At 35.2% G+C, this 135,219-nt stretch overlaps 5 protein-coding genes across 6 annotated transcripts; 2 read left to right on the top strand and 3 right to left on the bottom strand.

Annotated features, from left to right (window-relative positions):
* Positions 1-36,631: 36,631 nt before the first annotated feature.
* Positions 36,632-54,174, bottom strand: LOC120131059. The gene is made up of 13 exons (XM_039148162.1): positions 54,074-54,174; positions 46,068-46,419; positions 45,390-45,980; positions 44,690-44,779; positions 43,724-43,852; positions 43,482-43,634; positions 43,292-43,369; positions 42,157-42,249; positions 41,952-42,071; positions 38,774-38,851; positions 38,433-38,609; positions 37,029-37,130; positions 36,632-36,941 (listed from the first exon to the last, which is right to left on the bottom strand). The coding sequence occupies exons 2-13, from the start codon at positions 46,143-46,145 to the stop codon at positions 36,708-36,710; spliced, it is 1,923 nt and encodes a 640-aa protein (XP_039004093.1). The 5' UTR covers positions 46,146-46,419; positions 54,074-54,174; the 3' UTR covers positions 36,632-36,707.
* A 10,784-nt stretch (positions 54,175-64,958) lies between these two features.
* On the top strand, positions 64,959-66,173 carry LOC120130989 (zinc finger MYM-type protein 1-like). The gene has a single exon (XM_039148117.1). It carries the CDS (start codon positions 64,959-64,961, stop codon positions 66,171-66,173), a length of 1,215 nt encoding a protein of 404 aa, XP_039004048.1.
* Positions 66,174-70,043: 3,870 nt separating this feature from the next.
* On the top strand, positions 70,044-73,246 carry LOC120130988 (dentin sialophosphoprotein-like). The gene is made up of 3 exons (XM_039148116.1): positions 70,044-72,675; positions 72,749-72,916; positions 73,047-73,246. Exons 1-3 carry the CDS (start codon positions 70,044-70,046, stop codon positions 73,244-73,246), a joined length of 3,000 nt encoding a protein of 999 aa, XP_039004047.1.
* Positions 73,247-73,933: 687 nt separating this feature from the next.
* LOC120130729 (short-chain dehydrogenase RED1-like) lies at positions 73,934-78,743 on the bottom strand. Its single transcript, XM_039147896.1, has 3 exons — positions 78,306-78,743; positions 77,177-77,336; positions 73,934-74,314 (listed from the first exon to the last, which is right to left on the bottom strand). The coding sequence occupies exons 1-3, from the start codon at positions 78,643-78,645 to the stop codon at positions 73,978-73,980; spliced, it is 837 nt and encodes a 278-aa protein (XP_039003827.1). The 5' UTR covers positions 78,646-78,743; the 3' UTR covers positions 73,934-73,977.
* Positions 78,744-112,723: 33,980 nt separating this feature from the next.
* Positions 112,724-118,276, bottom strand: LOC120130544. 2 transcript variants are annotated; one of them, XM_039147767.1, is made up of 7 exons: positions 118,043-118,276; positions 117,611-117,696; positions 116,383-116,529; positions 116,171-116,279; positions 115,212-115,335; positions 113,968-114,262; positions 112,724-113,360 (listed from the first exon to the last, which is right to left on the bottom strand). In XM_039147767.1, exons 1-6 carry the CDS (start codon positions 118,164-118,166, stop codon positions 113,983-113,985), a joined length of 870 nt encoding a protein of 289 aa, XP_039003698.1. In that variant the 5' UTR covers positions 118,167-118,276; the 3' UTR covers positions 112,724-113,360; positions 113,968-113,982. The 2 variants fall into 2 exon arrangements, with proteins under 2 accessions (XP_039003698.1, XP_039003697.1); XM_039147766.1 differs by having other exon boundaries at positions 113,992-114,262.
* Between the last annotated feature and the right edge of the window lie 16,943 nt (positions 118,277-135,219).

Here is a 135,219-nt window from a genome sequence, read left to right as displayed (position 1 = left end):
TATTATACAATAAAGCTTGAGTTGTCCCTCTAGAGCAATTGGTTAATCACCCTGGCTTTATGGATAATAGTCAGCTAACCCATTATATTATTATATGCAATAAAACTGTCCCTCTAGAGCAATTGGTTAATCGCCCGGCTTTATGGATAAGTTTCAATTAGCCTGATAAGGTGATTATATTATTATATACAATAAAGCTGAATTCAGCTAGCCAAAATGGCAAATGTGTTAACAAATGGACTAAGGGAATTACGAAACACTGTTATAGTCAACTTCACACAAGCACTCAGAAATTTCATTTTTAGACGATATTTTCGCACTACTTTGATTAGATGAGTAAATGAAAAATTCCAGAGAATTGAAATGGAAGAACTCTAGAAAGTCTAGTAATTGACAATCCTAGTTGCGTCATTTTGTACGCATCCGGTTAAAATACTAAGTCCTTAAAGTGAGGCATGTGACAAAGTTCACAAAAAGAGAGAGGAGTGACATCTTAAATAGATGTAACCATAGAAAATAGGAAAGCCATCCTGAAACCAACCCAAATTTTGATACTTGTCAAAGAGCTATAATTCTTAAACATTAAAGAATTGTTGATTATTTTGATATTCTTTGAATTCATGTTTATGATTTTATTGTGAACCTATAATAGGCAACACTTTGCAAAATTCTTTCATTCTTCAATAAAGAAAGGAGAAGAAAAAAACATTTTCAAACAGGACAGTCTCAAATGAGAAAGGTCTTTGAAGCAATTGTTGCTTATTCTACCTCTGTTGTAGAAAAAAAAAAGAATGAACGAGGCCAGAATGATGAAACACTTCACACTTTTGAAGGCAAGTGGTTTAAGAAGCAAGAAAGTATGGATAATTGAACTTGTGACACTCTCCTATGACATTAGCAATTCATCAAGAAAGATTATCGTTTATCTCATGCTGAGGGCGATAAGCATCACCAGACAAATTATTTTCCCCAACCATCAATTCATGTTCTCTAGAAGATTACATCCTAAAGCCATGAACAAGTCACTACCTGCACTCTGGTTATACCGTGATGCTGACTCAAATCTTGATACATTATTGCTACTTCTTCTATGCTGATCATTTTCTTTGTCAAGATGATATTCATTATGTCCTTCAGAAGATTGCTGAATTTGAATTTGAGTACTTATGGCACAGAATAAGACATTGGAACAGAATCTACCCTTATAGGCCTTTTATATAGGGTAACATTGGTTACAGGATTCCAAAAGTTGAAGATGATAAATTTTACTGTCCACTAAACCGTTCCATAATTCGAAAAGAGTGGGATATATTGAAGCAGCAGAAGAGAGTTTGTTGTAGCAATCATTGCAAGTAAATGCACCAACAAAAATCTTCAAGTCCATCACAATGATGTTTATTTCTTCCAGTAAGGTTGTTACGCTGGATGCCACTTACAACAAGGTCGAATTCGACAAAACTACTCATCAATTGCTCCAACCGATCATCATTCAGTTCTTGCACATCTGTTTTCAAAAGTATGACAAGACAGTAAAAGGCAACTTCTGTATCATTGATCACAGAGAAAAGAGACAGGACATTGATACCACCATGGAACATGTCTCTATACAGATCCTTGTGTATGGTTTTTAGGGAAACCTAGAAGCATTTCCACCTCATCAGATTCAAGTGGAACAATTTTATTCTTTTCAACCCATACCAGATTCCATTTTCAGCACTCATCAAGAATATACTTCTGGACACTCGAAGGTGGCTCATTGTCATAAGCTTCAAGAGCCTTACAGATCCTTTCTGTCAATTTGGCACTTCCTGTACATGTTTATAAACAGTTCAACTTTGTTCTTGGATCCCAGGAAGGCCATCATTTCTTTGTCAATGGAAAAGCATCAGCATATGGAGGAAGCAGAATAAGAGAAAATCTGTTCTCAATTGGCAGAATTATGATATAGCCCTTTTCAGTGTAGTAGCATGAAAATGCTTCGAATCTACAATTCTGGCTCTACATCGAAAAGTACTGTGATATTCCAGTCCAAACATTAACTGGAGCAAGTGCCATGTGCTCATAGTAGAAATAAGAAGACTCAATAGCATCTTCTGGAAGTGTTCTTTGAGTTATCTGATCTGGTTTTATGAACCTCAAAAACCAATCATTGGATTTAAAGATGAATTTGCTCATAGTAGAAATAAGAAGACTCAATAGCATCTTCTGGAAGTGTTCTTTGAGTTATCTGATCTGGCTTGGTATGAACCCCAAAACCAATCATTGGATTTAAAAGATGAATTTGCTCATAGTAGAAATAAGGAGACCCAATAGCATCTTCTGGAAGTGTTCTTTGAGTTATCTGATCTGATTCGGTAGGAACCCCAGAACCGATCATTGGAATTGAAAGATGAACTGCATGATCATCTTCATTAAGAAGCTTCTTTTCAAGCTTCCTCTGCTTCTTCCTTTTCACAAATCATAGCCCAAGTTTCGCCTTTGCTTGTAATTGGGATCATTGCATAATGGCTTCCTATCTTCTACCATAAGAAGTGCATCAGTAACCTTAGCCATTTGATCATCACATATAAAATCTGTCAATTCTGCAATTGATGAATCTGGACCACATCTCTCCATGGCTATTGAAGCCTCAGCCTCTTAGAATCCCATTTTTGTCAAGTATAACAGTTTATTCTCCTCATCAGAATCAGAATTCAGGATTTCCTCGATATCAGAAGAACTATCAATATCTGTGAAATCATCCTGAAAGATCACTTCATAATCAGATGAGTTGTTATCAGATCAACATGTTGCATGGGTGCGGATTTTTGATGAGCTTATACCATTGTATATGTAGTCTTGCTTGCTCAGATTACTTTTTGCATAAATTGGTTTCTCTCCCACAGAAAAGTATATTTCAGAGATGGCCTTCACTGAAAGATGATAAGCCACTGTGTCAGCCTGGAACGGATTACCAAGCTATTTTACTACTCTGTCCGACTAATCCTCCAGATACAGAAAATGGTCACCCTATTCAGAAGACACATATCTCAGACGTTTCTATCAGAATGATTGAGTACTTCTTAAGTTTGTAACAATATCAACAGAATTTCTCCAGTTACTTGACAATATATTGTTTAGTGACACCAGAATGAGAGTATTAAGGATAAACATATTTGGAGCACGAATAAAGCCACAAGTATCCGCCACAGTGTATTGTCAAAATTGAACCTTGTAGGATCATGATATTCAGTCAAACAGACGTTGAGAGTAAACCAGAAATAGAAAATTGAGGCATCTAGAAAACCCAATTTAGACAGATCTAGAGGGACATATTGAAGGCCAATTTCAACCAAAAATAGAATATTGGGGCATTTTGAAGGCTCACAGCAATATGAATATTTGGGTATTTTTGGCTCATCTCAACAAGAAGTAATGTTGAGCACACTTTTAACATCTGTATCAGCAAATGTTGGGGCATTTTAAAGGTTCCTTCAGACAGATCCATGTGGGCATTTGAAGGCTCAGATTAACAAGAAGCAAATATCGGGGCATGCTGAAAGCCCATTTCAATCAGAATGAAATGTTGATGTTTTGAACGTTCGTATCAACAATTGTTAGGGCATGCTGAAGGCCCACATCATCATGTGTCAAGATCATTGACTTGAACAAATATTTCCAATGAGATATAAGATATGAAGAATGAAAATGGTGAACAATAATAGTCAATCTGACTACACATAATTGCTTCGTTCATCAGGCAGTGCATCAGAATCTTGTTGTGAACAAATATACTCATCAAGTATGGTTTCAAATACCCAATCTTCTTAAACCATATATCACATGACAGTGTGTTAAACTACATCATGAATAAAGATGGTCCCTTTGTAGACCATTCGATCCAAGGATCAGTTCCTCGAGACCTCGAAATCTGAATTTGGCCTTTTGTGTGTCGGTAATAATTGAAAACATTTCTTTGAGATTCCTGTCAGTTAGTTTCAACTATACTGTTGAGGTTACGAAGCTGTTTTTCACATCAGTTTTGTTTAATTGATAACGTTGAAGAGAGAAGCTCAAGTATATTGCTCTTTCCCGATTGTTACTGGGGTTATCATTGCCAGCTAGACTAAACCGAGTTTTCATCTATTTTGTTTATCATGTGCGTTTCATCCCCAGCATCAAGAATTCTACGGATATCGTTCTGTACATGGATCCTATAGCTGAAGTGTTTCTATTTTCTACCATGCTCATGACGGAAGAAAACGTGATTTGTATCACACTTTGCCTTTGCCCGAGATGATATCAAGATCAGTTAGTGTCTCCTATTCAATTCGACACCAGCATATCTTATGAATTTGACCACCTTTTTGGTCATACCAACATTACACTTGAATCCCCACTGAGTTTTGTTCTCAAGTGGTCTTATGACATCATACAAAAACTTTGAACACCATGCAAAGAGCTTCAATGATTGAGAAATCTTGGCAGAAGCCATAAAAAGGGATAAATGTGTTGTCAAATGCTTTACGAACATCTGAGCTGAAACCACATGAGAAGATGAATGTATTGTCAAATGTTTTACGAACCATTGATTATGGTGCTGAACCAATGTTGCAATCATATGGTTTCCATTTATTGATACAAGATGAAGATTTCTTTCCACAGAAGGAGAACTGAAATTTTAAATAAGAAACTAGTGGTACCAACTAAGGTTGAATTACAGGTTGTTGTTAGGCATCTCGACATGATATGGTCCAAGTTGCATTATTCGACAGAGGTAACCCTGGCAATAAATGATGAACTAGAGGAAGACCAAGTTCACCACTTTGAAGTCAAATGAAGATTGCATCAACATTCATGCATTCATAAGAATATCATTTACACAATAGACAATGCATTACATTGATACATCTGAGTGCATTCAAACATGAAGTTTTACAGATCTTCGGAAGAACAAGAAGATTCATGGTAAAAAATACCTTACAAGAAGAAGGTATTCAAAACCAAAAATACAGGAAATCACGCAAACATATGAAGAAGAGATGGACGTAATCCACAAGAATGAGCATTATCTTGAGATTGGGGCATGTTACCAAATCAACATGTTATTTCAAAAACATAATGAGAAAACGATTTCCATAATTTCTCATTTTATCTTTTCTAAAATGAAATTGTTGAAAAGTAAGAAAACGATTTCCTTAGTTTTTTTTTACTTAGTAAACTATTTCCCACATCTGTAAGTCCTTCAGTGCATGATGTTTCCAAAAAAGCCTTCGGGAGCTTTTTGATGTTTTCAAAGCCATAGGGTCATCTGTAAGTCCTTCAGTGCATGATGTTTTCCAAAAAGCCTTCGGAAGCTTTTTGATGTTTTCAAAGCCTTAGGGTCATCTGTAAGTCCTTCAGTGCATGATGTTTCCAAAAAGCCTTCGGGAGCTTTTTGATGTTTTCAAAGCCTTAGGGTCATCTGTAAGTCCTTCAGTGCATGATGTTTTCCAAAAAACCTTCGAGAGCTTTTTGATGTTTTCAAAGCCTTAGGGTCATCTGTAAGTCCTTCAGTGCATGATGTTTCCAAAAAGCCTTCGAGAGCTCTTTGATGTTTTCAAAGCCTTAGGGTCATCTGTAGTCCTTCAGTGCATGATGTTTTCCAAAAACCTTCGAGAGCTTTTTGATGTTTTCAAAGCCTTAGGGTCATCTGTAAGTCCTTAGTGCATGATGTTTCCAAAGCCTTCGGAGCTTTTGATGTTTTCAAAGCCGGGTCATCTGTAAGTCCTTCAGTGCATGAGCTTTTTGATGTTTTCAAAGCCTTAGGGTCATTTGTAAGTCCTTCAGTGCATGATGTTTCCAAAAAGCCTTCGGGAGCTTTTTAATGTTTTCAAAGCCTTAGGGTCATCTGTAAGTCCTTCAGTGCATGATGTTTCCAAAAAGCCTTAGGGAGCTTTTTGATGTTTTCAAAGCCTTCAGGTCATATGTAAGCCCTTCAGTGCATGATGTTTTCAAACATTTTCATCCTGCTCAAAAGAAGCCAAATGAAAAAATTATTGTCTTTTTCGTCTTTGCTCTATTCTTGTTAACACAAGGATGAGCAAAGAGGGGCAGCTGTAAACATTAATTTTTTCATTTCGTTTTATTATTATTATTATTATTATTATTAAATAAAAAAAACAATAATAAAAAATAAATATTACAAGGCCCAAAATTGGGGGCCGGTTACAATTACAATTGGCCCAGCAGAACCCAAACCCTTTAGGGTTTGTAACATTCAGCTAGGGTTTTCTAAACCCTAGCTTCCAGACGCCGCCGCCGCTCTAAGAGTTCCAGTGAGTTCCAGCCGCCCCACGCCTCCAACTACTTCCAGAAGCCCAAGCCAGATGTCTCGTCCAGCCGTTGCCGACGCTTCAGTACTGCTACGACGCCTCTGACGAACACTCCAGAAGCTCTACTTCCACGACTCCGATCGTCCACGTCGCAGCTATGGGGTGAGTCACCACCTAGTTTGGTGACTCACCAGAAAAACTCCTTTGAACTGGTCCGATGAGAGCCTCGTCAAGGCTTATAAAAGCCATGAAAAGCCTGCAAAACAGGAGGGAGAGGGAGGAGGAAGCCACGAAAGAAGAGATAGACAGAGAACGAGAGACGAACAGAACGGGAAACAAGCAACAGAGACAAGCCACAAACTCACAACCAGCAGTAAACCAAAACAGAAACGAAGAGAAGAAGAGGAACTTACCCTTGAAGCTTCGCTCATTGCCGGAAATACCGAGGGTCATCGGAGTTTTATTTTTCGAAGGTAAAAAATTTAGATCTACATCGATCTAAAGAGATTTAGGGAAAAAGGATACTAGAACTGTCATTAGGGTGTTTAGATCTATCTTCTGGGGGGGTTTTGTAAATTTCCGGCCACCATTAACGGTGGCCGGCGGCGGCGATCGCCACCAGAGAACGGTGGCCCGTGGTCGCCGGGATTCTCTCCGTTGAGAGAGTCAGAGAGAATTTTTAATTCTCTCATTTGTTGAGAGAAGAGAGAAAGAAGAGAATGAAGAAAATGGCCGGCCATTCGGGGTATTTAAACCCCTCCCCGAACGACGTCGTTTTGGGGGAGGGGTGTGCGTGTAATTTCCATCATGGGTAAACCATTTCCACAGTCACTATAGTTTGTAATCCTTACGATTTAGTCATTGAAATAAAACTTCAAATGTTTTAAATTAGTTTCTTAATTTTACTTTATTATAATTTAGTCCTTTACATAGAATAATATATATTAGGTAAAATAACAGATTTAGTCCTATAATTATAATTAGTTTTATTTTAATCCCGAATGCATGTTTTAATTTGGCATTCGAATTTAAGATAATTTTATTTTAGTCACTAAATTTATAATAGGCAAAATAACATGCTTAGACCTTATAATATTACATAATTAATTGTGAATTAAATCATTTAATTTTAATATGCTATAATTTAGTCATTTATTTTAAATGTTTTCATTTATTTTACTGCTTTTAAATATATCGTTCTAGTTGTATTTTTATTTTTACTTGTTTATATTTTTAAATATTTTTATTATTATGTATTCATAAATATATATAATAAATAATAATTTATTTTTTTAATAAATTTTTTTAATATTTATTTTTCAATATCAAAGAAAATGACAGTCTTAATACAACTGGATGTCCTATTCTGGTATTTTAAAATTAAGTATTATAAAAATTATTATTTAATTTTATTTAAATTAATATTTATTAATATCAAAGAAAAGAGTTGTCTTAAGACACCTAGAAGTCCTTTTCCGATATTTTTAAATAAATAAATATTTTTATATAATTTTGAAATAATAAGATTATAAATGAAATATATTTTGAATTTTTTAAATTTTAATAATAGAGACAATTTATAATTAAAAAATACCAATTTTGGGCGTTGTAGGGGTGCTAATCCTTCCCTAAACGTAACCGACCACGAATCCCTTTTTATTATTAAAAAGAATGAATTTTTGGTTATAAACGCAGATCAGTTTATTTTTTTTTTATTTGATGTTTTCTTAAAACTCTTTTAAAAAAAATAATTTTTAGGTATTCGACCTACCTGACCCAAAAGGCCGATGGCGACTCCCAAATCATTTATTCACATTATTTTCCCGCCGAGTATTTAAAATTCGTGCCCGGACGAAAAACGGTTACGACATATTATTTGATCAATTTTTCTTCTATTCTTTTCATAAACATGACAGAAATTTCCTAAACTAGGAAGCATGGTGTTGAAGAATCGGGTAAAGAAAACGAAAGAACACAAGAATTTTAACGAGGTTCGGCAATGTGCTTACGTCCTCGGTGTCTAGACGGCGCTAGGAGTTTTATTCAATGTCTCATAGGTTTAGGTTACATCTCTATTTATAATAAAAAACCTTGTACATAATTAACACTGTCCTCTTTACCGGTATATTTATGAGTCATACCTAACACATAAATATATAGATTATAGACCAATTCTTCAAAAGTTAACATGGAAGACATGGCACTTCTGTTAAAAAATAGATATCTATTTTAAAGACTGCATATTGTTGAATGATAAAAGTTAATTATCATATGGATTTCAAACATATTTTATGAAATGAACTAGTTTATCTGTCAACGGGACGGGAACAAGATTTTATGTTAAGGGAATGAATTTGAACTTTTAAAATTTCAGGAACAAACTTAAACATATAAAATTTCAAGGGTGAAAACAGATTTTTAATAGAAAATACATAGAAAAAATCTAAAATATATAATAATTTTAAATTTTCAGAGAGACAATTACCCCACCCGCCCTCTCCTCAATCCATCCCTGTCTATCAAGGTAAAACTTTTATCGCTGTTTATTCCATGTGTAATCATCTGATTTTCCCTCCAAAGCAATGAATAAGCTCTCTCCGTTATTGACACTAAAAGTGCAGCCTCGTTGAAGAATTATGCTACAAAGTTACCAACCAAGCATCATGAACAACAATTAAAACAGCAAAGAATAAACGGTCAGTTGATACTGTAGTCATTCATTTTCGTCCGGGGTTCTATTTAATATATACATAATATATATATATAATATATAGTTTTGAAAACATTTTCGAATATATATATAATATATAGTTTTGAAAACATTTTTGAAATATATAGTATATTATTTTGAAAACGTTTTAGAAAATATATAATATATCATTTTGAAAACATATATAATATATGGTTTAGAAAACATTTGGAAAACATATATAATCTATAGGTTTGAAAGCATTTTTGAAAATATATACAATATATAGTTTTGAAAATATTTTTAAAAATTTATATAATGTATAGTTTTGAAAACATTTTTAAAAATATATAGTATATTATTTTGAAAACGTTTTAGAAAATATATAGTATATAGTTTTAAAAACGTTTTGAAAATATATAATTTTGAAAGCGTTCCGAAAAATATATATAATATATATTTTAGAAAACATTTTGAAATTTTATATACTATGTGATTTTGAAAAAAAATTTCTTTCCCGAAAATATATGATATTTTTTTATAATTTTCGTTTACATTTATTTAGGTTTTTATTTGTTTAATCATTTGTTTTTTTTTCTTTGGGGTTCAGTAGGTCTAAATAGCTTAGCAAGGAGCCCAATCAGGGTCCATATCCAGACCCGCCTGACCAGTAGGTCACTAAACCCGACCCGGAACTAAACCCGAAACATTATGATTGCAAGTTCAGCAAAGGCACCGTAGCACGAGGATCGCTGGATCTGGCCACTTGATCCAACGGTCAAAAAAGCAGCCAGAGAATACCAAGCGACCAGGCAAAGATTCCGGTCGAAAAACGACCACGCACCAATTGAGAAAAGCGGCATGCAAAGGAGCCCCGACTAAATCAGGATTGCACCATCTCGTTTAGCCGGTCAACAACAACAAACCCGAGCAAATTGGGGACGAGGGGAACAACCCCCGCCAAAGCCGAAAACAACCCCATCGGGGGCTATATAAATACCACGCCGGATACAGCAACGGAGGCAGAGATATACAAAAAGAAATCCAGTAAACAAGCAAGCAAAATCCAAGCATAAACCACCAAAATACCCAAATATCATTCGGCCATACAACCAAAACACCAAAAACCAACAAGCAAAGTCTGAATATAAAAAACAAAATAGACATATATTATTAACGGCAAGAGTACAGAGGAGCATCATCAGAGAAGAGAATGTCGGGATGCCGAGAAGACGCGAAGAAAAAGGTAAAAGTAGCGACCTTTTTATTTAGATCTACGTTAGCTAGGCTTTTTTTTAGGACAATCGGGACTCGGATTTGTTATTACGGGGTCGGGAAGTGTATTTTTGGGGAGTTTGGGTTTTTCTGGCCACCGGGAGCGGCGGTCGGTGGCCACCGGGAGCGGCGGTCGGTGGCCACCGGGCAATGGCCGACCATCAGGGCCGGTTTAAGTTGAGAGAATTTGAGGAAGAGAGCATTCGGTTTTCGCGGGGGAGGAGGGAAGAGAAAATGAGAAATGCTATTTTTTTTGAGTTTTAGGTATTTATAAGGGGGACACTCTAAGGGAATGCCTTGGGGCCCGAACGCTTACCCAAGAAAGTTTTCCGGGGCCTCAGAGCCTACCCAAGGGTTACCTTAGGTTCGTAAGGATTTACCAAATTGATCAGAGTTGAACCTTTATACTCTATAATCCTACTCATACAATATCCAGTAGAAATCAAATTTAACAGTAACCGTAATATATGGATCATGATCTAATAAAATCTTGTAAATGTGACCATAAAATAAACCATATAACTTCCCTCCACTAGTACACCATCTTGATCAGAGTTGAACCTCCAGCCTACTTAGATAATGTCTCAATTCATTCGAGATGAAATATTTATCGAGCTTAAACTGAGTCGAACTCGAGTAATTCACGATCTGTTTCATCTCATTTACAACACTATTTGTGTCAATGAGTATGACAATTGTTCTTCTTATTTACCACCACACTCACTAAAGGAAGAAGTGTTTACAATTACTAGATTTAAAGTATTTGATTCGTTAATTTAATTAAAAATTAAAATATGTTAGTTGGATTTTGACCCATTGATGTGAGTTCAACAAAAAATTAAAAGGCTTAAATGTATCATTGCCCTAAACTATACCAAATTATATCATTTGTACCGAGTTACCGCCTAAAGTATTTATCATGATGTTTTGACCTCAATTTTTGTTGCGGAAGACGGCTATCGGATAGAGCAAAATCGTAACTGATAATTTGAGAAAATAAAAATGAAGATAAAATAGACACAAAATTTACGTGGAAAACCCCTAAATAATATAGGGTCAAAACCACGGGCAACAGTAGAAGAATTTTACTATGAGCAAAATAGGAATTACAACCTCTCTCGATCTACCAAGGAGAAAACAATGATAATTCTCTCTTGATAAAAAGGAGAAAATAACTCTCAAGAAACTCTCTAAATTCTCTTTAGTATTGGAAGAAAGCTAGAATGCTTTGAGATGGTTTTGAAGCTAAATGAGCTAGGGTATTTATAGTTGAAACTTAAGGACTAATTTGTAAATACCCTAAAATACAATGACTAATTTTTAGCAATTTTACCATAAACAAATAATAAACAATTATTATTCAAAGCCACCGGCTACTAACACTAGCAGCTCATGTGGTTTTTTCAATAATCTCCCACTTGAAGATTTGATTGGACAATCATATCTTCACACCATTCTTTCTACCTTGTACCATCATGTTGCTTACGTCTCTGACAGGCCACAAGAGGATCGACACCAGGTAAATTTATCAGCGTTGATTGCCTTCGTCATGAAATCTGCTATGTTGTCTTTGGTATGGATCTTCTGCATATCTATCGTTCTTTCTTCCACCTTTTCACGAATGAAATGGTACTGAACTCGTATGTGCTTTGTTCTTGAATGAAATGTTGGATTCATTGCTAGATGCAAGGTGCTTTGACTGTCACAAAACAGATAGACATACTCTTGATTATGCCCAAGCTCCTCTAATAGCATCTTCAACCAAATTGCTTCTTTACTGGCATGTGTAGCTGCTACATATTCTGCCTCTGTTGTGGATGTAGCCACAACTGACTGTAATTTTGAAACCCAGCTTACAGCTCTACCAGCAATTTTGAACACATATCCTGTAGTAGATTTACTTTTATCCAAATCCCCTGCATAGTCAGAATCTACATAACCATTGATTAGTAAGTTTGATCCTCCGTAACATAATGCAATATTTGAGGTCCCTTTGATGTATCTTAAGATTCTCTTTACAATATTCCAATGCTCTTTGCCTGGATTCGCCATGTATCGACTAACCACTCCCACTTCTTGTGCAATGTCTGGTCTTGTGCATATCATATCGAACATTAAACTTCCCACTGCTGATGCATACGGTACTCGAGACATCTCAATCCTCTCTTCTTCACTGCTAGGACTCATACTGGAGGATAATTTAAAATTAATAGGAAGAGGGGTAGAAATTGGCTTACAATCTTGCATGCTGAATCGTGACAAGATCTTCTTCAAGTGATTCTTTTGTGATAGCCAAATCTTCCTATTACTTCTGTCTTGGTGAATTTGCATCCCTAGAATCTTGTTTGATGATCTCAATTCCTTCATTTCAAATTCCCTAACCAGTTATGCCGACCTCTTGAAATAAGCACAAGGGTATGCATTAAGTCTGTTGTATCCAAGACACATAATGAATGAATCAAATCTCTTATACCAATACCTCGGCGCCTGCTTTAGACCGTACAGAGATTTGTTCAACCTGCAAACCAAGTTCTTCTTTTCTTTTTCTTCAAAACCTTCAGGCTTGCTATAAATCTCTTCTTGAAACTCGAACTGTTTTAGTCGAACCACAGGAGAAATATTTATTGAAATCAATACCTCTTTTGAGCATATCCTTTGACCACCAGTCTTGCACGATACCTCTCAACTTGATCATCACCATTTCTCTTGATTTTGAAGACCTATTTGTTACCAATTGGCTTCCTTCCTTGTGGTAGTGGCACAAGATCCCATGTATTATTTTTATGAAGGGCTTCAATTTCCTCTTACATCGCCATCATCCATAGTGAAGCATCTGAGCTGTTTATTACCTCCTGGTATGTTGATGGCTCACCGTCCTCTGTTAAAAGGCAGTATGCAATATTACCTTCTATAACATAATCTGAGTGTCAATTGGGACGTCTTCTCGCACGATCTGATTAACGAGTTGTTAGAGCTTCAGAACTCTCTGGTTCTTGTTCATCATGTGCTGGTTCTGCTTCTGAAGAATCTCCTTGTTCAACCTCCTTTTCCACATATATCTGTGTAGTCTCTGACTTTTCAGCGCTATCATCATCTTCATTTCTTTGTAGTTTATCTTTTCGCCTTTCAGCACCACAAGCGCTCCACGGAACACCTTAATGATTCCTTTACGTGTTTCAATCTTGCTTGCATTATTATCCAATAATTCGTATGATAATAAATTTTTCTTCAGGCCTTTCACGTATCGCACATCTCAAACAACTTTAATTGTTCCATCGTACATCTTCAATTTGATAGTTCCAATGCCAACGATCTCTAAGGCATGATCATTGCAACTATACACAGATCCTCCTGAGACAGGTTCATAATGATGGAACCATTCTCTTCTTGAGGTCATATGATATGTTGCTCCTGAATCAATGAGCCATATATCTGCATATCTCTTTCTGTCTTTTCAATATTAAATTTCGTTGCTATAGCTTCTTTTACGGATAGCTCGCACTATTTCACTATCGTGAATAGTTCTTTGGAACCTTCAAAGAATGGGTAATAACTTCTTACTTTCTTATGTTGGAGGATCCACCTTTTGGTGGCAACCATAAAGACAATAAGCAGATATTACACACTCTAATCTAGCTCTGATACCAATTGTTACGGAAGACGGCTATCGGATAGAGCAAAATCGCAACTGATAATTTGAGAAAATAAAAATGAAGATAAAAGAGACACAAAATTTACGTGGAAAACCCCTAAATAATATAGGGTAAAAACCACGGGCAACGGTAGAAGAATTTCACTATGAGAAAAATAGGAATTACAACCTCTCTCGATCTACCAAGGAGAAAACAATGATAATTCTCTCTTGATAAAAAGGAGAAAACAACTCTCAAGAAACTCTCTAAATTCTCTTTAGTATTGGAAGAAAGCTATAATGCTTTGGGATGATTTTGAAGCTAAATGAGCTAGGGTATTTATAGTTGAAACTTAAGGACTAATTTGTAAATACCCTAAAATACAATGACTAATTTTTAGCAATTTTACCATAAAAAAACAATAAACAATTATTATTCAAAGCCACCGGCTGCTAACACTAGCAGCCCATGTGATTTTTTCAACAATTTTAAATCGTTATCTCGTTTGCCCTAAATCATTAACACCACTAACAAAATTCACGGACCAACCAAAACATGCCACATCACCTTTTATTTTTTATTATCTTTACCTAAATAAATAAACACCAATTAATAACATAAAATAAATGATATACCGAAATTGTCCCTAGACAACACAGACATGCTCGGGATGTGTTGAATACGCGCTCAATCCTTCTTTGGACTTGTACCAACAATGGAGCATTTGTGTGAAATCAGAGATTGGAGATCTCGCATGGAAGACGGGACCTACGATGAGATGGAGGACGGAATCGAGAGATATCAATCTGTTGAGTCCATTGAGCATCGAGTTGACCTAAGGTCAGTATCATCGTTTACCTTGAAAAGCACCACGTGCTCTATGATGGACATGATGATCAAAGGTTTTGAGGCTTTGGGATGAAATGAAGAGTTGTTTGAGGTGTTTGGGAAACGAGAAAGTGCGAGAAAATGGAGAGAAAAATAAATGGCGGGGTTTCAAACACATCAGCAAAACTATACCTGTAAAATCTTATATATATATCGAGATAAATTTAAGGTGTTTGGGATACGAGAAAGTGCGAGAAAATGGAGAGAAAAATAAAGGGTGGGGTTTCAAACACAACATCTAAATTCTACCTGCAAAATCTGATGTCATATCGGAATGAATTTCCATATAAACCAGCTCATAACATAAAATTGATCAAAATTTCAAAAAATTCTGAAATCCAAAAACAACATCAACATTAAAATATGAGATCATATTGGGATGAATCTCCATAAAAAAATGCAGCACATAATATAAAATCAATCAAAATTTAAATAAATTCCAAAATCCAAAAATATTATTACCATTAAAATATGAGATCATATCGGGATGAATCTCCATAAAAATGCAGCTCAAAACAAAAACTCTTCTAGGATTAGTCACTATTTTTTTTGCAACAACAATTGATAAATATTTCAAAAAACTTTAGTTTTGAAATTGAAAAAATATAGAGACGAGGTATATGTCATTATTGGAGTTGAAAGATGAGATTAGAAAAAACAAAAGAGGTGAGATTAGGAAAAGTTAGAGAGCTCTGTTTTGAAAATCGGATCGGACCGGTCGGTTTAACCGGAAACCATTGCTTAGTCCGGTTCAATATAAACCGATTGAACCGCTATTAGTGAACCGGCCAGAACCGCTGAACCGTTCAAACCGGACCGACTAAAAATCGGAAGAAATCGGGAAAAATCGGGATTTTTGTTTTTTTTAATAAAAAAAATTAAACCAAACAACGTCGTTTGTAAAACGAGCCAAGTCGAACTCGAGTATTGCTGAGCTCGACTCGAACTTGAAAACTTTAAAAATAAGCTCAACTCAACTCAAACTCACAAGCTAAAAATTATTAAGTTCAACTCAAACTCGAAATATAATATTAAAACTTGAACTCAAAAAAAAATTAGAAGCTCGATTGAAGCCTAAAATTCGAGCTTGATTGAAGTGAAAGAATAGTTCACTTAATGCTCACCAAAAGGCTCCATGATTTTTGAATGTCAAATTACCTCTATTATTTATAGAAGTTAGTTGTGATGCGCTTCTATGTTTCTTAGCATTGTGAGATTGTTTTGTTCTCATATTTTTACTCTTTAGACTTTTGGGATGCTCTTTTATGTTTCTTAGCCATGTGAGATTGTTTTTTTTTAAATTAAACCAAACAATATCATGTTATGATTTTTTTAACCCCAAATTTATTTTTTAATTATAGTTATATAATTATATTTATTATTTAATATGTTTTACTTTAAATATTATGTTGTAGTTAATTTGAATAATTTTGTTTCACTTGATTTTATGGTTTTTAACTTATATATGTTATGACTTGCTTTGAATATGACTTGTGATATAAAAAATTATTTTTTATTAAATATTTTTGGTATTTTTATTTAATTTTTTAAATAATTATGACGTCGTCCGGTTCTTTCGACCGGTCGAACCGGTTCGACCGGTTAAATCAGTGAACCAGTAACATGACCGGTTCGCTAACCGGTCCGGTTCTGAAAATCATGCTAGAGAGAGACTGGATACACACTGGAGAAAGGGAAAACATATGAGATGAGATTAGGGAAATGGGTGGTGTTACGTGAAGGTGTGGTTTGGGGTAAGAGAAGAGGGACACTTTTGGTATTTCATTTATTTTATTTTATTAATTGATTTTTATTTATTTAGATAAAGAAAATAAAAATTAAGAGAAGACGTAATATGTTTTGATTGGTCTGTAATTTTTTTTTTAATGTCGTTAACGATTTGGAATAAACGGAATAACAATTTAAAATTAAGAAAATAAAATATTTTAAAAAATACTTTAATTACTCGAAATAAATGATATAATTCAGGGACAATGGTGATTTAAACCAAAATAAAACTACAAATTTTTAACGTCTGTCATTCTCATGGAAGCGACCCACCATAAGGAAGGTGAAATCCATAAATAAAACAATACATGTTCCGCTTGCTTTAATTTTCGTCGCTAAAGATGGCATTTAGATTTTTTAATTCCATCCTCTATCTCATTTTTGTCTCTTCACCAACTTCACGCAACATTTAATATAGGAAAAAGAAATGACAAGTGTCGCGATCGTCCTTCGGTTGGGTTTGAAATTGAGTTTCGATTTGAATAATTGTGTTAGAGTCGTCACCGATCATTTTAAAAACATTTAGGTAGATCAGACATCGTCTTACCTGATCTACATTTTACCATAAATATGTTAGGCTCGAGAGTCGGTTACAGTTAAGGAAGGATTATCACACTTGAACTGCCCTTTCGATACCAATTAATTTATCAGTTGTCTTAATTGCGAAAATTAAAATTTAAAATTAAAATTTAAAAATCCAATTCAAAATGATTACCTTTGATTGATTGAGATTGTCACTGAAAAAGTTAAAAAAATATGTTATATGGTAAAATAAAAGAAATATTAAAGAAAAATTAAAGAAAAAAGAAAAAAAATCACATAACAATTTACAAAATTAGACAGTCGTTTCTAATAACAAATACAAGCCTTTTTTACCTCCAATTTTGATCCGACAAGTACTTCTAATCATTTAATTCTCACCGGTTCCGTTTGCACTTCAAGTTTCAATTCCTTCCTACAAAACTTGAACAATGGGTTTAAGTAACGCGCGCATTGCTTAAATATGGCCACCATGGATTTTCCTTTTGTCGTTCTCTTCTCAGATTCACCCATCTCATCCAGTTCCTGTTTTCACTCATTTAACAAACTCTTGAAAAACACCATAATCTTATCTTCATGCAAAAGAGATCTTGGGGTGTTCGATGTTGGCTCGCTAAGTGAGACCAAGATTGGCGCTAGCGAGAGAGTGAGCCATAACCTCGGCTCTTCGAAAACACAAAGGAGCAACTGCAACTGAAGGTAATACGACATGCTTCTCTTTCTTTAAAACCCTAAAACATGGAAATGTCACTGGCCTTGTAATCTCCAGGCATAACGTCAGTGCCACCAGCGATACCAAGAGCTTCTTGCTTGGCAGTTTCTCTCCGATCAGTAAGGTTGCAGCAGTTGGTTGAGCACTGGAACCCGGTGTCGTTGTTGCTCCTGGAGCCTGGGATGGTGATGTCGTATTTGGAGCGCCTCCGATGTTTGAGTGAAGGAACTGTGGCCAAAGCATCATGAAAGAGAGAACAACCACCTCTGTGTTCCTTAGCATTTCTTTCGCAGTAGCCATCAATTCTTGCCGCAAAATACTCCGGGTTTTTTCAGCAGATCGTGGTCTTAGGGTGGCTTCAACAAGTGGGGTTGATACCGAGATAACTTCTGAAGAAGAAGTTGCTCGACTGTTGAACTGCACATATCACTACTTTGATTCCATAAAGCCAAAGCCTTCCCAATCAATGTTTTTTGATGCTTTGAACGCCACGTCGGCTACTTTCTTCCCCGTCCCGCTCATTTTTCTCTCACTATCGCGTTTCCCAAACGCAATTCTTTTTCCTCCAAGCTCTAGGTGATGACTGCTAAGAATGGTTGTTACCATTGCCTCGGCTTGTTTCAATGGCAGACCTTCCGCCTCTAAGCTCCTAACCAAAGCTAATGTATCGATGAGAAACAGTCACTTTCCATTAGAACTAACAAGCTGGGAACTCTTTCTCCATTGTAAAAACAGTACAGGAGAAGCTAAGCGAGGAATCGTGGGATTATAGATATGGGACACAAGTCCTTCAAATCTGTAAACTCCAATTTTCCAGGAATATGATTTGGGTCTGATTTGACCCACACGTTTAAAAGCTTCCATCATGGACATTGAATACAAAATTTGATTGGAAAACAACATTCAAATGGTAATCCCAAAAGAACACACCAATCTTCTACAAATCTGAAGAGAAAGCAATGACAGGAAATGGAAAATATTGACTGGCCTGAAGTGAAGAACATTGGATTGTGAATGACGTAGGTGCTACGCAGATATAAGATGACAGAGAAAGAGAGAGGGTTAAATTGGTATATGGAGGAATGGGTAATCGGGAAAGGAGGAGAGGGTGGTGGCGAGATTTATTTGAGCCATGGGGATGCGTATAAGGAAAAAAGGACATGTGGGGTTTGGAGACTGAGGTTAAAGGCTTAAAGCGGTTTCTACTTTAATAAATGAGTGTTATGTTGACCTGTCCCTTTTTTTCACCACTGGTCCCACCTACGATGATACTGCATATAAGATTGACAGAGAAAGAGAGAGTTAAATTGGTATAGGGAGGAATGGGTATCGGGAAAGGAGGAGAGGGTGTGGCGAGATTTATTTGAGCCATGGGGATGCGTATAAGGAAAAAGGACATGTGGGGTTTGGAGACTGAGGTTAAAGGCTTAAAGCGGTTTCTACTTTAATAAATGAGTGTTATGTTGACCTGTCCCTTTTTTTCACCACTGGTCCCACCTACGATGATACTGAGCCTTCCTTTTATTTTGAGAATTAAAGAGGTTTAAAAAGTTATGAAAGTGGGAGTAGTGGCCAACCAGTTTTTTAGTGGTGGGGTAGTGGTTTAGTGGAATAGGGAGTTATTGTTTTTCAATTTAGTGGGGGTAAATATATATATATATATATATATTTATTTATAATAATATAATAATTTTTTTTGTAGACTCAGACAAAAACGGGTGTCTACAGCTGTCTCTCTTTGCACATTTTTGTGTTAACAAGAATAGGACAAAGATGAAAAAGATAACAAGTTTTTGTTTGGATCTCTTTGATTTGAGACTTGATAGTGTTTGTTGTAACACTTAGTCGATCCATTGGGCACGATATCCTTCGTTGTGAAGTTGAAATCATGGATGGCTCCTTTGAGCTTTGAATTGGATATCCTTCGTCGTGAAGTTGAAATCCAATCTTTGGTTATGGGTACGATGTCCTTCGTCCTGAAGTTGAAATCGTTGATGACCCTTTCGTTGTGAAGTTGAGCATTGAATTGGATATCCTTCGTCGTGAAGTTGAAATCCAATATGAAGATGAATGTTGTTTCGAGTCCAATATCCTTCACCGTGAAGTTGAAATTGGCTCTGAATGAAACTGGGAAGCCCTTTCACCATGAAGTTGAGCTTTGAATTGGATATCCTTCATCGTGAAGTTGAAATTCAATCTAGAGTTAGTACGATATCCTTCTTCGTGAAGTTAAAATCGTGGATGGCCCCTTCGTTGTGAAGTTAAGCCTTGACTTGAATATCCTTCGTCGTGAAGTTGAAATCCAAGCTTATATTGTTTCGAATCCAATATCCTTCGCCTTGAAGTTGAAATTGACTCTGAATGAAACTGGGAAGCCCCTTCGCCGTGAAGTTGAGCTTTGAATTGGATATCATTCGTCATGAAGTTGAAATCCAATCTAGAGTTGGCACGATATCTTTCATCGTGAAGTTGAAATCGTGGATGGCCCCGTCGTTGTAAAGTTGAGCCTTGAATATCCTTCGTCGTGAAGTTGAAATCTAAGTTTGTATTGTTTCGAGTCCAATATCCTTCGCCGTAAAGTTGAAATTGGCCCTGAATGAAACTGGGAAGCCCCTTCGCCGTGAAGTTGAGCTTTGAATTGGATATCCTTCGCCGTGAAGTTGAAATCCAATCTTGAAAAAGTTGGTTTTGAGTTGGATATCCTCCGTCGTGGAGTTGAAATCCAATTTCAAACAAATTGTGTCACTTCGAGTTTAATATCCTTCGCTGTGAAGTTGAAATTGACTTTGAACAAGACTCGGAAAGTTGTTTTTTAGTCAGACAGTTGCCCCTTCGTTGTGAGGTCGAGAAACCACCATCAACTCTTGAATGTGCTTTTGAATCGAGTATCTTTCGTCTTGAAGTTGAAACTTGACTCAAAAAGCTACAAAAAATTATGTATACTAAAAGTGATAAATGTGATGCTCTTAAGTATGTCTAAGATGCATGCAACATGAATTAATTTTGTTTTATCCCTTGGATGGAGCCTCATTTTTGTCAGCTGGTCTTGTCATTGGAATCGACCATGCCCCATTTTCTTCTCAAGTTATTGGTAATGTCACAAGTTCTATCTGATCTCTCGGACTGATTGTCTTGTGAAATGCTCGAAATTTGGCATTGTTCGTTCTTTCTTCAAGAGAGGCAAAATGAGTCTTAGCACCTTCCAAGACCTTTCACATTTGAGACTGTTCTGTTTGAAAATGTTTTTCTCTTTTTTTCTTGTTTTAGGAGTGAAAAGGATAAAAATTCTGTAAAATATTGCTCCTTAATTCAGGCTCATAATCGAATCAAATTATAAACATGAGTTCAAAGGAAATCAAAAGAATCAACAGCTCTTTCATGTTTTCAGAGTTATAGCTCTTTGACAAATATTCGAATTGATGAGTTGGCTTTAGGTTGGCCTCCTATTTAGCCATAAAAAATGTCATTTTTTCGGTCATTGATTGATTTGGCATTTTAATTGGATGTAGACAAAATGACGCAACTAGCATGATCAATTACTAGACCTTCTATTTCGGTTCTCTGAAATCTTCCATTTGTTCAATCTTTGTAAAATATTCTAACAAAGGTGGTGCATAAATATCGGTCTAAAAATGAAATTCTTGAGTGCTCGTGTGAAGTTGTCTATAACAGGTGTTCCTTAACTCCCTTAGTCCATTTTTACCGAAACTCCTTATTTAAATTTGTCATTATATGGCTAGCTAAATCCATAAAGTTGGGGCGTTTAACCAATTGCTCTAGAAGGATAACTCAAACTTTATTGTATATTATAATCGCCTTTATCAGGCTAGTTGAATCTTATCCATAAAGCCGGGGCGTTTAACCAATTGCTCTAGAGGGACAGCTCAAGCTTTATTGTATATATATATAATTATAATTTGGGTATACGGATTCAACTTCTTAAGTTTGTCAAGAAGAACATGTTATAGTCTAGGTGTTGTTGAAAGACAAGGAATATCATCTTTAGAGTTTAATTTCCAAGCAACTGACCTAAACTAGATTCACATACTTGACTATTACATCTGTGAAGATCATTATCATCACTGAACGTCTTAAACAAAAAGTATAGTAATGTCATATGCAAAAGATTCCCCATGTTGTCCGCACCTATGCACATCTAAATACCAAGCCTTATTAAGGGAGAAGGTTATATTGGTTATTTACAAGAGAAAGGTACGGTGTTTTGAGAGTATTTTTGGGGTAATGTCAAAGTCCTTGTTTTACCACTTTTTACTTTGTCAAAGATCTGTAACTCTGAATCATTTAAAAAGCTTTTTAATTCAGCTGATATTCAAAGAATTTCAAGTTGTAGATTTGATTCAATGCTCAGCATGAATTCAATGAAATATCCTGAGAAAGTTCAAAAGCAAGTTACAAAGAGAAATATGAGAAAGTAAAAAACAAAGTTCAAACAGGGTGTTGCAAAATAGAATAAGGCCTCATTAGGATGCCTCACTGGTTGGATTAGGGCTTTCATTTGCACTTGTTCCCTATTTCTTGACCATTCCATTTGTCGAGGCTCCTTTTGATATACCCTCATATGCACAAATTTCTGCTTCGGGAGTGTCCATGCTTGAGGCGGTATGTCTAGGGTTTATTCCCCTTTTTGTATGAGACATGCTTCTGTTAGTTAATGCGAATGTAAAGAGAGAAAATTAATAACAAAATGCAAAATATGTCTAAATGCATGATGCATGCAATGTTCGAGGCATTGATCCAAAAATGTGTCTGTTATTATAAATAATCCTTATTGGGGACAAAAGTGTTACGTCTTAAGAGAGAAAAAGCTTTTGACAGGTTGATTCTTCTTTAACATTTTTCTGTCACTGGTTGAATACCCTGTCAAACCGTTCCAGCTTCTTTGGCTAAACTGCGCAAGTGACGAGCTGCTTGCCCCAAAAAGTCTCAAAGGACTGCATCTCCGGCTTTCACTCTCTATTGAGCTTGTTCCTAACGAAAGCGTCATCGAAGCCCTCCATCGATAGGAACTATTTGAAGTTTATTTGCTTGTTTCTTGAATTCATCATCAATGGCATCCAGCTCAGCTAAGGTTTCGCCATCTTGTTCTCGTAGTCTTCAAAAGGACTCTATGAGTTAGTAGCCTTTTTCTTGTCTTTCCCCTGTAACTTTTTCCATCTCGTTTTGGAAAATTTGACTTTTGACGTGCCTAGTGTAAACCCGGTCTATTCCGAGTCTTTTCTGGACTTCTGAGCTTTTCATCTCTACTATTATAACCCCTTTGTCCATTAATACAAATTATTTACGTTTAACAAACACATTTTTGATGTATCAACACCTCTTTTGAATGATGCAAACGATGAAAATAAAATAAAAGAGAACAAAAATGAAAAGAGTTAGTGAGGTAAAAATAATTAAATCAGTCATGAAAATAAAAGTCCTACCCCACATGATATCTACCCCACATGCTTATTATTCCTACCCGGACATGATCCCTATCCCGCATACTAATTTCAAATAAATCATAACCGCATATTTGTCTAGTTCGCATGCTTTGAACAGAAAGTAAAGTAGAAAATGAACTCAAAATAGCCTAGGGCTTGAAATGAGGTTTAAGGGTGGGCTCTAATTCCCCGTAGTCTCCCGGTTTAGGTTCTAAGAAAGGTACTCGAGTTCTCCTTGCTGGTGCCCCTTGGGTTTGCCAGACCCTTAGTCTTAAGCCCATTACAAGCTTGTGATGACTAAGTTAAACTCGAGAGGAAACATTCTCTTATGCCCATACGGAGAATAAATTCACACGAAAACATAAAGTATATGAATCTCGAAGGTTACTTGCTAGGGCCATACGGAGAATAAATTCCTACGAGAGCGTCACTTTCACCCCCACTTAAAAACGGGTTTGAAGCTCGGGTTTAGAGCCTTAGATGAAAAACCAGTTTTGACAAGCTGAAATCATTGAGAAAACCGTCAGTATAACTATTTACTTGAAAAATAATCAAAGGTAAATAATTAGAATTAAATAAATAAATTAAAATTTGAACTTATAATTTTTGCTCAAAAAAACAACCGGAAACTAATTTCGGCCTGACTCACTTACCTGTCCCCAGCGGAGTCGTCAAGCTGTCGCGACCGTCCTTCGGTTGAGCCCGGAATTGGGCTTCGACTTGAATAATTGAGTTAGAGTCGCCACCGATCATTTTAAAAACATTTAGGTAGATCGGACACCGTCTTACCTGATATGCGTTTTACCAGAAATATGTCGGGCTCGGGAGTCAGTTACAGTCAATGAAGGATTAATACCCTTGAACTGCCCTTTTGGCACCAATTAATTTATCGGTTGTCTTAATTACGAAAATTAAAATTTAAAATTTAAAAACCTGATTCAAAATGATTACCTTTGATCGATTGAGATTATTACTGAAAAAGTCAAAAAAAAATATGTTAGATGGTAAAATAAAAGAGATATCAAATAAAAAATTAAAGAAAAAGGAAAAAAAAATCACAGAACAATTCACAAAATTAGACAATCGTTTCTAATAACAAATACAATCCTTTTATACCTCCAATTTTGATCTGACAAGTACTTCTAATCATTTAATTCTCACCGGTTCCATTTGCACTTCAAGTTTCAATTCCTTCCTACAAAACATGAACAATAGGTTTAAGTAACGCGCGCACTGCTTAAATGCGGCCACCATGGATTTTCCTTTTGTCGTTCTCTTCTCAGATTCACCCATCTCATCCATTTCCTGTTTCCACTCATTTAACAAACTCTTGAAAAACACCAGAATCTTATCTTCATGCAAAAGAGATCTTGTGGTGTTCGATGTTGGCTGGCTAAGTGAGGCTAAGATTGGCGCTAGCGAAAGAGTGAGCCATAACCTCGGCTCTTCGAGAACACAAAGGAGAAACTGCAACTGAAGGTAATACGACATGCTTCTCTTTCTTTAAAACCCCAAAACATAGAAATGACACTGTCCTTGTAATATCCAGGCATAATGCCAGTGCCGCCGGCGATACCAAGAGCTTCTTTCTTGGCAGTTTCTCTCCGATCAGCAAGGTGCAACAGTTGGTTGAGCATTGGAACCCGGTGTCGTTGTTGCTCCTGGAGCCTGGGATGGTGCTGTCGTATTTGGAGCGCCTCCGATGTTTGAGTGAAGGAACCGTGGCCAAAGCATCATGAAAGAGATAACAACCACCTCTGTGTTCCTTCGTATTTCTTTCGCAGTAGCCATCAATTCTTGCCGCAAAATGCTCCGGGTTTTTCAGCAGATCGTGGTCTTGGGGTGGCTTCAACTACTGGGGTTGATACCGAGATAACTTCTGAAGAAGAAGTTGCTCAACTGTTGAACTGCACTGATCACTACTTTGATTCCATGAAGCCAAAGCCTTCCCAATCAATGTTCTTTGATGCTTTGAACGCCACGTCGACTACTTTCTTCTATGTCCCGCTCATTTTTCTCGCACTATCGCGTTTCCCAAAGGCAATTCTTTTTCCACTAAGCTCTAGGTGATGACTGATAAGAATGGCTGCTGTCATTGCCTCGGCTTGTTTCGATGGCAGACCTTCCGCCTGTAAGCTCCTAACCAAAGATAACGTGTCGATGAGAAACAGTCGCTTTCCATTAGAACTAACGAGCTGGGAACTCTGTCTCCATTGTGAAAACAATACAGGAGAAGCTAAGCGAGGAATCGTGGGATTATCGATATGGGACACAAGTCCTTCAAATCTGGAAACTCCAATTTTCCAAGAATATGATTTGGGTATGATTTGACCCACACGTTTAAAAGCTGCCATTATGGACATTGAATACAAAATTTGATTGGAAAACAGTATTTAAATGGTAATCCCAAAAGAACCCACCAATCTTCTACAAATCTGAAGAGAAAGCAATGAGAGGAAATGAAAAATATTGACCGGCCTGAAGAACATTGGATTATGAATGACGCAGGTGCTACGCAGATATAAGATAACAGAGAAAGGGAGAGGGTTAAATTGATATATGGAGGAATGGGTAATCGGGAAAGGAGTAGAGGGTGGTGGCGAGATTTATTTGAGGCATGGGGATGCGTACAAGGAAAAAAGGACATGTGGGCTTGGAGACTGAGGTTAAAGGCTTAAAGCGGTTTCTGCTTTAATGAGTGAGTGTTATGCTGACCTGTCCCTTTTTTTCACCCCTGATCCCACCTACGATGATACTGAGCCTTCCTTTTATTTTGAGAATTAAAGAGGTTTAAAAAGTGATGAAAGTGGGAGTAGTGGCCAGCCAGTTTTTTAGTGGTGGGGTAGTGGTTTAGTGGAATAGGGATTATTGTTTTTCAACTTAGTGGGGGTGTAAAATTAAAAAATAAATAAATAAATAATAATAATAATAAATAATATAATATAATAAAAAAATTTATAGACTCAGATAAAAACGGATCTCTATAACAAGCAATTTCTTTCTCTTTCTTTCTCTATCGCACACCAAATTGAACTCAAAGAAGTACAAAGCGAAACGGCTTTGCATAAGAAAATCAGATTTAAAAAATAAATACATTTCACAGATGATTATTTAATGACTTTGGTTATAAAAAAAGACTATTTAAAGACAGTGACAAGGAATGATTTCAATTTGCATAAAAAATAAATAATTTTCACATGTTCTTTTACTTGTTAGACCACTGGAATTCAATTTCCAAATTCCGCGATGGTACCGTTTTACTTTCCGTCAATAAAGAATACTCACCTGAAACAGCTCCGAGCATTACCACCCGATCAATTCGTATGGTAACTTTTCCAAAGGAACTCTGTTGTCATAAGCATAAAAAAGAAAGAACAATTGAAGGAAACCAAAATGAGTAGAAAATTCTCTTAAAACCATAAATAAATAAATAAGAGAATGATTCTTTACGATACGCTTACCTTCCCCATTTTGCTCTTATTCTTGCAAGGCATGTGCAACTTCTGGCCTTTTGGAGGACTCTCAAAAGTCCATGCAAAACTTTAATCCCAATCGGGCTAGAAAAGGAGCACCGGGACGATCTGGAATTGGCTTAAGGAGATCAACATGGGCCGGTATTGCCTTTTGAGAAGTAGCGCCAACCCTAATGTCTTTATCTCTAAATAACCTATCAACAGCAACTTGATCCGGATAGCGTGCCAAAGCAAATTCTTCAGACAAGAAGTTCTTGTATATCAACATCAGCACAGCCAAGCAAGGAGATAAGCCCACCAGCAGTCCCTGAATCTGCAACAGTTAGAACAGTCCCTCTGCTACCATTACAGACTAAGCTGGACACTGCTTGTGCAGCAAAATATTTGTTTGCTAATACGTCTGACTTCACTAAATTCGAAAGAACTGGTATAGATTCCATTGTTGGATGCGCTTGAATAATATCTGTTGAGTTAATCGAACGATGAAAAAGTCATGAGGGGTGAATTAACAATAAAAATTTTGGTAGAAGTTTTTGCAGAAAATAAAAAATATTTGCACAACGATTTAGAATGGTTCGACTTTCTCAACCAAAGTCTACGTTCACTACCTTAGTTATCCACACTAAGGATTTTTCACAAATTCACTAATTTGTCTTTCTTTTGAGGATAAAGAGTAATTTTACAAATCCCTCAAGAATTATATCACAAATTCTTGAGAACACTCTTTCCCAAAGAGAACAATACAAATTTCGTAAACTTACAGAAAAACCTCACAAGGTAAGATGTTCACACAATTCTAGAACAAAAAAAGAACACACAAGAATAATACAATTGAGCACAATAAATGTTCTTGAAAGCAAAAATGAATATTGAATGAAATAGGCTTGAAAATGCTCAAACTTAAGGTTAGATGCTTTCTCTTTGTTTTCTCTCAATTCTTGTTTCTTGTTATTAATCAAATGCTTCTAAGCTTGTTTGAATACACCTTGAATCACTTCTGAACGTTGGAGATCATTGGTAAAGTCAATAAAGCCGTTAACGAGTAATTATCATTTAAAAATCTGGTTGGGAGCGTGGGGGTATCGGTACCCCTCCATAGGGTATCGGTACCTGTAGTGTAAAATTAAATATTTCGATCGTTATTTGACTAGGGGTATCGGTACCCGTAGAGCATTCTGTTTTTCTCGGAGACAAAATTTTCATATGGGTATCGGTACCACAAAGGGGAGTTATCGGTACCTTATAGGTAATTTGGTTTTTATTGAAGAATTTTTATAAGGAAAATATTTTTGGCTCGATTAAGGCTCGAAATACTTTGTAAAATTTATTTTAAAATTTATTTTAAGATTAAAACATAATTTTACACTTAAGTAAGGATTGAAAATGACATTTGAAAACTTGGAGTAATATTTTGATATTCGAATGATTGAATTGAATATACTTTAAAAATGATTTGTAAAATCTTAAAATTCATTTATACTTAATTTGTTTTATCAAAACATCGATGTATCAAAAATGTATTTACAATATCTCTATCTTGAAATAAGATTGCCAGCAATAATGCACAAACCCATATGCTGTTATCTTCCTTAAAATCAATCTGCAAATTACCAAAACACAAATGAAATAGTTTTAGTAAAAATCAGGAGGGATCATAACCACAACTGCACAAAGGGAATGGGGAATAATATCAATAAATTTTGTAACCATTGAACACGTGGGCATATTGGGACGATCGATTCTATCGGTGACAACTTCAGTTGCTCCAGCCTCCAATATTGTAGTCTTACTCTACTCATTATGACAAGCAAGAACAGAAAGTAGCCATATGGCTAAATTGGTACCGGAAATAACTGCTGTGCTTGTATCTGATTCCCCATTCCTGGATTCTTTAGCATGACAATAGATGCCAATGGCATCTTGATCAGAAGCCAAGGAAGACTCTCTAAAACCAGTGTTTTGAAAACCGAACCGGACCGGCCGGGTCAACCGGGAACCGCTGCCTGGTTTAGTCCATTCTATCCCGGTTGAACCGATTCTAGTGAACCGCAAGGAACCGTTCGAACCGGACCGGACTTTGAACCAGTTCAACCTAATTTTTTTATTAAATGTTTTTTGGTATTTTTATTTAATTTTTTAAATAATTATGACGTCGTCTGGTTCTTACGACCAGTCTGACCGATTCGACCGGTTGAACCAGTGAACCGATAACACAGCAGGTTCGCTGACCAATCCGGTTCTGAAAACCATGTCCAAAACTCAGCATCGCAACAAGTGATTGAATTAGATAGATATAAGAATTTGATTGATTGATATCTTCCACTACTCTCTGGTGATTAACTTTTGCTGCATATATCAGAAGTGCAGTGCCCCCTATTTTGACCTTTAAGTTTGGGGAACTGATCACCCTTCTGGAAATTGATGATACGCAATCAAAAGCACTAACAATGACGTCTCCTAGAACAACTGGTTGGTCACGGCAAAGTCGTGACAATATCTCAATAGCTTTATCATGCAACAAGGGTGTTGCATGAGAAATAGAATGGAGATATGCTTTTTGGAGATTCAGAAAAAATTGCCCATGTGGGTTTTATTTGACCACCGGCTTTTGATCTAGACAAAACAGCAAGTGCATCTAGTGCCTCTCCTATGGGAACAGATCCAACTTCAACAGATTCTAGAAAAGAAATTAATGCAAGAACTGTAAGGTATGACTCATAAATATACCGGTAAAGAGGACATAGGATGGAGCGGAGTGAGCGAAGCGAACATCAACTGTTCTTACAAAGAAAGTCTTGTAGAAGGGGTTACGATTATGTGGGTTGGGGGTGCGGGGGCTGTGCCCCGTGGTACGGTATAGGGTTAATTTTGTAATTATATACCAGGGTTTTCTATTATAAATAGAGATGTAACCTAAACCTATTATCATTGAATAAAAATTTTCTAGCGCCGCCTAGGCACCGAGGACGTAAGCACATTGTCGAACCTCGTTAAAATTCTTGTGTTCTTTCGTTTACTTTGACCGATTTATCAACAATTGGTATCAGATGTAAGGAGCAAAATTCGAAGTTGCAAAATTCGATGGTCTGGGTAACTTCGGATTATGGAAAACGAGGGTGAAGGATCTGTTGGCGCAGCAGGGGATCCTGAAGGCTTTGCGACCTACAAAGCCGACGTCGATGGAGGGGGAAGATTGGGAAGAATTGCAACAACAAGCGGCAGGAACCATACGATTATGCTTGGTGGACGAGGTTATGTATCACGTCATGCATCTATCGTCTCCAGACGAAATTTGGAGGAAGTTGGAAAGTCAGTTTATGTCCAAATCCTTAACGACAAAACTGTATCTAAAGCAGCGGCTATATGGGCTGAAGATGCAGGACGATCATGATTTGGCGCAACACGTGAATGTCTTCAATCAAATCATTTCTGATTTGGCTCGGCTTGATGTAAAAATTGAGGATGAAGACAGAGCGATGATTTTGTTGTGTTCGTTACCTCCCTCTTACGAACACATGGTGACTACTCTTACATATGGGAAAGAGACTATCAACGTTGAGGAGATTACTGCAGCCTTGTTGGCTCACAACCAGCGGAAGCAGAATGCAGGGGAAAAATCTCAAGCCGATAGCTTATATGTCAAGGGTAATCGAGACTGTGGACGGAAGCCAGAGAAGGCAGGGTCTGGCAAGCGGAATTCCAGATCCAAATCTAGGGATAAGAAGACAATTCACTGTTACAAGTGCAAGGAGGCGGGACATATGAAGCGAGACTATTCGAAGTTGAAAAAGCAGACTGATGAGAAGCGTGATGTTTCATCCAAGTCTGTGAACGTGGTCGAGGATGACAATTCTGATTGCAGTGAGGGTAATATGCTTTCTATTTCAACGACTCAATTGACGGATGCGTGGATTCTTGATTCTGGATGTTCTTATCACATCACGCCAAATAGGGAATGGTTTTCGATATACAGGTCGGTTAATTCTGGTTCTATTTATTTGGGTGATGATCGATGTTGTAATATTGTTGGTATTGGTGATGTCAGAATTAAGATGTATGATGGCTCTGTTCGGACGTTGAGTGGTGTTCGACATATCCCAGATTTGAAGAAGAATTTAATCTCTTTGGGCACTTTGCACAGAATGGTTTTATCCCTAAGGCTGATGAGGATAGGGAAACCATTCGAAGTATTATGTTCTTGGTAAACAGACTAAAGTCCGTTTCAAGACTGCGAAGCACACAACTCAAGGGATTCTTGATTATGTGCTTGATGTATGTGGGCCTTCCACGACATCGTCTTTGGGTGGATCTAGGTATTATGTTACTTTTATTGATGATTTTTCACGGAAAGTTTGGGTGTATTTTTTGAAACAGAAATATGAAGTTTTTGAGAAGTTCAAGCTGTGGAAAGGAGAGGTAGAAAACCAAACAGGACGAAAAATCAAGTTTTTGCAGTCTGACAATGGTACGGAGTACACAGATTCACAGTTCTTACACTTCTGTAAGGAGCACGGGATTAAGAGACATTTTATAGTGCGCAAGACACCACAACAGAATGGTGTTGCGGAACGGATGAACAGGTCGTTGAATGAAAGAGCCAGATGTTTACGGTTGAATGCAGGGCTTCCCAAACACTTCTGGGCCGAGGCTGTTAACATGGCGTGTTATCTTATCAACAGATTGCCAAGGGCATCATTGGCTGGGAAAGTTGCAGAAGAGGTATGGACTGGTCATGATGTTAGTTTTGATAACTTACGAATTTTTGGTTGTTCTGCTTATGTGCATGTACCTGCTGATGAGAGATCCAAACTTGATGCAAAATCGAAGGAGTGCATTTTTCTAGGTTACAAGAAAGGTATCAAAAGATTCAAGTTCTGGGATCCAGTTGCGAAGAAAATTGTGATCAGTAGAGATGTTGTTTTTGATGAACAATCCATATTGCAACAGAAGAAAGACACGACAGTGGTGGATTTCGAGCAGTTTCCAGTTGAGAAACCAGAAACGTCTCAACCGACTTCTGGTGGTTCCACTACGGATGATTTGCAGGATTATAGTCTCGCCAGAGACAGGGTGAGACATACGAATATAAAGCCTCCGAGTAGATTGGGTTTTGAAGACTTGGTCTCTTTTGCACTTATTGTTAGCAGTGATGATCCGATTACTTTTCATGATGCTGTTACTAGTCAGGAAAACGACAAGTGGATGGCAGCCATGGTTGAGGAGATGGAGTCTTTTGAATCACAATCATACATGGGAGTTGGTTCCCATTCCTGAGGGTAAAAAGCCGATTGGTTGCAAATGAGTGTATAAGAAGAAACCAGCAGTAACAGAAAAAGAGGGGGAGAAGTTCAAGGCTCGTTTGGTAGCAAAGATTTTTTCACAGCAGAAAGAAGTTGATTATGATGAAATCTTTTCTCCTGTGGTCAGACACACTTCAATCCGAGTAGTACTTGCATTGGTGGCCAGTTGGGATTTGTATTTAGAGCATATGGATGTTAAAACTGCTTTTTTGCATGGTGATATAGAGGAGCAGATCTACATGCGGCAACCTGAAGGTTTCACTCAACCTGGAAATGAGCATTTAGTTTGCAGATTGAAGAAATCTTTGTACGGGTTGAAACAGTCTCCGAGACAGTGGTATAAACGGTTTGACTCCTATATGATCAAGATTGGCTACAACCGATGTGAGTATGATTATTGTGTCTATGTTAAGAGCCTTGATGATGGTTCTTTTATTTTTCTATTATTGTATTTTGATGATATGTTGATTGCTGCGAAGAACATGGATGATGTTATCGGTTTGAAAACTTTATTGAGTCAGGAATTTGATATGAAAGATTAGGTGCTGCAAAGAAAATTCTTGGAATGGAAATTTGCAGGGACAGAGACTCAAGGAAACTGTGGCTATCTCAACGGGGTTATGTTAAAAAAATGCTAGAAAGGTTTGCGATGAGTAGCGCAAAACCAGTTAGCACTCCATTGGCGAACCACTTTAAGCTCTCATCAGAACAGTGCCCTAAGACAGATAAGGAAGCTGAAGATATGGCAAAGGTTCCGTATTCTAATGCTGTTGGCTGCTTGATGTATGCAAAGGTATGTACTCGTCCTGATTTAGCTCATGTTTGTTAGTCAAGTTTGTAAGTACATGTCTAAACCTGGTAAGCAACATTGGGAAGCAGCCAAGTGGATCTTTCAGTACTTAAAGGGTACTGTGGGACATGGAATTGTTTTTGGTAGTCAACGAGATAATCCTTTGGTTGTAGGATATGTGGATTCAGACTATGCAGGTGACTTGGATAATAGAAGATCTACGACAGGGTATGTTTTTACTCTTGGTGGAGGACATATTTGTTGGAAGTCTACTGTTCAATCTGTTGTGGCACTATCTACAACTGAAGCTGAGTACATGGCAGCGGCTGAAGCTGCAAAAGAAGTTTTATGGCTCACTGGTTTAGTGAAGGAGTTGGGTGTTCAGCAAGGTGGAGTTCAGCTGCTCTGTGACAATCAAAGTGCTATTCACTTAGCTAAGAATCAGGTATATCGTGTTAGAACTAAGCACATTGATGTACGTTTTCACAAGATCAGAGAGTTTGTTGCATCTGGAGATATTTTGTTTCAGAAGGTACACACTGATGAGAATGCCGCTGATATGTTCACCAAGCCAGTTACAACAGACAAGTTCAAGCATTGCTTGGACTTGTTGAATGTTTCAAGTTGTTAAAGAAGTAAGGTAACCCAACCCACATTAAATGTTTCCTAAGGGGCAGGATATTCGCCAAGGTGGAGATTTGTAAGGTATGGCTCATAAATATACCGGTAAAGAGGACAGGGGATGGAGCGGAGTGAGCGAAGCGAACATCAACTGTCCTTACAAAGAAAGTCTTGTAAAGGGGGTTACGATTATGTGGGTTGGGGGTGCGGGGGCTGTGCCCCGCGGTACGGTACATGGTTAATTTTGTAATTATGTACCAGAGTTTTATATTATAAATAGAGATGTAACCTAAACCTATTATCATTGAATAAAAATTTTCTAGCGCCGCCTAGGCACCAAGGACGTAAGCACATTGTCGAACCTCGTTAAAATTCTTATGTTTTTTCGTTTACTTTGCCCGATTTATCAACAAGAACTAATCCAGCACGATTCACACAATCAGTTATGGCATTATCAACTTGCCTTGAATGGAGCAGACGTGCTATTGCTGCTGCCGCATGAGTTTTTCCGGAAACAGTTCCTTCGCGTAAAACCCTTGTAGAAGGCAGAATAATTTGTTCAGAAATTGCTGTCTCTGGCATAAGGTTTTGATAGGGCACATACAGCCCGCTCCACTACTTCAAGAACCAAAGAGTCAGCAAGTGCAACTAAGGGAGACATTGCATCTCGAGCAACAGCAGCAACATCCCAGTTGCTCTTGATATTAAAATAATTATTTTTTAACACCTCAACATTGTTGCAGCATTCGAATCCAAACACATATTTTCACTATTGATTTCAATCTTACCGTTATAGTATGCAATCTCATCGTCATAGTAATCAATCTCACAGTTACTGTCATTTTCATTTTCAACGAAATTAATTTTACCATCCATCCAAATAGATTCATTGTTTTATGAAAAACTGTTTGATACTGAAATTATTGTTAGTGAAAAAAACATTTTATTTTACATTGATTAAAATAATTTAGTTATTCACATATAACCCAGTTCAAGAAATTGTTTTTTTGTTGTAAGTTGCATTGTTTTCTTATTAAGTTAGCTGTTTGCTTTTTTTTTTTTTTACATTGGTATTTAAAAAAATTTCCATATTAGTACCTGTATATTTTTTCATTCACGTTGATATATTAATTTATCTATTTTCATTCACATTGATACATGAATTTGTCTACTATATTCATTTGATAGTTTTTAGCGACATTGAAAGAGGCGTTTTGACGCTCTATGATTGTATCACATGATCATCTAAAAATAAAAAAAATAAAAAAATATAAACATATAATAATTAAAATGATAAATATTTTAAAAAACTGTAACAATTATAAAAGTATAAGAGTTAAAATCATTAGAAAATATAACGACGTGAAAAATAAACAAATTTAGGTACTGATGTGGATAAAACTGGTTCAGCTACTAATGTAAGGAAAAAATAGATAAGTTCAACATGGACCAAAAAAGTTCAAATACTATAATATGGGAAAGGTGAACAAGTTTTTGAACTTCCGGGGCAGGTTTCTTCTATTGGTGTTCTTCTTGGTCTCGGGTTCTACATGATTTTTAGGTTGCTTGCTTTTCCATACATGATTTCTTCGTTCGTTTGTATATAACATTCCGTTGGTTGTCGAATATCTGTATCGAAAAAGACTGCATCCAAAGAAGGATTGGTTCTTTATTCGTCCGCTTTAGATATTCTTTAGATTTTTCTCCTCTATATTTGGTGTTCGGGATATCGAAGTGATATGTTTCTGTATGCCTTTGTCTCAACTGTTCACGTTCTTGCTCATTAGGCAATCACCGATCGTTCACCGATATATTTTACTTATAATAATCATGAATATATTTATCAGGTAAGTATTTAGCCTGGTCGTTCATCGTTATATTTTACTTATGATAATCATGAATATATTTATCCGGTATGTATTTAACAAGACGTAATAAATGATTATCCCTTTAACTAATAAATATATAATAGTTCTACCTTAAAAAAGAATGACAGTGATAAAGAAGGCAGAAAAAGGTTACCACGAAAAAGCACCCCACGACTTGGAGAATCTTAAAGCACATGGAATTATTAGTTTTGCCTTGAGGTTGAAAGTGAAAGCACATGGACTTGGGTGGTGGCACCAGGACGGAGAGGGAAGGCCTCAACTTCATTTAAAAACAATGTAGCAACCATGCCATGCATGTGTCTTGTTTAACTTCTCTATTTGCTTACAAAGCCCATTCTCATCACACTATCATTATATAAATATAAAACACTATCATTATATAAATATAAAATAAAGTACATAAATTATCATTTAATTATATTAAAACATTCTTTTTTTATTATTAAAATTTTAAAATAATTATTAATTGTTTTATTACGTTATAAAATAGATATCGTGTCGCTGAACTCCGTTAACAGCCCAACGATGGGGTAACTATGCATGTCAACCTATACTAAATAATTTCCCTATCATAAGTTTACAACATTTAAGACTGAGCATTCAATCAAATAGAGTTCAAAAATTTCAAGTTATTCGAGTTAAAACCTATTTTATAATTCTAAGTTGAATTGAAATTTTTTTTCTAGTAGAGTTTTTAAAATTTGAGTCAAGTCAAATTTTTGAGTTTATGTTTAAATTTAATTGTAACTACATATAATATTATAATATTATTTGATTCCAATTTAAATGATTTTTTTATAACTATATACAATACATATATATTTTTTCATATTTTTTCATAAGTGATATACATATATCATATAAAGTCGAGAGATTTGACTCAAACTTGAAATCAATCCATTAACTACTAAAAATTGAGTTATTCAAGTTAATGTTTGAGTTATTCGAGTTGTATATACAACTCGATTTGAACCTGAATTTTTTTCAAATAGAGTTGAGTTTATGAAATTACAACTCGATGTCAATTCGAGTCGACTTGGAAAACTTGATTTTTTGAATCGAGATGAATTTTAAACGCCCCTTCCAACATTAAGGATTATAACGGTCTATTTGAAAAGATGAAACATGGAACTTTTCACTAAAGTAAACAAAATTTTTATTTGGAAGATCATGGACGATCTACACATATTAAAGACCAAAAACAAAGAATGGGATTATAGGTTTCCCAGAAACAAAAACACCAATTTGGTTGCTGTTGTATTGACTAGGAAATCAAGAAAAAAGTATTTAGCTTTAACTCACTAATTCAATGAGATTTGGAAGTTCATACCTGGGGTCTGAGGCATTGTTTGAGATAAATACTTGGGACTTGGAGGTTAGGTAAGACTGCTGCAAGTAGCATACGATTGAAGTACTGTTAATGCTTGCTCGGTGATGGCCCTATTCCTTGCTCGTTTCACCCAATCACCGATAATCTCCTCCGCTTGGCTACCTTTGACACCTTGTTCAAGGGTTCCTGCAGCTTCAGCTAGCTTTCCTTCAGCCAAGTAATTCTCAACTCTATTGATTATAGACTCGATTCCTTCACCAGAGTCACCAACTTCTTTCACCTATTTAATAGTCAAAACACATACGAGAGGCTATTTCAGTAACTTGGTTACATTATCATGTGAAAGGTTGATCCCATTTTTTTGTACCTTTAACCAAGATGCAATATGTGCCAAAGAATGCGTCAAGATACCACCACCACCTGGTGGAATTAGGCTGTAGTGCCTCAGGCTACCTTTCAAGACATTAAACTGCAAGAAGTGCATGTATTAAACATTAAAAATCAGTATCCAGTAGAATTATTAAGGATCAAAATAATTTAGACATTCTGTCAGAAATGATTTGCTGGTGCCACTGCATCAGTGGTCTAGCTGAGACAATTTATATCGGGCTGGCAGATCATGTGCTACATAAAGAGGAGCAGGGAGCAGTACTTTCTTTTCCTGTAGGAAATTAAACCAACAAGCACGTAAAAGAAGAAACAAATTCAAAAGTATTCTTTTTCTTGACAATCTTATCCTCATCAAGTTTGACACATTGAAACGAACCACTTCAAAGTAGTGTTTGATTATTAATCTCAAATTCTATCCAACATTAAATACTTTATTTTCGTTTGGTATCAAGTTGCCAAAAAACCATTAACTCTAAAACAAGAAGCAAACATCCTTTGGGTTGCTTTGAAATGATGCATTTCACATTGGTCCTCCCTCTTTTTTCGGTTAATATATATCTACAGGATAACTAAATCCAGTTCCTAGCAAATTCCCACCACAACATCAAACCCTACGAACTGAAGCAAACTAGGGATTTCTATGGCCGTTACAATGTAAAGATCCCCAAAGAAGGAGCTTCAGCTAGAGCCTCGAGGCCTCTCACCTTGACAATCCAAAATAACATCTTAGTGCTTCCCTTCACAAATCACGATTGAGGAAATTCTTTCTTTAAAAAAAATCAGACCTTGGGAAATTTGACTGCTAAACAACCTACATATTCTTTGTTTCTCAAAGAAATATGACTACAAACCCAATCCTAATAAACAGGAAGCAATATTCGGACACAATAACAAGGACAGAAAGGGACGGCTTTGGAAGTAAGAGGGGTGACGTAGAGCATTTTAGTTCAATTTATTTAGCATAGACACACACACACACATATTAATGTAACACCAACTGGGATATGAATTTTTCTATTTAAAGATGCCGAAACAGTCATAAAACCACTCCTGGTTTTTGTGAATGCTGGCATAAGAAGAAAATTGTGACGGATATATAGCTAGAAGGGATGCAAGTGAATGGTGCCAATGAACACCCATCCTCCCAGTCCCAGCTTTCAGGTTTTGGAAAAACTAAGATTTTATATATTTTTATCCTGTCTCTATAAAAGCATTTAAATTGTTCCGTTCTTTGAAAAATATCATGCCAAAAGTAAAGCATACAGTTCTTGCAAAAAATTCTATGAAGGGCTAACTATCAACTATGTAACAAAAAGATATTATCATTTGAAAGGACTTGGAATTCATAACCATATATTTCTATAAAGACGGAACAACTTGCCTTTTGATTCAACTCCAGTAGAGTGTCTGTTCCACTGCACCGAGTTTCTTCGGGAAGAGATGAAAGAACCAAACCTAATACTGAGTCCTCAATGCCTTCAAGGTAGTTGTGTAGAGCATCAATTTCTTTCTGGATTGGTAATCCTTTAGCAAGTGCTTCTTCTAGTGCAAGCGCTCCCTGTAGGACCCAATAACATTAAAGTTATGGGGCAATAATTTACAATTGAGAAAAATTATTAGTAGGACAGGACAATCAATCATTATACAATAACTCGGGTTCCAACAAAATGTAAAAAATTAAAAAATGAGACAAAGAACTATTAATCAAGGTGGAGAAGGTACCAAAGTGAGCTTGAGAATAGAATGACTCTTGTGTGCCTCTTCAGATCGTGCATAAAATGCCATACATAAAGCATGTATCTACAAAAGAATAATTCAGGCCATGTTCATGTCCTCTAATCACATCCATGGTTCTGAATGGCTAATAATAAACAATATTTTAGATTATGAAAAGAATACTCGAGCAGATATTAAGTATAAAAACACATGTTTATTTCCCAACTTCAAGTTTATCTGAACAAAAAACAATAAACTAAGAAACGCATTTACAATTAATGTTTGTAGCTGGCAAACTATTAAGTTTCTGATTGAAAATATACTTTTTTAACTTTAGATATGCACATTGATCCTGGAATGATTGTTCATGTTTAATATCCAAGGCAATATATCAGAGACAATTCTAGCTTTCACTTCTCTTTCCAAAATAGGTAGTACTAGTTAAACTCCATTCTGCTTTTAGTAAAGTTGGAAATTCATTCACCATTTAAATCATAGATCAATACATTCCAGTAAATGCAAATATTAATAAAACTTTGATAGAAAATATTTCATTTTCAACTAGAAATTGCAAAGAGGCGAATTCTTTGATGGCAAATTTTATTTGGGGTGATGTTCCAGCTAAGAAAAGGATTCACTGGGTGAATTGGAAAACAGTCTGTCAACCGTTTGAAGAAGGGGGGTTGGGAATCTTAGACCTGAGGTTGATCAATAGAGTATTGCTTGGAAAATGGGTGTGGAAATTCGTAAATGATAAAAATAGTCGGTGGAAAAAGATGATTTGCTGAAAGAACAACGTTAGCAACTTGTCTCTGTCCATTACGAAGGCTATTTCTCCACTCGATTCTTGGATTTGGAGAGCTATTCTAAACAATTATGTCAAAAAAGATGAGGTTGGGGAATGATTGAGAGCTAATTCAAAGATTCAACTTGGTAATGGCAGATCGATAGTTTTTTGGTATGATGTGTGGATCAATGACTCAACCTTAAAATCACAATTTCTCAGAATTTTTGCTTTATCGGTTAATAAGTGGGGGACAGTAGCTGAGTTTGGTGGTTTTGTACAGAATGTTTGGGTATGGAACATTCAGTTAAGAAGGTATTTACTCGACTGGGAACTGGATCAGTGGATTGCATTAATGTCCTTGATTGAAAATGTAACTTTGTCGGATTCTGTGGATGATTTTCTTGGGTGGTCGGGGAAGGGTGATGGCCTGTTTTCGGTCAAGTCCTGTAGGATGTCACTTTATAGCAGATCAGAAGGTTCGTTCGAGTGGAATAAGTTGGTTTGGGCTGGATTGGCTCCTCCTAGAGTGGAAACGTTTCTATGGAAGCTTTGTCACGGTAAATTGGCAGTTAGAGAGGAGTTGAAGAAGAGAGGTATTCCATTGGAAGATGTTCTTTGTCCTCTGTGTCACTTGCGTGAAGAATCTGTTGAACACCTTTTCTTCTCTTGTGTGGTTGCAGGGGAGTTGTGGATTAAATTCCTTAGGATATGGGAAATTTCTACTGCTCTACCTCAAGACCCCATTTCAATTATGTGCTCTTGGTCGTTTCTAAGGCAGAATTCTTGTATTTGGAAGTTCATCCCGGGGGTTGTTTTATGGTCAATATGGAAAGCTAGGAATTTGGTTGTATTCGAAAATGGGAAGGTCAACACTTCTTCTTTGTTCTTCTTCGCCAAATTTAGATTGGCTAAATGGTATTTAGCTAAATACCCTTTGGTTCGTATCAACTCGGACAATCTAGTTGGGGATCCAAAGCTTGCAGATAAGGTTCAGTATTCTCATGTCCCTGAGAAGGCTAATTGTTGGACTCCACCACCCCTAGATATGTTCAAACTCAACGTTGATGGGGCGGTAAGAGGGGATAGGTTGCAAGGTGGTATAGGTGGTATTTTGAAAGATTCTAAACCTAATACCTTAGCCCCTACTTTTTTATGCCATTTTCTGCCCCTACTTTTTTCAATACTTTAGTTGGGGAAATTGAGGCCTTAGTTTCTGCTAGGGGTATTATTGTTAGATGGATTCCTAGGACATGCAATTGGGAGGCTGATAAGCTAGCTAAAGAGGGTATTGGTTGATGTTTGAGCTTTATGGTTGTTTTGGTTTGTATTTTATTTCGGACAATTTATTTGGTAAGCTGTAATCTTATGTAAACATGGTTTTTTAATATAATGAGGTACTCTTTTCCTCCTTCCGCTAGTTGCCTCTTTCACAAGAGCCAACTATGAGGGAGGTTTTTAATGAGACCTCCTATTCCTATAAAAAAAAAAAGCTATTAAGGAAGGGATTGTGTTTTTCTTCTCATCGGACTGGGCTAAGAAGGGGAGATTAATAATTGAAAGTGACTGTAAAACAGCTGTGAATTGGATTTCTAAGCAGAACTCTGCACCTGCTTTTTTTAGTTCTATGGTGGAGGAAATTGGGGCATCTATTTCTGCTAAGGGTATTGTTCTGAGATTGATTCCTAGGAGTTGCAATATGGAAGCTGACAAGTTAGCTAAGGAGGGGATTGGTTGATTGCTTCAGGCTTATTGTGGGATTGTTTTGTGTTGTTTTCTTGGCCGTGTTTAGGGTGTAAGTCTTTAGTAGCGTCGCTAGATCGGTTACAGGCCAGCCAGAGTAGAGTTGGTTGTAGAGTTGTACAGCGCTGTTTGGATAGTGTTTTCGTTTTTGGTTTTTTTTTTTGGGGAAGTCCCTTGGCTGTATCTTATGTATTTTTTATGGTTAATATAATCTTAAGGCACTCTTTTCCTTCTTCCGCTGATTAAGGAGCTTCTCTACAAGCTCCTTCAATAAAGAAGGGGGTTTTTAATGAGGCCTTCAATTCCTATCAAAAAAAATAAATATGGTTATATACTATGCACAATATCTGTCAAACACACGGAGCATCACCATGCATAAGACAGAAAGCATGGAAGTTATATTGCAGTAGGCTGAAAGCTAAAAGCATTTATGTATGGCAGTTGGATTGTTCTTTTTCCCAGCATGATATATGCCTGAAGTAAGAGCCATGAGATTTTATATTCCAACCCATCATATAAGAAAACTTTCAGATTTCCTTGTTCCATCTTCTATCAAATGCACTGAAAGGAGCATCTAGTTCATATTTTCATCCTAAAACTAGCAGAGTTAATTTTTGTTCAGATTTTCATTAAAAATTCCACCAGGAGAAAGCTTACGTGAAGATTTGCTTCTGCCATTTTCTCAATCTGTGCTGCTTTCTCATTTGCGATCGCTGCAATCACTTCTGCTTTCCCTAGCTCCAGAGCTTTCTCCAACTTCATTTCAGCTTCTCTTTCCTGCAACCACCAAATTATAACAACTTGAGTCCATGAATCATGAAATAATGTTATAGAATTTCTTTGTCAACATTAAACTATCTACCTTCTGTTCAAGTTCAATCCTAATTTTCTCTTTCATTTTTTCTTGTAGGGATTTTATAGCAGCTGATGTTTTTGTTCTTTCTCTCAGTAATTCCTGAAAGTGGTAAAGTTAAATTCTTAGCAGCTTGAATTCACAAAATTAAATAATCACCTTTCTTTTCTTTCACTTGCTTTTTTAACCCTTTCAAAGGGCATATGTACATGTGAGTATACTCCATCTGCAACTGAAATGCGACTTTCTCAGGTAAATACAACAAAAAAAACCACGCTCGCGGCTCGTCAAAATCCAGAATGAATAGCTTAAGTTGATTAATAGAAATGCTGCTGTAATTTCATTATCTAGCATAAAAATTAGAGAAACTAGTTGGGGCTGGTTTTCCCATAATTAATAATTTGGCTTCTTTGGTTCCTTACGAATAAATCAACAATTGCTCCAAATTGATATATTAACACTTACCTTTTGTCATATTACACACAGAACAGGAAACATCCAAATATATACGGTATAATAAAATTGGATGAACTCCATAACATGGGACAAAAATTTCTTTATGGTAAAAATGCTAAGAGGTTCAACTATTAATCACTATCTACATGTCCATGTCTGTAATGATATGGGATTATAGGTGATAAAGCACTACAGAACCATCAATGTTTAATCAAGTTGTTTGTGTTAGAGCATCAGACCACCCATTCTGCCTCATTTCCAGCCCTGATATACAGATTCTAGGGATAAATGAGCAGAATAACCACAAGCATTAACCATAAACTTCAAAAGGGAGTCATGATGGCTATGTCAGAGCTCGCAAGCTTAAAGAGAAAGTTATATTTGGGGTAGAAACCAGGTTATCAAATATGTGTCACTCTTAAAGTGGATGGTAGGAAACATTCCTCTTCAGGCTGATTTCATTTCAAAGACATTAACAGAAGTGTTGGAACTTTACTTACCTTTTATTTTCACTTAGAAACATAAAAAAGAGAAACTAACGTAATGATTTGAAAAGCAAGAGCAAGAAAGAAAAAGAAAGTGAGAGGAAATAAAAATTACCATATCATAAAACTGAAGCAATGACCAAAAGCTTTGCAATCAATCACAAGAAATAAAATAAAGTGAAAACAATGAAAACATCTATAACCTTATCCAATATAGCTGCCTCTTCTGTACGCATTAGTTCCCTGGCTCTTGAATCCCTTAATTCCTTTTCATACATCTCCTGGAGAGACAGAGAGAGAGACATTACAAAACAGTATGTGATAACCAGAGTGAAGTTGTAGAAATAAAGATACAGATAATTTGTACTAGAGCCTAGTGCTCAAACTTTGGACCTTCAATGCTCGCTTCTCCTCAGCAAAAGCATTTGCATCCAGCTCAGCTTGCTGCTTTTCAGCAGCATGAATGGCTTTCAGGAAATTGAGAACTAATTTTCCATCCTTCGACAAATATCCATCATCCAGTTCCTCAACAAATGTACCAAAAGCCTAATGTGTTAAAAAGAATAAAAACCTCGTGTTAGTTGAAACCCTTGCTTATCATATTTATTAAACAGCAAATGAGACAACAAGGTAACCTCTGCTTCTTTAGAAAGCCGCTCATATTTTCTATTTAGAGAAGTCAAATAGTTTTCATCTGCCTTTTCCCTAAGGTGATAGGTTTCAAGAAGAGAACTTGGAGCTTCTATATCTTTACTGAATTCATCCTGCAGCAAAGCAAAACGAAATGTCATTTTGTATGTCTACTAGAATAATGGAGAAACTACATATATATCCATACATAAATATATATATATATATATTCAAAAGTGAATCAGGAGCTGCTCGTGCTTTTGCCCCCTCTATGACATTGCTCCCAGACACAGAGGCATAAAAGAAACCTTAATCCCTCAGATGTTGCAATCCTAAGCCATTTTTTAGGGGTCAAGCCTCCCTATAAAGTTTTTCCTTGCCTAGAAAATAAAGAAAGAAATTAAAATAGTTGTTTGTCACCCTAAACCCTATATCAATAAAAAGAACAGGATCTGTTCAAGCTTTTGCCACCTCACATGACAGTCTTTCTCTTTCCCCATCTAAACACACAAAAATGAGGCTTTAAAGTGCTTAAATGTTATTACCATAAGCCATCTCTTGGGGGTCAAAACCTCCCTATAGAGCCTTTCCTTGCCTAGAAACTAAACAAAGAAATACATTGGTTCTGTGTCATCCGGAAGAATTAGCTATGTATTAACAAGCAGTGGACAGCTTCTGAATTATAAGCATATAAACTCACAAACAAAGTGGAGAAAGCCTTCCAGCCATACTCCCCCCCACCCTAAACCAACAGTGTGCTGAAGAGCATAATAAATATAAGGTACATTCCAAAGTCTAGAAAATTCAGACAATGAGAACATGAACAACCATGAAAGAATTTTTAACAAGCTTCATGGACCAACTTCCGAAGAAGAACAATGGTTTGTGTTGCTACTCCAAAAGGTTACAAATCAGAAACAACAATAAAATGTAGAGTAAAAAGAGAAACTGATGAGAGGAACAAAGGATACCTCTGCAGTGGGAGGTAGAGATGGGACAGATTTTAGTTGGCTTTCTCTAGGGACTAATTCATGGGCCTGTGCACCTTTACTTGGTTCATCCTGAAACAGTAGACCACCAGAAGTTGGTAATATTGAGCCTGTACATTGTAAGTGTACTTGACAAGATGGTAATTTTCCAGTCCCTAGCAAGTTAAATCAGTTAAGCCTCAGTCTCTTTGTTACTGGAAACTTTCACATAAAGAGATGTGGCCGATTCCATACCTAGCAAACAAGAAAAGGAACTACGGTTCTTTGGCATCCTGAAACATTTCTTATGCACCCATGCATAAAATTACAAAATACTGCTAGATTACATGCTTATTTAAATTATATTGAAAGAAATATGAATGTTCACAGGTACATGAAAGACAGTGGAATTTGTTGGTAAACAAGTAACTATTGGCTAAGTATTGTTGTCATAGTTGACTTGCAGAGCAATAGAAATAGATTAGCAAAACTATACTAACAATAACAAAGTAATCTATATTGTTTAGTTCATAATGAAGTGCATCTGATTATCCTTTTAATAGAATAATATTTGCTTGCATAACTATCACACCATAAAATACAATCTGCATATAGATGCTTGAATCATTCTTCAAAATTTCATAAAATCAATAACTCCAAGTGATCTGTATCAGTACAAATATAGGGTGCAGAGAAAAGGTACCCGCAGCCCAACTGCGGTAGTGGGAGATGGTGCAGTTTTTGTATCCTTTTCTCCAAGGCATTCGCTTGATTGGGTATCAAAAAGAACATCTTGGATTTCGTTGTTTGGTACCGTTGCAGGTTCAGACTCAACCTTTTTAAGATTCTCTTCAGCTGATGCAGCAACATCTGCAGAGTGATCAGCAGATGGCAAGCTGCTCTGAGAATATTCTGGTAATGCCTGTTCTGGTAAAGGTGTTGTGCCTTGGGTTTCACTCGAAGTTTCGGGCTGAGGAAGATCGATATTAGTTGCAACTTTTTGATCAGGCAAGTCCACATAAGGAAGCAATTCTTCATTACGAGAAGAAACAACCTGGATATCCTTTTCATCTTTCCCATCAAAAACAATATTTGTCGAATCAATATAAACCTTGGGTCCTTTGCCATATTTCTCGAAGTATCCAGCTCGGTAAGCAATCAAAATAGCACCACTAATAACAGCAGTTCCAAGGACAAAATTTGGAACCCCAGTCTTTGATTCAGGTTTCGGATTACCATTTTCCCCAGCAGAGGTCGAAAATTGCTTTCTTGAATAAATAAATGGAGATAAACGCTGCATTTCCATCATAAAAAGAACAATTATAAAAATAGTACATAGAAACTCAAAATTGATACTGAAACTTAACATGGTCGAACTTACCTGGGACGCAATCTCCCTGCGTATTCTCCAAGGAGCCCCTCGGCAACGTGATAATTCAAAAATTGACCTTCGAAGCATACCGACGGATTTTCCCTTGTGTTGGTATTTAGAAATTATATTGCGGTGAATGTGTTTGTGAAAATGACTGGCAGAGGAGTGGGGATTCTTAATGGAGGAGTCGCTTTGGGTTAGGCTGTTGGCATTGAAACCAATTGTCTTTAATTTAAGTCTTTTATGGGGTTGAACGAGCTAGAGAGAAACCACGATCACTTTCCCGGAGAGCCGAAGAGGAATCGCCGTCGGAGGCTTGGAGCATGAAGATGAAATTGCAGGTGGATCAGCGGGGTACTGGCTGTAACATTTTTAATTCTATATTTTAATTCTATTTTGATTGCCCGTAGTAAAAAAAATTTTAAAAAAAATAAATTTTAACTAAATCGATCAGAACAGAACCAACACGAAACACTAAGATGATTATAAAAATTATAATAGTTGAGTAATATATAGCCCTATATCTTCGGTTAGTTGTTTCAGGTTAACTCGAAACAGTTTAGGCAAGTCTGAATACCATGTCGGAGAACTTGAACCATTAAAATGATAATTTGGGCTTGGTTTCTGGCATGTTGGATTGTAAGAAGGGTATTTTTATCATCGGAATAAAAGGGAAAGGATTAAAAGTGCAATTTATCCATTTTTCAAAACAAAAAGCTAAAATCCCATTAATTTTTGGTGATCTCATGTATGTTCCCCTATTTCTCACCAAACACTCAATTTTGTCTCATCCTTCTTCTTCTTCACCGTTTCATTCTTCTCCAAGAATGAACAAAGGTGAAAACTTTTAGAATTACAAGTTTAGTTTAGATTTACCAAGGTAAGAATATTCATCTTCACCTCTCAAGCTTTAATTTAAGCTGTTAACCTCGAATTTTGACCATAGAAAGAAAAAATGTATTTTATTGGGGTAAAAGAAACCAAGTGATTTCTAGCCCATTTTTAGTGGATTTAAGTTCTAGGAAGTGTCCTTAACTTCAATCTAAGCTCTTAGATGAGTTAGTAACTCATTTTCTTGCCTTTGATTAGTGAAAGAAGTGGGAGAGAATTCCAAGGCTAGAAGAAAAGATAAATTGACCCTTGGTTGATTTGATGGCATTATCAACAACTAAGAGACTACGATAATACATTAACAACTTTTTCTTATCATTCGTGGAATATTAGAATGCATTCTAACTAGAGAGTTGAGTTATGAAGCATGATTGAGTATTCATGGTAAATTCCATGTTTTGGTGTTTTTAGCATGTTTTAAAACTCTTTTTATGACCCTTGTATCACATATAAGACTTTAATAATGTTTGGGGACCTCAATAGGGCATTTTGGGTAACTTTAGGAGTCAAACTCATGTCCAAACAGGGCATTTTTGGATTTAGGTAATTAGTATTGGAAGAACAGTATCGATATTGTTATTGTGATGATCAAAATGAAGGAACTTTTAGTACAGAAGTTTTGATACTCATTCATTGAGTATCGATACCATAGGCCTGGTTTCGAGATTCGCAGGAGGGGTATTAAGACCGATTTTCTAGTAGTCAATTTTGGTATCAGTACTCACAGAGAGTATCGATATCTTAGCCCTTGACTCGATACTGGTCCAATAGTATCAATATCACTAACCGTTTTTCATCTTGTTTTAACTCTATAGTATTGATACCAAGGGGAGTATCGATACCGTAGAACATTTATGGGTAAGAAACCCAAGTGAATTAGAAGAAATGTCGAGGACCCAAAAACACTATTACAACATCAAATAGGATTTCAAGTGAGAACAATAATTGACATGCAAGTATAGATATAAACAATATCAACTAGGATGACATAAAACTAGCCTTGGTTGATGCTTGGGAAAACTGTTAAGACACCCGAATTACTTTAGTAGATGAAAATAACTTCAAAGTATAGATTATCCAGATATCCTTAGGTAGCACGCGACGCACTTTGAGACTAACAAAGGCGTGAGGCTCGAACACCCGCGAGGGGTGGGTTAGTTGGGTGTTATATCCAACGTAAAGATTTTGAATCTCACCCTAGGTAGAGATTAAAGGGGTGTGTGTCCCGAGATGTGTAACCCTCTGACAACACCATGATGTCTACCTGAGAATAGAATGAAGTATATGAGTATACTCACTCTTTTATTGCACTCGATAGAATGAGCATTTAATGAACATTTTTAATATGATTTAATTGTTAGTGTGTCACTAGGTTAGTAAGTTCAGTGTTCAGAAATTGTTTTTGTGCGCAGGTCGTTAAGAGGATAATTCGAGGAGCATATCGCTCGGTCAATATTCCCGATAGTCCGAGTTACAGTGTACGTCTTGAGTCATTTCTTTAGAAGGCATATATAATTCATAAACCTTATTGTACTTGAGTCACAACTTTATTTAGATACTAGGTGGTACTATTTCGATATACTTATTTTTTGAAGCTCTCGATGTAAACATTATTTTAAGTATGTTGCTTTATTTATTCTTGAAATGATATTACTTTCAAAGTTACAATGGTTATAAAGAAAAAATTTTGGGTTAGCTGCTCTGGTGCTCCCGTATGGCACTCTAATTAGGCGATTTTGTGTTGTATCGAATTAAGGTGGTACATTTAGTGGTATTAGAGCGTTAGATTTATTATTTCCTAAGACTCGTGGGTTAGAGACAGTAAAAATCTATAGGTATATATGTTTCTAAGGAGTCAAGGGTATTATCATGTATGGGATAGTGATAATGATACTTCGTTTTGTCTTAATTTCAGAGTTTAGACATGGATGATAGTCCCGCCTAGAGCTATGAAAGTAGATATGAGACAAGAGTTTCCCTAGCGATGGATACCAGCAACGAGATTATCTTGGATTCTGAGTATGAGATCCCGATGGACGTGGGGGTCGACGAGGCGATCTTCTTTCGAGACCTGACAACCGCCCTGAGATGCATAGTTAGGACCATTCCCAGAACACACATAATACCACCTACCCAACAAGCTCTCCCAACCCCTCCCGTTGTAGCACCACATGAGTACTCAATTGAGTGGCTCCAGAGGTATTAGACTATATACTTTTTCAACTCCAAAGATGATGACCAGATAGATGTTGTTGACTAGTGGTTGCAAAAGACCCTAAGAATATTCTGCCAGCTACATCTCACCCCTAAGGGTATGTTAGAGTGCGTCATTACTCTGCTGAAGGGTGTCGCCAAGATTGGTGGGAGATTGTCAATATGGCAATGGAGCCCTAGCAACCCACTAGGGTGCACTTTCTGGAGGAGTTTCGCCAGAAGTATATAGGCGAGTCCCATGCGAATAATTTGAGGGACCGGTTCCTACACTTGACCCATGAAGATTTGTTTGTGTTTGAGTATGATAGAGAGTTCCTCCATTTGAGTCGGCACGCACTAGAGTTGGTGGCGTTTCAGTACCATCGTTGTAGGAGGTTCAGGGAGGTTCTCCACTTGAACATCCTTACCATCTAGCCGTCGACCCATCAAGAGTGTTTGCTGAGTTGGTTCGCCAGGTGAATGTGATAGAGAGGGTTATGAGGATGAGGGCTAGAGCATCTGACACCATATCTAGATAGAGTAGGAGGGTAGTTGAGTCCTCGATATCTTCCCAGCCTTCAGCCAAGAGGGCTAGGGACTCTTAAGGATCCTGGATGGCTCTATCAAGTCAGTCTAGTAGGTCCAAATAGAGTGCAAGCAAAAGGGACAGATCTAAGTGTAGGAGACCTTTGGCATCATGTTTTGTGGAAAGCGTTAATGGTTCATCGAGAGAACCTTCTCAGCCTGATTACTCAGTCTCTGGTAGGAGACACTCGGGAGTTTGCCAGTAAGGGTCTAGAGGATGTTTTGGGTGTAGTTCTCTGGACCACTTCATTAGAAATTGCCCTAAGGCGTGGAGTACGGCCCTAGTGTCGACTCAAAAGTCAACGCAATCAGTTTAGAGGGGTAGATGACCTCATAGGGAGGGAGTGCTACTTCTGGACAATTTAATAGGGCCACCTCTCGATCTGTTACCGATGTTGAACCGAGAGTGGCCTCACACCAATATATCGTTCGAGATTAGGAGAAGTGTGATGTCGCTGATGTAATCTTAGGTACCTTTACCGTGTTTTCTATTCTAGTTATGACATTAGTCGCAACCATTGGTCTTAGGGAGAAATATCCCAACAGAGGATATGGAGATAGGAGTTTAACTATCCCACCCACTAAGATTATATGTCTTGGTAGACAAGGTTCACCTTGTTTTCTATTCCATATATGATGCACACTTCTTTTCTTGCATGATCTATTGTTCTAAGACTTCTTAAAAGAAAGTTTAACGCTCTACGACATTCTTGAATTTCATTTTCCAGTTGCCTCATTTCGACAAAAATAACATAAAGCCTTTTTACATGCATAGTAGTACTCAAATTTTTTATTTGAATTTGATGAAGTGAAGATACTTATCGAGCCTCCATTTATATTTATAGAGTAGAAGTAGAGTAATTCTTCCATGCATCATGAATTTGATAATAGACATAATCCTTATTTTTTACAGTTGAGTACTATACATGTATGTTTAATGAGCAAACTAATTACCTTGTAAAGCCCTCATAATCAAACTTCCTGTGTGAACAACCTAACTAACTTTGCATAAGCAGCTTACATGGAAAAGATTCCACAATCTATGTCAATAGACTTGTGGCATCCATGTACTAAGTCGTCAAAGGTGCCTACATGGACCATCAAAGAAAGTCCTACAAATGAGGAATTGGGCCTGTTTCGGTGAAAACAATCCCATAGAAGGGTGAGCCTACCCATCATCAAAGCAAGCCTAAATTCTTGAATGACCTCATTGTCATAGAAACTCTTTCATTACTCCTCAATATAGTTGCAGGTTCCATACATTAAGATTTGTAATACCTATTCAAGAGTTTAGGAATCAACTTGCAAGGAAAATTAGCATTGAAGATCACTCAACAATAACTAAGATCTTTATTGGCTAGAGGTAACACATCTTAAGTGAGATCGAATAATTAATCAATAGTTGAATCCCTTTCTTTCTCTGCTCGCAATCTATCCTTGCCTGTCATCTTGGATGAAATAGTATGAAGCCGCCCTCCCTAGCCCCACCTATCTTTTCTTAGGCTCCTTTGCCCATTTTTTAGTGAGAGGCAAGCAAAAATGGATTGTATAAAGGTGGGCATTCTATCTCACATATCACACATTTGTCTGATTGATGACCCAGTGACTTTTGATGACCGACCACATGCAACTCATACATGGGCCGACAATAGCTCTTATTTTAGCTAAAGCCAGTAGATTATAATATTCCATAGGTACACTACGAAGCCAGATCCAATCTATTAGTTTTTAAAACTATCATCAACAGGACTCAAATTCGGTGACCATTCCCAAATTGTCAAATAATGTCCCCCAATTACCCAAGGACCTCTTTCAAGCACATGCTTGTAATCATCCTTCTTATAGAGATAGGAGACGACTAACTAAGTTAATCATTATAGGCCTTTCTTATTATTTTTCCTTAGTGATGTCAACCTCAGATCACTTCTCTCACTTTCGATTTAACAAGAAGAGTTTTGATTCAACACGACTTGGGAGCAGGACCTATAGTTTTTCATCTGGTATGAATTCCTAAGGTGCTAATGTAGTAAATCTCTTCACATTATTCATAGTCGATGGTTCTGAAGACAACAAATTTTTTCTGGATCAAGGATACGGCTCATTAGCTACAAAAAAATGGCCGCAAAAATATCATATGTAATGTTAATGGCAAGTATACTTTCTTTAAGAAGGGGCATTAGATTTAAAGAAAAGTGAATGGATCAAGTTCGTCGATGGTTTCTAATTATTCAAACGCAAGAGTGGGAAGAAATGAGAGAAAGCATTCACCAACCCCAAGATCCGAGAGGAGCTATCATTCTTACATTATGTTTTCTTGTGTTTTTTTAAAAACAATCCAATTTTTGTTTCCTACCAAGACCCACGAAAAATAATCAAACTTGTGTTTTCTCAAAGAAAGAACTAGGTTGGTTATGGTATTATGAGTTTAAGTTGTCTACGTTGAAAGAGTTACTGACCTTTCATATGGCATTTCCTATGTCAATTGATCAGACCTGAGAAGGAGAATTGAAAGTGAACTTCCTTGTATTCCCGATAGTGTTGAAATATTCTTGTAAGGAATGCATTAAGTTAAGTAAGTGGTCATCAGTTGTATCTTCCCCTAGCGAGATAGCTAGGCTCGCAGGCATTGCCCTCTATTGTAATTTTATTACCTCGCATGAGAAAAAGAGTAAGATGGAACATATCTTTTGAGTAAACGATAAAGGGAAAAGATAGCAATTTTTTCTCGATAGTTGATTCATTTCTTTCTATTTCTAGATAGGGCATTCAATATCATATTCCCATGCCTCACTCCTCCGGAAATAGGCTTCATTCCTTTTATTTTTGGAGTCAAATGTGCTCTTTGTTTCGAAACCTGGTATTAGATATCACCTTCTAAGAACCACTAATCCCTGAAGACGCTAGAGATCGATTCACTAAGCTAGTAGTTTGCTGCTCATAAGTTTTTTTCATTGATATCTCCCTTGTCCGTGACAAAGTTCCTCTTTCTGGGATCATCAAATGTCGTATAACAATTTTCGAAATCACTTTTGTATGGTTCATTCTAAGTAGCTAACGGAAAAGGCATAATAAACAAGTCAGCTGCTTTGGTACGTAAGCTTGCCAGCAAGCATTCTCGATCAAAGCATGAAAAAGACTTTTTTGATTAAACCACATTTCTTTATTCTTGAGATACATAATTCTCTTCTTCTTCCCGAAATCCTTAAGGAGGGCTCATTACTTAGACATGCCTAAAAAAACGAAAAAGTAATTCATTCCCACGCTCCCACTAGCCTCGACTCTACTCTAGACAGCCACAGTCTCTAGATAGTGCCCTAGCCTTTATTAATTAATTAGCTCTAAAGATATCTGATTTAGATAGAGTAGAGTCCAAGGGACTTAAAAACTCGAAGAAGAATGACAAGTTCTCAAACAAACAATAGGAGAAGCAGACTGAATTTGTTACATTGTTAAAAGGTATTCCTATGATCAACATCTTCAAAAATAAAAAGATTACAAGCTTCCTACGAGTAGTAAGCTCATCACGAGTCATCATAGATCGACTTACTGAGGCAATGACCATGCATCTAAAACCACTTTACATAAAAGTGCATATCGAAGGAGTCCTCGTGTCGGGAGTCTTGGTCGATTGAAGGGTTATGCTTATTTGTTCGCAAGGCTTTCGCGCTAGTCATGAATCCTTAGCTTGGTTCCCAGCTTTGAATTTGCAATAAAGCTTAGCTTAGCCCCGTCTGCTGTTGATAAGTTAAACCCTTTTACCTATATTGTCTTTCACTCAAAACGATCGGTTCGAGTTTATTGTTATAATTAGCAATTAATTGGATAAACAATGGCTTTGTTTTCTTTTCAAAACTAATACCACCTCTTTTATTTTAAGAAATATCCTAAGAGAAGGAAGGCATTCTATCCCTTTTGTGTGTTTATTCTAGGTGGAGCTCCCTCCGTCTTAGTTATAATCAGGGAATCACACGCTCCTTCTCCCCCTTTCTTGGAGGTTAATTCCTAGTGTTACATGGATTTTCCTTATATCTCAGAGGTTGCGTATATAGAAGATGGAATCTAACCCCTAGGTTTGTTAAGTATGATGGATTAATCTCTTCATCTAATCATGAGGTCACATGGACTTTCTCTGCGATTGGTTCCCGTTGTGGAATGCTGTACAACTAACTATTGACCCTAAAATTTCATATAGAAAAAAAAAATCTCGTATATGGCGATCGTGAGTTTGAGTTCGGTTATCCTATATTATTCTATTTAACCGACTTTCTCCAGCAAACGTATCAAAAAGTAAGCAAGTAAATTAAGTCGAGAGTAAATGCCAACGTTGGACTTGAAATAGTACTTACAGCGGATCTGTCGTCGTTTGTTGGCTCAACTCAGTCAAGTACGTACCGGATCGTATTTGGTAAGTAGGTTTTTGATTGATTCGTGGGGGATCGTGGAAGAATTGGATTCAAATCCCATAGCCCTGAAAAAGACTTTTCATTGAAGGCACAAATTTCATTGAAAATGTACGATGATGTATATGAACAGTGCAGAAGGTCCAACGACGATGAAGGTTACGGATACGGAAGAGGAGTAGAAGGAGCAGTAGGCTAATCTTGACAGTTTCATTTTTGGATTGAGAAAGCAGTAGTGGGCTCTCTAATATTGCACCAAAAGAGGGCTCGGGAGACGGTCTACCAAAACAAATATATAGTGTCGTGATTCCCTGTGTCGTGATTTAATTGTAGTCAGTCTTTACTTAAAAATGCCCCACCCCAAGATCCTCCAAAACCTAGCTTTATCAAACCAGGTCTGAAAGATCCTGGAGAAACCATATGTGGAGAACACATTCCCGGTCTCTCTTTCCATTCAGTTGAGACCTTCGGGTCTGACACCGTACTCGGACAACCTTGCTTGCGACACCTCAACTTTAGTGCCCTAGTGCAATTTCTGTTGAAGATGAATTCAGAGGCTAAATTACATATAAATAACCCCTTGGCTAAATTGATATATAGTGTTCTGCGAACCTCCAACTCAATTTGTCTTTCTTTGATTTGTTTTCTTATCCCGATATTATTACTGTCGAACAACCTTCAGCCTCTAAGAGGAACTGTTAAGGAATCCCACCCTTGAGCTAACACTCCTACAGATTCTGCGGTACGGTCATTTTCCTGACTTATAATTAGAACGGGCTTTCATTTCGCTAACTACCTCAAGGTTGAGAACACTAATGTTATCTAAATCATTAATTAAATTACATATGCACACATTTTTCGATCCCTCTGGTTGAGTGCTTTCGGGACCTCGAGCTAAGGCGAGAGTAAAAGTAAAGACAATTTGTTTCCACAATCGTGCATATGATGATTCTAATGCTTGCGCATCAGTTTACGATTGTACAAGGAAACTGAAAAGAGAAAAAAATGGAGTGAGGCAACGTACGAGATACTTCTTTCTAGATGATAAATGAGAAGGCCCTGCTAAACTCAATTGTTGGTGGTGCATCATATGAGGAAAGCTTAAGTGTGTCGCCAACAGGTATCGATTGAATGTCATCGAACTAAGATTCAATAAGCGCTTTGTCCGAGTAACAGTTAAGTTGATAGCTAGCAGAAAGCTCAAAAGAGACTGAATTGAGAGGATACAAAGGAACCATACCGTTACAGCAGGGAACTTCAAAGGGACTTGGAGTTGAACTACCCTGGTCCTATGGGTTTGATTCAGGTTCCGTAAGTACTGGTTTGATTAAATAAAATAGGGAACACAAAAAAGATCTCAGAGTATACATGTCCACGTGGAAAAAAAATTCATTTAAAACATCCACAGGGAAAGATTTATTTATCATTTAAAACATCCATTGTGGGGCGTAGAGCGAGCTAAAGCGTTCAATCCGTTTGGATACAAGCAACATAAAAGGAGGAATCGAGTACCTATATCTCGAGGTATGTCATAGCTCGTGTTGAGTCAACCATGTTTGCATGGGTAGTGTTGGGAAATAAACTGAGTACAAGTAATTTCCCTTATAACCAGATTAGTGAGAATGCGAAATAAAAGCGGAAAAATAATACCCGAAATTGATAATGGAGTTCAGCCAATTGTGCTTACGTCTCCGGACTGCTGCAGATCTTTTACTAAGAGAGAAAATTTATAGGTGTTTACAAAACACTCACTACTCACAAGAAAGCTCTCTAGTATTGGGAGAAAGAAATGATTTTTGGGATGGTTTTGAAGCTAAATGAGCTAGGGTATTTATAGTTGAAACTAATGACTTAATCTTGTAAATACCCTAAAGCCTAGGGATTAATTATGATTATCCCATTATCATTTTTCAACAAACATCTACCAAACTTTGAAAAACTATTTTTCAAAGAAACATTTACCAAACTTTGAAAACCATTTTTTCAAAGTTGGTTGCCAAACTTGAAAATCATTTTAACAATGCTTTCAACAATCTCCCACTTGAAGATTGATTTTAATCTGTCTTCACACCTCGATCAATGCAACAACTTTTCTAGTCTTGTTACTCTAGCATGCCAACTGAAGTTGAACATAACTTCAGTTTGTCTGTAGCCACCGTCTTTGTCAACATGTCTGCCGGATTTTGAGCTCCACTGATCTTTTCAAGTTTCAAAATCCCATCTTCCAGAAGAGACCGGATAAAATGATATCGCAATTGTATATGCTTTGTCCTGGAATGAAAAGATGTATTCTTTGCTAGATGTATAACACTTTGACTGTCGCAATACAAGACATTGTTTTCTTGTTTCTTGCCTAACTCTTCCAAGAAACTTTGGAGCCAAACCATCTCCTTGCTGGCTTCCGTAACAGCGACATATTATGCTTCAGTTGTGGAGAGAGCAACTATCTTTTGTAGTTGAGAAACCCAACTCACTGCGGTTCCTCCTAGAGTATAGACATACCCTGTAGTGCTCCTTCTGATGTCAACATTTCCAGCTAAGTCAGCATCTACATAGCCTGTCAGTATCGTATCTACACCTTTGAAAAAAAGTGCTTTGTTTGTAGTAACGCACAGATATCTGAGGATCCATTTGACTGCTTCCCAGTGTACCTTGCCTGGATTATTCATGTACCTGCTAACAGCTCCCACTGCTTGAGCAATATCTGGTCTGGTACAAACCATGGCATACATTAGACTTCCAATTGCTGAGGCATACGACACCTTCACCATGTGTGCACGTTCTTCCTCTGTCTTTGGTGACTGTTCTTTGGAGAGTCTAAAATGAACACCTAAAGGTGTACTTACTGGTTTAACATCTTGCATGTTGAACCTGGAGAGCACTTTGTTGATGTACTCTGCCTGTGATAACATCAAAGTCCCCGACCTTGTGTCTCTCTTAATCCTCATCCCAAGAGTTTTCTTTGCAGCGCCCATATCCTTCATAGCAAACTGCTTCGACAATTTTTGCTTCAAGTTTATAATCTCTTGCATGTCTGAGCCTGCAACGAGCATGTCATCAACATACAATAATAAAATAATGAAGCTATTATCGAACCTCTTGATGTAGTAACAATGATCTGCTTGGCATATGGTAAAACCACTGCTACTCTTGAAGCTATCGAACTTCTTGTACCATTGTCTATGAGCTTGTTTTAAACCATACAAGCTCTTCTTCAACCTGCATCCAGGGTTTTCTTGACTGCCTCTATGAAGCCTTATGGCTGCCTCATATAGATTTCTTCCTCCAAATCACCATGAAGGAAAGTTGTCTTTACATCTAACTGCTTAAGATGTAAATTCTATGCAGCTACAATTTTCAACACCAGTCTGATTGTGGACAATTTTACGACTGGAGAGAAAAATTTCATTGTAGTCAATACCTTCTTTTTGCTGAAAACCTTTGACAACCAATCTTGCTTTGTAGCGTTTGCTCCCATCATGCTCTTATTTGATCCTGTAAATCCACTTGTTGTAGAGTGCTTTCTTGGTAATTCAGCTAATTCCCACGTCTGATTTGACATAAGCGATTCCATCTCATCTTTCATGGAAGACTCCCACTTGACTGAATCCTCCACTTGCATTGCTTCATCATAGCACTCTGGTTCACTATTGTCAGTCAACAACAAGTAGTGTAAAGAAGAAGAATACCGTTGGGTTGGTTTAGGAATTCTGGAGGAGCGTCTCAGTTTTGGTGTGACTGGTTCTTCTTGAACTGCTTCAGGAGCGATCTGAACATCATTTCCAAAAATATCCTCAAACTCAACAAATTCATGTGTTCCAGCTTCGGTGTTGGAGCTACTTGATTCCATGGTTGACCTATCTTTGTACATCACATTCTCATTGAAAATGACATCTCTGCTTCTGATAATCTTCCGATTTTCGTAGTCCCAAAACCGGTAATCGTACTCATCACCACCATAACCAGCAAAGACACATTTGTTGGACTTGGCATCAAGTTTACTTCTTTCAGCAGAGTTTATGTGTAAATAAGAAATACAACCAAACACTCTTAAGTTTGAAAGGTTTATTTCTTTATTGCTCCAAACTTCCTCTGGTATTATGCCATCCAAAGAAACTGAGGGCCCACGGTTGATCAGGTAAGCTGCAGTGTTGATAGCTTCAGCCCATATAAATTTGGGCAATCCGACATGTATCCTCATGCTTCTGGCGCGTTCATTCAGAGTTTTGTTCATGCGCTCTGCTACGCCATTCTGTTGCGGTGTCATGGGAATTGTTATCTCCATCTTGATCCCATTGTTTGCGCAAAATTCTCTGAATCTACGATTTTTGTACTCTCCTCCATTATCAGACCTCAACCGCTTAACTTTCAGACCAGTCTCATTTTCCACCATGGCCTTCCATTTTCTGAAGGTATCAAAGACTTATGATTTTTTCTTCAGAAAATAAACCCACACCTTCCTTGTAGAATCATCGATGAAGGTGACATAATATAATGAGCCTGCAAGATATGGAACTGGAGATGGTCCCCATACATCAGTATGAACCAACTCTAACTTTTCAGCCTTGGGTGTCTTACCAATCTTTGCAAAGCTGACTTTCTTTTGTTTGCCAAAGATGCAATCCTCGCATAGTCTGACATCTACATTCTTTAGATCCGACAACTTCCCCTTTGACAAAAGTGTCTTCATCCCTTTCTCGCTCATATGGCCAAGCCTTTGGTGTCATAGGTTTGATTTTCCATCAGCATCTGCTACTGCAATGATATTCTCTAAATTTGAGGTTATATAGAGAGTACCAGTTTTCTTACCACGAGCAATGGCGAGTGCTCATTTGGTAATCTTCCATTCACAGCCTGAAAAGGTTATACTATATCCTTCTCCATCAAGCTGTCCTACAGAAATCAAATTCCTTTTGAGGCCAGGAATATGTCTCACTCCTGTCAGCTTCCAGGTGGTCTGGTTTGGCAACTTTAATCGGATGTCTCCTTTTCCGACGATCTTCAAGGTTTCATCATCAGCTAGATGAACCTTCTCAAAATCACCACTGACATAGTTCTCCATGATTTCTCGGCATGGGGTGGAGTGGAAAGGTGCCCCTGAATCCAAGATCCATGATTCAATCGGAGTGTTGACGCTTAGAATCATGGCATCACCTGTCTCCTCTGTCATGTTGGCAGATTCCTGTGCACCGGTATCTTTCTTCAGTGCTCGACAATCTCTTTTAAAGTGACCCTTCTTGCCACAATTATAACAGGTAAAATCTTTCTTTCATGTTCTTGATTTGCCCATTCTGGATTTCAATCTGCCATGATTTGAATTTCTTTCTGAAGTTCTCCCTCTGGACTCCATGTGTAAGGCTGAGGAGGTTTATGCTTCACCCGATTCTCTCCGTCGAATTTCTTCACTCAGTACCAGATCCCAAACATCGTCGAATTTCAATTTACTATTTCCCGACGAGCTGCTAACTGCTGTAACAGTAGCATTCCAACTGTCTGTAGATGATAAGAGAATTAAAGCTCGAACTTCATCATCGAATTCAATTTCCACTGAACTCAACTGGGTTGTGATTGTGTTGAGTTCATTTAGGAGTTGTGCCATCGATGCCCCTTCCGTCATCCGTAAATTGAATAATCGCCTCATCAAGTGCACTTTGTTTGAGGCTGATGGATTCTCATACATACTGGAGAGAGCCGCCATAAGACCCGACGTGGTCTTTTCCTTTGCTATGTTAAAAGCAACATTGCAGGATAACGTCAGTCGGATAACTCCGAGGGCTTGTCTGTCGAGAAGAGCACAGTCTTCATTCTTCATGCCCTCTGGTTGCTTTCTTGAGAGAGGTTGATATAGATTTTTCTGGTACAGAAAATCTTCAATCTGCATCTTCCAAAAGCCAAAGTTCGCACCATCGAACTTTTCAATTTTCACCTTCCCTTCGTCTGCAGCCATCGCTCCCACTCAAATATGGCTTCGTTTGGATCTTTTCTGACAATTCTTGCGAACCACCGTGTATTAGAACACCTCCGTCGACAAATTCGTATCGCCGACAAATTTTTTACTATTCACAAAATTTACTATTCACATGAATAGTAATAAATAGTTACCTTGCAAAAAAATTGACAAAATTCACAACCAAAAGCTCTGATGTCAGTTGTTGGGAAATAAACCGAGTACAAGTAATTTCCCTTATAACCATATTAGTGAGAATGTGAAATAAAAGCAGAAAAATAATACCCAAAATTGATAACGGAGTTCAGCCAATTGTGCTTACGTCTCCGGACTGCTGCAGATCTTTTACTAAGAGAGAAAATTTACAGGTGTTTACAAAACACTCACTACTCACAAGAAAGCTCTATAGTATTGGGAGAAAGAAATGATTTTTGGGGTGTTTTGAAGCTAAATGAGCTAAGGTATTTATAGTTGAAACTAAAGACTTAATCTTGTAAATACCCTAAAGCCTAGGGATTAATTGTGATTATCCCATTATCATTTTTCAACAAACATCTACCAAACTTTGAAAAACTATTTTTCAAAGAAACATTTACCAAACTTTGAAAACCATTTTCAAAGAAACATTTACCAAACTTTGAAAACCATTTTTTCAAAGTTGGTTGCCAAACTTGAAAATCATTTTAACAATGCTTTCAACAGGTAGAACGATCGTCACATTTACATTCCCTTATGCCATAGAAAGTAGAACCCTTCTACCAGGATCCAAATGAGTTAACTGGAGAGGTCCGAATGTCTCGAGCGTGTTAGAGAGGAAAGTGACAGGGCTCAAGCTTGGATTTTATTTTGTCTCCACCGAGGGGCTTTTAAGTTGATAGCTAGAGGGGCTACGTTACTCTCCCTTGCAGGATCAGAATGCATTAGAAAAAGCTCTACCATCGAGATCGTACAACCTAAGTTCGTTTCCTGGTATTGAATACGAAGAGGAAAAATAAGAGCTACGTGAGTTAGAAGCATATGGTTTACAATACATGTGTATTTAGTCTCGAGAGGGACGAAGTGCTCTCGAGCGGAAGCGAGAGGAATTGAATCCACAGCAACGTCCGAAGGATAATTAGAAGGGTTATTTCCCTATCTCTGCTTAAATGGATTGTTATGCCATCTCAACCCCCTTCAAGATGGGCTTTTAAGGCGTGGCCAATGAGAGCGAAAAGGCTCAAGAGTTAGTAGCTTATTTGTCAATTTATTGCTCGAGTTCGGGTTATCCTGGATTCGTGTACATTCAATCTGGGTCGACTTTCACTGAGTGGTTAGTGCACTGTGAGAGGTGGTCAGTTTAGGAATGCTCAAGAAGATAGATTGAATCAAAGAATGTGAAAGCTAAAGCTTGACAAAAAGGATCAAACAGATGACCATCGCATCGAAAAAGAAATCCACAACAAGAATAGAATATGACAAAAATGTTCCAGTCGTTCGGGGACAAGCAACTTACTTCATCTTAGGGGAGAAAGGTATGAAGTGACTCGACTATGGACAGGGACAACATGAAGCTTATTAGGGTATTAGGACAAGGAATTTAATTCAGCTTATTAGGGTATTGGAATTTCATTCAGCTATGAGTACTTCATTCCAGAGGCTACATTCTATTGGTTAGAGCCCAGTTATAAAATTCATTTTTAAGGAGAAATAACACATAAACCCAACTCCTGTAGGCGTCTTTTGGCCTTTATTTAGCTTACGCTTTCCTCAAAAAATGTTAGTTAGCTATGTCATTATATAGGATTACGTTCTTCGTGGATCAATCTATTCATATGCATTTTTCAATCATAAGTTCTATTATGCGATTTGCATAATAGTATCAATTAAATGGGCTGCCCGCGTCATAAGGAAAGTGATTAAGCTCGACTAAAGGAGAGGTTACGCAGTAGCTCGACCAATGGGAGAGGAAAGGTTGGCACGCGAATGAAGATGGAATCACAGGAATACGTTCATCAAAAGATGATTGAATCACTAGAAAGCTAACATAATCTTTTGATTAAATGTCTATGAAAGGATTCCACTCATGGGAAGTTCCAAGGCTAAAGGCTGTTGAAACTTGAAAATCCTAAGAGGAAATTTTTTAAGCATGGATCAAGGAAAGCGGCTGGATTGTGATCCGCTGGCTGGCGGTTTGGCAAACTGAACCTCCTTTGGATCCTGGCTTTGAAAAACCAGGTCTGAAAGATGCTAGAGTTATCAAACTCTCCTTCGCCTATCGTTATTAAATGACTCCCTTTCAGACCAAGGCTTTCGAAGATGGATCATAAAACGTTCACACGGAGGGATTGCGAGCATATGTTGTGTCACTTATCGAGAGAGATATCCTAGCAGAGGATCTAGAGATAGGAGTTCGAGTATCCAGCCACTCTTACATATGTTATTACTTGGTCTGAGAGAGAAATATCCCAACAGAGGATCTAGAGATATGAGAGTATCTAGTCCATTAGGATTAGTTGTCTTAGTAGACAAGGTTCACTGTAGGTATCCCGTTGAGATTCAAGGTGAGACCTTTCCAGTCGATTAAATGGAGTTTCATTTCAGAGAGTTTGACATGATCTTGGGCATGGATTGATTTTCAGAGCACGCATAAGTTTAAGATGCAAAGCTAGCAGGGCCGGCCCTGAGCCCAGGCGAGGAGGGCGACCGCCTAGGGCCCAGGCGAGAAGGGGGCCCATTTTTTCCAAACATTTTTAACTTCAAGCACAAAATCACGTTAAAATATATATCCAGAAAAAACATGAGGGGGCCCATTTTTCTCACTTTCTATCTTGTTTTTCATTTTCTAACCCCAAATTAGAAACTTTCAATCCCTAACGGCTAACACACCACGACTCTCAATCTCAAGTCACGAGTCACCATTCACGCACAGTCTCGTCGGACCTCAGGCGACCGGTCAGGCGATCATTATTCACTGGTTCGGTGCTTCCATCTCATCCTCATCGTCCCTCACCATAACTCATCAAGAAGGCATTAACGAGACCTAAACCGGTATAAATCATTTTTCTTTTTAATTTCTGTAAATATTGCATCCTGCTCGTCGGCAACTCCTGCCTTTCTTTTCTTTTTTCTCAACCAAAAGTTGTGCCTTTCGTATCTGCTTAGTGCTTACAATTTCATTGGAATTTGAAAACTACCATATTTGAAGGAGTAAGGTTTGGACAAAAATTACTTGCACAACAGCTTAATTAATGCGTGCACCAAATAATTGAGCTATTTTTTTCTTTTCTTTTCCCTTTCTATTGCTATTCGATAAGACGATAGTCGATAAGACAATGACTTAGGTTGATTTGGTTGTGGTGGGACAATGGGAATGGACGAATGGTGTGTGTATTTACTACTGAAATAAGCAAAAGGGGTCAGGGTGGTTGGGATATAAAAGTGGATGTGTTGCACACTCTTTGTATTTGTGACAAATTAATATCATATTCGAGTGAAATAGATAGAATGAATATATTCAGTTACTGCTCCCAGCAAGCTTTAACTTCTAGCCTTCTAGGGCTTCCTAATGACACCCATAACCATGAAAATAAAATTGGTCGAATATTGTTTCTTAAATTATGGAATGATAGGATATGGCTTCCATCACAATGGGTTAGTCCATGTTATTAAATTCGAGTGCTCGCTGTGGCCCAATTAAAAAGTTGATGCTTTCAATTGCATAGTGATCAAAACCTATGTTATTTGGTAAAAGTTTGATGTATTGCCTCAATTCTTTCAAAATATAAGATTTAATTTATTAATTTTTTTACTTTTATCAGAATTTAAAGGGTGAGACACCTGCTGGTTATCATTATGATAAGAGATTTTATGTATCTGCTCACTTGCTCTCTTTTTGATGTTTTTATTTTGGTGTCCATGTTATAACTATTAATATTTATGTCAACAGTGTCAATTATCAAATTGGGAATTTGAGATTTTATCTTACTCCAAAGGACTACAATTCTAATTGAAGAATCCAGGTGCAATTGTTCTTTTCTTATACTTATTTATTAGAATTGGTTTGTGTTTGACTCTTTGATAAGATGTTGTCTAAAAAACATTTGTCTGGAAGTGAAAAAAGAAAAAAAAGGAAGCTAGAGGAGGAGTTAAAGAAGTCACAAAAAGGTGCTCTTGATAAATTTTTGTTTAAAAAGGCTGATTCTCATGAAACTTTGAATCAATCAACTGAAAATTTGCATACTGAAAATCTTGAAAATTCTGAAAATGTGAATGATTCAATTGACTTTAATGATGTGCCAATTGATGAAAATGTTGAAAATTTAGGCATTGGAAGAAACACTTCCTCATTTGAATATATGATCCTATAAATTGGGAGAATCTTGACAATAATGCGAGGGATATATTAGTTGAAAAAGGGCCCATAAGAGAAATGGATCTTGAATTTCCTGTTGATAAATATTATAGACATTTCTCATATGCATGTTATTCTAGAAAGTTGAGCAATGGTGAGACTAGTGATAGAAAATGGTTAGTTTATTCCAAAAATGTTGACAAAGTATATTGTTTTTGTTGCAAGTTGTTCAAATCGATTAGTAATGTAAGTTTGTTAGCAAATGATGGCTTAAGTGATTGGAAACATATTAGCCAAAGGCTTAAACAACATGAAAATAGTGTTGAACATATGACTAATATGAATATTTGGAATGAATTAAGAGTAAGATTGAATAAAATCAAACAATCGATAAAAATTTGCAAGAAGAGATATGAAAGAGAAAGAGCGTTGGAGACAAGTGTTACAAAGAATTCTCAGTTGTGAAATGTCTTGCTAAACATAATCTTGCATTTCGAGGATCTAATGAAAAACTATATCAAGATAACAATGGTAATTTTCTGGGATTGATTGAAATGATTGCAGAGTTTGATGTGATTATGCAAGATCATGTTAGACACATTCAGGATCGTGAAATTCATTATCATTATCTTGGACATAAAATTCAAAATGAGTTCATTTCCCTTTTGTCTCAAAGTGTGAGAAATTCTATCATTAAGATCATTAAAGAGGCTAAATATTTTTCCATAATTCTTGATTGTACGCCTGATGTGAGCCATCAAGAACAAATGACCCTCATAGTTCGATGTGTTAATATATTAAATAACAAAGTTAAAATTGAGGAGTTCTTTTTGGAGTTTCTAAAAGTGGATGATACATCTGGATTAGGACTCTTTAATGAACTACAAAATGTTTTGAAGTCTCTTGATCTTAATGTTGATGATGTGAGGGGACAAGGTTATGATAACGGTTCTAATATGAAAGGAAAGCACCAAGGTGTTCAAAAAAGATTTCTTGAAATTAATCCAAAAGCATTATACATGTCTTGTGCTTGTCATAGTCTAAATCTCACTCTTGGTGATATGGCACATTCTTGTGTTAAAGCTATTTCTTTTTTTGGAGTTATTCAACGCATATATGCATTGTTTTCGGGTTCTACAAAGAGATGGAAAATTTTACTTGATAATGTTCCTGGATTAACTGTGAAATATTTATCAAATACTCGATGGGAGAGTCGAATTAAAAGTGTCAAAGCTATTAGATTTCAATGTCCCCAAATAAGATTGGCTTTGTGTAAATTATATGAATCTTGTGAAAATGATGCAAAGTCAAAAAGTGAAGCTGAAAGTTTGGTGAATGCACTCTCAAGTTTTGAGTTTTTGCTTGGTGTTGTGATTTGGTATGACATTTTATTTGCTGTTAATATGGTAAGCAAGAAATTACAATCTAAGTCTATGTGCATTGATACTACCATAAGGCAATTAGAAGGTGTGATGTCTTACTTTGAAAAATATAGAGATGAAGGCTTTACAACTAATATGAATGTAGCTAAAAATCTTGCACTTGAAATGGATGTGGAGCCTATCTTTCCCACAAAACGTTGTGTGATTAGAAAGAAATTTTTTGGAGAGAATAACGAGGATAACGAAGTTGAATCGCCTGAAGAGTCATTTAGAGTCAATTATTTTTTGGTTGTGGTAGATATGGCAATTGCTTCTTTGAATAATAGATTTGAGCAATTGAAGACATTTGAAAGTATTTTGGATTTTTATATGATTCAAATAAGTTAAAGTCATTAGACGATAATGAGTGAAGAGTCATTTAGAGTCAATTATTTTTTGGTTTGTGGTAGATATGGCAATTGCTTCTTTGAATAATAGATTTGAGCAATGAAGACATTTGAAAGTATTTTTGGATTTTTATATATTCAAATAAGTTAAAGTCAGACGATAATGAGTTGAAAGAATGTTGTGCTCATTTTTCATTATACCTTTTCTCATGGCAATTCATCGGATGTTGACTTAGATGATCTTTTCTCTGAATGAAAGTCTTACAAATGACTTTGCCGACAGAATTGTTATCCGCCATTAAAATTCTTAAATTTGTCAAATCTGCAGATTGTTATCCGAATACTTCAATTGCTTATAGAATTTTATTAACTTTGCCTGTGACCGTTGCTTCAGCCGAAAGAAGTTTCTCAAAGCTTAAATTAATAAAAACGTACTTGAGGTCATCAATGTCACAAGAAAGGTGAATGTTTAGCAACATTAGCTATTGAGAAGGAGATGATAAAACATTGATGTTGATGTTATTATCAATGACTTTGCATCTCAAAATGCTAGAAGAAACCGTTTCTTATGAAAATGTGTATGTTGTTTTGTAGGTGAGAAGCGTCAATTTTCGATTGAGAGAAACGATTCTACGAGATGATTGAAGACATAATAGGAGTAAATTGAGTGAAAATTGTGATGTCTCTTTATATATTTGGTAAAATAATGTGGTTAATTAATAGAATCTACTCGTATAATTTTAATGAAAAAATTTGTTTGGCGTCTACCGAAATTTATTCTTGAATTTTAAGTTATTTTTTTAAGGGCCCTTATCTCTTCTTTTGCCTAGGGCCCTTCAAATGTCAGGACCGGCCCTGAAAGCTAGATAACTCAAACTTAGGAGAAGCGATGGAACCAAAATTGTTATGGTTAACGAGAACCAAAATTGTTATGGTTAACGTGAAACAAAAGTGTTCGATTGGAGGAGCCACCCCTAACCTAAACTTTTTAATAGCAAAAAAAGAGTTCAACTAATGAAAGAAAAAAAAAGTGAGAATGCTAATAGGGAGATAGGATCATCTTAACCAAAAGCAAAATCACATATTTGAATATAAAATTCAATGTTCTATTTATATATTTTTATTTTTATTTATTAATTATAATATAATATTTTGTTTATTAATAGTCATGCATATATATTAAATTATATTTAAAAATATATAAAAATACATAAAATATAACATTTTTAAAATATTTTTAACTTTTGTTATAGCATAAATAATTCATTTTTTTTATTTGTTAACTACATATTTAAATATATTTTAGATATTTCTAACTTGCGTTAATGGAAAAAGAATTCTTAATTTTTGAACAAATGTTATCTTATATTCAATCTAGATAAATCAAAAAAAAAAATATTATTAATTTTTATTTGTTAACAACATATTTAAATAAAAAATATAACAATTTTTTTTATAAAAAATATAACTTTTATTAACGGCATAAATCATTCTTAAGTTTTATTTGTTAATTATAATTTAATATTAGAAATTATTTGTGCTACTAAACTATAATTTTATATATATGTATGACTATTAATAAATATAATATGAGACTACAATTAATAAATAAAAATTAAAAATATATAAAAAAATGTTGAATTTTTTATTCGAATTTGTAATAAACCTGTTGAACTAAAATATTATATTACAATTAATAAAAAAATTAAAAAATATATAAAAAAAATAACTCTGGTTGATGGCATAAATAATTTTCTTTCTTTAGTTGGACTAAAATATAAAAAAAAAACTGTTGTCACATATTACTAATTGATGCACTTGACCGAGTGGTTCAGCCGCATGTGTGCTCTTTCATTGTCCCAAGATCAGATCTCCTTGTAAGATAATTTTATCAGATTATATAAATAAAAATAACGAGGTGTTAACAAGGGTTGTCATTAAGATTAAATTATTCAAAATTAAAATTAAATTAATATAATACACAAAAATATATAATTATATCAAGTTTATTAATTAACTGTCACGTCGCTTCTTCTATGAAGGGTTAATAGCGAATAGTTTTATTGTCACACTTAAATAATAAAGTGATCTAATTGATAAAATTTTAAAAATAATGGTCAAAATAAAATGAGACAATAGTTAGGAGTTCATTCGTATAATTTACCATAAAAGTTTTATAAAACATTTTGTAAGACTAATTTCAAAGTCAACCTTTATATTTTATATTGATTATATAATATAAAAATATTTATTTAAACTCAAATAAAATGCTTGTTTAAGTATTTTATACTCAAAATTTTTATTCTTATATAAAATTTATTAATAACTTATAAATAAATTTTTTTATTTTATAAATAAAGGCTTTCTACAAGTTTAAAACTCTGAATAAAAGTCAAAATTAGAATATCAGAAAAACTAAACTTGACCTCTCATTTGCTTAATTCAACATCACCAGACATCATCAAGTTCTTTCTAAACCGGAATTTCATTGATTTCCCCCCCCCCCCCATCACTTATGGCTAAATTTAGTAGAACAATAAAACCTAATAATATCTCACTCATAGAACTCTCCTTTTATGTTGCCGATTCTCCTCTCGCCTTGGCCTTTGTCGAAAACTAGGGTTTCTACTTGTTGAAATTAGAACTTTCAGATAACATTTTCTCGTAATTTTTTTCAAAGGAAAAGCGAGGGTTCTCAAATATATAACCTTGTGCGTACCTTAATCTTTCTTGTATCTCTACCATTTCTTTGTGGGTAATATCGGATTTGTTTTCATTTTTTCTTTTAAATTAAGCTGGAAAACGGCTGGTTTAGTGTTTCAATCTTAATTTTGTTGGATGATGGGTGCATTATGGAATTAATTATATAATTTTTTTCAAGGTAAATATTTCATTATTTAAATGCTTATGACATCTTTCTTTCTGACTTATTATCATGAAATGCATGGAATTTATTTGTTTCGAAATAAGTTTATGTGTTTGTTGAAGCCATAGAAAGTAATTATTTATATATATTGAGATTAAACTTATTATCTAAAAGATGAGAAAATAACAAAAATAATATATATAAACATTAACTATTACCAACTTAGACCTTAGTCACTGCGTTTACAACATAATATAATATTAATAACAATGGTCCCAACCTTCTCCATCAAGTCAATCGCTAAAATTAAGTAACTTTTTAATATATTTATCTTGGCTACAGAGTTAAATTACTTAATTTTAAAGTTAATGAGAATTTTAAAAAATATTTGATTCAAAATTTAATCTAAAAAATATTTAAATTAATAAAATCTAAAATTATCATTAAATAAGAAATTGGGTGAAACACGAAATCTTCTCATGCCCTTAATAGTTTTCTCTCCCGTTGAAGTCTTATAAAAGAAGTTAATATTTAAAAATATTAGTTTATCTTTTCATGATTTTGATTTAATATTTCTTAGAATCAATTTATAGAAAGTTTAGGGTTTTTTATTCTCGACTGACCTTAATTCATTGTTATATCTCCTTGAATACAATTAACTTTTTTTTATTTTTAAATTTATAATTATAAAATTAGTTATAAACAAAACCGTGAAAATTGTTTTGCGCCAGTGAATATTGTTTTATTTACTTGGTAAAAATAATTAATTTATTTAATATATAAAACTAGTATATTTATATAAATAATGAGTTTTCAACAGCCCTTCCAACTAATTATAAGTATGATTTAACTTGGTTTTTATAGTTTCTAACTAGCTTTCTTTGGCCATGTTTCCTTCAACCATGGGCGTTTCGTTTTATTGTATAATCTTTATATAATCTTTTCCTTGTTGATTACTAATGGAATGAATGAGGAAATATAATGTTTTGAAGCAGGCATTGAAACATGTCATCAAAGTTTCAAATACTGGATAATCGACCAATCGATAAATGGAAGGTTGTAGAGTTGAGAGAAGAACTCAAGAGACGGCATTTGACAACTCGAGGATTGAAAAAGGATTTGGTAAGACGCTTAGACGCCGCTGTTAGAACCGAGAGGAAAAAAGCTGCAAACGAGGCAGCTAATGGTTTTAACAATGGCGATTCTCAGCCTGTAGTTGAAGAAGGCACTGAAAAAGTCAAAGAAGTGGATCATGGTGGGTTCAAGCTTGCGGATGATGTTACTGATTATCCGGCTGCTTCAGGTCATGGTGTAGTTGAAAAAAGGGACATACTGGTGGAAGGGGAACATTTGCAGAGCTCGAAACTAGAAGAGAATGTGAATTCTAGCATGAAAATGGTGTGTCAAGATCCAATGGTACCTGAGCCAAAGGATGATGTAATTGATGATAATGTCAAAATAAGCCTAGATGTTGTTGAGCCGGTGATGGCGGAACTGTATTCATCCACTGGTTCGGATCATGGAGTTGTTGAAGAAAGGGATATATTAGTGGAAGATGAGCCTGCTATTCAGAACACTGTTGTTAAGACCGTGATACCTGAGGTACCATTGACTGGACAGCATTTGCAGAGCTCGAAACAAGAAGAGATTGTGAATTCCAACATGCAAACGGAGAGTCGAGATCGAATGCCTGAGGTGGAGAGACGTGATCCTAAGGCTCGGCTAGAGAATGAGAATCAAGAGGACGACATTCATAAGAAAGTTAAAGATGTAGGGGATGATGTTGGTGGTGAGAATGAGGAGTGTGGGTTGAAGTTTAAAGATGATATTAGTGATTGTGTGGCTACATCTGGCCATGGAGAGATTGAAGAAAGTGGCATGTTGGTGGATGATAAGGCTGCGGTAACAGAGGGACCACTGATCGGAGAACATTTGCATAGCTCGAAACAAGAAGAGAATGTGAATTCCAACTTGCAAACGGAGAGTCGAGATCAAAAGCTTGAAGAGGAGAATGGGAGTCCAAAGCTTGAGATGGAGAGTGATGATCCAAAGGCTCAGCTAGAGACTGAGAATCAAGAGGATGACATGCATAAGAAAGTTGAAGATGTAGTAGATCATGGTGGTGGTGAGATTGAGAAGGGGTGTGGGTTGAAGTTTAAGGATGATATTAGTGATTATGTGGCTGCATCTGGTCATGGAGTGGTTGAAGAAATTGACATTGTGGCGGAAAATAAGCCTGTGGTAACAGAGGTACCACTGATCGGAGAACATTTGCAAAGCTCAAAACAAGAAGAGAATGTGAAGTCCAACATGCAAACTGAGAGTCAAAATCTTGAAGTGGAGAGTGATGATCCTAAGACTCGGATAGAGAATGAGAATCAACAGGATGACATCCATAAGAATGTTAAAGATATTGGGGATCGTATTGGTGGTGAGAATAAGGAGTGTGAGTTGACAATTAAAAATGATATCAGTGATTGTGTGGCTGAATCTGGTTATGGAGTAATTGAAGAAAGTGACATGTTGGTGGATGATAAGGCCTCGGTAACAGAAGTACCTCTGACCGGAGAACATTTGCAGAGCTTGAAACAAGAAGAGAATGTGAATTCCAACATGCAAATGGAGAGTCCAGATCGAAATCTTGAAGTGAAGAATGGGAGTTCAAAGCTTGAGGAGGAGAGTGATGACCATAAGGCTCAGCTAGTGAATGATAATCAAGAGGATAACATGCATAAGAAAGTTGAAGATGTAGTGGACCATGGTGATAGTGAGAATGAGTGCACGTTGAAGTTAAAAGATGATATTAGTGATTTCGTGGCTGCATCTGTTCATGGAGTAGTTGAAGAAAGTGACATGTTGGTGGAAGATAAGCCCTTGGTAACAGAGGTACCACTGATCGGAGAACATTTGCAGAGATCAAAACAAGAAGAAAATACGAATTCTAGGACCCAAATGGAGTGTCAAGATGGAAAGCCCCCAGTGGAGAATGAGAGTCCAAAGGTTGAGGCAGAGACTGATGATCCAAAGGCTCAGCTGGAGAATGGGGATGACATGCATGACGCTTCTTCTTTGAACAATCAGCTACCTGAGATCAACCAAATTTCAGGGTTTCAAGCAAAATCTGATTCTATGTCAATTAGTGAAAAGATTGAACTAAAGGATAATCTAATTGATGATAATGCCAAACTAAGCCAAGATGTTGTTAAGCAGGAGATGGTCGGACCATGTTCATATAGCAATGTTGTCCCAGATAATGGTGAATCGCATTCAATGGATGATAAACAACCACTTGAGAACACGACGTCTGTTGATGATGAGAGAGACGACAAGAATGATACATCAACTGCAGACACGAGCAATACAGATGACAGTGGAGAGATGGTGTTCTCGGAAAAGTTAGATTTCGATAGAAGTTTGAGTGATGACTCCATGGACGAGGATTTGCCTGAAACCAAGCAAAGTGATTCACAATGTAGTACTGATGAAATAGGAGAAGATAGTGAGGAGAACGAAGCACTTATTATCAAGGAACTGGAAATTCATGTTGCGAGAGATGGTTCACCAACATACAAACATGACATCTTCATTGATAATAAGAGCCATTCTTCTATTCCTGCTAAGAAAAGAAAGCTTCAGGGTAAGTGAGAGAGTATTGTAATCGAAACCTCCATTTGGTGGGGTAATTCTCACAATATTAGTTGTCTTTACAGATGAAGAAGCTATGGAGAACAATGAACCTCCAAAAAGGCACACATGGAACTCTGATGCTTTTACACTGACCAACACGCCTAAAGGCACCATGCAACTTGCTGCTTCTCGATCCAATTCTTCCTCATCAGACTCCACAGATAGTGAAGATACGACCAGGGAACAAGATGGTAAGTTCTTATTTCTCAATCAGATATAGAAACGAACTTTGGTTGAATTCTATATATGGTTCGCCCGTGTACTATGTGTTTTCGACATATTTAGTCCCTGTTATAATTCTATTTATGCAGTATCCATAAGTGGAAGAAGCAATGGAGACACGTAATGCAATTTATAACCTGCAATGGCCACCTAATGGTGGACGTCTATTGGTGGCTGACTTCGTGGATCCTCATGAAGTTGAAACACTCACTTCTGAGTCCCAACCCTCAGAGCTCATCAACAGGTTCCACCGCCGTTGCCTCCTTCAGAGGAATCAGGTTCGCCTATGCTCACCCTAGATGACCTATTTTGGACAACCAAAGCAACTCTTAAGATCTACCATTAGCCTCTTCCGGAAGAACAAGTTCCTGCAAAGCAAGCTACACAAGAGAGAAACACCAGATAGTGGTGATCAGGTCTTAGTTGCCCTTGTTTCTCTCTGGTTGATTCTCGGATTCTTTCTATATTTATTGGTCTGTATGTTAAGGTGAAGATAAGAATGTGTTTCATAATAACCTCTCTGTAGTTTATAATGTTTGTACTATACATTATCGGACTTGCCCTGTTGCATGCATTTTGTTAAAGAAAGCAGTAGAATACCAAAAACAAATAAACATAAGTTTTGCTTCTTTATTCAAACGTTTAAAGCCAATGAGAAGGAAAGGAATCCTCCGGAAAAATGGCATCTTTGGTTACCAAGAAAGTTGTTTCTGATAATCATTGTCGTCCGGAAGGATTACTCGACTGCCCAAATCCTCATAGGGCAAAAAACAGTGACCAGCAACAAATTAAACTGATGTTGATGTCTCTATAATTTGGTCATTCAGATTACTAGAACTATTCTTTTATCTACCATACAACTGCTTCTAGAGTCATAAAATCTTTATTATTTCAAGCAAAACATAAAATAAATCATGCAACTATACTCTAAAAGGTTCAATTGAGTCTAAAGATTAAAATGTTATGTTACCGTGACATAAAAAATCCAAGTAACTGCATTAAACCAGCGGCAGGTGCGAGGTTGGAGAAATCAACCTTTCATTGCTTTCCTAATAATGAAATCTTTGACAAAAATTGGCAAATGATACATGATTGCCATGATAGTAGAGTAATGACCTGTTGAGAACCAAGCTGGTGGATTTTTCTTCAATATTACCTTCACGGTATCCTTTGCAAACACATCTGTTGGGGTTGTCTTGATTCTTTGTGAAAAGTAAGCTCTCTCTCGGATGGCTTGTTCAAATGGTTTGTATAGATTCCACTCGGGCATCCTGTTGTAGCTAGAAATAGCAGAATTCCCTATGTTTGACCTTACAGCTCCTGGAACAACATTGATGACATCGATCCCGAAATGGCTCAGCTCCAATCTATATACATCACAGAATATTATTAAAAAAAACTACGTTCTTGCTTGGTTTGGAAGATCATAAGGGATTACCCTATATTACTCGTACTCAAGTGTGAGTGTCGTATACGAGCATATGTCTAATATGGGTATGCTTAATAGTTTTCAAAGTGTTTTTTCATGTATTTGAAGCGTCATTGGAGGGTTATGTTCTCATACCTATATACGAATATGTGTTGGACAAGTGTACTTCAAAATATGAAGAACCGGAGCAAAGCAAGATTAACTACCTGCCATTATCTGATTATAGGTGTTTTCTTCTGTTTGCTTTCAAGTTTTTACTAATAATAATCTCATATGACCTACATGTTTTGAGCTAGAAACTCGTGCAAAGTTTCCCTTTAGGGAGTTCTTGCTTGGTTTCTAAGATTGTAAGAGATTATCCTACATTACTCAGACTCGAGTGCAAGTGTCGTATACGAGTATGTGCCTGGTATGGGTATGCATACTTGTTTTGAAATTTTTTTCATGTATTTGGAGGGTCATATTCATTTAAGAGAAAAATTAATAGTCATTATCTAATAATATTTGTTTGCTTTCAGGTCTTAACAAATCATAATCTCAAATGACCTACAGGTTTTGGGCCAAAACTCAAGCAAGGTTCCCCTTTCGGGAATTCAAACTGGCAGATTCTTCGTCCACAATAAACCAGAAGGTTCAAACCCCGACTCCTACCAAAACCAGAAATCCTGCAGCCATAGTGGGTGTGTGCGTATTATCCGGTAGTCATATCATACATATATATTCAAATATCCTAAAGTAAATAATACCACATATTCAGTTACTTAAAATATACTTAGGTTCGGAATACTCTTTCCTCTTCAGGAGGAGGATCTAAGCTTCCTAGTTTGTGAAAAATACAACTAAGTTACAGTTTGAGACAAAATATACACATATATAAGATGATAAATCACTCACATATATTTGGATCTTGGCAACATACAAGATGTTATAATTATAACCTATGCTTACTCAATCTCAGGAATGAGTGTTTGATAGGAATGTGTTCACACAGATATGTTCAATTCTGCTAAGTTTTTATGTGTTTGCAATAGGGTTGTTCCTGGACAGTTAACCGTACCATTTAGACTAAACGGTCGGTTAACCATTATAATGGTTATGAGATTTTTTTTAAAGAAATGGTTAACCGTTAAGAAACAGTTAACGGTTAACCTATTACAATTATTTGTCAAAAATTTTTATAATTCATACTACAAAAAAGTATAGCACTTTACACATAGTTACACCAGTACAAGTAAATAAAATAAAAAAGTGTAACACTTAACACATACTTATATCGATGTAAGTATGTATATCTTCCAATATCTTAGTACTTAACAATAAATAAATAGTTATATTGGTGTAAGTATGTTTCTATATTATCAACGAGATAAAAAATTAAAAATAATAAAAAATATATATTAAGTTATTTGTATACAAATTTTATTAAAAATATATATAAATTATAAATAATAGAAAATTATATTAAGTTATTTAGGTAAAAATATAATAAATTAGAAATATAATTATAAATTTAATTTATTAACGGTTAACTGTTGGTTAATCATTTATCAAAATTCGTAACCGTAGCTTTAAATGTTAACCATCATTTTTAACGGTTTAGTTAACCAAAATAGTTTAGTTTTAACTTTTAACGGTTCGGTTAATTAACTTGTTAAATGTAACGGTTATACCGGTTAACGGTTATGGTTCCGGATTTTTTGGAACACCCCTAGTTTGGAAGGCTCCTTATACTCATATTCAGATGTGCATCATACTTCAAGAAGAATTGTGTCAGAACAACCTAAGTTAAAATACCTATACGTTTTTAGAAGACAGAAAAGATATAGAAAAGCGATGTGCATAAGCAATGGTCATTTTCAATTCCTCAAACCCACGTCGCCCTCAAAGATAATGACAAGATTTGAGAGCTTTAAAATTCCAAGAAATATCATGCAGCAAATGCATCAGATTTTGAATAAAATAACAACTAAGTCGTAAAATTGGAATTGGATGACGTGAGTTATATTATGTGTAGGAGATTATTTTCATGTAAATAGTAGAGTTTTATGTTAATAGTAGATTTTTATTTTTACATTAATTCTAGCCCTCTTTATAGATAAAGATGATGTTTTAACTAATCTAGGACTCTTACTATAGCTAGTACTCTTAGTCATTATTTGTACAAAACCCTGCTGTAACCTTAGAAAAAAGTAACGTGAATATACTGATCTGTTTTTCTCCAGTAAATTACTTTTCAACAGATGACAAATTTGAATAATAAAATTTTTGGTGGATTTTGAATCCATTTAGATGCAAAAAACCAAAAAGGCTAACTAAAATTTCAGTTGAAGTACAGTCCTTACATTATAGTCAAAAGTGCAATTTAGTCTCTATACTATATAATCGAGTAATTTAATCAGTACACATCTTATATTGGAGAAAACAAGTAAAATTAATAACTATGTTATGGAAAACCATCCAGATACTGACATGAACTTACCAGACAAAAAGCTTACGTTCTTTAATAGAAGAAAACCGTTTTCTACTTCAGTTCTATATACGGGTTTGCATTGTCAGATTTCAGCAGTTCTCATCAACATCTCATTGACAATGTTATCACATTATTTGTTTGCACCAATAGCAAACGTATAAAGATTAAATTACTCGGTTCCATACTGCTATTTTGGTCTTAAACTAAACTCAATTCTTTGTCACCTCCATTTAAACAAATGTGCAAGAACATTATTTTTCTAAGGGAGTTAGACGGCAGTGAATTGCCCTTGCAGCCTTTTATTTTGTACAGATATCATGTTAAACTGACCTCAAAGTATCAGTTAGCGCATGAAGAGCTGCTTTAGATGCTGTGTAGACACCGGACCATGGCCCAGGAGCCAAAGCACTAACACTTCCAATATTCACAATCCTTCCCTTTTTCTTAGATGCCATGTGAGGTACAACAGCTTGAACTACCCTAATTGAACCTGTAATCAAATACAACACCATAAACACAAAACAATCAGTGGCATCTACACAGATCAGAACTCAATATTTTGCTGTGTTTTTTTTTTTTTTTTGATAGGGCTAAGGAAGGGGTCTTCAATCCAGTTCCTGATATTCAGCACAAAAGGAGGAAAAAATAAAGTGAGAACTATGCAGTGGATATAAATGTTTACAAGAAACCATGAGGAGATGATCCACAAGGAAATACAAACATGAAACTCATCTAAGAAAAACAACTGTTATGAATTTATGACACTTGGGTTCATGAAAAAACAAAACAATGCAGCTATGTTATTCGGACTCTGGTGTTTGTTATATATGTGTATGTTTCCAAGTTTGTTCTTTTTTTCATCAAGTTCTGCCTGTATTTAGAGAGTGACACACCACACTTCAAGAACAATGAAAAGTCGGAGCAACATAGCAGTGATACTATCCAGACATAAACAATTAAAGAAAGGCTGCTCCTATGCCCTTATATCCCTGACTTAACAAGCAATTTAACCATAGAATAGTAATTGAAGTAAAATTTTCACCGAGTACAGAATATCACATAGTACGAATTTACTTCGAATATGACAACACTTAGAACATAGACCCTGTTCAACATCCAGCAACCACAACTTTCAAAGGAATTGAGATCAATTAATGAAGCAGAGCTTGGTCAAATTGTTGCAACAAATAATTGATTGATTGATTCAATAACTTCATCTTGAAAGATCAGTTTATTTAAAACTAGTTCTTAAAAACTCTATGATTAACTTTTAACTGCAGAATCCCAAATTATAAAGCACAAAGACCCTCCACCCAAAGGAAGCAGTAGGTAATCGGGCGAGCATTTCGATTCGGTTCTAAAATTCTAAAATTGAACTAATTAAACCGAGCAGAAAATCCAAAGTTATTCGATTGGTTCGATTAACAATGAAAAATAAGTAGGAGAGATTAAGCTTTACCAAACACATTGGTATTGAAGGAATTTTCGAGGGCGGGCAAAGGGATTTCTGCAAGAGGGCCAACGCATTGGATCCCGGCATTATTAACCAAGACATCAACACGACCAAACTTATCAATTACATTGGTCATGACATGTTGCACGCTTTGCTCCGACAGAACATCGAGTTCTTGAAGATAAAACCTGGGATCTTGTTGCAGGTCAGACATGGAGCTCAAAGACCTACTGGTGGCCACCACCTTGCAGTTGCTGTCGGCAAAAGCGCGTGCCAGGGCGTGTCCGATTCCTCCCTGTGAACAACCTGTGATTAAAACAACTGGCTTTTGATCCTGGGATTCCATTGAATTGAGATAGGCTTGTTTTGAGCTTGTTTAAATGAAAAACTACAAGGGAAGCAGGCGATTAGTTCAAGGGAAATTTCATTTCGAATTTGGGATTGACAAGTATTTTTCAGGTTTCTCAGTCGGATGCACTCTTCTTTTATTTTATAATTTAGGATAACCTACCTAAATGTCACTAATATTTAAGTTATCATTTTCCTAGTTTTAAAAATAACAAATTAATCATTAATACTATTAATTTGTAACAAAAATAATTACTTTTCGTTGACAACTATTAAGCTGGCTTCGGATCATGGATGATAGCGGAAACACGCAAAAGGAGATCGAAAAAAATTGCTGATCATAATCCTAAGGGTAGTCGGGATGAAGCTCGAGGGTCTCGTTTTACTGTTTTAAATGCTATGAATAATGATCATGAGGAAGATACTACGGTAGTTCCGGAGGTACCAGAGGAAGTTCCGGAGGTACCAGAGGAAGCTATTAACAAGAGGAATACTCAGGTTTACGCTCCTCGGGCGGAGCTCCTCGGGCGGAGAATATTGCTAAAGGAGAAGAAAGAATGGAAAGTGGTCAAAAGAGGGCTGGCACTGGTAGGCGAACAAATACAGGCGGACAAAGTGTTCGAAAGGATGATGTTGGAGATAGTCGGGCTCAAGAAAAATTAATGTGATAGCAATTGAGGAAGGTGTGATTCCTCAAGTCACGGAAAATAGACAAGTTACAGCTGGTGGGAGTCACTCGGTAGTTAATAACTCGGATGTTAGTCGGGATAATATAATTAAAAGGAGTAACCGTAGTAAGGGACATAGGAGAGATGTGGGGGAAGGGAATAAAGGTCTCAAAGTGAGGAAAAATAAAGAATTTAGATTCTCCCCGGCAGTGTTCACGGATTGGCTGAAGAAAACAAATTATACTACAAAACATGTTAGAGTTACGGTGCATGGAGAGGCCCCATCAATCCCGCGCGAGAATGGAAAGGAGGAAACATCCATGCGTGCAGTTGAGTCGTCGGTTACGACACTTGAAGAAGACAACACTCTCGAGAGGGAGAATGTCAACCCAAACATCCCTCAGTAATGGGGTTTTCTTACACTTATCTCCTAATGGTTAAATTTCTTTTTTGGAATTGTCAGGGTGTTGGGAGCTCTAGCTTTAGACATTATTTGCGGAAACAATGTCGGGAGAGTCATCTTGAAATTATTGCGTTGCTGAAAACTCGGATTAGTGGGTTCGTTGCAGATAAAGTCATTCGAACGTTGGGTTTTCAGAACTCATTCAGAGTTGAAGTGCACGGGTTTAGTGGTGGTATTTGGATCCTTTGGCAATAAGGATTAAATGTGGAGATTATAACCATCTCAAACCAGTTTATTCATGGCAGATGTTGGTCGGATGATGAAGAGTGATGGCTGTATTTTACTATTGTTTACGCTAGCCCTCAAGTGGAGAATCGGAAAATGGTTTGGAAACACTTGATGAACCTTATGCCAAGGGAGAATGAAGCGTGGAATCTGGGAGGTGATTTTAATTCCATCATGCGGCTAGATGAGAGGGAAGGTGGTTTAAGTCGTGGTTCAGGGGTAATCCAATTATTTGCTGATTTTATCTTTGAGATGGGCTTATATGAGGTCGATTATCGGGGGTCAAATTTTACGTGGAGAAGAGGGAATCTTTGTAAATGTTTAGATCGTTGCCTTATGAATAGTTGTTGGGCTAGTGTATTCCCTGGTACGATGGTGTTACATCTTGATAGAGTGCGTTCGGACCATTGCACTCTTCTACTAAAACCCCAGAGTAACATGAGTTTTCATTCGGCTCGGCCTTTTCGCTTTCTTGACATGGCAGGACTATCCTCAATTTAAGAGTTTCTTAGCTGAAGTTTGGAGGAATGATTTGGATGCAGTAACCTACGTGCATTCTTTCCAATCTAAAGCTCGTGATTGGAATTTGAAGGTGTTTGGGCATATAGGGAGGAAAAAATGGGAACTCTTGTCACGTTTACGGGTTATATAAAAAGCACTTATTACTCCCTATTCACGACGCTTGGTGGATTTGCAATACACGCTGAAATATGAACTGGAATAGGTCCTTCAACAAGAGGAAAGTTTGTGGTTACAAAAGTCGAGAACCCAATGGATACTCCATGGAGACAAAAATACTAAATATTTACATGCTTGCACAATGTTGAGGCGTAGATGTAATCATGTGGGGGCTCTCGAGGATTCAAATGGTAGTTGGGCGTCGGATCAGGAAATCCTTTGTTCGATGGCGGTTAATTACTATAAGGAGTTATTCACTAGTAGTAACGAAGACGGTAATGGGTATCCGTTTCAAGGATGTTTTCCAGTTCTTTCTACTGCCGACTTGAACGGACTCATACGACCGCCACTTAATGAAGAGATCTGTGAAGTTTTATTTAGTATGAGTCCGTTAAAAGCTCCTTGAGTGGATGGCCTATATGCTCTTTTCTTTCAGCGGAATTGGGATATAATGGGTCACAGCGTATGTTAGTTGATTTAACACATTTTTGTAGGAGGAGCTTTTGATAATGAAATCAACCGAACACTCTTGGTACTAATTCCTAAAGTTAAAGTACTGGAATCATTCAATAAATTTCAACCAATTAGTTTATGCTCTGTGTTATATAAACTTGTTACAAAGATCATTGTGAACCGACTAAAATATTTGATGAGGCACTGGATATCAGAAACTCAAACAAGCTTTGTTCTTGAACGGTCGATCACGAATAATATAATTGTATCGCAATAGGTAATTCACTCTATGAGATTGAAGAAATGTAAGACTGTATTTATGGCTATCAAAATCAATATTGAGAAAGCTTACGACTGCCTTGAGTGGCCATTTATTGAAGACACGTTAAGAGAGTTGAATATTCCAGATAACCTTCGGAGACTTATTATGAGATGTGTAACTTCAGTCTCGACTCAGGTACTTTGGAATGGTACTATATCTAAATCCTTTAAGCCATCGAGGAGGCTATGCCAGGGCGACCCTTTATCATCTTATCTGTTTGTGATGTGCATGGAGAGGTTGACACATGCAATCTCTATAGCTGTCAATAATGGGAAGTGGAAACCAATTCGTCTGTGCTGCAGTGGACCTGATCTTTCTCATCTATTTTTCGCAGATGATTTGGTACTTTTTACTGAGGTGTCTATTGAGCAATGTTCTATAATACGGAGAACATTGGAGTTATTTTGCAGGTTCTCGGGTCAGAAGATCAACATACAAAAAACCATTATTTTCTATTATATGAATATAGATTTGGGGTTGAAGAACTCAATTAGCTCTTTATTTGGATTCCAAGAAGTCCAAAATTTGGGGAAGTATCTTGGAGTACCGCTTCTTAACTCTCGGAGTACGAAATTTTCATTCAGCTACATAGTTTCAAAAGTTCGAGACAAACTCACAGACTGGAAGGTAAAAGCGTTATCATTGGCCGAAAGGATTACTTTGGCTAAAGCAGTACAATTGACTATACCCTTATACTCAATGCAATCCATGAAGCTTTTAAAAGGGACTTGCGAAGAGATAGAAAGATTAATCCGGGATTTTATTTGGGGGTATACTGAAGCTAGAGGTGGCATATCTCTTGTAAATTGGGAGAACGTTTGTAAGTCTACAAGCAAGGGGGTCTTGGTCTTAAGAAACTAATCGATCAAAATGATGCTTTTCTTATGAAATTAGCTTATAAATTGGCAGTTAATTCTGACCAGCTATGAATTTGAGTGTTGCGCTCCAAGTATAAATGGAGGAATGTACTACCCGACTCAATCGACAGCAAGAGATGTTCGCATGTTTGGAAAGGAATCTCTCAAGTGTGGAGTGAAGTGCGGCAGAGTTTAGTTTGGAACATTGGGAATGGTCGGAGTGTGGAATTTTGGAGGAACTCTTGGCTTAGCGATGTGGGGCCATTAAACATGTTTGTAGCTAATCAAGTAGAGCGCGATGAGCTTCCAAGGAGAACGGTGGTGTCTATGGTTTACAACAATGGACAATGGCGATGGGAGCTAATAAATGAATTTGTTCTGAACAATATCACACAGAGACTAGTAGCTACGATGCCGCTACGGCAAGGTGGTAAGAATGATGTGTCGGGTTGGAAGTGGAACATTGAACGTTGTTTTTATGTAAAATCAGCGTTTGATATGAGACAGTGAAACTCTGATGCTATTCCGCATAAAGTATGGGAAGTTATTTCGAAATATCGAGGGCTACAACGGATTAAAATCTTCTTGTGATTAGTAGCAAATGAGCGGCTATTAACTAATGCGGACATAGTTGTTTGGAAAACTTTAATTAAAGCTGAAAAATTAGATGATTTTTTCTCCAGGGACATAAGAGGATGGATGCATATTAATATCGCTTCTCCGGGAGTTTATACACGGGATGAACGTGATTGGGACCTTTTATTTGGATCGTTACTTTGGCTATTTTGGAAGAATCGCAATAGAAAATTTTTTGACCCGAAATACATTGAGAAAGAGTCTGTTTTAGTACAAGGAAAGCGCCTTTTTTTCGAAGCGAACCGAGCAATTGAATATGCCTCGCAAAGGACTCCGCCTTCTCACCGAATTAGTAATGAGCATACGCAATGGTCTCCACCTCCTACTAATTGGTGCAAGGTTAATACTGATGGCTCCCTTAAAATAAGAAATGGTTTTGCTACATGTGGGGGTGTTATTCGCTCTTCGGATGGTAGTTGGATCCTTGGATTCTCTAAAGTACTAGGAATATGCTCTATCGTTGAGGCGGAGTTATGGGGAATACATGAAGGCCTCTCTCATGCGTGGAATCTTAGCGAAAGACAAATCATGTGTAACATCCCAAACTACGGGTTAGTGACTAAATTATAAGGAATTTGGAATTTGTTGATTAAATTGAAAAAGTTGAATAGTTTAATGATTTAATTGGAAATATTTCCTAAAAGTTTATAGTAATTATCCAAAGAATTAAAGGGCAAAATGCTCATTTAGCATGAAAAATATTTTTCCCCAATTATATGAATGATTATCGTGGGGTGGGGAAGAGTTATCTGCAAACTCTTCTTCCTTCTTCATCTTCTTTCTCCCGTGGAAGCTAGGCAAAGGTAAGGGTTTTCTATTTTGTTGATTATTTGTTGAATTAAAGGTTGAGTTTTGATTATTAGATAACAACTAAGCTTAAGGAAAGCTTAAGTTGTCTTATAATAAAAGGATGAAGAAGTTGTAAGAGATTAAAGAAAATGAGTTTTTATATGAAATCATGGAAAAGAGTTGATAAGTTGAATTTGAAGTTAAATTTGACTTGTCATCATGCTAATTAAAGAATATGAAGTGATAGAATTGAAATTTGAACATGATGAAAATTTGGTATGATTATTGAAATTCATATGAGGGATAGGATTTTGAGATTAAAGATGGTTTTTATGGATATAAGTTGGTTTAAGTGATGGTAGTTGAGTTTAATGGCATGATAGGGATTTAAAATAGAAGAATTGATGATTTTCGGGCTTCAAATACAATTTCTGGGCAGAGGGAACCGATACCCTATGAAGGGGCATCGATTCCCCCCCTTGAACGAAAAATTCCAGTATGTTCACAAGTTTCTGAAATAATCAAAGGACTGGGATTGAATCAAAGCAAGGCTAAGGTGAGTGCAATTTTAATTGTACTTATATTATTGAACGAACATTGGCTTGCGATGAGCCAATAATGGAGTTACTATGGTAAGAAGTGACTCCTAAAATGTTATTTGAATTGTGATTCTTATGTTTGCATGAGTACATGAAAATGGGTACACGTGTTATACTTATTGCATATGTTACATGAATTGAGTGAACACATATTAGTGTGACGAGATATGTGAACTGGTTTAAGTAGTGGATGTGATTATATAAGTTGTATAATATAAATATGTGATATAAGACACAAGTTAAATAACTATATGATATGAGATAAGATAGACACATGCTATTATAAGTGACTATAGAATCACGAACTATATAAAATAGCAAGGATTTATGTGATAACAAGAGAAAGGATATAAATTACATGAGTAAGATATACATATATATATATATCAGAATTGGTATAACCAACTTATGCGATTAGATGAAAAGTGGGATAAGTTAAATAACATTGATCTATAGTACAATATGAGAATAATATATAAACTATGAGACATTGACAGAAGTGACTATACGAACATGTAAGATAAGTTATATGGGGAAAAGTTATGAGATTAAATGAACATATAATATATGAGTCATATGGTAAAGACTTATGAAGCTATAGGAAAATGCTATGGAAACTATGTGATGATAAGTTATGAGAATATATATATAAGTAATAAGATATGTGAAATTGAATTAAGTAAATATATGAAATTAGAATATATATATTTAATGTAAAATAAGTGATTATGTAAAACTGTGAGAAGTTAAAGGACATTGATAATAGAATTATATGAAAGTATATATATGGATACATGTATAAGTCATATGTTATCCTAGGTGCTATGTGATATATATATATAAACATATGTGAACAAAATATGATATACATGTTTATATGAATGCATGAAAAAAATGATACGATCTATGTGATTACATGAATATTTGATATATGCTACATAATATGAACTTATGTGTGATATGAGTTATATAACAAGAATCATATACAAACCATATGAGAATGAGTTATGATATTACATGGTTATATGATACAAGTGATGTGAACATATGAATATATGTCTATGAGAAGACATAAGAATAAGATGTAAACTATGTGACATGTGAATGTGAATCATATGAAAATATTTTACGTGTAAGTGAACTACGTAACTATATGAATATGTGAAATGAGAGATGATATAAGCCATATGAAATGATCTACGTGAATACATGTACTGATGATACATGTGATATGATATGAGATATATGGTTACACATACATGTGGTATGTGACAGAAGAGAAAGAACAAGTGGTATGAAATGTTATAAATGATAATGCCCATGTTATATGATATGAGAGTTATAGGTGTAGTTGGAATGCCAAGAGTCGAGGGTATTGTAGTCCTTCGGGACGTAGTGGTCCTACGGGACATATATAGCAGTCATTCGGGATGAATACTGAACAAATGTTCGGTGCCCCATGAAGGAATTTATACGAGCTGTGGTGACATCATTAGTGCACAACCTCAATGTACTCACATACCTTTGTTCTCAATAATGTACATGGGCGAAATAAAGAAATAACAATGAATGTTATGTATATACTTTTAATGATATGAAACGTGATATGATTTATATGATGAAGTATGTATTGATTGGTAAAATGTATGGTATTGTAGGATAATATATGTGCATGAGTGTATTTATTACATGCAGAGGTATATGATTTTGTTTGATATGATGATGTTAAATGATTATGCACTGTTAGAAGATAAGTTTCCATTATATGTTTATATGCCTCACCAAATCATCGACTTAACGTGTGATTGTTTCACACGTAGGTATGGAAAGCGAAAGAAGAAACAAATAGTAACAAGACATGTCAGTTCTCCTTACCAAAGATCAGATCAGAAATGTAGATCGAATTATATGTATTTTATTAGAAAGAATTCAGTTGGCATGTAATAAATAAAGGATTTATATTGGATACACTCTGATCGAGTTTTAGAATATTTTAAACTTATATATATATATATATGTAAATGGTATTTGTTCCCTATTTGTAATCAGGAAATTTTAACATTTGGGATATTGTTCATACCGTATTTTACTGTTCATAAATATGCTTTTGTTTTCAAAATTTTATATCAAACACAATTGAACAATATATGATCTCATTTTCTTAAAATAAGTTCAAATGTCTTGCTATTTTGTGCAAGTAAAGGTTTTGAAAAGTCAATGTGACACATCGGACTCGTATCCGGGTCGGGTACTGGTTAGGGTGTTACATCATGGTTGAAGCGGATAGCTTGGAGGTTATTCAGATGCTACAGAGAAAGGCTAATAGGGATTCAGTATTTACTCTGTTGGACCGGGTTCGTGTTTTATTAAATCAGGAATGGACAGTTACTTTGAAGCATGTTAACCGGGATGCGAATAAAGTGGCCTATAAACTAGCAAGGTTAGCAGTAGCAAGAGGCGATGATCAGACAATTTTCTACTCTCCACCGCCGGAAGTACTTGGTTTAATACAGCAGGATTCATTTGATTGTAATGTGGCAGTAGCACACTAGGTGCAAGCTTACATCTTTATTTCATAAAAAAAAAACACGTTAAATCAATTGACTTGATACTATTTGACCACGCAAGATAACCTATTGATTGTCGTTTGACTCTTAAAAGAATCATCAAAATGAATCTTACATAAAATCAGATAAGAAAAATAAAGAAGTTTGATATCTCAATAGATTCTCGTACATTTGTTATTCTTTTGAGACTTTTTGTAGCTTTGATAATCCACAATCTCTCATCAGTACTCGCTTTGTATAGAAAAAGAAGGAAGAAATGAAGAGGTCTCTAAATTGTTATTTTAATACTTTCATTACTTCACCTTCATCTTCATCATCGTTTGAGTCTCCTCATAATAATATCAGAGAAATTCACGAGTAAAAAGGTTAGAAAATATCAAAACATTCGCAATAAATGAAGCTCGAAAATTAATTTCATGAATTTAAATAGCTTCATTTACACAGAAGTCACCAGGTGCGTAGAATTCAAGATTATTTTATTTAATTTTGAATTGCATGCCGGAAGAAAGGAGTGGTGTCAACCATTCACAATAGGATTAGGATTGAACCAAAAATAAAATAAATATTTGTTTTTTATGCATACAAAAATATCTAAAATATATACATTCACAACCTAAAACCTAAACTGTGGAAGAGGACATACAATCAACAATGAATTAAATTAATTTTTAATTAAATCTAAAATTCACCTAAAATTTTATACTTTAACCATACTTAACAACAAGATTAATTTCAAAGAATATAATACAAACTACTCCTAAACTCAAATTCATGGATAGTGAAAAAACAAACATATATGCAAAACATATGTTTTTTTTATCGAGATAACTTTAATTAATCCAATAACAAAGTTAATCTTATTTCTTTATATTTTAAAATTGTCATCCAAACAATTATGCTTATTTTTTTTTATTTTTTTATATACACAATAGTATACTATTGAACTGCACTTTCATTCTCTATACATTTAAATTTTCCAAAATATTTTAAATACTAAACATAATTTGAGTTATCCTTATACCTTTACATTTTATTTCTTTTCTGTGATAGGTCTAAAATTTTTTTTATATGTTATCACTTAACAGTGCTAAAAAGGTCATTCGTGTGAGTTCCTAACACTCCAAATTAAAACAGTGACAAGTTAACTAGTTTAATACGCCATGTCAGTATTTCATTACTTCAGTAATAGTTGTTAACGGCGAATAATCATTTTATTATAAATTGATAATGTTTGCGATTAATTTGTTATTTTTAAAACTTCAATAAAAAAAATGAAAACTTACTCAAATATTAGTGATCATTTTTTTAGTTTATCCTATAATATACAAGGATACAATAATCATAAAGAAGAATTAAAATAATGGATAAATTATTTATTTGATCACCTATCACTCAATTTTTGTTTTGGTCACCTAATTATTATTATTTCTTTAAAAAAGATTGTATTATAAAGGCTATATATATTCGGTTTTAAGTAAATACCTACCATTTTAGTTTACCTATGATTTAGTTGAAGGTTTTAATGTAGTAGGAAGGTATCTGGTATTCAATGGCGGGTGGTGGTTAGAGGTTGAGAGAGGTGTTGGCACACGTGCTAAAATTATGCCTGCCTATTCTCATAAATGCTAACTGAAATGCTTTTATACAAGGGTCGAACGGTAGCATGTATAACTAAATTCTTAATATTTTTTTATTAATTTAAAGTGAAAATAAATGTTCTAAAAAATTTTAATTATTTAAAAAAAGTTCAAATATTATTAAAAAGAGAAATCAAAAGTTAATATTAACGGTAGAAAATATTAAGATGTTTACTAAAAAAATAAAAGTTTGATATCAGTCTTTGATTTTCTTCATCTACCTATCATAAAAATGAGTAATATATATAGGGGCGAAGCTAGGAATTGCATAATACGGTGTCATAATTTTAAATTATGGTATCTAAATAAAGTCATATAAATTAATGCATAGCATTAAAATTCGATAAATTAATGTAAAATATAGCTAAACTAACATAAGACTATTTTACAAAGCTATTAAAACAATAATCAAAAGAAAATATGCATATATACTAGGGGTGTTCATTTTTCGATTTTAATCAAATTCATCGACTGAACTGAATTAATACAATTAAAAAGGTTGGCCACTAAATTAGTTCAGTCGAGGAACAATTAATTTTTTCAATATTTAACTATTAATTCAGTTCATAACCAGTTAATTAATTGAATTAATCGAATTAACAAAAATATTAAATACTATATATATATATATATCAAATACATATTTTAAGCTCAAATCTATTAAGAATTAAGATGCAACTATTTTTTAACTACACTAAATCCATTAAATTATTAAGATCTAATTAATTTTTGACCCAAATAAAAATATCTATATTAAATTTAAATTAATCTAATTAAAAGATATATTAGAAATTTTGATTAATTCAGTCATCGATTGAATTAATCAAACTTTATTCAATTCAATTCGGATAACGATTAAAGAAAAAGATCGATTAGTTTGATTAATAAAAATTTGGTTCGATCGAGACTGAATTAAACGAATGAACACCCTTAATACATACGGTGTCAAATCTTTTTTAAAAGAAGTGTTATTTTCTTAATTTTATATTATATATATAATTTATTTAAAAAGAAAAAAAAATTGAAATTTTTTTGGGTGTTAACTACTGGCTCTGTCAATGTATATATATAGAGAGAGGTTAGGACCCACTTACACCTAGTGCAAAACTAAAAAAAGTTACATTCTTTTAGGATCGATGGATTAGAGAAAATCAAAGGATGAGATTAGCTCATTTTTTCCGTGAATATTTTCTCATTTCCTACTGTTAATCTCAATCTTTGATGTTTCCTTATCTAATGATTCTAAAAAAGTTTAAATTTTTTTAATTTTACATTATGTACTTGGATTCTATAGGATACACTGTAACACCCCAAATTTCGAGCTAATAGTTTTTAGTTTACCCAAGAGGTAAGTGGACTACGTGAAATTCTTAATTAAAGTCATTAGGCTTAATTGTGTTGGAATTGAGGCTCAATTAGCCTTAAAAAGGAGATTTTTGAATGGTAGAAAGATGAGGAAGAATCAAATGTTCAACTTCACCTTTTTTAAAAAGATGAAGGCTTTTATATCTCTTCATATTCTTATTCTTCATTTATTCTTTCCTTCCCATTCTCCATCTCCTCTATCTCCAAACTCCATAAATCAACGACAAATCCTTTGAGCCATTTCCTACCTCTTTTAAGTTTCATTTTCGTCTTAAATATGTTGAAAACATTTTGATGTTTCGATATAACAAATTAAGTGTTATTGAATTTTAAGATTTTATAATCATTTTAAAGTATATTCGATTAAGTCGTTCGAATATCAAAATATTACTCCAAGTTTTTCAAAGATCAATTTCAATCCTTACTAAAGTGTAAAATTGTGTTTTAAACTTAAAATATTTTTGAAACAATTTTTACAAAGTATTTCGAACCAAAATCAAGCCAAAAAACAATTTTATATAGGAATGTACCGATGCACTCTTTGATGTATCGATGCACACCCTAATTCGAATGCATTTTGTGTACCGATGCACAACAATGCATCAATGCACTCCTGATTTTATTGAAACATCGAATGCATTTTATGTACCGATGCACATACCATGCATCGATACACTCCTGGCCCTTTTGAAACATCGAATGTAATTAGTGTATCGATGCACCCCAAGTGTACCGATGCACTAGGTCTTACAACGGTCGAAATATTTAAATTTTACACATAGTGTACCGATGCACCCTTAAGAGTGTATCGATGCACCTACGCTCCCAACCAGATTTTTAAATGATAATTACACAATAACGGCTCTATTGACTTCACCAATGATCTCCAACGTTCAGAAGTGATCCAAGGTGTATTTAAACAAGCTGAGGAGCCATTGATCAATAAGAATTGTGAGAGAAACAAAGAGAAAGCCTTAAACATCAAGTTTAAGCATTTCAAGCATATTTTTCATTCAATATTCATTTTTCTTTCAAGAACACCATTTGTACTCAATTGTATTCATTCTTAAGTGTTCTTTCTTTGTTCTAGAATTTTGCAAACATCTTGCCTAGTGAGGTTTTTCTGTAAGTTTGTGAAATTTGTATTATTCTCTTTGGGAGAAAGTGTTCTCAAGAATTTGGGGTATAATTCTTGAGGGAGTTGTAAGGTTACTCTTTGTCCTCAAAAGAAAGAACAAATTAGTAAATTTGTTGGAAAATCCTTAGTGTGGATAGCTAAGGTAGTGGACATAGACTTTGGTTGAGAAAGTTGAATCACTCTAAATCGCTGTGCAAATATTTTCAATTTTCTGCAAAAGCTTCTACCAAAATTTTTATTACCAATTCACCCCCTCTTGGCTGATTCGTCGATCGATTAACTCAAAAATTGGTATCAGAGCCTCACTTATTTGAAGCTTTAACCACCTCTTAAGTCGATTCAGGAAGAGTTATATCGATATTAAAGTCATCAATGACCTTCACTTTGAATGTTGACTTCGGTCTTGATTTAATGTCTGTCAACAAGCCTCCTTTCTTAAATGGAGCTAATTATGCTTATTGGAAGAATGATGAGGTATTTCGTTCCAGAAAGTGACATAGGAGCATGGAATATCATAGAAGACGGATACATCATACCTTTCACTCATTTAAGATTGTGGAGTGAATGAGAGACAAAAATGTTCCAACTCAACTCAAAAGCTATCCATATTATTTTTTGTGCTCTTTGACCAGATGAATATGGGAGAGTTTCATCTTGTACAACCACCAAGGAGATATGGGATAAACTACAAGTCACTCATGAAGGCACAAACGAGGTAAAAGAATCTAAAATTAGTCTTCTAACTCATAGCTATGAAAATTTCAGGATGAAACCGGATGAAGATATCAAAACTATGACGGATAGATTTTCTATGATTGTCAATGGTCTCAAATTATATGGAGAGATCATTCCAAATGAGAAGCTTGTGAGGAAATTAGTTTACTCTCTTCCAAAATCTTGGCAATCAAAGAAGATGACGATCATCGAGACTAAAAGCTTAAAATACTTAACCCTCGATGAGCTAATTGGTTCTCTCCTCACGCATGAAATGATGCTTCAAGATGAGGTAGACCTCAAAAAGACAGACGAAAAAAAGAAAGAGACGGAGAAGAAGAAGAACGTTGGAGTTGCTCTCAAATCCACAAAAAATGAGAGTGATTCGGATGAAGATGACGATGACGATGACGAGGAAATGACATTATTTGCCAAACGGTTTAGAAAACTAATGAAGCCCAACCGAGGAAGAAAAATCAAATATAATGAAGGCTTCAAGAATGAACCAAAGCAGAAAGACCCGATCATTTGCTACGAATGCAAAAAGTCGGGGCATGTCAAATACAATTGCCCACAATCAAAGAAAAAGTGTCAATCCAAGAAGAAGCATAAGGCACACGTGGCTACTTGGAGTGATGATGATGAGTCATCAAATGAAGAGGAACAAGAAGTAGTAAACCTGTGATTGATGGCAACTGGGAAGATTCTCATGTAATCTCTAACTCATTTGATTTCGAAGAATATTCTTTTGATGAGTTAGTAGAGGAATATACTGGGTTGGCTTCGGATTATGAGAAAATATTTTTAAAATACAAAAATAATATTTCAAAATTGAAGAATGAAAATGATCTCATATCCAAAATCAACAATGATCTTGAAAGTAAAATTAAGAATTGCAAATCAAAATCAAAGATTTTGAAAAGAAAAATATTGAGTTGCATAACTTACTTTCAAGAGTTCATGACGATCATCAAAAAGAAATTGATGATCTTAAAGCTTCTTTCAATAAATTTGGTACAAAATGTTTTGAAAATGGAGAAAGTTCAAAATCCAGCTTTGTTAGAAAAAGTTTTAAAACCACAATCATAGAGGTCCCCAAAGAACCTCTAATGGTAAAATCGTTAGAAGTATATGGGTTCCTAAAGAACTCATTACTACTAAAGATAAGGATATCCTACACAAATAGATACCCAAGGGACTAGAATTTTATAAACTAATTAATATGGACCTAAAAGAAATCGGGTACCAAAAATTAGAAATTAATCTATGTTTGTAGGAAAATGAGAATGACTACAAGGTGCAAAATACAAGTTCAAATTCATGGTTCCTTGATAGTGGATGCTCAAGACACATGACCGAAGACAAGACCCAGTTTATAGAGCTTAACGACAAAACTGGTGGAGTGGTAACCTTTGGTGACAACTCAAAAGGTTACATTGAAGGTATAGGTACTATAGGTAATACATCTTCCATACAAATAGAAAACGTAATATATGTGAATGGGTTAAAGCATAATCTATTGAGTATTAGTCAATTTTGTGATAAATGATACAATGTCTTATTTGAAACAAATGGTTTTAAATTCATTGCATTGCATTTAATCGGATTATGCTTGTTGGTCATAGAATATGAAACATTTATATGGTGCATTTAGATACAATAAATATGACTAATTTATTCATAGTTGCTAAGGATGAACATGATAGTTGGTTATGGCATAGGAGACTAGGACACACTAGCATGAGTGTTTTACAAAGACTAATTCAAGGAGATTTAGTAAGAGGGTTGCCAAAGCTAAAATTTGATAAAGATAAAATCTGTGGTGCTTGTACTAAAGGAAAACATCAAAGGGATTCCTTTAAGTCCATTAATGATGTATCAACTAGTAGAGTATTATAATTGATCCATATATATCTTTTTGGGCCAATTAGGACTATTAGCTTGGGTGGAAAACAATATTGCTTTGTATTGATAGATGACTATTCTAGATATACTTGGGTTCTATTTTTAAGTACTAAAGATGAAGCATTAGAAAAATTCATCATGTTTTCAAAAGTAATCCAAAATGAAAAAGGTTACTCCATAACTAGTGTTAGGAGTGATCATGGTACTGAATTTGAAAATCTTGGATTTACTGATTTTTGTAATTCTAATGGTATTAGCCATAATTTTTCAGCACCTAGAACCCCTCAACGAAATGGAGTTATTGAGAGGAAAAATCAAACTTTAGAAGAAATGGTTAGAACCATGCTTTGTAAAAACAATTTGCCAAAATATTTTTGGGCGGAAGCCACAAATACCGCTTGTTATGTTATAAACCGAGTAATAATTAGGTCAATTTTAAAGGAAACTCCATATGAACTTTTCAAAAATAAAAAGCCTAACATTAGTTATTTTCATCCTTTTGGATGTAAATGTTTTGTTTTAAACAACGGTAAAGAAAATCTTGGCAAATTTGATGCTAAAAGTGATGAAGGAATTTTTCTGGGTTATTCCTTAAATTCTAAAGCTTATCGAGTATTTAATAAAAGAACTTTAGTGGTAAAAGAATCTATACATGTTGTTTTCGATGATAATCCCCTTCCGAGGAAGGATTCTTGTGTTGATGATGACGTAGGTATTGTAAAAGCAAATGACGTTAGACATGACGTTGGAGAACCATTATCAAAGGAAGAAACGAAAGATGAGGAAACTCATGATGTTCTCGAGGATCCAACAATTGAAGAAAGGGAAGTCTCTTACCCAAGAGAATACAACTATATCAAGGATGGTGAAATAATAGGTGATCCATACAAAGGGGTAACAACTCGATCTTCTCTTAGAAATATATGTAGTTCTATTGCATTTATCTTATGAATAGAGCCTAAGAATATTAAAGAAGCATTAAATGATGAACATTGGATTATGGCTATACAAGAAGAGTTAAATCAATTTGAGAGAAGTAAAGTATGGACAATAGTTGAAAGGCCTAGTAATAAATCTACTGTAGGTACTAGATGGGTATTTAGGAATAAGCTTGATGAAAGTGGTAATATAGTGAGGAACAAGGCTAGACTTATTTCTCAAGGCTATACTCAAGAAGAGGGAATAGACTATGATGAAACATACGCTCCCGTAGCTAGGATGGAAGCAATTAGAATGTTATTAGCATTTGCATGTTTCAATGAATTTAAATTATATCAAATGGATGTTAAAAGTGCATTTTAAATGGTTTTATAAAAGAAGAAGTGTATGTGGAACAACCTCCTGGTTTTGAAGATTCAAAATTTCCAGATCATGTTTTTAAATTGACAAAAACACTTTATGGTTTAAAAAATGCTATTAGAGCTTGGTACGAAAGATTTTCAAAATTTTTTATTGAAAAAGGTTTTTCAAAAGGGAAGGTTGACACTACATTGTTTTTAAAGCATAAAGGTAAAGATTTATTAGTAGTTCAAATTTATGTTGATGCTATAATATTTGGTTATACTAATGATGTTCTTTGCCAAGAATTTTCTAAGCTAATACAGAGTGAATTCGAGATGAGCATGATGGGGGAGCTCTCATTTTTCTTGGGACTCCAAATCAAGCAAAGAAAAGATGACATCTTCATCAATCAAGCAAAGTACATCAAGAATATGCTCAAGAAGTTTGGACTGGAAAATGGAAAACCTCATGCCACTCCAATGAGCTCATCACCAAAGCTTGACAAAGATGAAGGAGGTAAATGTGTGGATGATAAATTATATAGGTCAATGATTGGTTCTTTGCTATATCTAACCATAAGTAGACCGGACATAATGTTTAGTATTTGCTTATGTGCTAGATTCCAATCATGCCCTAAGGAATCACATCTACTAGCCGTTAAGAGAATCTTTAGGTACATTAAGGACACTCCTAGTTTAGGACTTTGGTATCCTAGAGACTCTAACTTTAGCTTGCATGCCTTCTTTGATGCGGATTATGGAGGATGCAAAATAGATAGGAAAAGCACCTTCGATACTTGTCAATTCCAAGGAAATATGTTGCTTTCATGGTTTTCAAAGAAACAAAATTGTGTTGTATTATCTACCATTGAAGCGGAATACATTTCAGCCGGTAGCTGTTGTGCACAAGTTTTATGGATGAAACAACAACTTTTAGATTATGGAATTGAAGTTAGTACCATACCTATCAAGTGTTATAATACTAGTGCTATTTGTCTCACTAAAAATCCCATCTAACACTCTAAAACTAAGCATATTAAAATCAGACATCATTTCATTAGAGATCATGTCACTAAAAGAGACATAATTCTAGAATATGTTGATATTTTGCTTCAATTAGTGGATATTTTTACAAAACCTTTAGATAAAGAAAGATTTTGGACACTTAGGAGAGAATTATGTTTATCAAACCTACCTTGACTTAGTGTTTAAAATAATTTTAGCACTTTTAATTAGTTTTTGAAAAATGCTTATAAAAATAATATTTTTGATTGCATTATTTGCTAATAGTTAGGGGGAGTTTATGATCTTTAGTGAAAATTAATTGTATGTTCAAACTTAAGGATAGTCTTATTTAATTGAACATTGTTAATTTTTGATCTTTGAGTTGCCAATACCACTAAAGCTAATTAATTTAGCCTTTTAAGTGTTTAAAATGGATTTTAACATTTTTGAGCACTATGCATCGATACACTATAAAAGTGTACCGATGCATCCCTTAAATATGCATCGATACACTATGAAGGTGCACCGATGCATGCCTTGAATGTGCATCGATACACTCTGCAGTGCATCGATACACTCGTCGGGTTTTAGGCTTAAATCCCTAAAAATTCTTCATTTTCTCAAAACTCCTAAAACCTAAACACTCCCACCGTTCTCACTCTCTCAACCCCTAATCTCAACCTTGCTTAATACTAACGTTTTTAGTCGGAATTTGATAGTTCTTCAACTTCTAAACCTGTTGGAATCATCAAATTCGTGCAGAAATCATCACATTCTCACTCAATCCAAAAATCTTCAAGGTATTTTTCTAAAAACTACTATTTTAGTAATCTTGAACTTAAGACTAGTTTTAATTAGTTATAGGTTGAACTTTATATCGGGAATTGATTATATGATGTTTCTAAACTAGATTTTACAACTAATTTCATAAACTAGGTTAAACTTTATATCGGGAATTGATTATATGATGTTTCAAAATATTTTGGAATTTTCGAAATAAAAAAAATCAAAAATTTTTGTTTTGATTTTAAAATTTGATGTTTTTTATTTAATTATGTTGTTTTGAAAATTACATATTGTTATTCAAACATTGTTTTCAAAAATAATTTTCAAAACTTGCCCATTAGGATTATTTTAGAGAACCTTGATTATTGCAGACTCATATTGAGTTTTGGAATTGATTATATTGCATACATGTGTTTCAAACTTGCAGGTTATCTTACCCATTTCGATCTTTAATCATGTCTAAACGTCCTAGGTCGTCATCGAGTCGTTCAACTCAAAACCGACCTCCTATTCCTCCACCCGATCCAAATCCTAATCCGAACGATCCAAATGACAATTCTAAACTTCTGTTTTAATATGGTTGGTCGTTGACAAGATCTCTACCATAGTTATCATAATTGTTTTGAGTCATATAAAATCCAAGAATAGCGTATTCCCCCTATGCAAGCAATGGTTGATATAAATTTTTAGTATCTTCCTACCCTTACATCCTGGAAATTTGATAAACTTTTTCACCTTAAACAGATTGTCTATCACCAATTAGTCCACATTTTCTATTCTAATGCGGTGTGTGTCTAAAACGACCGTCGAGCTGAAACTATAGGAATTCGATCCTATCTTCTAGGTCAATTCATTTATATTGACTCTGACACTATAAAAAACACCTTTGGACTAGACAATGAAGCTTTAGATAACGAGAAAAAGATGGTGGCTACGCCTTATAAAGCCAAAGATATCACTAGTACCTTAAGAACTCATCACGAGTGATTCCTTCACTTGATGATCTCTTGGTGGTTTAGACTATCCGGAGGTAGGTACTCCTCTCTTAGAGTCTTAGATTTATAGTGGATACATTGTATCCAACATAACAAGAAAATAAATTTACCACATATCATTTTCGGTGAATTAGTAGATACCGTAAACGTTTTCCCTTCAAAAAATGTCTAAACTTTAGTTTACGGTTGTCTCCTTAGTAATCTGTTTATCAATATCGGGCTTAAGGTTTCGCTTGATATTCTCATCCCTTTTCGGAACCAAATAAATCTCTCATCTTTAAAGAAATTGGGATAGTATGAGGAAAAGGGTCAATGGGTTCAATCCATTGAGAAAACACCGAGAGCTCGCTCTTCACAAGCTCCTCCAACACCGGCAGCGGATGATGATCCAGAACTTCAAGAGCTATTTCAAGATATCGACGATCACGTACCCGAGGACAATTCGGCACAACAAGAGGATCCAATGCCTCCATACTTTAGCTCATTCATGGAGATATTGGATATGAGGTTTACATTATTAGAGTCCCACTTGACTACTATAGGGACTCAACAATTGGAGAATCAACGAGAGATTCGAGCTAACCATGAAGTAATAGATAATCAAATCAATGTTGTGGATGATAGACTCGATGCGCTTACACGAGATGTGGCTAATATATGGGCACATCTTTCTCCTCCCGATCCTCCTATGGATGATTAGACCTTGCATTGCTTAGTTTTCTTGGATTGAACTTAGGATTTATTGTTAAAACATTTTGGATGTTTTTGGATTGATATATTTTTGAGTGTTTAAATGTTTGAATTTGATATGGATGTTTGGATGTTTGAACTTAAAAGCTTATATTTACATGTTTGGTTTGGTTGAATTTTTTTAATTTGAGCTTAATGTTTATTAGTTGTTGCATCATTTACATATTAGTTGAAATATGACCAATTTACCATTGCACATTATTTATTAATATTGATTTATGAAACTAATGCTAATCTTTCTCTTGCTTGTGATCTTAGCAGCTTTAAATATCATTTTTCTAATTTTTCAAAATCTTGTTTAAATAGTTTTATAGAGTCTTTTTGATTTAACAAAAAGGGGGAGAATAAAGTAAGGGGGAGTAATTTTTCAAAAATGATTTCAAAAATGATTTTCAAAGAAAATCTTAAAATTACTTAAATATTTTGTTATATAAAAAGGGGGGAGATTGTTTAAAACATTTTGATGTTTCGATATAACAAATTAAGTGTTATTGAATTTTAAGATTTTATAATCATTTTTAAAGTATATTCGATTAAGTCATTCGAATATCAAAATATTACTCCATGTTTTTCAAAGGTCAATTTCAATCCTTACTAAAGTGTAAAATTGTGTTTTAAACTTAAAATATTTTTTGAAACAATTTTTACAAAGTATTTTGAACCAAAATCGAGCCAAAAATCAAATTTATATAGGTATGTACTGATGCACTCTTTGATGTATCGATGTACACCCTAATTCGAATGCATTTTGTGTACTGATGCACAACCATGCATCGATGTGCTCCTGATTTTATTGAAACATCAAATGCATTTTATGTATCGATGCACAGACCATGCATCGATACACTCCTGGCTCTTTTGAAACATCGAATGTATTTAGTGTACCGATGCACTAGGTCTTATAACGATCGAAATATTTGAATTTTACACATAATATACCGATGCACCCTTAAGAGTGTACCGATGCACCTATGCTTCCAACCAGATTTTTAAATGATAATTACACAATAACGACTCTATTGACTTCACCAATGATCTCCAACGTTCAGAAGTGATCCAAGGTGTATTTAAAAAGCTGAGGAGCCATTGATCAATAAGAATTATGAGAGAAACAAAGAGAAAGTCTTAAACATCAAGTTTGAGTTTTCAAGCCTATTTTTCATTTAATATTCATTTTGCTTTCAAGAACACTATTTTTACTTAATTGTATTCATTCTTGAGTGTTCTTTCTTTGTTCTAGAATTTTGCAAACATCTTGCCTAGTGAGGGTTTTCTATAAGTTTGCAAAATTTTTATTATTCTCTTTGGGAGAAAGTGTTCTCAAGAATTTGGGGTATAATTCTTGAAGGAGTTGTAAGGTTACTCTTTGTCCTCAAAAGAAAGAACAAATTAGCAAATTTGTTGGAAAATCCTTAGTGTGGATAGCTAAGGTAGTGGACGTAAACTTTAGTTGAGAAAGTTGAACCACTCTAAATCGTTGTGCAAATATTTTCAATTTCTGCAAAAGCTTCCACCAAAATTTTTATTACCAATTCACCCCATTCTTGGCCGATTCTTCGATCGATTAACTCAACAAAATCCCTCCAACAATATCAATTTTATGATTCAAAACTTTGGGTTCTTTGTTTGCAAGAAAAGTAGGGGTTTTATCATCCAAGCCTTGGTGGAGGGTGTTTTCTAGCTAAATGAGCTTCATTTCAAGACTCAAATATCAAGGTAATGTATTTCTAATCCTTTGGAGTGCTAAGATTTTCATAAGCATGATGATTTGTTAAGATTTTTTATATTTAAATATTTTAGGGTTTCATATTTGATTCATGACATATCATATATGATGAATTTATTATAAGACATTTGTTTTTATGACACTTTAAGACCCTAAGTAGCATCTAAAATCTTACAGTATTAGGAACTAAAATAAGACATTTGGGGTGATTTTTGGGTGTTTCTAGAGGCTAAATAAGATATTTCTCGATTTGAGTATCGATACTAGATGAATTGAGGTAAAATCTAGGGATTTCAGGTAGGGAATATCTATATTGGCCCTACAATATCGATACTCAGGATGTACAGTGTCAATATTGAGACCTATTTTTAGTAGCAGAAGCCATTTTTAGTACCGATACTCATAGAAGTATATATATTTGACCTTAGGGTATCGATACTACAAGTAGAGTACCGATACTACTCACTTTGGATGGTTAGATTTGACTTATTTAAGTCCTGTAAGAGCTAAGGATAGTTTGTAATGGTATAACTTAGTCTATGGGGACATAAAAGGCTAAAGGGCCCCAGAACATTCACGAGTGGGTTAGCGATGTCAGTGTTGTATGACCTTTGTGAAACATCCTCAACACCGGGTTAGTGACTAAATTATAAAACTTCAGAATTTAGTGACTAAAGTAGATAAATTGAATAGTTCATGGACATATATAAATATTTTTTGTAGGACTAAATAGCTAAGAATGATGAATGGAAGGGTAAAGTGATCATTTGATCAATTCATGAATTAATTAATTGATATGGTGAAGATATATACACGTGGATTTGAATGAAAGGGAAAAGAAATATCTAGAGAACTCTTATTCTTTTTCCAGCCGTGAGTTATCATAGCAAAGGTGAGTTTTATTATGAGTTTATTTTGGATTAAATTTAAGTTTGGTTTATGATCCTTAGATGATACTTAAGCTTAAGGAAAGCTTAAGTTATCATAAAATCAAAAGATGAAGGAGTTAGGAAGAATTAAAGATAAGGGTTTATAAATGAAATCTTGGATAAGAGTTAGTAAGTTAAGTTTGAAACTAAATTTGACTTGTCATTAGTTAAATTAAGAAATATTAAGTGTTAGAATTAAAATTAAAACATGTTGGAAAATTGTTAGAATTCTTGATTTTAAGACATAGGATGAAATATGGAAGATAAAGATATGTTATATGAGTTTAAGAGCATGATAGGAGCTTAAAATGGAAGGTTTAGATTGGTATTGGTAAATTTTCGGGCTTTAAAAGTGAATTATAGGCTATGAGTATCGATACTTCTTCATCCAGTACCGATACTTCAAGGGTAAAAGAATGTAATTTAGAGTAGGGGTATCAATACTGGTTGAACAATATCGATACCATAAGCTCGAATTTGATAAGTTATTCATGGGGTATCGATACCAAGGGTACCGGTACCATAAGTCAAGTATCGGTACCATTTTGAAATAAGGATTCCAAAACCGAAAAAGGGTATCGATACCCAGGTTTGGTATCGATACCACAGCTAGGGAAGTATCGGTACCATACCTTGGGTACCAATACTACTCAAGTGGAAAATAGTATAAATTCTTTCTTTCAGCTTAAAAAAATCAAGGATTGAATCATGATATTTGGAATGTTGATATGTATATAAAATGTATGCTTGTGTAGATATCGAGCACAAGAAAGTTCCGGAATGACCAAAAAGTTAGGAGCAATCAAGGAAAAGAAATTCAGTTATTTAAGTTATTGGGATCAAGTGAGGCTAAGGTGAGCGAATAATATAAATGTAGTTTTATGGAAATAAGACTTGTGATAAGTCTATTTCCTATGTTAATTTTCATGGTCCAATAGTTATGAACATCCATATAGAATGATCATCATAAACACATGTATAAGTATTATATGTATATATGTTGTGATACATGCTATATGATCTATGTGAACATAATTATATAACATAAGCTATATGATATGAGATTGATGGTGATATGTACATGTGATATGTGATATGAGATAAAACATATGTGATCACCAGAGAAATGATATGAGGACATGAAAATATGATAAATTATTGATGACTTAGAATGTATAAACATTTAAGCCCATGTTTTGTGATATGAGAGCTATAAGTATAGTTGGCATGCCAAGAGTCGAGGGTTACATAGGAACTTCAGGACATATTCATAGGTCATTCGGGACATATACATAGGTCATTCGGGACAAATTTCACATATCATTCAGTGTATCTTTATACGAGTTGCGGTGACAGCATATGTGCACAACCTCAATGTACTCATATACCTTAAGTTATCAGTAATGTACATAGGCTTATAAAAGATATAAAAAGTGTTTACATTATTATATGTTATTATGTTATTATTGTTTACAATGATTTACATGTGATACGATGGAACAATAATATGATAATTATGATGTTGTTGGAATAATTACATTGCATGTTCATACTTATAGGAAATGCATTATTGTATTTTATGCCTCACTAAGTCTATGACTTAGAGTGTAAGCGTTTTACACGTAGATGTTGAGAAGCAAGAGGACCAGACTTAGGACCTGCAGAACATAATACATCCACCAGAGATCAGATCATAAGTAAATAACATAGTATGTATTTTGTGGTATTAAAAGTGTTGACATGTAGACATATATGGATTTACATATGCTCTGATCGATTTTTTTTATTATGTTGTATATATTTATGTAAATCGTTAACTTATTTTAATAAAAGTTTGAAATTTTCATGATTTGTATAAGTCTTAAAGGTTTTGAATAGTCCATGTGACACCTCGGATTAGATCTGGGTCGGGTACGGGTTGGGGTGTTACATTTAATGGTATCAGAGCTATAATTTAGCCGATTCTAGGCATAAACCAAAGTATAAAGTGTCTTTAAATGAATACATGCCAACAAAATAGTGAACTTCTAATCTGATATGGTAACGAGTATGCTGTTTTGATAATAGAACTATATGGTTATATCTTATTAGATGTCCGAACAAGATAGCTCCTGAAGTGAAGCAGGGAGGATAGGCCAGCAAAGAGTAGTAATTCACCTGCCCTTTTCAGGTAATGTGAAGAACATGCACCTTCAGGAGTGCCTGTGCAAGACCAAGATGTCTTTTTTAAGATGTTGGACGCTATTTTGACGTGTTTCCAACCTCCTACCTCTTCAACTCAAAGAATGAATACTGCGAAGGAGTTGAAGGGATTAGGAGCTCCAGAGTTTAAATGTGAAGCCGATGAAGGTCCTGTTGCTGCTGACCTTTGGCTTAATGATGTGAAGATCATGTTGGATGGACTCCACTATTCTGATGTGGAAAACTAGATGGACCGGTCTCCTTGCTTCGTGGGCAAGTGAGAATTTGGTAAACAAATGTCACCGTGAGGATGATCAGTGATCAGGTGACATGGTCCTTATATGAAGAGGAATTCAAACACAAGTATATAGGAGATCAATTTATCAAACAGATGAAGCAATAATTTTTGAACCGGAAGCAAATAAATCGCATTGTGTATGAATATGAGTGCAAGTTCAACAAGTTATATCAGGAACAACACCCATTGCAAGGACACCCTATAGAATAGCTCTGAAAGAGTTGCAAGAATTAAAGATTCAATTATAAGATCTACTGGATAAGGGATTTATAAGACCAAGTGTGTCACCTTGGGGAGCTCTTGTTCGTTAAAAAGAATGATGGTTCAATGCATCTCTGCATTAACTATAGATAGCTTAATAAGGTGACCATCAAGAATATATATCTTATCCCTAGAATTGTCGATTTGTTTGATCAATTGAAGAGAGCTTCAATATTCTCGAAGATTGAATTACGTTCTGGGTGTCATCAATTGAAGATTTAGGAGAAAGATATTCTGAAGACAGCTTTTAGAACAAGATATGGTCACTATGAATTTATTGTTATGTCGTTTGGAGTTACGGATACACTGATTGCCTTTATGGACCTGATGAATAAAATATTTCAACCTTATATGGACCAATTCGTAGTGATATTCATTGATGATATATTGGTGTACTCGAGATCGAATGAAGAATATAGTGCCCACCTGAAGATAGTTTTACATATTCTACGAGATAAAAAGTTATATGCCAAATTATCTAAATGTGAGTTCTGGTTGAATAAAGTGACATTTCTTGGACATGTGATTTCTTCAGAAGGAATTTGAGTTGATCCCCAAAAGATAAAAGTCATTCTATAATGGGAAGTTCCAAAGAATACATCTGAAGTTCGAAGTTTTCTGGGGCTTGCAGGATATTATTGAAGGTTCATTAAAGACTTTTCGATGATAGCTTTTCCTTTGACTAAGTTGATGAGGAAAGATGTATCATTTTCCTGGACTCTGGAATATCAAGAAAGTTTTGAAGCATTAAAGAGAATTTTGACAGAAGCTCCAGTCTTGGTTCAACCTGAACGTGGTAAGAACTATGTGGTTTATAGTGATGCGTCCCATAATGGCTTGGGATGTGTACTAATGCAAGAAGGTAAGGTAGTGGCTTATGCATCTAGATAATTGAAACCACATGAGAAGAACTATCCAACACACGATTTGGAATTGGTTGCAGTAGTGTTCGCTATAAGATTTGGCGTCACTACCTATATGGAGAACATTATTATCTATATACAGATCATAAGAGCTTGAAGTATCTGATGACCCAGAAAGAGTTGAATTTAAGACAGAGAAAATGGGTGGAATTTCAAAAGGATTATAATGTGGTAATTGATTTCCATCTTGGAAAAACAAATGTGGTAGCGGATGCCTTAAGTAGAAAAATGTTTGCATCCTTACAAGCTTTAGACGCCAGGCTATCTTTACTTAGAAATGGTGGTCTATGTGTAGAATTAAAGCTTAAACCAACATGGTTGGATATAAATTAGAGAATTTTAGAATAAAGATGTCATGTGTTTGAAAAGATTAGAACAAGTAAAGAATTAAGAAAATAAGGAGTTCGAGATTAAGCATGATGGGAATCTGTACTATAGAGGAAGAATGGTGATTCCAAATGATGAGGATTTGAAGAAGGATTTATTGAGAGAGGCTCACTACAGTCCATTGATGATGCACCCGGGTGGAGACAAGATGTACATAGATCTCAAAAGTCAGTATTGGTAGCTGGGAATGAAAACGAATATTACAGAATTTGTATCCAAGTGTTTGACTTGCCAGCAAGTCAAAGTTAAACATCAAGTTCCTTCAGGATTATTGCAACCACTTTCCATTCCTCAATAGAAGTGTGAAAATGTGATAATGGACTTTATTTCGGGGTTACCTTTGACTCCAAACAAAAGAGATTCAATATGGGTAATTATTGATCGATTGACCAAATCAAAAGATTTCGTTCCAGTTAGAATTGATTTTTCTTTGGAAAAGTATATTGAGTTGTACATTAGAGAAATTATTAGATTGCATGGAGTGCCTTTTTCCATAGTTTCTGATCGAGACCCTCGATTCACCTCGAGATTTTGGAAGACATTGCATGGAGCATTAGGAACACAATTAAACTTTAGTACAACATTTCATCCACAAACTGATGGACGATCCGAGAGGACTATCTAAATTCTGGAAGATATGTTGAGAGCTTGTGTAATAAAGTTCAAGTGATCATGGGAAAGATACTTGCAACTTACCGAATTTGCTTACAACAATAGCTACGAGTCAAGCATCAAAATGGCTCCCTTTGAGGCTTTATATGGGAGAAAGTGTCGTACACCCTTGAACTGGTACGAACTTAAGGATTGAGAAGTCTTTGGTCCTAAGTTGATTAAAAAAGTAGAAGAGAAAGTTCTAGTGATTCAGAATAATCTGAAAGCGATAGCAAATAGACAGAAATCATATGTCGATCTCAAAAGGAAAAAAGTCGAGTTTCAACTGGTGATAAAGTATTCTTAAAAGTATCTCCTTGGAAGAAGGTGTTAAGATTTGGACGAAAAGGAAAGCTTAGTCCCCAGTTTATTGGACCTTATAAAATCACTAAGAAAGTAGGACCAGTGGCATACTAATTGGCTTTGCCACCGAAAATGGAGAAAATTCATAATGTTTTCCATGTTTCCATGCTTCGGAGATATAGGTACGATCCCTCCCATGTGGTGACACCAGAAGAAATAGAAATTCAGCCTGACCTAACTTATGAAGAAGAACCGGTACAAATATTAGCCCATGAGGTAAAACAGTTAAGAAACAAGACTATTCCATTGGCCAATGTGTTATGGAGAAATCATAAGATAGAGGAAGCAATGTGGGAACGTGAAGAGGACATGAGGAATCAATAGCCCCATCTATTTGTGTAGTGAAAATTCGAGGATGAATTTCTTAAGGGGGAGATTTGTAACATCCTCAACACCGCGTTAGTGACCAAATTGTAAAACTTTAGAATTTAATGACTAAAGTAGATAAATTGAATAGTTTAGGACTTATATAGAAAATTTTGTGAAGGACTAAATAGCTAAGAATGATGAATGGAAGGGAAAAGTGGTCATTTGATCAATTAATGAATTAATTAATTGATATGGTGAAGATATATACACGTGGATTTAAAGGAAATGGAAAAGAAATATCCAGAGAACTCTTTTCTTCTTCTTCCAGTCGTGAGTTATCATAGCAAAGGTGAGTTTTATTATGATTTTATTTTGGATTAAATTTAAGTTTGGTTTATGATCCTTAGATGATACTTAAGCTTAAGGAAAGCTTAAGTTATCTTAAAATCAAAAGATGAAGGAGTTATGAAGGATTAAAGATAAGGGGTTTATAAGTGAAATCTTGGATAAGAGTTAGTAAGTTAAGTTTGAAATTAAATTTGACTTGTCAACAGTTAAATTAAGAAATATGAAGTGATAGAATTGAAATTAGAACATGTAGGAAAATTGTTAGGATTCTTGATTTTGAGACAGATGATGAAATATGGAAGATAAGGATGTATTATATGAGTAGGAATTAATTAAAGTATGTTTACTTGAGTTTAAGAGCATGATAGGAGCTTAAAATGGAAGGTTTAGATTGTATTGGTAAATTTGCGGGCTTTAAAAGTGAATTCTGAGCTATGAGTATCGGTATTTCTTCATCCAGTACCGATACTTCAAGGGTAAAAGAAGGCAATTTGGAGTAGGGGTATCGATACTGGTTGAGCAGTATCGATACCATAAGCCCGAACTTGATAAGTTATTCATGGGGTATCGATACCTAAAGGGTAGTATCGATACCAAGGGTACTGATACCATAAGTCAAGTATCGGTACCATTTTGAAATAAGGATTCCAAAACCAAAAAAGGGTATCGATACCTAGGTTTGCTATCGATACCACAACTAGGGAAGTATCGGTACCATACCTTGGGTACCAATACTACTCAAGTGGAAAATAGTATAAATCCTTTCTTTTATCTTAAGAAATCAAGGATTGAATTATGATATTTGGAATGCTGATATGTATATAAAATGTATGATTGTGTAGATATCGAGCACAAGCAAGTTCCGGAACGACAAAAAAGTTAGGAGCAATCAAGGAAACAAATTTAGTTATCTAAGTGATTGGGATCAAGTGAGGCTAAGGTGAGTGCATAATATAGATGTAGTTTTATGGAAATAAGACTTGTTATAAGTCTATTTCCTATGTTAATTTTCATGGTCCAATAGTTATGAACATGCGTATAGAATGATCATCATAAACACATGCATAAGTATTATATGTGTATATGTTGCGATACATGCTATAAGATCTATGTGAACATAATTATATAACATAAGCTATATGATATGAGATAAAACATATGTGATCACAAGATAAATGATATGAGGTCAAAGTGTAAAGACTTCTACGACTCACATTTTCTTAGAGTTAACCTTAAACTCAACAAGTAATAACCATCTATTCTCATATCTTTGAATCCCATAATCCTGAGGTTAAAGTAACACTTTTACTAACAACTTCTTTCAGGTCGACTATCGAGTGTGACCTAAGTCCTCAAAGAATTTCTAAGGTATACCTTGTCTATCCTACTAAGGCCCACCAACTAGACATTTGGATACTCACACCTGGATCCTCTACATATATAATTTTCCTACCTATTTCGCTTGACACCACAAAAGCATGCATACACTTACGCCTACTGAAGCAACATGAAAAACTGAGGTAGCTGAAACATACTTGGCATCTCATCTTCGACATCAATATCCTGACTCTGCCTCTCTGCGATCTGATAAGTTGAATCATGCATAGCCAAATTAAGAACTGGTCGATATGCTCTTTTACTTTTCTGTCTGGGCATAGAACTAACACCTCTCTGAGTAGGCTCTTTGCCATGCTAAAACACTGTAATTGCTCTCCTAGGTTGAGCTGAGACATCGACATTTGAACTAGAGCAATCCCTTACCATATACGCTAAGGATCCACATCTATAGCATTTCCTAGAGAGTTTAAAGCATTAACCTCGATGATTTTTGCCACAATGCTCACACTCTAGATACCTCACCACTCTATAAGAGCCTCTAGAGCTCGCCACAGACAGTGAAGTTGGTAGTCTTCGATGAGACCCAACATTTGACCTCTATGATAGAGAAACGGAAACGGATGATGGATTGTTTCTCTTGTTGAAAAATCAAACTTAGAAAGCTCTCGACTCAATCAAAGAACGATAGGGAAAGAATGGGATGTTATGGACGACGATAAAGGATATTGGTATTTGGATTAGGGTTGATGTTAATTTATCAAAAGAAATAAGATTAAGTTAATAAATATATAATAAGAAATAAAATAAGAAAGATGATATAATAGAGATACTTAGCCAAAATTAGGGTTTTGGTATGATGGATGATAACGGTGATTTGAAGATGATGTAGTTATGGAAGATACAAATAGATGGATAATGTCCTATTGAACCCTCTTAGTCACAATAAAAAGGCAAACTCGATAATACGACTCTAAATAACCCTCCTAAGTGCAATGAAGAGGCAAACCGAAGTGTGAAGATCTCTCTCTCAAGAACTTGAAAAGAACTCAATGGAAAGAAGCTTCGAAGGCACAAGTGTCACCACTTGCAAAAGAGAAAACTTTCAATATATCGCATTAAAGAAAAGTTGTGTTTTACATTGGTGAGAGTAACCTCCTTTATATAGGATGAAGGATTCCTTGTTGTAGTGTGACTAATGCTTGAAATAATAATAAAAATAACAATAACAATACTATCATAATTTTTAATAACAATAAACTAAAGATAGTTTGTTTTAAATCTATATTAATTCAAAATAAAATAATAAATCTAATCCTAAAATATAATGCATCATCCTATATTAAATTATATTACAAATAATCAATTTAAATATTAAAAATTTGTAATATTTACAAAGTCCCGTATATAAATTTCTGTATGCGTTGTCTTCACTAAAATGAGTGTATCTCGAGTTATCGATATCGGATTAATGCGATTCAGGAACCATTGGAATGATAAGAGACAACTGATCATTACTCCAGGAGATATGTTGACCAAATACATCAGGATACCATTCAAAAAGTAGTCATAAGTCTGCTACTATTATGTTATTCGTTTCCAAGGCTTGGTCGTGTGGATCAATTGGAAACATTAGTTCATATTCCTTTGATTTGAGCCTCATGATGCATGTATCACTCTGACTAAAATAAAGTGAAAAGGCTGGCATCACTCTTATATGCTCGCACGAACCTCTGGCCTTCATGTCGCTAACTAAAATAGGTCCACTGGTATACAAGTCCACATACTTGGGATGCTTGATTCTCCCTGCAAAATCTTCCTCATACTAGGGTTGCTTGATTCTCACTGCAAACTTTTTTTAATTTACACTATTTAACTGGGTTCTATAGGATACACTTACAACCATTGTAAAACTACACTTTTTTAGGATCGTTGGATGAGGAGAAATCAAAGACTGAGATGAACTCCTTATTGTATCAGTGAATATCTTCTCATTTCCTACTGTTATTCTTAGTCTTTGATTTTCCCTCGTCCAATGTCCTAAAAAAGTGTTTAACTAAAAAAGATTTACAATGTAATTGGATCCTAGCCCATATATATATATACACACACATATATATATATATATGAGCGCGTGCGCTTGTGCAGGTTAAGATTCACTTACACCTATTGTAAAGCTTTTAATTTTACACCCTTTTAGGATCATTGGATAAGGGGAGATCAAAGGCTGAGATTAACTCCTTTTTTTTTTCCTTCAGTGAATATCTTTTTATTTCCTACTGTTAATCTAAACTTTTGCTTTTGATTTCTCCTCATCCAACGATCCTAGAAAGATATATTTTTTTGCAGTTTTATACTATATAATTAGATCTTAGCCTATATATATTTATGTAACCGATAACTATTCAAATGACTTCTAAGCGGTAACTAAACATATGGTCCAACATAAAATGATCTTAATTCAATAGAAGATCATTTACGTAACTCTCGTATTTGTATCAATATATAGTTATTATTTTTTATATATTAGAAATTCATTTATTACTTGTATCGGTTTTTAATTAAATTTTTATACTATATAGTTATGATATATCAAAATTATTTTTTAATTAATAATTAATTAGTTTAATCGGTCAAAAAAATTGAATGAGTGATCCTTTTCCCAATGGACGGTCAATAGACGTATTTTGACATGGTAATAATAAGGAATGAAGCATAGCGGAGAAGACGAAGATAAGTAGGACTCACGGAAACCAAAATTAATTGGTTAGAGATAGAGTTTAACGTATGTTGGACATGTATTAACGCATAATTTTATATTGAAATGATAAGTCTTTATTTTTAAAATATAAATCAGTAAAATTTTAATAATAAAAAATATAAGAATTTAAATTTTAATAAAAATAAACGATATATAAGAATTTAAATTGTTCAGAGTAATGAAGGGATTTGGGTTCGTATAAAATAGAAAGTCCCAATTAAGTGAGTTGAAGGCTTAGTGCACCACGGCCTTGTATAAAAGCCACATTAATCAAACACTTCACTATGTTTTGCTTTTATCTTGGGAATATAGATTACAGCAGAGGATGGGATCATCATAAACATAAGTTTTGCTTCTTAATAAAGACCAGAAATTTACAAATGAATGAAATGGTTCCCATCTTCCTTTTCTAGGTGGAAAGTGTTCAGTCAAGCAGAAAAGGCTCCATGGAAAGCTGCAACACCAATCTGGTATTTCGGCTCAAACCCCAATTTTGGGACCTCGATTCCGAGATCCCCAATTCTGCTCTTAAGCTTCAAACCCAACACCGCAACGCAGGAACCCAACTTCATGATCTTTGCTTGTTTTACAGCCCCAACTTGGTTTCTTAGCCTCCTCTCGTATTCCTCGCGACAAGCATTTCGATATCAGCCATCTCTCCGATCAAAGATTCGATCCACAAATGTGATTGATGCCACTTTTGATATAACGAGTGGAGTATTTACAAGGGTGGGGGAAATTATTAAGGTTTGAAGGAATGGATAAGGCTGACGGGTGTTGGTGAGTTGCATTTTAAATTATTAACGTGGGACTCATGGTTGCTTTCTTCTATGTATACAATCTGATTTTATATATAACCAAATCAATACTTTCAACCTAATTCAATGGACCATACCCAACTTTGAAGTCAATAAATCTAAGCATCAGATACCACAATGAACTTAACATTGAATCTCGCCTGCTACTCCAAAATTGATTAAGAATAGATTACTAATTTAAAAATGTTCATGTTCCCTTCAAAAACAAAACAAACCAAACCAAACCAAACCAATGTTCATGTTTTGCTTCCTTTCACGAAAAACATAAATAAACTAATAAAATATTGGACAATAAGTCCAAATTCCATGTCTCTTATATCCATTTTGTCTTCCAGTGGATTATTATCATGTTCGCCAAGTGATTCCTCGTCTTAATTGTAATTATAATTTCACTAGTGTATTGTATCGGATGATTTTAATTATAAAAATACATATTTTTAATTATGATTGTAGTTATAATCTCAAAAAATTAGATTATTCATCATAAAATTTTCAAATTCAGATATATCCGACCCAAATAACTATATATAAATAATATTATGGAAACATTTTAATTATATTTTTGAATCGACCTAAGCCGGACCTGCACAAGAAAAGTTTATGCAGAGTGATAAGACACCTAGGTTGCAGGTTTATCTATTTGTAAAGCGCATACAATCTGAAAAGTGACAGTTTATGCAAAAGAAAGAGAACTTACTGCTCAGATATCAAAGGTCTTAACAAACATGGCAGACACCCTCGGTCTATCCCTGGCAAGACATTGAAATATTGGACAAACACAACCTATGTTAGTCCGACATTAATTTTCTTGAAGAACTAGTGTCCGACACATAAGAGGATATGACCTCCAAGATGCTCTAATACATGAAAAACTTCAAAAAGATCTGGCCTTATTCGTTTTAGGCACATACCTGCAACCGGTACTCACAACGGAATCCAAGTACAACAACGAAATGAAAAGAAAGCGATGACATCAGTAAATATATAAAGCACCAAAATCAAGTTTCAGTGATACATCAGCTCTGGGTACACATTACAGAGAAGGGATCGACAAACTTCCACTTAGTTTGAATGAAATAGGTTATACAAGAAACCACTCTCAGGAAAAGAAAAATAACTCTACAAGGATACTAATATTTGGCAGGAAATCATTAACATGAAATTCATGTTTGAAAATGTTGTCGGTTACATTCCATGTTCTAGTTTCTTCAAGGAAGTGAAACTAATGGTACCACTTCAAAAGGAACATAGAAACTGAAAAAAGAAGTTTAAGAATCTCACAAATAATTATTCACATAATTCTAACTAAATGATAATGATATTGACAACCTTTGTAGAACTTCTTGCTTGATAACGGTATCAAACTTGTTTTTTAGGTATAAAGAGGATTTATTAGCCTGTTGTGAAGACTGACATACCAAAATACCGAGCCAATCCATATTTATATCATGTTTCCGTCAATTGACATTATGCAGTTCTAGACTTACAGAAGACCAAGTGTTTTCAGCTGCTGGACGTGCTCAGCTGGGAGAGGAGGAGGAGACCAGTCAGATCCAGTCATTTCACCATCAACATCCTCAACAACATACTCCTAATAGATACACAAAAAAACCTTCTTAAAGAAACAAAGAGTGCTGCATTATATTCAAATGATTATGAGAACTAGTTTGTAAATGAAGCAATGAACCCACAAAAAGACCAAGAACTGAACTTCATCTAAGTTCTGTGAAATTAACAGTGCATAAAGCAACCAACACCTTCTAACCTCAAAAGCTTTGTTGGAATATTACACATGAACTTGGAAACAACTTAAAATTAGAAAATAACCTAAACTATACGAAAATCCTTGCCTCGTGCAGAGAAATGTAATATATCTTCTTTTACCACTTTTCTTTTAGCCATTTTTTTAAACAATTAATATGCTTATTTTTAAACACCAAATTTTCCTCCCAACCCTGAAATAAGATCAATCATAGCTTTTTTCCATCCCATTATAGAAGCTGCTATGTCAAGGGAAATACTTCTAACTACAAAACAGACAGGAAGGAGGAGTTATGTTCAGTCCTTCGGTTTCACATCTTCTAGTAAGAATGGCTTATTAATCTACAAACTGGCACCTAAAATTATATTCCTCACCTAATTTAGTCGGCCTACTGCCTCAAAGAATGCTTAATGCTTCAACAATACATGAGTCAAACCTGAAGATTTACAGTTCAACTCACTTTTGTCAGCAATCTTTTGGCGAGTATGTGATAGTGCCGCTGCCAAATTCTTTGTCCAACCATTGTAGCCACCAAAACACTGTAAAATATGCCAATGATAGTAAACAGTCCAAGCACAATCAATGCCATTATGAACAATAATGGAAGCCCTGCTTCACCAGCACCTCCTAGGCAACCACACTCAGTAGCAGCACTAGCACAGCCTTCAAAGCATGTAGTACAGTCAGTCCACATACAAAGAGTGCCAGGTAAATGACAATCTGCACACATTCTGCAAGATAGATAATGAACAAATTAATAATCTAATCAGTATGCCCCAATTCTCACATATATTAATTAGTGAATGATATACATAAGTATGTTTATCAGTATGCATATGTATGCGTACTTCATCCACGTCATTAGCACCACTTCAATAGCTTAGAACATCAAATAAATAAGAGGTAAATGCAAGCTGCTTTAAAATGAATCAGATCCCAGAATCCATCAAATACCATAAACTTCTTAAAACCATTTAGAAGCTACAGCCTATATTCCAATTCCCCAATAAAATTCTATGTGCTTCATCCCCTTCATTAGAGCCACTTCAATAGCCAAGTATATCAAATAAATGAGGCAGATGCAACCTGCTCCAAAATAAACCGGATCTTAGCATGCAACATCGCTTAAATTTTTTTCTTCAAACCATTTCAAGTTATATTCCCATTTCCCTAGTAACCCAAGTCCAGTATCAGCAGTGATAACAATGGCATTTCCCATTATACAGGGATTAACCAATATAATTTTTGTGCATGTGTGGATGAAATACATGGTTTCATCCCCTTCATTTGAAGTGTGTATGTGTGGATACATCCTAGACGATACATATTTGTGCATGTGTGGATGCAGGTTCTTAGACAAGCTTGTATTTGATATATGGAGGCATAATGATAGGGATAAACATGAAGTTACTCTGCTACACCAACTATGAGCAAATAAAAATGACGGGTAGCCTATCAAAAGGAAAAAAAAAAGAAATGACAGGGGTAGGGCAATAGAGAAAGAGAAGATGAGGTAGACAATGATAAACCATTGGAGTAGACCTGCTAAGTAGCAAACTCATTTTCCTTTAACGAATTAATATGTAACCAGTAAACTTTTAGAGAAAGAAATTATGAATACTAATATACCGAACTGGCAGTACAATGCAACATCTATCAAAGTTTACAAGTAGAGAATACCCTGGCTGACAGCAACAGAGGCATAATTCTCGACAAGGCTGAGCCAAATCATTACGCACTCTTCGATCATAGCATGTAATAAAGCACCCTGATATCCCCAGCAAAGCAAAAAATAGCAACGCGCCTGTATCCAACAATCATTTTGTTTAACCATCAGCAACAGCATACAAGTTGGGATAATGAGTATTTCACGCAAATAAACAATATTGAAGCATAAAACCCAGAAAAAAAAATGTCTACACAAGTAAAAATTAGGTTGAATAATCTAATCATAAAAATATTAATAACTTACTTTGGTTAAGATACCATCACACTTCATTAATCAAAATTTTTATTTAACATCATACTATTTTAGTCAAACTATGTAGCTAAAAGTATATATCAACTTTAAATTTACAAACCCAATGATTATTTGCTTCATTAATTTCATGTCTTAACAATATTAAATTCTTAATGATTAAGTTTTGTAATAATGAAAATGGATATCAATGCATGGTCCAGAGCAAATAGTGTTATATTGCAGTTTTAGAACTTAAATCAATCAACTTAAAGCTATCACTGAAATTTGACTTGCAAATTTAAATCTAACAAAAACAAAAAAGAAAGTACAGATTAACAAAGTTATTACCAAGTTAAATATTGAAGGAAACTTCACTACTTTCGAATAAACAACTTCTCAGCAAATATGTGGTGTGCTTTAGCTCAGAATAAGGATTTAGCTCTGGTTATCATCAGTCTATCAAGATGCAATAAAATCTAGCATGCAACAACCTCCTATGCAGAGACAAGCTCTTCCAATGCTACATTTCATATTTACACAATGGGAACCATATAAGTCTATTCCACAAATTCAGGGGACCACCCAATAATCAAAAGAAAAATTAACAAAGAAACTAAAACAAACAGTATTATCCGCGAGACCATGATCAAGATATTACTTCAGGTTCCTGAGATTTTACCACATATGTAGTAAAAACTAAGCACACTGTCAAAACCCCATGTAAGACGGAGCCATGACTGCTGGTAACCATCAACCAGAGAGACCAAATATGCCAGTGAAGCAATGACCTGAACACAATTAACAAAAGAACCAGAATTACACCTAACAATATATCTATAATAGAAGTATATTAACTATGCCACAATTAGCAATCAAGAACTGACTACATACTAGTTGAACAGCCAGAAATATTGATATAATGTCTCTAGTTACAAAAAATCGGAATTTCAAGGTTCTCCATTTCCTATCAGCAGCAACATGAACTCTCAGATGATAAGGAGCTTTACAAGTTGTGCAATGAGCAAATGCAAAACCTTCCTGCAAATAGAAAAAATGACATGATGAGATATTGTATCTATGGCCTAGGAAACAAAAGAAAAGAAAATGGATACACGGGGATAACATGCTAACACCCACATCCAACTCCCTTCTGATGACTGGTACCATTCTGTGCATGTGTGTATGCGCAGACACAGCCAGCTAAAACCAACTTTTTTCCTATGGACCGGTCATTATTTCATGTAGATAGTCTTCAAGAGGATAAGCAGAGCATAAGTTAATAAATACATCAATAACTAAAAAAGTAATTTTATCAATGATTGTTTTACTGATTGTTATAAATCTTTTATAACTGTCTGAACCACCTGTTTCTGAACTTTTTCTATGATCTTAGCATTGCCAAGTGCATCACGTTCAGAGCAAGTACATTCAACTATTAGGACATTTAGAACAACACCAATGATGCAAGAAAATATAACATAGCTACATAACTCAAATTATATTAAATTTAACCTATTACACTTGACTGTTCAAGATTATTATTCAGTTTGGAGTGATTTATTCTACTCCAATTAAAGATGCACTGCACAAAGTTAACCAAATTCCAGTTAGGAATACTTTACAATCTACGAAAGCATTTGAAATATTAAAGTCAAATATAAAATCAAATTACATGGTTCAATACCCTGAAGCTGACTTACTTTACATTAAAAATATATTCAGTACTAGTTCAAGTGAAAAAAAGAAGAAGAAAGAAAGCCTAAGCCAACTAAAGAAAACATGCATTTAACTGGAATTTACATGGTCAAAAGAGAATTTCCTTTTTTTGGTCTCCATCATAGAATAAAGGACTAAGTGTATCTAATAGACATCTTGTCTATGCTGTGAAGTTATATAATTTTTACTTTGTTAGCAGACACGGCAGCATAAAGTAACAGTATCAAAAAAAAAATTTGGGGGGTTGAGGTCTTTAAACAAACTCCAACAGTGCAACTTAGCGTATCTGATAAAGTAACAGCTATAAAAAAATCGTACATAGGCTCACCAAGAAAACCATAGTAAAAGTGAAGTATAACGCACTTGAATTCTCATTTAATAAAATGGGTAGTTATATCAATACCTTCACAGCTCGCCAATGATCTAAACAATCGCGGTGTACATACTTTGATGTTCCTTTGCAGTTACAAGGAGCAATAAAATCTCTACCTGTGGGAACCATTGCACATTGAATTATTAGCAGTATTTCCTTCAAAATCACACTAGGTAACAAAAACTTTTTTTGTCAGATCTATCGAACACTATTCCGAGGAATTTCTTCTTCAAAATGACAATTGATGTTATTTTCCTCTACAAATTCAGCAACAAAAGCAGTGAGCTTGCAACACTGGACCAAAAAGATCTTAGAATTGATCCAATTAAACGAAATTCTTTTCAGTGGAGGTGTAAAAATAAGCAAATACGGGCATATTTCAGAGAAAATCGATGAAACAAAATCTTTTTATTTAAAAATAGGAGAAATTGAGGAAATTAAGGTTTCAAAAGTTGAAAATACCATCGGTTTCCAGGCAAATTCGACACTGAATTTGATCTGCAGGGCCGGCCTCGAGGTCGATATCGCTGGGCTCGGCGATCGATGGGGGAGCCATAAGAGGCAACTCCTCCGCTTGATTGCTCATTGCCGATCGATAGTGAAACTGAGGGGAGACGGAAAGAATTGTTTGGGAGTCGGAACTGAATCTTACACGGAAAAAAGAAAGAGAGAAACCTGTCTTTTTCTCCTCTTTTCCTTTTGTCTTAATAATTTGGAAATATTATTATTTTACAAAATTTGGGTATTTATTTCAGCATTTGACAAACATGCCCCCAGGTACTGTAATACATTACATGGGCCTGGCTGAATTTGGCCCAACAATGTTTGGAAGCGGTCCGACAATGTCTTATGATCTCGCCCTATTTTATGTTCTTGAAATTGATTTACTTATTATAAAATAAAGCATTGTTTCTTCGTTAAAATGTTTTTAATTAAATTAAAATATAAAATAAGGTGATCCAATTATTAAAAATTAGACTCATATATAAAACTAATTTAATTAATAATTCATGATATTTTTATTTCTAAGATATTCAAAAAAATTATTAAATAAAGTATACTTTTTTCTTTGAAATGTAATTATGATAATCTTTTATACCTATAGAATTTTGATTTAGTAATGATAATTTAACTCGAAATCGACATATTTTGACTTAACATGTTCTGATAGAGTTAGAGTTTTTTTAAAAATTTGAGTTTAGGTCGAGTCAGGTGGGGTTGGATTTTTAAGAGAGTGAGGTCGGATCAGATCAGATTCGAGTAGAAGGTGAAAATTTGGCCCGAAAAATAATAATATAATGTCTTTAAAAATTTTATTATTTTTAATTAAGTTTTATTTTATAACGAGTCAGATCAAATTCATACTCTAAAGATTCAAATCAGATTAGAGTCAAATAGAAGATATATATATTTTTTATACGGATCGATTCGAAAAGAAAATTTATAATTTTTGGGTTTCATCAAATTTAGATGAAAGATATATATTTTTGAATTTGGTCAAATTGACCAAAAACTCGATTTGATCAGTTGCTAACCCTATTCTGACTATCGAGTATTTATAGGTAATTTTTCCATTAAAAAACCATTCGTTACAATTCAAAATGACTCAGACTCAACATGATAATGTTGAATATATGAGGGAAATGGCCCTTTTACACCACGAACACCCAAAAATGTTTTTTTATATATAAATATTTTAATTACTTTAAAATAAATAAAATTTATGGTTTATATATTAAAATATTAATAGTGAGTTATTATAAAAATATATTTTTATTATAATTATATTTTATTTGTATTTTTATATTTTTTTATTATAGTTTAAATTGATCTAATGTCGAAACGATTTTTTCTTAGGTGTGAGAAAATGGTGAGATTTTGAAAACCACATTAATTTTTAGTTTACCTCTTTCAATTGATTTTTAATTTAAAAATAAATGCGATTTAAAAGACCTCTTGTTTCGAAAATTTTTGGATTTCCTTTATGATCGAAAAAAATATGGTTCAAAAAGTCGCCACCAATCTTTGATTAGGGTGTGATTGGGCACCCAAAAATGCTTTGTCATTTTAAATAAAAATTAATTTTAATTAAAACAACAAATTGAGGTCTGCGTTACCAAAATCCGAGTTCGGGAGTCGGTTACGTGTGGGGAAGGATTAGCACCCCCACAACGCCCTAAATCGGTACCTAATCGATTAATTAACGTCCTTGCATTGAACTTTTACAAATTCGAATTCAATTTGATTTTTGATCCCATAAAATAAAAATGTAAATTTAAAACATTCAAAAGCACTCAAATTAAATTAAAATTACTGAGTCGTTTTAGAAAGACAAAGAATGTTCGATTATTTACAAATGTCGAGACCAGATCTTAAAAGTTATAACAACCTTTTCTCGATAAATTTAAATAAACGAACATTTCCTTTTCTTTCGTTCCCAAATTTTAGGTAACGAATCAATTTTTTGAGTTTCACTTTCGGGATACACTTTTATTTTAAAATCATTAAAAGCGGACCTCAAATCAGTTATGACTGCCCACTTCAACAATTTTAAATTAAAAGGGTATTACCCTTAATCCAATTATGTGATATGTCGAGTTATGCAAATGAGGCTATCATGTGAATTATGCAAAAAGTATGTCATGCCAAAATTAATTAAACAAAATTAAAAAAATAGCATACAATGTGATATACAAAAAATTATGTACATATCTTTTAATTAAAAAATCATAAATTACGCATATTAATGCCTAATGTACAAAATGTGACTCAAATATAAAAACAAAATCATAACATGCTAAACAATGAAAGTCAAAAGTCAAAAATAGCAAAATTTAAAAAACATAAGACTGGGGACCGAAATGAAATGCACGAAAGCTATAGGAACAGAATTAAAAACATAAAAACTACGACATAGGGACAAAAACGAAACATAAAGAAATTTAACAGTTCAATGTCTGAAACGGCAAAGATTAAATACAACAACACTTAAGACTAAAATTAAACGCGGGTAAAATAAAGAGACAAAATTGGAAACAGGAAAACATTCAGTTTGGGGACCAAAATAAAAATAAACACAAAAACTAGAGGAATTAAACGACATTTTCACCCTAAGGATTCGGTGGCTAAAAGTTAATTAACCCTAAATCTATAATATATAACCTAGCTAAATAACTAAACCTAGACTAATCTGACTTCACACAAAACACACCCAGCCGTTTCACACTTCCCTCTTCACTCTTCCACGCACGGTGTTGCCTCGCCCAAACATCCATCGCCGCTATTCAAGCCTCTCCTCCCTCCTATGTCTTCGACTAGAACCCAAGAAACAAAACCTAGAACCTCTTATTTGTTTTCACTACACTCCCTCTCAAACTCATCTCTTCTCCTTCCCTACGATTGCATATCACCTAAAACAGAACCTCCATGGCTGCCATCCACTGCTCAACTCTCTCCAAAACAAAAAACCCATGATCGACGTTTGGCCACCACTCACCGACATAGTATCCTAAACCGACCACCTATGTTCTATGACATCCTAAACGAAACCCTAACCGAAGCAAAACGGCCATCACAACCCTCCATCGCTCAAAGCCCCAACAACGGAAGGAAGTATATCGACGAAGAAGTAAGGTAAAAATTTCATTATAGCTTTCATTTCAATGAACAAATTTCGTTTCTAACATTTTCATAATACATATTTTTTAGATCATTCCTTCAAACGAAATCTCCTAAATTGCCTCAAAGATGCTAAGTTAACAAGCTTCTGCCCTAAGGATGTAACCATGGCACTGGAAATGGCCCCAATTTCTAAGGTAAACATACTGCTATTCCTTTACGCTTTTGAATTGGGTTCAATTCGAAACACATACACACACAAGAACATTATGAAAACAATGGAAAATGAAAATAAAATAAATACCCTTGTTGATTCCGTGTGTTGTCTTGGTTCAACGAAATGAGGGAACTTCTCTATTTCCTTTGATTTTCAAATTCTTTTTGTACAACCGTTTGATCTTTGAATACAAGGGAAAAGAATGTTGTTTACACTCACTATTTTTATTTGTTGTTCTGTCTGTAAGACAAAACAACCAAAAATCCAAACAATCTTTCGTGCCTTTCTTTAAAAAAAAATATTTCTCTCGGCTCCAATTCCCCCTGTTATGTCCTCTCTGTGTTTTTTGATCCTTCCCCATTTTCAGTCGTTGATATCCCCTCAAAACTGACTATTTACAGTTTTTTAATTCCCCACTATCTAATTATTTCAACTGCTAAAAACCAACCTCAATCTCTTTCTTTTTCTGCATCAAACTGTTGTCAATTGGTCTTGAGCTGGACCTTCATCTGGTTTGGGCTCATCTGGGCTCTCATTGCTTCGGGTCTGCTCCGACTTGGCCGCGGACAGAAACGAGCATCTACATCTAATTCATATATACAATAATAATTTTTTGAATTTATTATGATTTAAATTGATATGATTCATATATAAGCGTAAATATAATTTAAATGCTATATTTTTATTTTATAACATAATGTTTATGATGAACATTTTATCTTTTCAAACTTAATTTTTAACAGCAATCTTAAACAGTTAAATTTTAAACTATACTTTTATACACCACTTTTAAAAGTTCATTTCTACAACACTCTAAAATGTCAGTTTTCAAAAGATGCACCAATCAGACCTAAATGGCTAGTCAAACAAATAATTTTATTTCTCTTTGATTTAAAATTATTTTTTATTAATCAAATTATGATAAAAAAACCGTATAAGTATATTACTTTTGGTACTCATATCAACCGGATAAGTATCTCAAAACCTTTTAAATTTTTTGTTCGGAGTTATTAATTATCACTTTTTGATAATATAATTTGTAAGGTTCGAACTATTTTTTCTTCTTCTTAAAAATATAATATATCTATCATAATATAACACTTATTGATATGTTTATACGATATCCAATACCATCAAAGGTGTTTTAGAGATTTAAATAAAAAAAAATATTTTCTGATAAATACTATATCTAATCATGTCGGAGGGAAAGAGAAAGATTTAAAACAAATAATTAATTAAAAAGAGAAAAAAAGTAAAAAGGAAAATCCACTTAGGAACATACCAAACATTGCAATTTGAAAAGGAAAAAAAGTCAACCAGTGCATTGGATTGCTTGAAGTACCAGCCAACCATCATTGCTACTTTACACAAATCATTGCCGACCGCTCCTTCTAATATGCGTAGGGTCGCCTTTTATTGGTATGAATTGTAAATATCTTTTAAGTTCTGTTTAATTTTTTTTCCTGAAGAGGGTGTATTTTGTATGGTATCGAGAGTGCCCACGTATAAAATAAGATAAAAGATATAGGCCTTGATAAAAAATCTTCCTAATTTTAAATGGAGAAAAAAATACTCGTATCAATGTCAATAAAGTTCAAAACGAATTACAACTTCCATACATTCTAACGATAACCAATGAATGCGAAACTCCATGGTGTACCACCCATACCAATAGGTTAGGACACAAACACTATTCTTCAACGATCATGTCTGTTGTTGCGGACAGCAACGGCCCTCTCAATGCTCCTGGCTACTTCACGTTATTAACATCCCGGAGCGAATACAAACCAACTTTTGGAACTCCTATAACGAGCTCAAAACTAATAAACAATCAATAAAATAATGGCACACATCATGTTGACTCCCCCACCATCATCTATCCCAAACGACGCAACAATCTTAAGGCTACCTAATCCTTTATCAGATAATTAATACATCCTAAAAGTGCTTCATAGCCTAACCTAGGATTAGAAAGTTACAAACACAACGTGCATGAACCAAAATCCATGTAACGCCTTAATCATGTCTGATCCAAAGATCGAGGTATTGGGACATTACACGATATCACTCAAGTGGTTAACCTTAATTTTTCCTTTTAAAACAATACTCGACACAAATTTAAAATAAAAAATCCATAAGATAAGTTGGAGTTCAACATTCAAATAAGGTGTTTACAAAATAGGAGCTCCTTTGGTAAAATCAAAATACATAGTTTGATAAATAGAGTTTACGACTCAAATACAAAAAAAAAGGTCTCTTTGAAGTAAATGCCAACTAATATGTATTCAAGATGTACTATGTTCAAACGATCCAAGCTGGAATTCACGAACTGGAGATAGCTCCTTGATCAATCCTCCTAAAAACCTACAGGCGGAAACAGACTCTGAACGCTGAGCTAACAAGTTAATGTATGCATTCATCACACGGGCATGCAAATAAGTATAGGCATGAACATGCTATCACATCAACACACAAACAAAGGTAGGCATCATGGTGTAGTCGAAGGGTCACACAACATCTCGGGACTCACACCTCTCTATCCTACCTAAGGTACCCTAGACAAGACACGGGTCACACAACTTCAAAATCTTCATCTAGAAAGGCCATCATTGCCCAGTACCTAGGACACCTCCGGGGTCACAAAGCATTAGAGCCTACGTCATGCTAGTTTACTCCTCAAAGTACTTGAAACGCCTCTGGGGTCACATAGCATCGAAGTCTACATCCAACTAGCGCTTAAAGTGCATAAGCACTAAGTTGACACATTCGAATGTTTAACCACACAAGACAATCGTCATGCATCTAAAGTAATTCGGGTATATTTATCGTTTCCCAAATGTCACACAAGTGCTAGTTTTTTTTCGCTTTAATTTACATCGTTCTCAATATAATGATGATTATTAGTTGTTCTCACTTGTAGTCTTATTAGAGAAGTCTCAATGACTCTTGATTCCCTTCCCGAACACTTGAAATTAAATTGGGTTTCTTACCCAATCTAGGAGAAAGGTACCGTTGAACCCTTCAGTATCGATATTTAACCATTTAGTATCGATACTGACCCTTAAGTATCGATACCCACCAACAATATCAATACCAAAAATGGCTATTGGATTCTGAGTGGACTAGGTAGTATCGATACTCCTAGTTAGAGTATCGATACTCCTATTCTGGGGTATCGATACTACCCCGAGTATCGATACCAAATTTTGTCTTCAATGTTTTGAAAATTAATCATATTATTGATATTCTTATTAAGAATATCGATACTCTATCTTTAGTATCAATACTCCCATGAGTATCGATATCAAAATTAGCTACTGGAATATAAAATGTTATGCTAGTATTGATACTAAGCTTTTGAATGTGTGGATGTACTATGCTATAGCACGTAAATTGTCCAAGTATACACAATCGAACAAGTAATATAGTAGTGAGTGAGTATCATCTCTACAAGGATTTGAGGGACTTTGAGTAAAGTTAATGCGCTTAAACTATAAACAAAGAAGTATTAATGGTATGAACAATTGAGTAATAATGTTGTGGTAAAGTATTGAAGTATGAGGTAAAATATTGTGACAAATAGTAAAGAATGATATGGCAAAAAGTAAAGAATGTTGTGGAAAAATTGAGTTGAGCACTGATGACAAGTATCGTTTTCGATGTCAAAATAATTCTTTTTTCTCAATTAATCAATAAGGAAATGCGGAGTATAGAGAAATAAGGGTTGAATCCTCAGGGACTTAGAAAATCACAAATTTATGTTTAAATGGTTCTAGCCAGGCATGAATAGTAAAAGGGGTTTATAGTATAAGATTTAAATAGTAAAAGCGATTAAAATAAATAAAAGTAATTTAAATAAAAAATGAGAGAATAAAGTTTGTGAATAAATACGATAAAAATAGCCTCAAGCTTCGCATTGACTCAATTTCCTTTAGATCATCGAATAAGATTTTCTCTTCGGGATTCACGTCGGTTACTTTGTCTACAAGGGCTATCCCCGTGACTCTATCTTGTATACCGAATACCCAAGGTAACCTTTGATTCCGGCTTCGGGAATTGATTCTATAGACATCAATTGTCGTAGATCAATTACCGTTTAAGTTCGTGGTGACCGACTTGGATTGTTGCTTCAATAAACGTCAATTACAATCTCAATTCCCTCTTGGCGAAGCCATCTCACCAAGTGTGTTCCCAGGAAGTCGAATTTGCTTTCTATAAGCCGAATCTTCCTCCCACACATTTAATCGCAACAACCTCTTGACCAAAGTCGATCTTTGATTTTGAAAACTGTTTTGATTTTTAAAAATAAGCGCAGAGATTGAGAGAGATATTCCGAAGATATTAAGGGTCTGTTTCAATTCTCCCGTTGGAATTGAGTCATCACGTCAGCTCTCAGCTTATGAAAAAATTTAGCTAAGCATGACAAAAAGCATACTTAGCATTTTAAAAATAAAACTTGAAAATAAAAGAAAAATGAAAAGAACTTGAAAAGTAAAAAGAGAAAGCTTGTCGAAACGATTTTTTTTTCTTAAAATGTGAAAAGAGATGAGATTTTGAAAACCCCATTAATTCTTAATTCTCTCTTTTTAATTTAAAAACAAATGCGACTTAAAAGACCTCTCGTTTCGAAAAAAATTTGATCCTTTACGATCGAAAAATACGGTTCGAAGAGTCGCCACCAATATTTGATTAGGGTGTGATTGGGCACCCAAAAATGCTTGCTATTTTAAATAGAAATTAATTTTAATTAAAACAACAAATTAAGGTCTGCGTTACCAAAATCCAAGTTCGGGAGTCGGTTACGTGCGGGGAAGGATTAGCATCCCCACAACGCCCTAAAATGATACCTATTCGATTAATTAATGTCTTTGCATTGAACTTTACAAATTCGAACTTAATTTGATTTTTGATCCCATAAAACAAAGATGTAAATTTAAAAACGTTCAAAAGCACTCAAATAAATTAAATTAACATTACCGAGTCGTTTTAGAAAGATAAAGAGTGTTCGATTATTTATAAATATCGCAGATCTTAAAAGCTATAACAACCTTTTCTCGATAAATTTAAATAAACGAACATTTCCTTTTCTTTCGTTTCCAAATTTTAGGTGACGAATCAATTTTTTGGTTTCACTTTCGGGATACACTTTTAATTTAAAATCATTAAAAGCAGACCTCAAATCAGTTATGACTGCCCACTTAAAACAATTTTAAATTAAAAGGGTATTACCCTTAGTCCGATTATGTAATAGGTCGAGTTATGCACATGAGGGTATCATACAAATTGTTCAAAAAGGATGTCATGCCAAAAATTAATTAAACTAAATTAAAAAAAATAACATACAATGTGACATACAAAAAAAATTACATACATTTAGTTTTTAAAAATAAACCATGCATGTTTACATATAATATACATATGTGGCCTAAATATAAAAAATTAAAAACAAGATATGCTAAACTATAAATTAAAATATATATGTACATATAAAAAAATGACCAAATTTAAATACACATAAAATTAAACATACAAATCGAAAATTAAACCATGGACTTAAATAAAACAACACGCATAAATAAGGTATCTATACCTAAATAACCCAAACTAAGTGGTCTCTATGCAATTTTCCTAAAATACTAATCCTAAATATTTAAGGACTAAAAAGTAACATAAAAAATAGAGTTCAAATGTCTAAAACCAACGAAAATTAAATAACAAAACATCTAGGACTGAAATTAAATATGCGTAAAATAAAGAGATCAAATTATAAACATACAAACACTAATTTATGGACTACGTTATAATGCGCATAAAATATAAAGGTAAAATTAAAGGGTGTAGGAAATACGAATTAAGGACTAGAATGCACTAAACCAAAAATAAGTGTGACTCTTTCAGCAATAAACCCTCGTGAACCAGCTATCCAAAACGCTGCCATGTCTCTTGCAGGTATCATGCTCATCAATATACGAATGGAACCCTATACGGTCTTACTAATCAGCCCCGAAGAACCGAGGTATGACTATGAAGCAATGAAGTTACAGTACTATGATATGGTTTTTAGATCCGTTCTCATCTTTTTATGCTTTGTTATTTCTATTCGTAGGTGAGATTCGTCTGCTCAAAGCCGAGAGCAATGATTAGTTCAATCACAGAGTTATCCACATGCAAATATACACTTACTATTCAAAGCCCTATGCTATGCAAACACCCGTAAGTCTCCCTCTCTGTGTGCTTCAAATCCTTCTTCTTTGTGTATTGCTTCTCGAAAAATTGAGGGCCAAGTCCCCTTTCCCGATCTGATTTTATGGTGATGGGATCTCTTTACTACTATAGAAAGTTCCGCTAACTCTCAGGTAATAAATCACTCACCTCTCTCTTTTAATTGCTATTTCATTTACAACCAAAAACGCAAATGGTTTCCGAATGATCATTCAATGCTTCTGAAATTTGCCTTTTGTATTTGCTAAAAAATGGATGTAATATGAAGAAGGAATTGTTTTTTTTTCTGATTACAAGATGGTCCCCCCTCTTTTTTTCCTCTGTTCCTCTGTTAAATCTTTAAAAACCGACCCCCCACCTTCTGGTGGTTAATTCAAATTAAAACAAACCCCATTTACAGTTTCTTTTTACTCATTATCATGGACCCCATATTTTTGTAACTTCTGATAACTTACCAGTTATCATACGTGGCTGAAAAGCAACTCTTTTTTTTTGTTTGTTCCAGGCATCCTCATGTGGACTGGAGACTTGGATGATGATATTGTTGCTTCATTGGGCTTGAATTGGGCCTCCAATTGGTTGGTTTCTTCTTTAGGCCTACCATTGCTTCGGGTCTGCTCCGACATAACCCCAGACAGAAACGAGCATCTACAACTGCCCCTCTTTGCTCATTGTTGTGTAACGAGAATAGAGCAAAGATCAAAAGATGATCGAATTTGTCCGGTCATGAGAACTTCAAAAGATTAAACCACTCACTGTTACGTCAGGATAAATTAGACTTGAAAAATCTTCAAATGACGAGCCTGCTCCCTATTCCTTCAGGAAGTATAAGACTCGAACAATCTTCATAAAATGTGTCTACTCTCTATTCGTTCAGAGAGTATAAGACTTGAACAATCTTCAATAAAACGGGTCCGCTCTCTATTCCTTCAGAGAGTATAGAACTCAGAAAATCTTCAATAAACAGGTCCGTTCCCTATTCCTTCAGAGAGTATAGGACTCGATCTTCATAAAATGTGTCCGCTCCCTATTCTTTCAGAGAGTATAGGACTCGATCTTCATAAAATGAGTTTTCTTCACTAATCTTCCGTGAAGGCTTACAGATGGTTTGCTTCACTACTCTTCCGTGAAGGCTTAAGATTGACCTGTTTCGAAGGTCCAACCTGAAAATCAAACATTACCAATCATTAATGTATGTTTGAAAATATTATACTCAAAAATTTAGAATTTGATAAAATTTCTGAAAATCCATCTCCATCGCAAAAACTTGTCTGGAAGCAATTGGATACATGAATCTACTTTGGCTTAGTTTTCGTCTAAACATCATTTTTTCCAAAATCTCCAACCCAGTTATGTTCATCTCAATGCTTCAATATCTTCAATCTTCAACTATCCCTGGGAAACCTGTAACTGCTTAAGTCGTCATGCAATTATGAATGTCATGATCCTAAACATGCCTAAAATGTATGCAATTATGCAATTCAATGTGTTTTCTTCTTCGAAGGAACTCTATCTCCTTTTAATCTCGATGGAACTCGGTTTCATCTTGGGTACAGAACATTTGACCAATTCACCCCAGTTAACAATCTCAATTCCGTATCTCTCGGCTTAACAGAACCTTGACTCTTTCCTTTCTTGAAACCCGCCAGTGCCCATGACCAACTTCTTGATCAATGACAATCTCTTTGGGTCTTCTTATCATGGCTGAGATTTTCTATGAATTCTAAGGTTTTAGCTTCCCGTAGCCACACAAGCTTACATGTTTAAACCATTGTCAACTTCAGAATACCTGCATTTTCCAAAACCTTTTGCACAATAAAATAAAATGATCTCATGCACTTCAAGTTAAGCTATATGTTTCAACTTTTCAAAATAAGATGCTTGCACAAGGGAAATTAACAAGAAAAAACATCTATTTATTTATATAATGCAAAGAATTTTTAGGTATTTTCATGGCAAACTTTTAGCTAGAAATAGTAAAAGAACAAAAGAGTTGGCGTCTTCAAATATCAATAATGCAAATGCTTTTGAACTGGCACGCCATTAGAATGTCTCGAATGTAGCTTCTGTCGAAAGGATCTCTAAAATTGTGATGCTTAAGAGTATAAAGCTACTTCTAAACTCCCAAATCTCCATCATTGGATGCCCTAAACCAGTATGGAATCTCATGTGCATTCAATTTCTCTCTTGGTTGTTTCAATCGAGAATCATTAATCTTTAGTCTCAATCTTGATTACCAACTATCATTGTTACTGCCCATATCAGGAGCTCTTTCCATTTCCAAAATCAATTCAGAACCTTCCACCATGCACGAATTCTGAATTTCAAACTCAACTCAAGTCACCCTTTGCGGGTTTTCAACTTGAGACCTCCTTTGGTTTCAAGACGCCCTTTACAGATTTTCATCTTGAACCCCCCTTTTATTCCATTTTTTCTTTTTCTTTTCATCATTTTTTTCTTTTCTTCTTTTTTTCATTTTTTTTTCTTTTCATTTTCATCATTTTTTCTTTTCTTATATTTTTTCATTTTTTCATTTCTTCTTTTTTTTATTTTTTTATTTTTTCATTTCTCCCTTTTTTTTCTTTTTCTTTTTTCATTTCTTTTCAGGCGAAATATCTCTTAACAGCATCAGAATTCACTGGATAGGGTAATTTCGATCCGTCCATTTCGGTTAAGACTAGAGCTCCCCCAGAAAAGGCTTTCTTGACAACATACGGTCCTTCCCAGTTGGGCATCCATTTTCCTCGGAAATCCTTCTGAACAGGCAAAATCCTTTTAAGCACCAAATCTCCTTCATGAAATTCTCGAAGATGATCTTTCTTACCATGTGCCCGTATCATACGTTTTTGGTACATCTGACCATGACAAATAGCTTTCAATCTCTTTTCTTCAATCAGATTCAATTGGTCATACCTAGCCTGTACCCATTCTACCTCATTTAGTTTCACCTCTGACAAAATCCGAAGTGAGGGAATTTCTACCTCAATAGGTAAAACAGCCTCCATCTCATATACCAGAGAAAATGGAGTTGCCCCAGTTGAAGTCCGTACTGAAGTTCGATAAGCAAACAGAGCAAAGGGCAACTTCTCATGCCAATCCTTATAGGTCTCAATCATCTTCTCTATGAGCCTTTTGATGTTCTTATTAGCCGCCTCTACTGCCCCATTCATCTTTGAACGATAAGTGGTGGAATTATGATGTTTTATTTTGAACTGCTTACAGACCGAGTCCATCATCTTATTGTTTAAATTCAACGCATTATCGGAGATAATCCTCTTTAGTAAACCATATCTACAAATAATCTCCTTTTTTAAGAATTTGCATATTATAGACTGGGTAACATTTGCATAAGAAGCCGCTTTTACCCACTTGGTGAAATAATCTATGGCTACCATAATGAAGCGATGACCATTTGAAGCTTTGGGCAAAATTTGTCCAATAACATCCATGCCCCACATTGAGAATGGCCACGGAGCTGTCATTACATACAACGGGTGAGGAGGAGTATGTATCTTATCTCCATAAATCTGACATTTGTGATATTTTCGGGCATAATTGATACAGTCTATTTCCATAGTTGACCAATAATACCCAAATCTCATAATCTGCTTAGCCATAGCATGCCCATTAGCATGGGTACCACATATTCCCTCATGCACTTCTTCAAGAATCAATTTGGCTTCTTTCGTGTCCACACATCTTAACAAGACCTGATCCAGACTTTTCTTATATAGAGTCTCACCATCAAGCACATACCCTGATGCCATTCTTCTAATGGTTCTCTTATCATTCTCAGTGGCTTGTTCTGGATAACTCTGATACCTTATATAGTGCAAGATATCATAATACCAGGGGTTTCCATCTTCTTCCTCTTCAATATTAAAACAATGGGATGGATACTCATAAGCTTTCATTTCAATGGGCATCATATTTGAATGCTCGTTCATCTTAAATGCTGCTGCCAGTGTGGCTAAGGCATCTGCCATTTGATTCTCTTCTCTGAGGAGATAATTGAAAGTTACTTCTTCAAATTCTTCAACAAGTTCTATAACCAACTTACGGTATTCTACAAGCTTGGGATCTTTTGTCTCCCATTCTCCTATGAGTTGGTAGATTACCAAAGCTGAATCTCCATACACCTTGAGCATTTTTACTTTGCGTTCAACGGCAGCTCTAAGACCCAGAACACAAGCTTCATACTCGACCATATTGTTTGTACAATCAAAATTAAGCCGACTGGTGAAAGGATAATGCTCTCCCTCTGGTGAGACCAAAATTGCCCCGATTCCATGTCCCATTGCATTTGAAGCACCATCAAAGTTCAACTTTCAATATTTACTAGTGGACGTAACTGCTTCTTCCACCGAAATAGCCATTAAATCCTCATCTGGGAAATCAAAGCTCAACGGCTCATATTCTTTTGAAGCCCTACTTGTAATGAATTCCGCTATAGCACTTCCTTTAATTGTCGTCTGGTTTACATATTGGATATCAAATTCGGACAATAAGATCTGCCAACGAGCTAATCTTCCAGATAATGCAGGCACACCCATTAAATATTTCAAGGGATCAAGCTTCGATATAAGCCAAGTAGTATGATACAACATATATTGCCTAAGCCTTCGGGTAGCCCATACTAAAGCACAACACAACTTTTCAACAGGTGAGTATCTTGTCTCACATTCAGTGAACTTCTTGCTGAGATAATAGATAACCCTTTCTTTCTTCTCAGTTTGGTCACGTTACCCCAGCACACACCCCATTGAATTTTCATAAACCGACAAATACAAAATCAATGGTTTGCCTGAGATGTGTGGTGCTAAGATTAGAGTGCTCGACAAATATCTCTTTACTGCTTCAAAAGCTCTTTGACAGTCTTCACTCCATTCCCCTGAGTTATTCTTGGGAAGAAGGTGGAATATGGGATCACACTTTTCCGTCAGCTGTGAAATAAACCGAGCTATATAATTCAATCTCCCCAAAAATCCTCTGACTTCTTTTTGTGTTCGTGGGGCTGGAAAGTCTTGAATAGCTTTTACTTTATCTGGGTCTATTTCAATTCCTTTTTAGCTTACTACGAATCCCAACAGCTTCCCAGATGTCACCCCAAAAGTACATTTATTTGGGTCGAGTTTTAACTGGCATCTTCTTAGTCTATTAAAGAGTTTTCTCAAATTCCCAATATGTTCTTCCTCTGTCTTAGCTTTGACAATCATATCATCGACATAAACTTCTATTTCTTTATGCATCACATCGTGAAATAATTTCACCATGGCCCTTTGATCCAAACGGCATTACTTTATAACAAAACGTTCCCCACATGGTAACGAACCTTGTTTTTCCATATCTTCAGGGTTCATCTTAATTTGATTGTAGCCAGAGAAACCATCCATAAAAGAGAACAAAGAATTTCCAACAGTATTATCCACTAGTGTGTCTATATGTGGCAAATGAAACTTATCTTTTGGACTAGCTCGGTTGAGATCCCTGTAGTCGACACACATTCGAACTTTCCCATCCTTTTTCGGTACTGGGACAATATTCGCCACCCACTCAGGATATTTAGCCACTTTAAGAAACCCATCATCAAATTGTTTCTTCACTTCTTTTTTAATCTTGAGCATCATCTCAGGTCTCATTCTTCTCAGTTTTTATTGTACCGGCTTACACTCAGGCTTTATTGGCAGTTTGTGAACAACCAATTTTGTTTCTAAACCTGGCATATCTTCGTATGACCAAGCAAACACATCCTTGTATTCTTGAAGCAATTCTATCAACACATGTCGTCCTCCAACTGACAGAATTGTACCAATCTTTACTTCTCTCTTATCCTCATCCGTCCCCAAATTCAAAATCTCAGTAGACTCTTTACGAGGCAGAATCTGCTTATCTTCACTTTCCACCATTTTCAGCAATTCAGAAGGTAGTTCACATCCTTCATCATCATCACAATCTTCTATCTCCCATTGACATATAGGCTTCTCGAAATCAATCTCCGGGTCAGGGTTATTAGCATTCATATTATTGATATCTGAGCTCCTGAAAAGATAATGAAAAAGAAGATATATACACATATATACATATGGGAGGATATTTTCCCATATAAATAAATAGAAAGAAATAAATACATACATATATACAACAAAGAATGAATGAATGAAATGAATGGGAGAATGTTTGCCATTTTGAACTAACAGAATGCATCTTTTATTGAAAGAAAAAACAAACAACTTAACCCTTTACATAAAATCACCTATTGCCCTAGGGTATGAACAACAGGGAGAAAGTTCCAGTGTATTACTCTGTAAAAGATTTGTAAACTACAGGCAGTTCTTCCATGGTCCAATTGTTCAACACGAAGCCCGGCAGTGCAGGATAAATACCCATAGCTCTCATTTCCTCAAACTCACCATCAGTTATAACATTAATGACTAAATCTCCCAAGGCATTCTCAACCATCACCTCAGTGTTCCTTGAATTCCCTTGAAACATATGCCCCTCGGATATGAAAATGTTGCTCAACGGCGGGAAGATCATGGGTTCCCAGCTAAGGTCTTCACTAGCCAATCTGGCCTTTCTCATTTCCTGACCCTTCTTAATTCCCCTCAGCTTATCCCTCAGAGTTGGCTGATACCCCAAACCAAATTGATCTTTTTTAGTAATAGGGCATATTGGATTCACCGGTCTTTGCAACTGTCAACCTAACCCCTTTCCAACTTTTGCTCCTCTTCCAAGAGTCAATTTGAGCCCCATCTTGGTATAATTTGACAATCAAGGCTTTGGTATCTTCCTGCCTTCGGCCACAAACGTAGCGTTAACAAACTCCAACGATCTGAAAGAACACTCGACGGCTTGCTCATCGACTTCAATATACGGAGCAGTAGTAGAAACAGAAGCAATAATATCCTCTTCAGCATGAATACATACCAACCTTCCATTGATCACAAATTTCAGTCTCTGGTGCAATGTGGACGGAACTGCACCGGCCTGATGAATCCAAGGCCTTCCCAACAAACAATTGTACGTAGGCATAATGTCCATTACGAGAAATTCCACTTCATAAGTTGCTGGACCAATAGCCAGAGGAACATCAATCTTGCTCAACACTTCTCTTTTAGTCCCATCGAAAGCTCAAACCACACTTTGACAGGTTCTTATAAGTGTACTATCTAATGGAAGCTTCTTTAGAGTCACTAAGGGCATCACATTCAAAGCTGAACCATTATCAACCAAAACCCGGGACAACACATGCCCTTTACACTTAACTGTGATATGCAAAGCCTTCTGACTACCAATCATCCCAGAAGGGATCTCATCCTCAAAAAAAGATAAAAAAAATTATCAGCTTGTATATTGGAAACTAACCGGTCCAATTTTTCAATGGGCAACTCTTTCGGAACAAAAGTCTGATTCAAAACCTTTAACAGAGCATTCCTATGGGCCTCTAAACTCAAAAGTAATGATAAAATAGAAATACGGGCAGGCAACTTGTGTAACTGTTCAACAACACTGTACTCACTGTGCTTCAGAAACTTCAAAAATTCTACCGCTTCACTCTCGGTTACTGGTTCATTGATAACAG

The sequence above is a fragment of the Hibiscus syriacus genome, unplaced genomic scaffold (genome assembly GCF_006381635.1).
Source record: "Hibiscus syriacus cultivar Baekdansim isolate YM2019G1 unplaced genomic scaffold, ASM638163v2 tig00110548_pilon, whole genome shotgun sequence".
Lineage (NCBI taxonomy): Eukaryota > Viridiplantae > Streptophyta > Magnoliopsida > Malvales > Malvaceae > Hibiscus > Hibiscus syriacus.
The sequence above is the reverse complement of the archived record's forward strand: the minus strand, read 5'-3'. Positions and strand labels throughout refer to the sequence as shown.

What these genes read in the sequence shown, in the direction of transcription:
- LOC120131059 (XM_039148162.1), bottom strand. Translation starts at nt 46,145, where the DNA reads ATGCTTCGAAGGTCAATTTTTGAATTATCACGTTGCCGAGGGGCTCCT. An exon ending in AGGCAGCTATATTGGATAAG is followed by an intron (nt 42,250 to 43,291) that starts GTTATAGATGTT and finishes TACCACTTTCAG; the next exon opens with GAATTACTGAGAGAAAGAAC. An exon ending in TGGCAGAAGCAAATCTTCAC is followed by an intron (nt 38,852 to 41,951) that starts GTAAGCTTTCTC and finishes ATTCTTTTGTAG; the next exon opens with ATACATGCTTTATGTATGGC.
- LOC120130989 (XM_039148117.1), top strand. Translation starts at nt 64,959, where the DNA reads ATGATTGCAGAGTTTGATGTGATTATGCAAGATCATGTTAGACACATT.
- LOC120130988 (XM_039148116.1), top strand. Translation starts at nt 70,044, where the DNA reads ATGTCATCAAAGTTTCAAATACTGGATAATCGACCAATCGATAAATGG. An exon ending in TAAGAAAAGAAAGCTTCAGG is followed by an intron (nt 72,676 to 72,748) that starts GTAAGTGAGAGA and finishes TTGTCTTTACAG; the next exon opens with ATGAAGAAGCTATGGAGAAC. An exon ending in TACGACCAGGGAACAAGATG is followed by an intron (nt 72,917 to 73,046) that starts GTAAGTTCTTAT and finishes AGTATCCATAAG; the next exon opens with TGGAAGAAGCAATGGAGACA.
- LOC120130729 (XM_039147896.1), bottom strand. Translation starts at nt 78,645, where the DNA reads ATGGAATCCCAGGATCAAAAGCCAGTTGTTTTAATCACAGGTTGTTCA. An exon ending in CTTCAATACCAATGTGTTTG is followed by an intron (nt 77,337 to 78,305) that starts GTAAAGCTTAAT and finishes ATTTGATTACAG; the next exon opens with GTTCAATTAGGGTAGTTCAA. An exon ending in GCGCTAACTGATACTTTGAG is followed by an intron (nt 74,315 to 77,176) that starts GTCAGTTTAACA and finishes TGATGTATATAG; the next exon opens with ATTGGAGCTGAGCCATTTCG.
- LOC120130544 (XM_039147766.1), bottom strand. Translation starts at nt 118,166, where the DNA reads ATGAGCAATCAAGCGGAGGAGTTGCCTCTTATGGCTCCCCCATCGATC. An exon ending in ATCATTGGCGAGCTGTGAAG is followed by an intron (nt 116,530 to 117,610) that starts GTATTGATATAA and finishes TTCTATTTGCAG; the next exon opens with GAAGGTTTTGCATTTGCTCA. An exon ending in TATTTCTGGCTGTTCAACTA is followed by an intron (nt 116,280 to 116,382) that starts GTATGTAGTCAG and finishes AATTGTGTTCAG; the next exon opens with GTCATTGCTTCACTGGCATA.